The sequence below is a fragment of the Lathamus discolor genome, chromosome 8 (genome assembly GCF_037157495.1).
Source record: "Lathamus discolor isolate bLatDis1 chromosome 8, bLatDis1.hap1, whole genome shotgun sequence".
NCBI classification, from domain to species: Eukaryota; Metazoa; Chordata; class Aves; order Psittaciformes; family Psittacidae; genus Lathamus; species Lathamus discolor.
In genome coordinates this window covers 14,384,812-14,509,703 of record NC_088891.1, presented here as the reverse complement: position 1 = coordinate 14,509,703, position 124,892 = coordinate 14,384,812, and the positions used below count along the sequence as shown (strand labels likewise).

Sequence of the window (124,892 nt, the reverse complement as noted above, 5' to 3'; positions counted from 1 at the left end):
CCATGTCCCTTGGAACTTGCGTTTTCTGTGCATTATACCTCTGTGTTCCCTGAAGTATATTCACTTAGACTGGGGGGGCAGCTCCCAAGGTGCTAATCTCGTGGTAATAGATTTTGTGCAGATCCGGTTAAAACGCTTACATCTATGAAGAAACTGCCTTTTAAAGGGAGGCCGGAGCACAATGCTCGCTCTGGAGCAGGGCGCCTCGGGCGCCTTCAGCTGCTCCAGGCGGCGCCAGGACCGGCCGCCAGGTGGCGCCGCTGCCCGCGCCGGCCCGTTAACGGCTGCAGCCTGCTGCCAGAAACCGGGCTGGGCCGGAGCCGCCGCCAGGCCACGGCGGGGCGGAGCGCCCGGTAAACTCGGAACGAGCTGGGTTACACCAGCCGAGGATGGTGTAAAACCTCCTCAGAACCTCCCTAGGGCTTGGCTTTCCTGTTTTGTGTTTCATAAGGGCTGGTGGGGACGTTCATTTGTGTTACGGCCGTTAGATAGCGAGTGGTGTTTCTGTTCCTAAATAAACTACAGCGCTGTCAAAGAAGTGAGTGTTTAGCCTTACGAAGGTAAAGTATATGGAGTAACCTCAGCAAAGGCTTTCAGTTCAAATGTAGTTCAGAGGTCTCGTTAGACTGCTGTGGGTGAGGTTTTCTTAGATTTTCAATCAATGTCAGTAATTCGGTTTGTATTGCCTTAAGGGGTTTTGGGCTGAAATTGCCCTTCTATAAAATTTCCCATTCACTCCAGAGGTTACCATGGAGGAGGAAGCGCTGTGCAGTCTGATGTCACAGAAATGAGACTATGGGTAGGAACAAGCGGTGTTCATCAGTACCGTGCAGGTCTGAGGCAGTGGATTTTCCTCTAAACGCAGTTCTCACAACTGACAGATTCTCGGGTTGGGTGTTACTGGTGTCAAATCTGCCACTTCTCAAGGGGGTACAGGTGATGCTTCACTGTTCTCATTGCACCATGCGGCAGAGATGGGGGTTAGCAGGAAAGCAAAACAATAATTTCTTGTAAGTGCCACTGGGGCTCCACTCGCGCTGCTCCCAGGACACATGACTTAAATTATTTTTAATTACTATTAATCAAGTCACATCTGTAGCATATTAAACAATTTATTTTTTACTAGAAACAGGGCTGTCTGCTGGCATCAAACCTAGGCAAAATATAGCTATGTGAGCGTAAGCTACTCGTTTTCCTTCTCTATTCTACTTTTTCCTTTCTAACCTCATTGTTTCATACAGAAACACTTTGCAAGTTACCTAGTGCTTTGGCATTTGATTTGTTCTCTAAATCCATAGCACAGTCTGTTGTAGGGCTTGTGTTCTTCACACAGGATCATATCAAATCATATCCTGCTTTTTTTTCAGGCAGTTTATTTTAGTATCTGCCCTTTTTAATGAACAATTTCTTTAAGGAATCAGCGTGCAGTTCTTAAGATGTGAACAGAGAGGAGCTCGCTTATTTACCTACAGGTAGGCCACCACCACCAATAAGAATCCCCATCTCTGGTGCCATAGAAACACCTCATGGAAATGTCTGTATGTTAAAAAGGCAACCAGCACATAGCATCTTCTATTGTTATAAATGGGAATTAAGCATTTAACAGCTGCTGTATTGCTCTGCAGCATTATGAAATGAGTAGAAGATGCAAGCACAAGCGTTGGTACTCCTATACTAAATCATTTTTCTTTGAAGTGGAGACTTAATTGCTTTTTTCTATGTGGAACATATATCGTTAGCACGCTAATCAGAATGCAAGCAGCTCGCAAAAGGGATAATGAGGGAGAACTTCCATGTAATGCTTGGTTTATATCCACGTGACTCTGTAGAAAAATGTTTTGTTTTGCTGAGCTGTCCTTAATTTGAGGTTTTTTGCTTAATGAGACTTCAAACAAATTCTGCATTGTAGGTTTCAGGTTTTCATCCCAGAGAGAGGCTTGGGATTTCGGGGAGGGCAGGGAGGCAAAGCAGCTTGGAAAACCTGAACAGACATTAAGTAAGCATGCCTCTTGAGGAAAAACAGATAAGGCAACCTTCCTGAATGTGACAGAAGTAAAACTTCCTGTTTAAATACACCATAGTCTAAAAGCATATGTCACAATTTGTTTTTCTTAAGCCTTTTTGAGTTTAATAGAAAATGTTTTCATAATTGTCTGATAGCTTTTCTGATATTTTCTACAAGCTAAAATATTTCTCATGCAGGTTTTGTTTTGAGGGCTGGGAAGTATGACCTTTTGGAGGCTGGGAACACACGTGTCCTACTATGCACTGCTGCTTGAGAGTATGCAAAATGCTAAAGGTTTAAATCAAATTGCCCTGGGGACTGCTTACTGACCTTTTGAATGCAAAGCTGTCAAAACCTTCAGCTAGACATCAGCTAGAGAAGAACACTTAAGGCAGATCAATGCAAACAGAAAACAATGTGGTTCTGACTTTTGGTAATTCCTAGTTAGTAACAAATGTTACTGTGCTGCAAGAGCTGTTGGAAACAAACGAATACTGCTGAGGAGTTGCTGTGAGTAACATGTAGTAGTTGTTTTTCAAGGAAAACCTTTTATAATCTACTTCAGAAATTATAAGTTTTCATTAATTGCTAAATCCTGATAGAGTTATCTGAGCAAGATGCTTCATTGACTTCAAAGGGATTTTTGTCTACTTAAGGAATGCAGGGTCAGGCCCTTAACTAGTGATAACTTTCTTCAGTGGGTTGTCAGATATGACAAACTACGCCACTTTAATAGCATGGCAAGGCCAGGGTAACTTCTATCCCTTTATCCTGCAAATCTGCTTTCTTCCTTTGCCCAGAGCTTCTGGGTGGCTGTTATAAAAAATTTAGAAATTACTCTCTGTAAGCTGTGGCTTCTGTGGTTATATTCTCTTTACTTTGAATATACATTATATTCTAGTTATGATACGTTGTATAATAAATTCAGTTGAAGAAAGTGTTGGATGTAGTTATAAGTTTGTCCCCCCTCCTGTGAACTGCTGCCCAGCTATTCGTTGTCCATCATTAACAGACTTACTTGTAATTAGTTGCACTATTACTGGCTGTAATGCACAGTTTTAAAGAAATGCCTTCCTTTCTATATAAGCTTACAGAAATGGACCAAAAATCAGGGGATTGGGAGGATTTGTTTGGTCTCACTCCAATAATTAGAAGTGTGCAAAAAGTATTAAGCAGTCATGTATATCCTGTGCTGAAGACTCACAGGAATAATTACTTTGCAGGTTAGTAAAAAAAAATTTTCTCTGCTTTATCAGTGTTACAACTGCTCTCTCTTAGTGTAATTAAAAGTTAGTTCTCAATGCTTAAGAGGTGCTCCTGCACCCAAGGCAAAAATAATATAGTTGAGCTTTATTAACATGTAGCTAAAAATTATGCCATTTTGCCACTAACTTATCATAAAACTGCACCCCTGCTACACACTTTTTCTCATAGTGCTTAAGATGAACATTCTGGCATGCATGTGGTATGTGTTGCCTAAGTGTCTTATTTGCCCAGTGCAAGTTCTGTCATCTGCCAGAACTTGGCCACTGTGACCTTCTAGAGGTATCTGAGCATAAATGACAGCAAAATGTTATTTAGTATTTAGCAAACATAATCTCGGGGTAATGATTAGGTACTGGACAGCAGCACAGCTAAAACCAAGTTATACTACTAGCAGCCCTAACTGGTGGTTGCTCTCCTAATGCACTATGCAGGCTCATCTGTGTATGCCACATACTAAACCACACCAGGGACTTGACTCCAGTGAAAAAACACTTTTATTTCTCCTGCAAAGTTATTTGCATCCGCATCAGTTCTCTGATCTGATTCCTCGCTTGGTCACACAAGCTCTTATGCCAACCAACCCAAAGTCAGCACCACAAGTTGCAAAGCATTGAGTTGCATCAAACAAACGGAGGATGCCTGTGGATGTGTTTCCAGCAGAGCCTCTGATCTCCTCCTGCCCTGCTGCGCCTGATCAGGGGCCAGAGAGAAACTTGAGCCAGGTTAGTAACAGTGCGGGGGAAAGAGGAATTGGGATGGGTTGCTCTGTCCTCTAGGCCACGCAGGGCACTGTGATCCAGCTATGTCTCCTGCCTTCAGCTCCTGTCCAGCACTGGGCAGATAGCTCTTGCAGAGCCTCTTAAAATATGAGAAATCCCTGTGGGCTCCCAAGCGATTCCCACAGCCCAGCTGAGATAAGACCCCAGCCACTGCAGCTGATGGAGGCAGTAATTTTGGCATCAAAAGAAATTACTCTTGTGCTGCCCAGCTTTTGGCTCCCCTTAATTCACCCCCCCTTGGCTTGCTTCTAGCACCGGGGTGTTGCCTTTAGCGGTTCAGCCTGAATTCTTGGTGAAACTGTTCTGGTGCAAGTCACAGCTCTGCGTGGCCCTTCAAACATCTCGGTACCCATCCCCAAAGCAGTGTTATTCGTGGGGGCCTTTGCAGAACACGGCTGTCTGCATGTGAGGGGGAGGAGGTGCTGGGAACATGCCTTGAAGGCTTCAAATCTGTTTATCTTCACACTCCTGAGAGGCGATCGCTCTCCCATGACAGGGTGGCGCACTGGAGGGAACTGCACTGGCAGTGAGGAGATAAACCTATGGGGCACAGTCTGCTTTGGCCAAGTGGCCTCTCCCTGACCAGCAATTCCTTATGTCTCTGTGAGATGAAATGAGACAAGAGCAGCAGGAAGCCTCCTTCAATCTTTCTTTTTAATAGTTCCTTGGGATAAATTGTAGATAAGAGGAGACCACATTGTTAACAAGCTGGGAATGCAAAGGCAAATTAAAAGGCTGCAATCTTTCACAGCAGAAGTTAATAGGTATATTCAGCAGTATGTCCAACTGCTGATTTGCCTTGTTTTTCGTGTATTTTATTTCCAGTAATTGTTTCCTGATTGCAAACATATAGAGGAAAAGAGGCAGAAATAATTTGCCTATTTCCTCTTGTAACAGCAGAATGAAGGTAAATCACACAGGGATGAAAGGAGACCATATTTCATGCCTGTTGCTAAACAAATAGCTGCAGAACAGTGGGTTGTCATGATAAGCAAGAAAGGCACTAACAAAAAGCTGCCTCTGGAAGGTTCGAGAGATTACTTTGTAGATTCAAACATAGAAAGTGGTAACCTAGGAGATATCTTCTTTCTCTTCAGTTATTCTTGGTCTGATACTTATTGTATCGACCCGGTGTATTAGCACTTTGATTTATGGAAGATAACGTCAGGGTACCTTACTGCAGCATTTACAGGATTTTGTTTTGTCTCTTACTGGGGAAAGGGTTGAGTGAGGGGACTATACCAAGCAAATTAAAAAATATATATGTTGCAAATGCAGTTTATGGGACAGCTCTTCTCCACCTGCTGTCCATTCCTGCTCCTTGCTGCAATTTCCACATATGCATAAACCCTTAATGAAGTTACTCCATGTGTTTCAGCATGCAGATTTCAGCTGCGGCTGCCTGTCTGTTGTCTCTTTGGTCCCAAGCCAGCTGAGCACCATGGGCTTATCTCTCAGACTGCTGAGCATCCCTGAGGTCAGAGAAAGAAAACAGTGTGCAGCACCTTGTGTGAGAGCCCAAGGTGGCATGGCAGAGGCATGCAGGCTGCCCTGACCTGGGAAACACTCATGGTGGTTTAGCTGATCTGAGTCAGGGCAGCTGCTGTCCCATGCTGTTGCCATACCTTCAGTTGCATGTTGCAACCCGTGTTCTTTCACCATTCGTCGTGCACTAAGAGCCAGGTTAAGAAGGTAAACCATGAGAAATCAAGCTCTACTGAAAAAAAAAAAAAAGGAAGAATTTTCTGGCAGGTTATGTGTCCAGAGGAACTCAGTGCAGGCAGAGGAGCGTCAGCTGTGGCATGAGGGCTGGAGAGCATGGAGCTGCAGTAAACCCAAACTCCACACCATAAGAACTCTGTGCTGTGTGTGAGGGGAAGACTACACACTCAGGCATCAGGTATGCCCTCAGGTGTGTACTTTCCGCAGCCATAACTGGGTGGTTTGTTAAATGTACCAAGAAGACCCGATTGCTTGCATCAAGTATTTTTAACGCCTTCCAGCAGCAGCAAATAGGCATGGGAGAGCGAGGAAACATGCTTTGCCAGAACCCTGTGAGGTTACTCATCCAAACTGCTTGCAGTTACCTCCAGCAGCAGGGGTGGATGTTGGGGTGTCTTCTTTCTCCTGGTGAAATTCATGGCAGGGTCCCTCTTCATTCTAGTGTGATGAGACTGCAGGGGTAAATGTCTGGAGGCTGCCTTTGGGGCACTGTGAAACAACCTGGCTGAGGCATATCCACTGATTTGGGTCAGTGGAGCACTGTTGTAGAAGGTGGCTGGGATAAAAAAAAAAAGACAACAAAAGTGTGGCAAATAATTGTAGTCCTCCCACTTTGGTGTTTGCTGCTTTATAACCAAATGAGATCTGTGTTAAAATCCCTTTGTCAAGGAGGTGTGCTTTTCCTGTACAGGAAGGCTCCCTGGAGAGAAAGTTCATTAGCATCCGAAGGGCTCAGCCCAAGGTGTGTATGCCCATCTGCTCATGGAAGGAGTGAACCTCCTTTGAGAATGCAACAAAGATGATAACTGTACACAGGTTCAAAATGAAGCAAGAACCCACTAAGTGACCAAATGTGCTGAAAGTAAACATTTGTATGATGGCTCTTAATAGAGTTAGCTTAACATGTTGTAAATCTGTGAATACAGTTGTAACTGGGTCAGGAGTGTGGCATGAGAAACAAGAAAGTGTCTAAACATGTGAACAGTAACACCAGATCAAAAACACTCAGAGCAAGAACTGTAAAGGAAAGAAAAAAGGAGCTTCCCTGAGAAGAAGGGTTGATGACACCCTGCCGGGAGTGCAGTTGTGGCAGGCCTTTAGCTGGGTTTTGAGGACTCCCCGGGCTGAAGGCAGAGCTGAGCCAGTGCAAATTGCTGTAATTCCCCTGCAGTTAATAGGACTCTGGCAATTACAACTGCTCTCAGCCTGCCCTAAAAAGTGACTGCAGCTCCAATGCTGCCACAGCCATGCTAAGCTGCCTGGTGACTGTACTCTCTTCTATGCCTTGGGTGCCTGTAACTACAGCTTTCTTCGTGCCAGCAGTGACCTGCCAGCAGACCTGGTGGATGAGCTGGGACCTGGCACTGGTAGGGTTGAGCCTGGGGGGCTGGAAGCAGTGGGGGTCCAGGATGATGATTATATGTTGGTTTGAAAATAGATTTCGGCTCCAGGACTCTACTATTGCCTCTTAAAGGGTGCAGCTAGTTGAGGATACTGTTGTGACTGCACACGTGCCAAGAGGCACGCTTAAATTGTTGTAAGCAGCTCTCTCCCCACCTCTCCTGTTTCCCACCCACAGGTGCTTACGCTTATCCTTTTGTGTCCCATGACATTACAGTGTTAGAGCAGGAGCTGCACAAAGCCAGACTTGGAGAACGGATCATCTGGGCAAAGACACTTTCCCATCTCTGAGCTTTTCAGGGTAGGTGGGACACAGCATATGCAGGCACCCAGCTTAGGCAGGTTGTGGCCACGCCAAACACCATCAGTGCTGCTGTGACAGCTTTCCCCAGACCACAGGCATGAGTGCTAACATGATGCTACACTTTTTCTCAGGTAGAGCTGAAATGCTTAGTGCAAAACTGACCAGAGATCAAACGGAACTATTTCTGATTTAAGCTGAAAGAAATTTAAATGGTCCAACACTAGAAAAACCTTATTCTAACCTGGAAAGAAAATTCATTCCCCATCCTGGGCTTGTGGCTGCAGAGATCTCACAAACAGAGTTCACCTTGGAAACTCCAATCAGTTTCTTTCCTTTTCCGGAGGCTGCTATATTCCATCCCAAAGTCCTGCCTGTTAGTTCCCCTTCTAGAAATGTTGGTAACACTTCAGAAAAAGTGTATAAACACCATGGTCATGAAACTTCATTCATGTTTGGAGAATCCCTCTCTCTCTCCCTACTGGTTCATAATGGGACCAAAATTCTGGATTGTATGGCCCCAGCCCAGTTTAGCAGCCCTGGATGAGTTGACGGCTGCCCTAACACACATGCAGAAGAGCAGTGGAACAAAGCCTAGAGCTAGATCTGTTCATGTCAGTCTGATTTTCAAATCTTTCTTTTCAGGGCTCGCCAGGTCTGAGGCTGAGGCTGAAATGCAGCATAAGGTAAATCAGGTTATTTACAGACAGCAACCTGGACAGCATGCTGATATTCCAGCTGTTGGTAGCACTTCAGAAAGAGCTCTTACCACTGACTTGTGTTTTAAGGCACTGAGGAGCTGACTGCTGAAGTTATTATTTCTTTTAAAGGTGTGTGCAGCTTGTTTGCAGATCCTCAAACCTAAAAGAAAGCATAGAAAAGGATTTATATGGATCTGAAAAGAACCACAAAATCAGCGGAAGTTTGCACAGCCAAAAATACAGATCAAGTCAAGCAAAAAAGTCTGTGTTGGTGACAGAAGAGAAATTGCTGCCCTGCAGCAAAGTAGGCATAGTTTTGTTTATGTTGGCTGGCAGTACTTTGTACTCATCCTGGACTGCCATTCTGGCTTTCTCAAGATAATGCTGCTGTGAGAGGGCCAGCCAAGTGATAATTGTGTTTATTGGCTCCATATTTACTAACATAGTGTGTTTGACAAAGTTATGGCTGGCAGTGCCTTTAAACTGCGGTTCAATGGGTTTATCAGTTTGCAGTGAAGTATGAATTTAGATATGTTATCTCAAGTCTGCACTATATCTAATCCAGTTAATTACTGGAAAATGTGTTAAAATGACTTCTGACAAATTAAAGAGGGAGAGCTTATGCTCATCTAGTTAGAGGATGACTGACTTAATTCTGATAAGAAATTTATTATTTGTTTTGTTCAGCAGATATGTGAAAATGGAAATACCAGTGTTTGCAGCTGCCTCAACACAGGCACATGAAGCGCTCCAGTGGGAAGCACTTTTCTTTGTCAAGCCATTTAAGACAAATATTGCATTTGATCTCATGAGTCAAACCCTCCTGCTGGCACAGCGTAGTCCAGGGAGACGGTAAAGCGGTTTCCCTGCCACAGGAGTGAGCACAGACAACACAGCTAACGGAAACCAGCCCACAAGTAAGCCTACAAATTGTTTTTTCTCCATTGGCTTCTTTTGTCTCCTGGTCCACTAGGATCAACTCCTGCTTCAAAGAGGGCTGGTGAGCTGGGCAAAGAGGTGTCCACTGCTGGGCAGTACAGCACAGCCACCCACTCGTGCTTGCAGGAAGCAGTGCGCTGCTGCACAGAGCAGCAGCACAGGGAAGTAACTTGTATCTAATGAGGGAGTTTCAGCCTCTCCACCAACTGCCCAAAGCACATGCCATAGGAATGCTACTGGGTAATGCATTCCCTGTCTGTGTGTTTGTCTTCTAGTTGTGCTGAGGTCACCTAGCAAATCTCAAATTCAGGTCACTCTGATCAACCACAATTTAACAGAAGAGAGTCCACGACCAACACGAGCTGCAATTGAAAGCTGTGAGTTTGCCGCAAGAAAGAATTCATGTTTAATCATTAATGCTCAAAAAGAATATAAACAAAATTGCTTGTGATACCTTTTTTCATGGTTGACACTTTTATGACTGGATAAATTAAAACACCTAGGAAATTCTAAAAATACTGAGTCAAGTGGATCCTGTTACTGTACTTGCTCCTCTTTGGACACCAAAGCGGTACATGTGCAGTTGTGCTTTGCAAAATGACTGTGAAACTGCCTGGATGCCTTTTGGGTAACTGATCTGTATGCAGAACAAATCTTCCCTAATTACCTTTCCTGAAAACTAGTGCTAAGATCAGAGCAAGCTGAATGCTTCTGCTTATGTATTTTTGACAACTAAGAAAGGTGATATAGGTCAAACTATGGCTTGTGTCATGTTTAGATATCTCTGATTTTCTCCTGCAGGCTTTCAGGAGTCACTGACTGAGGCTGCATCCAGTGCCAGTGATGATGCGGCAGAAGGGACCAAGTTTGGCTGCCAGGTCCTGGCTCTGTGAGCTTTGCACTGCTGGCAGGAACAAAAAGCAGTGAAAACTTGCCTGTCACTGAAGTCAGCAGCTCTCACAGTGAAAGCAAACAAGGGGCAAATTTGCTGAGTAAGAAGATGCCTTCCTACGTGGTAACTTTAGAAACTAGAACTCTGAATAGACAAAAAAGGAGCTTAGAAATCGCTGGCTGCGAGCATGGAGTAGATTCACTGGTGAAGCTGAGAACTTCAGTAATAGTGGCAGCATTTGATTTTATATTTCACTTCCAAATCATCCATAGGGTGTTGATAGCCTAATTCTCAAGCCATCTCTTTGCAGTTTAGGTTGCATTTCAGCAAGCTACATTTTGGACTTGAGGCAAACGTAAACTTATGGCTGTTTTCTGGTGGAGACAAGCAAAGGGTGGCTCATCCTCAGCAGCAGCGCACTGCCTCACACAGCCACCTAGAAGTGGTTTTATTGGTGCTGTATGAAGGGGTCAGTGAGAACCACAGACAAAATGGCACTTCTGATCAATTCTCATTCTCGCAGGGCCGTGGGGTGTTCTGCCAAACCCAGCCATCACGGCACCTGCGCTGGGCACTGCGGGCTCCGCTGCCCGGGCCTCGGAAGGCCCGCCGGCTGCGTGCCAACGGTTTTGGCACAGACCTTCGGTAAAGCCGGGTCTGGCTGAGCGCTGTTAACGCTGGCCCTAGCGCTGCGGTGTGTAGTGCCCTGCGCCCTGGGGGGAGGCATAGACAGCAGCTCCCGCCCGGTCGGAGGGGCCTGAGTCGCCCGCCCGCCGAGCCTGGCCGGCGCGGGGCTGTCCCGGTGGGGAGCTGCCGTTGGGCCCCAGCGCTGCCCGAGGCGCCGCGTCTGCCGGCTCTCACCCGTGCGGGGGTCGGGTCCGGCCGCGCCCGGCCCAGATGGCGCCGGAGCCCCTCGCCCCTCGTGCTCGGGGCCGGCGGGTCCTGCCGCCCCCCCTTCCCCGGGGTATTGTCCGCCGCGGCCCGCCCCGTCCAGCGGCGTCCCTCCCTCCTCCGCCCCCCGCCCGGCCCTGCCCCTCTCCCCTCTTCTCCCCAAAGGCCAATGGAGACGAGATGCGGAGAGTAGGGCCGGGACGGGCGCGCCGGGGCCGCTCCGTCCATCCTCTGTCTCCTCCCCTCGGCCGCTGACCGGTCTCTCTCGCGGCGGCCGGCGGGGCATGCCAGCCGCCTCCCGCTGAATGGCGCCGTTCCGCCGCCGGGCGCTGCTGCGGGCGCTGCTGCTGCTCCCTGTCCTCCCGCTGCCAGGTGAGTCCGCCCGGCCCGTGCCCCGGGGGCCCATTGTTTGCCCGCGCCCCGCCGCACGTGGCTTCACTTACGGGGCACCGGCGGGACCGGCTCCAGCCCCGCGCTTTGTTCGCGGCGCGGGGGGCTCTGTGCCGCCCCGCCGGCAGGGGGCGCGCGCGGCCCGCGGGGGCCCGCTCCCGGCGCGTAGCCCCTCGCTGCCGCGTTAGGCGGTGGGCGACCGTTACCTGGCCGCGCGCTCGGGCCGTCGCGGGCGGGGGGCGGCTGAGGGGGCTCTGAGGGGCTGCAGGCGGCAGCCGCAAGTCCCCGAGCGGGAGCGGCCTGGCACGCTGCGCGCCCCGCGCTCCGCCCGGCGCTCGGCGGCTTTACGCTGCCTGAGCTCGGCGCCGGGCGTTCCGCAAAGTTGTGTGCGCCTGGAGCCCGTAGCAGCGAGGGCTGCACCTTGAGCGGGGGCTCGGCAGGGCGACCCGCAGCTCGCAAGCGCGCTCGGTAGCGTGCGCCCCTGCGCTTACAGGCAAAATCTGGTTTTCTCTCTCTTAGGAGCGTGGTGCTTTAGTGAACTCTTTTTTGTGAAGGAGCCTCAGGACGTTACAGTCACAAGGAAGGATCCGGTGGTTTTAGACTGCCAGGCCCGTGGTGAAGCTCCTATCACTATTACATGGTTGAAAAACGGAGGCAAAGTATCTGAAAATGAACGGATCTACACTTTATCCAACGGCTCGTTATTTATCAGTGAGGTGGAAGGAAAGAAAGGAGAGCTGTCTGATGAAGGATTTTACCAGTGCTTAGCTCTGAACAAATATGGGGCCATTCTCAGTCAAAAAAGCCACCTCACACTAGCAAGTAAGTTCAGCTCTTATTTATTAACCTGCTTCTGAATTTGTGACAGCAATTTCCTGAACAGTGCACAACAACCTATCCTTTTGATTGAGTATCTAAACAGACAAATTGCAAAGCAAAGAGCGAGTCAGTTGTGCAGTACCTTTGCTTCTTTTTACATATCTAAAGATCATAAACGACACTTGCCGTGGCCCTGGCGTGGCAGGAGCAGCACAGCCACCTCTGAGGCCTCCTGGGCAGTGGCGCTTCCTGTGGGTGGCTCATGCAGGTCACCGGTCTTCAGAGCAGGGGGTGGTGCAGAGCTGTGCTGGCTACAGTGGGCTGCAGGACTCCTGGCTCTTGTTTCCCATGTGCTGTTCAGGCAGCCTTACAAGCGTTATCTACAAATCTGATTAAAACATAATAAAATTACTCCTTGTTCAATATCTTGGTGTTGTGCCATCTTGGGGCAGGGCAGGACGACTGATGGAGCTGGCTGTCTTGGGGAAGGGAAAGGTTTTCTGAGCAACCGTGAGGGTTATATTAGCAAGCTCTTGCTTTTCTGACACTTGCATTCAACCAAGCAGATGCCGGTGCTGTCCCTTCAGGGACTCCTCTGGAACTTACCCAAAGGGCCTGCTACTTGGCCCTAAGGGCTAGGAAGTGAGAGTCACGTTTCGAGGGTGACTCCCTGCTACTAGATGAATGGCAAAGGAAATAGTTGTGTGTGAGTGCCTTAATGGTTTTAACTATCTGACACTGACTGCGTGTTGCCCTCTTGTTTTCCTAGCATCTTTAAACCATTGAGCAACCTATGTGTGTTGGGAACTGAATGCCATGCCAGTGCAAAGCACTGCCAGTAGGCTGCTTCTACAACACTATGGGTTTTTTTCTTTTTTCTTTTCAAAGAAAGTGTAACACAGAGAGTACAAGGTTGATGTAGTCTTCTCGTGTTCCTCTATAATAGGACTTAACTGATGAACTTAATCTAATAGGAAAAGGCTTCCTTTGACCTCTTCAACCCTGGTCTTAGTAGCAAGTTGCACAAAACTGACATTGATGTCTCTCTGGAAACTTGGCATTTGTTGTAAATTGCAAGTTTTACCAAAATCAACCTGAAACTCGTTAATACAATTGGTACATCAGCTTACACAAAAAAAATGCTAGAATGTTAACATTTGTTAGTTTTTCCTGTGTGCTTCTGAAGTTACATAGAAACTATCCATAAAATACCCCAGGAAGGTGTGAAGTGAGCCAGAGCATGGGGCAGTTGAAAATGACCCTGGAATCAGGTGGCTGCTAGTAAGTGATGACTTTTTCATGTGCTGTAAGAAGCTGTTCTGTGAACTCTAGATTTCAAAAACCTGTCTACTTATAACTATGATGGCATCTCACATACAGGATAAACAGACCAAGCACCTCTTGCATACTTTTGTTGAAATAATGAAAAATGAAGTAGTATTATTGTTGGCATTTAAATTCACCTCACTAGGTTTCTGAGTGTCAGCACCATTAATAAACAGACTGAAGAAAACCTTTCTTAAAAGGATAGGAGTTTGTTGTTTTGTTAATAAATGCAAAGGAAGTCAGTGGCTGATGGGTTATGTGTGTAGGACTGGGTAAAATTCAGGGCCACTTTAAATCTGGGATATTGCAGGGTGAGCTCTGTTCTCAGTATCAGAGACCACCTGGAGTAGGATAGCACTGTAGTAGTACAATGTAGTACTAGATTGTAATATTCTATAAGTGTTTCTCAGATGCATGTTATTTCACCAGAAATATGGTTTAATTTTATTTTGCTTTTCTGATAAAGGTTTTCACCCAGGAAGAGTTGTGAACCAAAAGATTTCGTGCTGCGGAGTGAGACTCTTGTTTTGCAGCCCTTCCTTCCTTCCCCCCCCCCTTCTTTTTTTCATTTTTCTCCCCCCTCTCCTGTAAGACTGTGACAAAAGGTTTCTTTTTCGTCTTTGAATACTTGAAAGGTTTCCTATGGCTGTTGGAGAAAACTGGAAGGGATAGTGGATCCATAATGATCACAGTAGGTGTTGTTGACTTAGCGATTAAGTGGTTAACTAGGGGCCAAACATGAAGTTATCTTATGTATCAGTCTCTTCTTTTTAGTCATGTTACAATCTGACCGGCTTCAGAATGTAATCTTTACTGTAAAGCTGTGAAATGAGGCAGTAATTTGTATCGTCGTATTTTGAAGCCCATAAAATGTGCAAAATTCGTTTTATGCCAAATTTTTACAGTGTTTGTGCCTGGTTATCATGTGCTGATTGAACTTGGCAGACCATTTAATTTAAATATATTAAAATCTTGTGGGGGATTTTGTAGGCTTATAATTTTGTTTAGAAGCAGTTGTTCGTTGCTGTGAAGGCCAATTACCTCGTGGTCAGGGTAGAGAAGGAACTATACATATTAAACAGGTGGAGAATAGGCATTAAATGGGCATTCTTTCTTTGGAGGAGAAAAAGCAAATGCTCTCTTCAGTTACTGGTAGCAGCAGGGTGCGAGGATGTTCTTTTACTTTGCCTGGTCAGAGCTTTTGCCAGTAAGCTTATCTCTTGCTTCAGAATTGTAATGTTTAGTGTTGCATTTGGAAATCAAAAACTTTAATCTGTCCAAGAGTTTAAGATTTGAGCACACAAGGAAATCGGGTCTTGGTTTCTAAAGTTAGGAACTGGAAGCTGAAGGTTGCACTCTTGGCAAGAATTCCATTATTCATGTGCAAATTAAGAATTCACAGGGTTAAAAGGTTAGAAACTGGCCAGGATGAGGTTTACCCTTGTGATAAAGAGCAGATGACCCTCATTCATTGGCCAAAGCTTTCATGTAGCTCCTCTGCAAAGTTAGTGATTGCCATGAATTGTTCTTGAGGAATGCAGAAATTCAAATGTGAGCAGGCCTTTCCTTAAGTGTCACTATGGAGCCTTATCTCCTGAGCACATCAGAGTAGGTCTGCAGGGACAGGGTTCCTCCCCAGAGGCCCCAAGGCTTTGCTTTCCTGTTGTTCATCCATGCACAAAAGAATTTGACTAATTTAGGGCTTCTTTTCGGTGAGATCCCCCTACTCTTTTAAAGGAAGCTGTGGGGCTGAGGTACTGCTTAGGTAAAAATAAATATTAGTTTCACTACATGCTTGTAGTTGCTTAGTAAGCAGGCTAATTGACCTGAGGGGGAGAGGAGGAGGTTCCTATGTGATGCTTAGTGAGGCAACATGTTAGGGTAAAACGCTAATAGTGAAAAGTACGACTTATCAAAATTCAATTTACTGCTGCCACTGCTACTGAGAGAGGTCTCTTTTAATGGAATATAAAAGGAATGTAGACTGTGGAGAAAGTCTTAACCACTTTCGGTACAACTTTGAATCAGCCAAAAATAAACAAGCTGAGATTTTTGTATCCCCGTATTTTCAAATTGCAACTAACCATGGTTAACTAAGATTCTGTCTGAAAATAAAGTGAGTCTTCCAATAAGATAGCATTAAGAAAAAAAATGGAGAAGGTGGTTCATGTTCTGAAGGCAGTAGCATGGGGTTTGGGCAGTGATTGAACAGGATGCTCGTTGTTTGATTCTTTTTTACAAGAAGTGGAAATTGAAGTCTTAAGATGGTTGGATGGGATCTGTACAGCTGCATAGGAGCATTCCCTTTCTCTTCTTGTGACTTGGCTGAATTGATTTTAATGCTTATGAATTACAGGACATGTAAGCCCAATTCTTGGTGTACAGGTTTCTACATTTCACAAGAGTGAAAGGTTATGCAAGCAGAAGGTTTCTGGGAGCATGCTCCTGGAGGGAAACCGCATGTGCACGCTGCACTGCAGTTTGTGAAGCACTGGGCCTTTTATACAGAGCAGGCTATACTGTGTGGAGAGTTTGTAATTTTGCTTACCTGCTGTGGCAGTGATATGACTTCTGGTCCCACAGCAGTGCCAATAATTGGCAATGCTTATGTTTTGCTATCCTAATAACACCTTTTACTCTGCTTTTAAATATTTGCACTTAAGAGTGCATCCAGCTGAGCCTTATTCTGTACTGTGACAATAATGTTTTCTTAGCAGTTCCAGCTGTTTGTTCCTGCTTTTGTATTGTGCTGTTTCTTGTGTGGGCACAGCTGCATGTGTGGCTAACAGAACAGGGAACCGATCTGGGTTAAAATAATACAATTAAAACAAAAGATGGTGTTGAACCCAGATGAGTTCCCTGATGCAGTTTGTCATGGAGCCACTCGGAGTGATAGCACTGGTGTAACTGAGAGGAATGATGTGGAGGTAAGAATGCTTAGTGAGGACAGAGGAAGGCTACTGCCTCAGACTGCAGCCTTTCTGGAATGTGTGTAGGCAAAAATTTTGCCCTTCTGCTACCATTTTTTTAAAATTGTGCCTTAAATAAAGAGATTAATAGCTGTAGTCTAGCAGACTGTCTTAAGGTCCTTTCCAGCCCTAACCGTTCTATGATTCTATGATAATATAGTTTTCATTTTGTATAGAATCTGTCATTTCAGGTGTCTTCCAAATGCATATAGATCTCAAAGGTATGTTTCATTATTTTAAATAGTAATGGAGAGAGGAACAAATTCAGAGATAGAAGGGTGTGCATAGCTGGCAGAAGTGTTTTTTGACTGCGGTGGAAGTGAAGTGGCAAATGGCAGCTGTAGATAATAGTCTTGTATTAAAAGAGATAGCAAATTCTTAATGCTGTAGAACTGGTGTGGTTGCAGGCAGTTTGAGGAAGCTCTTGTTTAGGTTGTTACAAGTCCTGCCTTACTGCTCTGGCTTTGATTAGTTGATTTGAATGGCCTGCGAGTAGAATCTTTCTAAACTGAGAGTGCACGTGGCTGATCCTTAGTGCATTTAAATTACAGTATTTAAGGCAGGAGGAGGATGTTTAATGTCTCATTTGGCAATGTCAGTTGATAACGGTGAAGAAGAGTGATAAGAGTTTTGCTCTTTAACAGATATACACTGAAGAAATAAGAAAACTGGGAAATATTTTCCTTCTTAATTCTTTTTCTTGCATGATTTTCCTCTGAAACTTCCCCAGCCGTCTTTGGCCTGAACTCCGACAACACCTTTGCAGAAGAAATTGCCAACATCCTTTTAAGATATAACCACTAGTTACTTTTAAATTTTTTTTGGCACTAGGGCATTTCCTATTCTTTCAGCAGTGACTGGTGTGTGGTTGTAAGAGCTCTTCCACAGACTAATGGATGGGCTTTTATATTGTTGCCAGGACAAAAAAATGTATAAAACTTTACTTAGTGCATGTGAACAGTGTTTGTTTCCACTACCACCCTGCTAGACAAGTGAGCTTTTTATGGGTTTCCTCAACACTTCAGTTTCAAATTTACATTAAGCATAATGTCAGACTGAGGCATTTCATGCCCTTGCTTGTTTTCCCAGCTAGTAAGGCCAAAGCTGTTATGGTTCTTATTAGTTTTTATCACTGTTACTTCATAATGTATGAAGTTTTTACCAGCTTTTTATAAGGAATGTTCAGTCTCATTGTAATATTTAGCGAATGACACCGTCACCTTTGTGAGAAATGTTGAAGGAAAACATGGTACCATGCTAGAAGTTGTTTAGAGCTGTGACTAGAGGCACTCAGTTCTTACCTGGTGTGAGTTGTATGTGAGGTATGTGCACTAAACTATTGATATTTCTTTTCTACTTGCAAAGCAATGTATGGCAGCAAAGGATGCTGTTCTGTTCTTGCAGTGTGGTGCTCCCTCCACTACTCCCCTTCTTACCCCTCCCTACCTCTCTGTATTTCTTGGTGTAGAAATTGTTGAAAGGGAATTCAGTAAGGCCCCCTTTTGTCAGCCAGCTCTGATTATCCTAAAGAAAAGGATCTTACTCCAAGCAGTTGTTTGCCTAGAGACTTGTTGTCACGTCTTCACAATTTAACAGCTGTGGCTATTGATGGTGTGCAGAACAATTTAAGACAATGACAAAAGAGAATCTTGGAGGAAGAATTTAAAAGTTACTAAGCATTTTCCTACAGAAATATGGTAATTTCCATTGTTGGAAAAATTTGTGCTTAGTTTTCATGTGTTTTCCTCAGAATTTTGTATTTTTCCACTTCTTATCTCCAAAATCGTGGACATAATCTTTTGTTTAGTTTTGCATTGTTTTTTTTTGTTTCATCAATAGGCCCAGCTGTTAAATTGGGATTGATTACTTCCAGTCTTTATAACTGGTAATCACCACCTAAGTGAAAAAGTAATCAACAATGTCAAGTCTCCACATTTTGTTGAGTAAGTGTAGGTTGTATGGTCAACATTAGGTACTAGGATCCACCTCTAGGTAGCTTTTAAGCAGTAGCATTTTAAGCAGCATTCTACAGTTTAGAAGTTGATTGTCTCAGCAATTGAGTTAGAGGTGAAAAAAGTAATCGCACTAGATGATCTGTGTTGGGAGTTAGAAATCCACCTGTGAGCTTCCCACAGCTTACGTCTATAGTGGAAATATTTTGTTCTTATGGGTAAAATTGTTACTTTTTTAATAGACAGAGTTAAACAGCAGATGGAGGAAGAAGGTGGTTTAGAAGCCACCAGCAAGGTGGAGAGTTTGTGATTTGCTGTATGAAATTATTGTAACCTCCTGTGTTGCTTCTTCTGTGTGTAAGAGTTTCTGAGGGAGATGGCCTTATTGATATGTTACAGGAAAATGTAAATGAACAGTACCAGACAGGTTTTTCTTTACTGAGTTTACTTCATTTCATAAATCTCAACAGTAATTCTGGATAGATAATTTTTTTTCGCAATGAAATAGAATTTGATCTCGTAGGTTAGCGGAAGGTTTTTTGTTTTTAACATCATGATTGCTCACAAAGACAGAGTAAACTAAGCAGAATCTGGATAACATGGTTATCATCTTGAGGGCATATCCCAAACTGCAGACTTGAGAACGGACAAGAACTTTGGTTTCGCAGCTAGAAATTAGGTAGAAACCTCATTAAGTAGAGTTTCCAGCAGTCCTGGGTGTGGGGGCTTGCGAGGCTCCTGGAGCACACGGTGCACTCTGTTCCAGCTCCTTCTAGAAACCTGGCCTTACTGTGTAGGATTGTTAATACAGGAACCGAGCACGAGAGCACCCGTATTCGGCAGCTCTGTGGTTGTAGGCAGTTTGTTCAATGAAAATATCTCAGGTGCTCTTGAGAAATGAAAGTAGAAAAGAAATACTTTTATGTGTTTACCTGGCAGGATATTTCTTCCTGTTACTAAATATGGGCATTGGTTTAAACTAATGAATGTACAAGAAACAGCCAGGTCAGGTAATTGTACCTTGTATAACATAAAACAAGAAATTATTTTTCTTAAAAGAAAACCCCCCAAAACAGAAACAAACAAACAAAAAAACCAAAAACAAAACCAAAAACCCCCCAAACCCCAACCAACCAAAAAAAAAAACCCAAAAAAACCACCACCCAAAAGACATCACAAAGAACACACACACACACACACACCTAGAAAACAAAAACCAAAAAACCTAACCAAACCCAGAAAAAAACGTTTGGGAAAAAAATCCCAAACCACCACCAAAATCCAAAGAGCAGGATTGGTTTTTTCTCCGAAAATGTGCAAAAATGAGTAATAATCTACAAGTGTGATGCTAAACTATTCTCTCAGCAGCCATTTTTAAAGGACATTGCTATGTGAGAAAATACAGCTGAGCCATCTGCTCAGTTAAGTCAGTATTAAAAAACACCTAAGAAAATCACCATCTCAGCAATCCCTTCCACAGACAGTAATGATCAGTACTGTTCCTCTCAAGACCTTACAGTTATACTTTGACTTCTGTGTTACCAGTTGGCAGTGGCAGAATACTACTGAGCAAATTACATCTCCAGCCTTTGGCAAGAACCGTGTTTTAAAATGGCAGCTGCCATAAGAGACCTGGTAAAATTCTCCTGGGCAGCAAGAGGTCAGATTGTTGTTGTTTCTGAATTATGACCGAAATCTGTTGTGAAGAGCAGGAATCTAATTGCAGAGAGTGTCTTTGATATCCTTTCTGATCTAAAGAATCTTAGGAAGAAAACTCCCTATGTACTGGTTGATGTAAAGGGACTGCTGGTAGGATGGGTTTTGTCTCAAAACATTGCAATTCACTATGTCTGTATTCAGATGTGGAATATCTTTGTGAAGCCCATGTTTAAGTAGATGTTGGAATGGGCAACAGATTCTATTCTGTGCAAGTTTACAGTTCTGTCCAAAATTGACAGGCTGTTCTGAATTGTAGCATTAGGTTGCATGAATACAGTTCGACCTTCGGAAATGAGAAGAGTTTGTCTCTAGCTACGGGCTACACCGAGTGGTATACTGATGGCAAAGCAGGAAAGCATACGTCATTCTAGTCCTCTAGCCTCAGAACATGCTAAAGTTATGATTTTGAGTTGAATAATAGCAACAATTTTCCATGTCTTAGAAATGTGTAGTGGAATTTTGCTCCTTAACTCTGAGGTACAGAAGTTCTCTTTTGAAATTACTTGCATATGGGAGTCTGTTCTGAAAGAAATAACCATCTGATTGACCAGGGTAAGGGGTACGTAAAAGTTATTACAAGCATTAAACATGTCTTCTGGCGTTCTTTTAATACATAGATAGGGGGCAGTTAAACTGAGTCTTTACAGCTTGTGAGGTATGTTTTGTGTACAGTGATACATGAATGTTGGAAACTGGAGAGGATTCTGTGAACAGAAGCGACTATGTATCTTCAGATTTGATTTTTAGCGTCTTCAGGAAATGATCCTGTTCACATTGATGACATTGTTCTCATTTCAGTAGATGAGAATTTCTCCTGCAAAATCTTCATGTCTTAATGGCATCACAGGCAGATTGATAGAATTATATAAGTAGAAAAAATGTTGGATTTTTGATTGATCGATGTAATTTTACCACATGCACCAGCTTGTCTTTGGACATCCTGATCGGTACACGAGTCTTAAAATCATGCATTACACCAAAGATCTTTATGAATCTCCCAGTCAAGCGGATTTTGAGTTTTGATATTTATAAATTTGTTTTTGGCTGTTCTTTGAGCCAGTTCCAGTTAAAGACTAAACACAATAAAATAGGATTAGAAAAACAACTTACTCTTTTGTATCTCCTCAGCCTTTGCAGCATGAGGCCAACCTTCTCCCACTAAAATCATACAAGTCATCTGTCAGCCTGTTTACAAAATAGGATTGTCAGTTCTTTTGAGCTGTATTGGGAGACACTTCCTGTACACCTTAAAATGGAGAGCAAAAAGTACCAAATAGAAAAGCTTCTCATTTATTTGCTGATCTGTTCTAATGCTAAATATTTTCTCATCATTTGTGTCTTCTTCCATCCTCCTACTCTTTTCTCTGTCAGTTGCAAGCTGGTTTTGCTCCAGGTAGTCAGTTTTGGGTTGGGTTGGGGTTTTTTTTTCTTCCCTTTACAAATTGTCGCATATATGCTGTATCATTGTTTTGGATCTGCACAACTGCTTCTGGTGGCTCCCCCTTTCTTACTCCTTTCTGATGACTGGAAGGAGGTGCTGTTTTCCAGCACAGCCTTATTTTCACAGCTGTGGCAGAGGAGGGAAGTGTCATGAGATACTTTGAGTCAATTTTGACCACAAATTTAGATGAGGTAAAAATTATTCAACGGGAATGTTATATCTTCTCTCAAGAGGTCTGGCTGTCACTTCAGCCAAATAATTATGATTCAGAAAAAGTCATTACAGTGTACAATCGAAACGGATTAGTGTTACACAGTATTGGGTTTTGTTTTACAACTTGTTTCAACTGGAAGTTATCAAATATGTCATTATCTTTTCAAAGAAGCTTTAAGGTTTCTGAGCATGCAGAAGGGTTTAAAATATTTTCTTTCTTACTCCTGTTTGTACAATCTTCAACGTATTAATAATTGTTCAGGTAGCTTCTCAGCAAGTTAACTGGTGTATATTGTTAAATTACCATTTCAGTGTCCACATCAAGGTCTCTAGTAAACTTCTAATAACTGTAACATATGCCTCAGGCACAGCTGTGCATTATGTATGTTCTTTGTAACAAGAATTCGTTGACTTTATGAAGCCATTGACAGACATTTATCATTTTGTTCATTAAACTTGTCTGTGACATCCGGCAAATTGATGTTAACTGGAAATGTTCTCTGGGAGTTCTGGCACGACTCTGTCATTTTGCCCGAGGAGAGAGAAACTTGGTACAGAAATGTGTCCCAGATTACAAGAGTGAAAATTCCTTCCCCCACCTCCTCCCCGTAAGTGGAAGTGAGCATATGACCAGCTCTTTCTTCATCTTGCTTTTAATGCTTATTTATGCAAACAACCATGTGGCCACAGTTTGCAAGAAGATTTATCATCGATCTTCAGTAGAGGTTGAAAGTGGATACTGCCTTTATTAGTTCAGCCTGCCTGTTTCAGGAAGGCAGCTCAATTTTATCGCATGTCCAAACTATTGTAAAAATGATCATAATACAAACCCACAGTGCTCTAGGCATGCTGGCTCATGGAACAGGTACATGTGCGTTTGTATTCAGATGCAGTAGTCTATGCTCTTAAAAGTAATATTTTATTTTATTTAAGAAGTAGAGACATAATTGGGCATGGGGATTTGTTTTGGTTTTGTTTCTCATTAGGATTCAGTAAATTAACCATGGAATTCTTGGTAGCATAGATGGGAGTTTTGTGACATTCCCAGCACATGGCATTTAGTTTTAATTTTTAATGGTCATTAGCTTTACCTGATTTTGCTGATTCTAGTAAAATACATGGTAGGTGACCAAACGCTTTGTTGAAAGCCTTTATAATATATGTTGTAGAGTAGTGCTTTGTTGGTTCTTTAAAAATTACTATGTTTGGAATGATGAACAATATCTCATTTGCTCTGCTCTTGAGCACCCAGTGTGTAAGAAAATACGCACTTTTAACACCTGCCTGTGTTTTGATTCCTGTGGATAGCTATCTCTAATAATGGTAGAGGTTGTTAATAGGCTACCTACCCACCTGCTAGTGTTCCTGTGGTGCTACCTGAATCCAACTGTACCAGGGATTATTCAAACAGGAATGAATATACTAACAAATTGTGGCATAATATTTGTTAAGGGGTCATAGATAATGTTCAGATTGTAAAACCTTCCAAAAATAATATCAAAAAATCTATTACATAAAATTTTTGTCTTTTCAGAAAAAGAGTAGAGCAGTTGGCTCTTTAAAATATATTGTGTCTCACTACATATTAGTTCACTGGATTAAATGAATTTATTGATTTCTGCTTCTTTACTGACACACATTTATGAGCAGTTTCTTTGGCACCATGGCCATATGTCAAAGGTCATAACTTTCCTTCACTGTGAAAGAATAAAAGCTTTCAGATGGTGAATCCCTGAAATCCACACAGTGCTTTATTCTTCCCTTCCCCTCAATGTAATTACTGGTTTTGCATGACTTTATCTAAGATAAATAAACAATAACAAGAAAAAATATGCACACACAGGGGAAAAAACCTGTACTGTCTATCATAAAATACTGCAGGAGGCTATTTCTCTGCACAAAAGGCAACATATCTGATCTGCTAATAGGTATCATTGTGAGACACATGGTAGTGTATTAGGTTATTTTATGGTCAAAGATTTTATTAAAAATGGTAAATTTTTTTGAATATAATAAACATTTCTTAGGAAGAATTTTATGACACTTCAGTTTAGAAACATATTTCTTTCATTGCTGTGTCAAAGTCGTATTACCCTTTTTACACCAGAGGTGGTGCTGGAAGTAGATCTTACTGGGAGAATGAAGGACTTTCAAAATCTGTGCTTTGTGTTTAGATGAGCGTTTATAACGTTGACATTTTCTTTAATGCCCTTCATTAGCCTGTGGGATTTTTGGTGTGCACTAGATATGAAGGACTACTGATGACATAAACACAAAGCTATTAAAAAGGAAACTGCAATGGACTATAAAGTTCACTAGTTTGCAAAAAGAGAGCAATAAATCATGGTTTAAAAATAAAGTGGCTGATGCTGGTACTGAAATTTTGGAGCTGTAGAACAGGATGCAGTTAATGCCATATACCTGGAGCAGTCTGTGGTGCTCATCTGATTGATAACCTGACAGTATTAAAAAAAACCCAAACCAAAACCAGACGTCTTCTTTTTGTTGTTGTTGATGCTAATCTAGATAGTTACCGAACTAATGGGGTTAGCTGTCATGATTTGAACTGGCTTTCTGTGTTATCACAAGTGCTAGAGCTAGCTGCAGGTAAGTAGGCAAGAGTAGCGGAGATTTGGGACTATCTGGGGAGAGTTTGCCTTCACTTTTTAGCAGCTACTAACTGGTAGATTAGCTTTGACCATCTCAAGAAACAGCAGTTTGAAGGTGACTTCACTGAGGTGTTATTTCGATTTAAAATCATCAAAATGTTTGTTCTAGGTAAGGGGAAATAGGTTTGAATTGCTAGAGGGGCCTTGCTATAGTACTCCTAGCAGGACTGTTTCTGAAGGAATAGCAGAGCATGGGGTTGTATCAGTGGGAGAAAAAAACCCCATAATCTTCTGAGAAGATTTAAAGTCTTCTCATCACCCACCCCAAGAAAAAGAATCTCCTGACAAATTTTATTTGTGCATAGCACAGATGAAGCCCTTTGATGCTTTTAATCATGACTCTTGCAAAGAAACCCAACCAACCAAACAAAAAAAAACCAGTGGTAGACTTTCTTCTGCTCTTGATCTCATTCCAGGAGAGCTGGTGGCACTCTGCTTGTTAAACTTACCAAATATTTATATTGCAGCACTGTAGTTGCTGAGTTTCTGACATGTTAACCTTTTGGATAGAATTTTGTTGTGTCGGTATCCATCTCTTCTATTTTATTTATTTATTTTTAATACAGTGTACTACTTCTGGACCATTTATCCTGTTCCCTAGAATAAATCTAATACGAAACTGCTTTTTCTGGATTTTTCTTTTGCCGTAGGATAGCATGGGAGTGTCTGCTCTAGCAAATAGGGACATGGGATTTGTTGGGCAAGTGGTCTGTGTCTGGAAATAGATCTTGCTGCTGCTATGAATATTCTTGCAAATTTGATTGCCTTGTAAGTTTTAAGGAAAAATCTTAAAGTTTTGTTTGAGGTTATTTTTTTGGCACATGTTCAGCATAGGCTTACTCAGCTTGACTAGCTAGAGACACAGAAGATGCTGTTTGTGCTGAGCATGTTGCTTATGAACTCTGAGCTAGGCTTTCCCACTAAGCAGTCCTAGGCAGCTGTGGACTTGCCTTTTTCCCTGTTCTGAATTAATGAGGAGCTGAAGTGTGATCTAACACTGCCTGGAGAAACCAGCTGGCATTGAAAGCTGAAGTAAGTGAAAACAATGGTCTAATTACCTGGAGAGGAAGTTTAGGAGGGGAACTGGGTGAGGTGGAGGTGTGAGTGGTCTCATATGTCTAGAGGTCAGGAAGGCTAAGAGAAATGCATTGCTGGGAAGTGGCTGGTGCTACAGAAAAGCTTGTGGAGTGGCCTGGGGCTGGCTCAGTTTGGAGATTGTCATGGGTACAAGTTGGAAGTGGGGGAGGACTAAGGGGCTGGCAAAGACTGACTCAAGAGGGTGTGCCTGTCAGAGCAGCTGATCTTTTAAGACATGCAATGTGGACCCAGGAGTCCTGGAGTTTCCTTGGGAACTTCATAAAGACAAAGAATAACCTCCCAGTAAGGGGAGCTGCGGAGGGTTTAAATTGCATCACTGCTTGAGCTGGTAGCTTCTACAGCATGTGACACAAGTCAACTGGTCTCTGCTTTCCGTGGGAAGTCTGTGATCGTGGGTTTCTTACAGGCTTGGTGTTTGATGCTAGGTTCTGGGGTTTAATCAGTTGGGACTGCAACAAGCTGGGGGAGCTGTGGTTGCAATACAAGGCGTGCTGTGAAGGATCAATGTCTTCTTTTGGACGCCTCAATTTAGTGAATATTTTGGGCCACCATCCAACTGTTTGTCCTGACCCAGCAGTAAAATTACAATAGTAATAAAATGTAATAGAATGTAACGCATCTATTTTTCAAGAGTGGATGCATTAACATTTGTGAAGAACTGTAGTGCAGAGCCCTGCAGAAAAGGCCATAGGGAAGTTAGTAACTGTCTTCAGGGCAGTGCTTAACAGAGTGTAATAAATAAGAAATAAGGCCACATACTGAATGGAGAAGAGAAAACTAAATATTGAAAAGATGCTCACTATTTGAGCACCATTCATTTGGTGCTGTGAATAGTGAGGGAAGAGCAATTATGTAGTTGGATTGTTTTCTAAAGCATGTATATAAACAGAACAAATCAGTTACATAAGCAGCTTCATTTCTGAAGTTTCTTCTGAGCATTTGGGTTTGGAAATTCTCATTTTGTGTATGTATATACATGTGTAAGAGGTGGATATACTGAATGCTGTGTTAGTGGGAAAGTTTAGTTTTAGCTTTGTTTATCTAATGATGTGTGTAATGCAGCAAAAAATGAAATATACTTGAAACTAGTAGAGTTTTATATAGGCAGAGTGTCAAGAAAATGGGACTCATGATGGAGGGAACTGTGATAACTTCTGAGACAAGTTAAATAAGTTTATTGGAACTTTTTGGTTCAAGCAAAACATGGGCTGGTGTCTAAGCATGTATTTAGCAATAGCTTGAACTTAGTAATAATCCTCAGATACTTTTTTATATGTAAAGATTTACTGACCAGTGATACTGTAGAGCAACATTTATAAACCTGTTGTTAGTATTGTTTATCTGAGCGCATTCTAATTTAGGAAACCATTTTAGCCCAGTACCAACAAACTCCACATTTAATTTATACTTTTGACTACAGTTTAAGCTTGCGAGTACCCAGCTGTATGCTCTCTGGTGTTTGTCAGCACAGCCTTTACTTTCTCTGTGACCTGACTGAGAGGAAATTTGCTTCATTGCTGGTGTATGGGAGAAAAGCTTTTTTTTGTGGTGCATGGCATTAGGTAGGTGGCAGGGAGGACTGCAGGCTCCAGCGCTGTGGACAAGTTAGCATCTGTGGGTTTCACCTTCTCCGTCATCTGGTCTCAAGGATTTACTCTCAAGGATTTACTCCATCAGGTAGTATAGACTACCACCTAACTGCTAGGCTACAGGTCTTACCTTGAGCCACAGGGCAGCTTTCTGGAAGTGCAGCCCAGCAGTTGTGACTGGAGAAAAGCCCTAATGCTCTTTTTGTTCTTTTTCCTGCCATGTTTACGTAAAGCATCTCAAAGGCAGTGAAGTGTTCAACACTCATATCTTCAGTGCATGGTACACTGCTGGATCCTATTGAGGATCTTGCCCTGTGGGTGCTGAGACCTTCTTTCTCTGAGGATGTTTGGGGTTTTTTTTTTACAGTCATGTTCAGAAGCTGTAATTATGAGGACTTATTTGTACTAATTTTAATTGTTCCTTTCCTCTCTATTTAGTTGCTGTTGTGTTTGCCATTGTCTTGCATTTACCTAAATAATGGTTGCCTGGCCTTTCACCAACTTGTGAAGAGGAAAGATGGTGACCACCTGAAACAATAATATCTGGCAGAATAGCCTGAGAACTTTAAATAACCAGAGGGGACCGTTTCCAAGGCTGCTAAGTGACCTTTGGATCCCAGAAGCAGGCTATTCATAGAGGCAAAGCCTTTGTCCTGCTTTGACCAGTGGTCAGTGAACTCCGGCAGGCCCCTCGGCTCACCATCTTGGCCCTAGACTAGCAGCTGGTGATTGATTCATTTAACTGTCCAGATTCACATTCTTCTGTCAAGGACTTGTCAAGGAAGAAAAAGGTTCTGTGGAGGGCTATTCATTTTACTAAAAGGAAGGGGATGCATTATATGATTGAGTGGATTACTTTTGGGTCAGAAGAGTTACTGCATTGCTCTGCTTTAATTTGGCCTTCAATCAAAGAGAGATTTAGTTTATCAGCACAGTGTGGTGCTCATGAAGAGGGACAGATCAGTTCAATTCCATCAGTGCAATAAGGCTGGTTTGTTTTGTGGGTTTTTTGTTGTTTCCCCTCCCCTCCTTTACATGATTCATCCACCCTGCTTTTTTTTCTTTCCCCCCAAAAAAATCCATAGGTTTTAGAGACAAGTTGATATGAATAAAAGGTTAAGAATGTTCATTTCTGTTAATTTCACTCTTAGTTTTAATGTGTATGATGTATGAATATTAATGCTCCTACTACCTCTCATATATGCAGTTAAGCAATCCAGAAAAGCCTAGAGTAAGTGAAACATTAGTGTGTTGTCTCTGCTTTAGATGTAGAGAAAATTAAGAAGAGAATAAATTCTGCAGGATCAAATTAATAACTTACTTTCCTATAGACAGCACTGGCAGCTCTAGAGCTGAGGGTCGAACCTCGTATTTTCTATCCAGTGCCCATTTCCACCTGAAAAAACAAAATTTTGCATTTTTCAGATGTGCAGTGGTGTCATCTGTTCATTTGTCTGCTGATTTAGAATCCGCTTTTTTAACAAGACGGAGGTGTTTCCATGCTTTATGAAACCTTTATCATATTTTCAATTTTATAATTAATGTGTCCAAAACCCAGCTTTGAGTTTAACTAGGGAAGTGTGTTTCCTCTTCAGTGTGTGTTGCCAGGCTCTTCCATTCATCTTTCCTTCAGCTGGGCTGTGTTCCCTTAGGATTAGAATATTTTGCTGATCCACATCATGAAATACTCAGTTCAGTGTTGCTTAGCTCCTTCCACTGGAAATAACAGGCATTAAAGAGCATATCCCGCCAGTTAACCTTCTGCCTCCTTTTGAATGAACATGATGAGCTGCAGCAGATGAAATATGACCCTCAAGTTTCTTTACGCCGCTCTCATAAGCTATGTATTGTTTTGATTTGGCTTATTGAACGCATTATGAGGGATTTCTGACTGGCTTCAGGCCAAGTTGTTGCGCTGCTGCCAATGGAAGTGCAAGTGCATAATTTAGAAGGAAATACAGTGAGGCTTGGTCTGTTGTATTCTGTTCTCTCTCTCTTTTTGACGGAAAAGGGAGAATTTTGTATTTGTTGGGACGAGTTGCTGAAGTATCTTAAGAGCATGACAGAGGAAGGAAGTGTGAGGTAATCTAACCTTGCTTAACTTTTCTGTTATATGCCTCTACGTACATGTCAGGTATCCGGGATAAATACACCACCTGTTGAATAGGTCTTCTTGGAGGCCCGGTAGTATTCTTTTCATGTCTGCAGTTGCATTTCCCGAGGATGAGTCCCCTTTCTCAGAGCCTGCTTGTTTCAGGGTGGAACATGATGTCTGACATGGGGGTACTGGCTTTTCTGTGCTCCAAGTAACACTTCCCTCGGCATTTTCCTGGTGGTTTTGATTCATGGCCTTAAGTTGGAGATAAGTAATGAGCTTTAGAAAATCGTGGAAAAGGAAAATGGGTTGTCATCATGTATTGCACAATAGCAGTCTGATAACCAGAGGTATTACCTACTTAGCAGAACGTCGTTATTTGCTTGCAGTATGACTGGGCAAACTCGAAATCCAGTGACTGCCTCCTCCCCGAGCAGTCAACAGCCATAACAAGGTGACTTTCTCTATTGACAAATTTGTTTTTGTTTCTGCTCTCTGCCTTTGATATGAGGGCTTTTATGGTGTGCTCAGAACAAGTTTGCGGGATATTTTCCAGGCAAGGGAGTGAACGAAACATACTTGGGGAATAACATAAGGATTTCTGTGACATGGAAGCCATGCCTCTGATTTGTTTTATGTGAAAATTGAAGGAGTTTTAACCTCTTCCCACTCCCTTACCTCAAAAAATTTTCAGATAAATATCTCATTAGAAGATTTAAGTAGTTTCAATAAATAAGCAGTACTGACAGTGCCTTTTGTTACTTGTCTTTTTGTGTGAAGTTTGTTTCTGTTTTTGTCCCTGCTGGTCTCAAACTTTAAGACATTCAGAATTTTGCTTTTAGTTACTACTCTCTGTAGAAAGAGTGCTATAGGGGAGAGATCTCTGGGCTGTGTAAGGGAGGAGGGGGGCATTTGGTGACAGGGAAATGAGCTGCAGGCATTTGGCCCTTGAGAGTGGAGGCATCTCTTCTTTCCTTTCCCCATGGGAATGCTGAAATGTTGATGTTTGGGGAGGGGGCTGAAAGGCTTGAATTCCCAGAGCCTCTCCTCAGTGTTTTGCAGTGAAATTGTCTTTCATCCTAGGATGCTGGTTCTGGAACACTGAGAGCAAAAGATGGAGAGTGCACATCTCTCTCAGGGATAGCGTTTCTGACAGTCTTGAAGACTTACAGCACCACCGTATCAGCTTACGCTCATTCATCTGAGGCTGGTGTCAGTTTGCCACTGTATGAAATGAAACCTCTTCCCCTGCCTCCCCCCAGATGTGAGGGAAAGCGCAGGGTGGGCGGCGCGGCAGAGGAATGTGTGGGGCCCTGCTCCTGTCCTGGGATGCGCTCTGCGGTGCCTCCTCTGATTGATGAGCTGGGCAGGCTGAGGTGAAGAGCGGGCACTGCGTTCTGCTTAGGGTCTTGTATTTTAGCCAGGAATAGCATTTATTTATTTTTAAAGGTACATGACTGATAAATAGAGGTCTTACCCTTCTGCTGGCATCTGCAGCAAAATTCATTGGTCAGAAAGGGGCAGCTTTAGTGCTTTCAGTGCTGGAGGCTCTTATTGCACAGTGCTGAAATTCTTTTCTGTTTTGCCCTGAGTGATTATTATATTTTTTGCTCTTCTTCTTGGGCTTGTTTCTTAGAACCATAGCAGTCAGTCTTTATAGTTTTATTTGTATTTTTCTTTGTGATTTTATTCTTAAATGCCAGATTAGGGTAGTTGTGAATGGATACATATTTTGTTGCACAATCCTGCTTGTGTTCTGATCCCTTTTTTCATGTTGTGAAGTGCAAAAGCTGTGCTGGATGTTCTGCATGCAACAGTTGGGCTATTAAGCTGAACTAATTCTTCACAGAATAGCAACAACTCCAAAGAAAGGCATCTGTAGGATTAAGCAAAGATACTAGAAGGCAATCACTTGGCAAACTGTTGAAGGAAAGCAGTCTTTGCAAGGGAGAAAGTGGTGTTCTTTCTCCTGAGTGCATGCAGCCACACAAGTAGAACAGCTTTGAAGCCGGTTAATGTGGCTTACTGTCTGCCTTTTCTGTACTATTTCCTACATTTCTTGTCTGTAGAAAAGCAGAGGGGAATTCCTTGATAAGTGCATTAGCATTTATTGTGCACTTCTGTGGCCACACACTGTTGCCTGAATGATACATAGACTGAGAAGGGAAAACCCCAGCTGGGATGCCTTCAAAAGTGAAAAGATCAAATCTCTCATGCTTGTTTACAGGATTCAGTGGGGTATGTCAGTTACACCATCAATAAACTGTTGAGTATATTCTTCTAAGCCTCAATCTTTTGGTTCCTTCCTTTAAAACACTGCTAGTGTGAGATGCCTGGTTTCATCAGGAAGAGTAGTAATGGTATATTTTTTGCCACTTACTAAATGATTGAGGTGTAGGAAGACAATATGAATAGTTAAGTGAATAGCTTATGCATAGCTGCAAGAGGTGGAACACATCATCGCAGTATCATTAGCTGCTTTGACCAAGGTGGACTACAAAGACTTTGGTGTATTATCCTGTACTTTGTTCCTTGACTGATTGGGAATGGTGATGCATGCCCCATATTGCAATTCTTGTGGATTGTCATCTCAGTGTGGCTCTAACAGCGCCTCATGGGCTGAAGAATGAACAGTAAAATAAGGCTTATGGGTTGATTGTCAGTTAGGATCCTCCTGTTGTTTTCTCTAGCACACTGGTGCTGCCTAGGATCCCATTTATTGTCACAATTATGTTAATGTCATGAGTAACAAGCTGTGTGTCTGTTCCAGTGGTCTGAGGAAGAGAGGAGGAAAGAGTGCAGTCTAATAGTCACCTTGCCAAATTATACATTTCTGTTCCTGCATGCATGTTTCTGCGTTTAAGAGATCTTGGAAGGATGATGACCCACTTCTGAGGAGCCAATTTTCTTTAAACACTTTGATTTATTTATAATTTTTTTTTTTAACATACAGCAGATATGCTGATTATGAACTCTTTTCTGTTGCTAAGGTAGTGCTTTCCAAAAGTGATAGTGAACATACTCTCCCTATTTAGCAAAATGAAAGAGCATCTTTCATAAAGCACAATATATCCTGAGATGGTATGATTGCTTTATCTTTGAAAAAATGGATCAGTATTAGAGGCTCCTGGTCTCTCCTGGTATTGTGTTGCTTATTGTAATAATTTTTAATTCACAGCTTTACGCAAGAAGGAAAGCTTAGACAAACAGCTACGTGTTTAAACACTGAGAATCTGGTGAGCCATTTGATCTGCCTGTCTGTCCTGTGCCCAGTAAAGAAACATTTACAGGTCTGAAAGTTTCTGGGACAATAGTTAAATGGCAGTGGTAGGACTTGTTTTTGCCTTCAGTGATGTCCATGTGTGTAGGAAGGGGCTGCATTTCCAAAACGGACTCACCCAAGGGAGGCTGCTCCAGAACCCCGTGCCTCATTTGTTCTTTTGTTTTCTGCTGTTACTTCTATGGAGCCGTCAAAGATGATACTCTGTCTCTGAGACCCTGTCTTCAGACTTTGCACTTCTAAAGAGCTCTTGCAAGAGGGGAAAAAAGTTTTGTTTTAAATGAAAACAAAAACAAACTTGTGGAAGTCAGGATGTACAAGGAAAAGGCTATTGGTTCTTGGGGAGAGGGATTTTTTCCTTATCTTGTCAAATTTCTTCTCCTTTCCTGTCAACTGTCTTCAATGTGCATCCATTTGAGACCAACTCTTCTTAATTTTCTGCACTGGGATAGATCAGAAACTTGTTCATAATAGTTTCAATTCTGTATGCAGACAAGACAGTAGACTTTCTGAGGATGTTGTAAGAAAGAAGGAATAAGAGGATACTGTAGGATCTTCCTAAAGACCTGGTCTAGTAGACTTCCAAGTTTTCAGGAATAGAAAATGCTACATATGAAACTGCAGGCCAGTCTTAACTGGTGGTGAAAACCGTGTCTGTGTGTGGCCAGAAACACTTTTACAGGATCTTGTCCCAGCCCAAACAGTGGAGAGCTTAGTGATCTTTAGTGGACATATTCAGACTTGGTTATTCCTGTACAGCGATTTTTAAAGTGATCATTTGTCAGCCACTGAATAAGGGCTTTAAAGAAAGGAGCAGGGGGACCTGAAAGTGTTAGAGGAAACAAATGAGATTGCAGCTGACATCTCCAAGGGAACTTTTGTTCAAGGGTGCTCAGGCTGTTGACCTCTTTGCTTCTCCATTTCATTGCCTTTAGATTACAGCATTCTTCAGTACCAGAAAAGTAGTGGCTAGGTTGTGATTGGGCAAATGCTACCTTTTTTGGGGGGTGTGTGTGCAGTCATGGACATTGCTGTGTAAAGATTTTAATGCACAAAGAAACAGTTTTGTACTGAATTTTGAAAGTCTGGGCTTTATCTATAAAGCTAATGGTTTATTTCCTTTTCTCCCTTCTTACCAGAGATTGGAAAGTAATTCTGGTGATACGCATCTTAGTTTGGAAATCATTGTCTAAATCATCTACACTTGGGCATCTGTCAGCAGGTTGGCAAGAATATGAGAGGAGAGGAAAAATTAAAACACACCATTTCCATATTCCATTCCTTTCTCTATTGTAGTTCCCTCTCTTCGTTTAGTTTTACTGGCAGAACTAAGTATATGGTAGGCTAGAAGTAAATGTTTTTGCAATAAGGTGACCGTAAGTTTTAGCAGACCAGACTGTTTCTCAGATGTAATTGACAGTTTGTTGGAGGCAAAACTGTAGTAAGCTCTGTAAAGGACCTCACCCTTTAGTTTAGGGCCCTGAAGAGGATTTGTCCAGAGCAGAAGTAAAGAATTGAGAACAGCAGAAAGGGCAGATGGCCCAAATCCTTACTCATTACCTCATCAGGGGTCTCCTTGGTATTTATCGGTGAAAGCTTTCTCTAAGTACCCCTATGTGCTGAGCAGTTTCTGGTCCCACCAAAACTCAAAATACGGTTTTGAGAGGGTCTCACACACTAATGCCTCAGAAGGATTTGCTTCTTGCCTGCAACCTGGCAATACTATTCTGTGAACTGAAATGTGAGGAGCGCATGGTGTGAAGGATCAACTTTGTCTGTAGGGAATGTCAAATTTTAAGTTCAAATAAGCCTCACTCTGTGTGCTTATGTGTCTTTTACACTGTAGAAATGGGGTTCCTAATCTTGTTTGTTTTTTGCAATATTCAGACCATTCTTGTTTTGCTTGTTGGTTTAGGTTTTGCTTGTTGTTTTCAGTTGAGGTATTGGCATATTTTGCACTTGTAAAAAAATTGTGTAAAGATTAGTAAACCAAACCTGAACAACTCACTTGCCTTTCAGTCTTCCTCCTTCCCTCCTTCTTATCCCAACTAAGCAAATATATGCCAGAGTTATGGAGTAATATACACAACATCTAGAGAACTGAGGAGGCACTGTATTTTCTCAATAAAGGGTCCCTCTTAGGTGTAAGGCCCTGTCTCAAAGCCTGTTGAAATCCCAGATAGAACTCCCACTGGTCAACAGGTTGAAAAAAATGAAGAAATATGTGTCAGCAGTCTTAAATGCCTGGCTCTCAACCTTTCTGGGTTTGTGAACATGAAGTGCACAGATGCCAATAAACTATGCCATTAGCTCCCAGGGTGTGACCTCGTTTTGATAAAATCTATCCTTTGGCTTAGGAAAAAGAAAAAGGTAGGTAGGAAGAGGAACTCCAGTTGTAGTGCAGCTCTGTGATTTCCCACTCTGCTGGGTTTTCCAAAACATCAGAATAATAATGATCACCACAGAATGATTGTGTTCTGTACGAGCTGTAATTCCAACTCGCCTTCTTTGAAAAGTTAAAATGCCTGCCAGGAGATTTTAAATTGCAAATGGTTAAGAAAAAAATCTTTGGGATAGACAGATTAATAGGTGTCCCGTATAAATTATTGATAGTGTCAAATCAATGTAGCAGTTTCAGTCTCATTTAACCTCCCAATTATTTAATTGTAGTGCTCCAATAACCAGAGACTGGTATCCTTTTTCAATACAATTCCGAACTGTCATCTTCAAAACTGCTGCTGTGGTGTTCATCATATCACAGTCTAAGAATTTCTAGATATTGGTAAGGTCACAGAAGAACATTTCTTCATCTTTTGATTTTCATTTTAGGAGAAAAAACTGGTTTATTAGGTTTATCCTAGAAATATGACTAACCCCAAAAATATCAGAGAAAATACACAGTGTAATCTGTTTCACAAATAGTATGGTGATAGGCTAAATGTTATCCTGCTTGCTGATATTTCTAGTATACACAGCAGGCTGTGGGGTTTCGTTCTGTGTGTTCCTGAACAGTGTAGAGACAGTGTATTAAAAAAGGGAGCATTGTTTGCAGTTCTGTGATTACTTTTCGTTTCAGTGTAGACTAAAGGAAGCAGAACTCATTACCATACCCAGGTTTCCGGTTTTGTCCCAAACAAGAATTCTTCATGGGAAAAAAAAAAAAGAATTTAAACTTAAACCTTTTGCTTAGTTGCTAAAGGGAAGATTTTTCTTCCTCAGATTTAACTTCAGTAAGTCAAGGAATAAACATTTCTTTTAAGGGAGTTTCACTGCTGCTTGGTGTGATGGTAGAGGCACTTTTCAAAGCTATTATTGAGGAAAACCTGATTTTTCTGAGGTATTTGCAGTATAGATTTAGGGCTAAATGTGCGGTTAGATTTTTCTGGATAGTTTTTATCCTGCCAGCACCATCGTTCTTCTTTAGATACATGGGCTTTCTGTCTCATGAAAAAGCTCTCTATTAACCTGCATGCTCAGATGTTCCTGAGGAAAGATATTAACAAAGAATCTGAAAATTACTAAAATGTTTCCGTATATAGAAATACTACCTTAAATGCCAACCAAACCTTGCTTTGTAGCAATGTTTGTAGTAAAAACTGTGCACCTGGCTATAAGGGCTTTTACGCTGACAATATTGTGGTTTGAGGAGTCCTTTTATTTAAGTAAATGCTACTGGTTATTTGGTTTCATCTCCCTCTTGTTTGTTTTTGTTTCTCCTTTTCTATTCTTTTCAATTTTATTATCTTTAAACAGGAAATCTATTCATTGGGTGCAGTTAGGGTGACACTTTGCAAGTTTGCTCTTACAATCTTGATCCTACTCCATTGCCCACTGACATACCACACTGTAGGTTCTGCGCTTTCGCAGAGCGGACAGTGCCAGTCCCTGCTAGAATTTAGAATTCTCTGATATCAGTACTTTATAGGAGCATATCCAGTATTTTATATTCATATACAGTGGTAGCTGAAGATGTGCAGAATCAGGGCTATCCTCCTCTTCCCAACGTAGTTGAAAGGTATTCATACCCGTTGATCATCTTGTCACTTCTTTCTCTGAAATAAGTTCATTGACTCACTTGCCTCAAAAAGAATGGAGATGTGTGAGGATGCGGACAAAGCTACTCAAATGCATGAGCTCTTGAATAGCAGTGTAGAAACCGTTGTCCAGCAATAGTGATTCCAGGTGAGGTTGAGCAGTGGCACACCTCAGCTGTCTGTTACGCCTCAGGGGATTGTTTGCTGCCTGACTCATGTTGTACTGAGGGCTGCTTCTGGCACGGACTCCTTTCTTAGATACCCTTTTCTTTATGTAGCTTCATTATCTTATCTCCACAGATTTTAGGGCCTATCCATGTAAAATATACTACACTGATAAAGCTTTGAAGAGCAAAGAAGAATGAAAGAGGTGGGAAGTGAGCAAGGTGAAGCAGAGGCTGGAAAACTGGAGAAAAATCTGCTCTGAATTGTCTTTCGGCCTGGCAGGATAAAAAAAAACAACCAAATAAAACCAACAAACCAAAACCAAACCACTCTTAATAGATTCTGGATGTTTCTGAAGGAGAAAAGAATTTTCTTTCTGAAAGAATCTTTACTGTAGCATTTGATGTGAGGAAAGTGGCAGGAGCAGAATCATTGTCCTCAGGCAGGTAGGTTAACAGCCCAGGTACCGCTTTTGCTAGCAGTTGTATTGCCTCCCTTACTTGCCTGCTCCTTACTAATACATTTCCCTTCAGTAACCTCACCTGAATTCCGCATGGTAAAGCTAAAGTCTCTTCCTGCTTTTTCTTACTGATGAATCGCTCCCCATCCTCTCTAATATCTTCTTCGGATACTTGTAGGACTGTCATTTCTCTCTTTGGCTTCCTTCCCCAGGGCTAATCAGATCCCATCTCTTTGAATCTTTCCTTAGAGGTCAGGTTGTGTTTTCACCTGAAATCTCTCACTTTTGAAATGCCTCACATTTTAAAAATAATAAATCTAGGTCAAACAACACTCGATTAAAATTTTAAGGGTGAATGGTTGTGGTAGCGCATAAAGAACACCCTTTCACAGTAATCCCTTTTCACTTACACTTATGGAAAACTTTACCCATATTGCTCCATTTGTGTGACATTCACCTCTGAACTCTATGTACTCAGCAGAACTTGAGCTCTGAAATACTTTAATTTTTACTAGCATCTCCCAGGAAACTCAGCACAGATCCACCCGTTAGATCACTTGACTCCAGCTCTGTGTACTCCAACTGCTTCATCAGAAATGGGGATAATAGCTATGTGTCTCTAGTCTTGCCAGGTGTCTGGGTCTGTCAGTACTCAGCCAAGGATTATTCCCAATTCATATTCATGCCAGAATGTGCCATTTGAGTAGTAAACCACTTGGAAATACGTGTGCATATTGCCAAATGGCATGGCAGAACTCCCTTCACAATCTGTTTTAAGCCTCACTCCTTCAAGGACTGTGAAATTGCACTGAACTCCAGAAAAATATGTGCAAGTTGGCTTGGGTACAAAACTCCAATACACATGTATATTTGTTGCATTTTTAAACAGTGTTTCAGAGAGAGGGACAGAGAGACTGCGTCATGAAAACCGGATCAAGAAGAGAAAATTCAGTATCGGATTTATCATTTGCTGAACTGAAATCCATTTCTTTGGAACAAGCCATAGCTTTTCTTTAACATACAGGTTTATTTTTCTCAAGTGAAGCCTCTTCACCTGAGAATTAAAAATAAATGGAAAAGATTCTTGTTTTCGTTTGAAGGGTTAGGGCTATTGTATAATTCCTAATAGCATTAACACATAAGTTCTACAAATGGCATTATGCACTTTTGTCCTTTCCACCTGAGCAGTTCATTTATCTGAGTGGCCATTATCTCTTGAGAAACACTTAAGTGGTTGGTAGCATGTGCTGGAGAGTTTCTCAGTATCTGTTGCATTCTGGTTAGATGAAACCCAGTTCTGTGCTACTGCTTCAGTTCGGGGAGTAACTTCAGTTCAGGGGGTTTATCTTCAATTTGTTGTACAGTTGCAGTCCAGACTCAGGCTCCTGTCAGCTGTGATGAAACCAGCAAACTTTGACAATAATAAATATGTAGGTTATTGGAATTTCCTCTTAAGAAAGCTTATTCAGAAAATCACTTACTGACACAAAGTGTATGAGTAGAAAATGAAGCATGTGCGTGAACAAGTGACCTACTTGGATTTGTGGCTTGAATAAGCTTCAGGACTTATTTCAGGAGTGAATGAAATGGGGGTGTGTTGTGTTTCATTTTTGTTTCTCTTTATTTAGTTAGCTTTTAATTAAAGTGAGTGAAGCAGTGCTGCTGTATTTAAGCAAACAAGAGATGTGAGGGATGAGCTTCTTAAGTTTGACTTTTTTGTACCTTAACAGTAAAATCTATATAGACCTGTTTAGGTACAGAAAAATCTTTGCATGCATGCAGGATACTGTTCAATCCATGCATGGTGCAGGAGACACAGCAGTGTTTCTCTAATACTTAGTCAGCATGTGACAGTAAGTAATCATTTGGATTTTTAGCCTGTGGATATTTGACTTAATGGTAAATGAAGGAACTTACACCAGAGCTGAACTCTGATTTCTCTGCATAGATAACTTTGCTGGACAGAACTATGTGTTTTATGCCATACTTATATTCAGAAGTACCTGTCTAAACACATCTTCCTATTACATAAATTGCAGGAATTTATGAAAGTAAATAAAGTTCCTAGCTATTGTTTTCTTCTTCTGTAAGCAGTGTTTGGTCTCTTGCAAGTTAGAAAGATGGGAGCATCAGCTTCTCAGAGTAACGTTAATTGTTTTCTTTTGGCTGTAAATCTGAGAACAAAATGATTAAATAGACTGCAGAAGAGGGGGAAAACTCAAATAAAAAGGCACTTACGTTTATTGTGTTTTGCAGGGTTGGTTTTGGGAGCAACGTATGTCTCTTGAGACTTTGTTTCTTATGCATTTTATAGAGCTCTGGCCTCTTAAGAGCACTGCTTTAATTACTTGTTCTTGGGGTTCTGAGTTGGTATCAGCGCTTGCCATGAAAACAAGCCTGTTACAAAGAGGTCAGATTTCATGAGACAGCAATAGACTTGTAAAAACACATTTTACTGGAACAAATAAAGTCAGAATTAAGAAGAAACCAGAGATTTGCGTGAAGAAACAAGATACAGAAGGAACAAGTACTGAAGTAAACTGATAAACAATGTATAAATTTAGGCAAGACGTAAGCGGGGACTTTTTGTTTCTAAAACCACATTTAGTGACATTAGTGTGTTTTCCTGAAGATTTTGTGCAGTTCTCCATAGTTCTGACTTTTGCTGTCTTTAAAGATTAATTTTTTGAGGAAGTAGGTTGTTCCTGCTCAGGTGGAAAAATGTTCTTTAAATATCAGCTTCAGTTAACAACTTGCAAGGGATTTCCTAGATAGTAAAGTTGAACCTGTTCTTGCTTGCTATCATGATGGCATTGTGTTCTGCGAAATACTGTTTTTCCTCAGTTTCTTTTGTAGCTCTTTGGAGTCTCACTTCTATCTTGAATCTTTATTTATTTTTAGAAGATCTGTTAAGAATAGCACTAGGAAATACTATTCTAACTTCAGGTGAACACATGTGGTCTGTGTAGGGAAGGATTAGAACAGAGGAGGAGGGAAAGGAGAAAGCAAGAAAAGCCTAGATGCTTCCCCCTGGCCCTGTGGTGGAAAACTAGAACAGTGTGCCTGCATCAAATTCAGCAGAAAGCAAACCCAGAAAGTTTAAAGTTATGGGAACAGCCCTGTGTATGTGAACTGAGTGTTTCTGTTCCCTGAAATAGAACTTCAGAAGGTAGGCAAAGTAGTATTAAATCTCTTTTTTAATTCTGATGATGTCTCAGCAATCAAAGTCTGTTTAAGGAGGGAACTGTTCCCATGTCTCCCGCCAATAGGCTTTAAACATAAGACTTCTGTTGTAGCATCTTTATGCGAGTTGTGGGTTGGGTTTTGTTTTGTTTTTGTCTTTTTTTGTTCTTGAACCTGGTAGTACTCATAAGTGAAAGAAAGAACAAAGGCTGGAACATAGGGAACTGGGTTAAATTCTGCTAGTGAGAGAGGCTAATTCTGTCTGTGGTGAAGATGGGTAGGGAACAGACTGCAGAGCATGCTGGAACTGCAGGGACCTCCTGCCAAAAGCACAGGACTGGTGGTAAAAATGAATACCAGGAGCATCTCTGCCTTTGCATCCTGGGAGTCTGAATCGCATTTGAGGTGTTCAGGAGCCATGGTGTTTGTATCATGCAGCTGCTGCTGCTGCTCTCAGGTGATTTTGCTGTAGGAGGCGGTTTAGTTGTCTTGGTTTTCAGAGTCTTTGGGAGGTCTGTACACAGAGCTGCAACACTCACTCTGCTGGTATGATCAAGAGTGCTCATTTCTGCAGTGCTGCAAAAAAAAAAAAGGATTTATTCTGACATGGGAAGTAAAATAGGTATAGTAGATAACAGGAATTTTGAAAGATTAGGAGTTAATTTGTGCATGGAGGGGAAGGCAGTCAGGTGATGTCATGCTTCCTTTGCACTCCAATATTAATCTGTTGATGCTATGCAGTAGTAGTAAAATGCCAGAGGGGAGCAGCATTAGTTAATATGCCTGGTCTACATCAGTACTGTATGTGTCCTTTCTGCATAAGAGCATTATTGAGAACATATTAGAGTAAATAGGATGAAAAACTATTTCAATTAATAAACAAGTAAAATAGAGGAATTGTTTCAACATGAAACTTGAATGTTAAGAGATGGTTAACTTACTAATATTGGTTTATCTGTATAATTTATATAATATTCTGTACAATTTATACAAGAGTAGGTGTTTATTTGAAATCTGATTATTTTTAAAAAGAAAAGCAATCAAGTCTGTACCATTGCGCTTATGCAGAGATTGCACCCTCTGCAATTAGAAGGGGAAGAAATAAGTGTGGAATTCTCTGTGTTGTGAGTTATCCAAAAGGAATTGCCTCTGAAGAGTTGGTCTTTCTGCTATGTTAGAAGTAGCAGTAGATAAGCAATTAACTTGAGGGTTTTGTATTCCTTTCCCTTTGGCTTTTATTTTCTGGGCAAAGAAATCCAACTACTGATCAATTTCTTAGGTGGCTGTTAGCTGTAAGGTATTTATTGATCTGCCACTTCATTTGGCTCAGTTTTGTGAGCTACTTAACTTGTAAATGCTCAAAATTGTATTGATGCTCTGTGCATCAGGCATCTGCTTGGTGACCACTTGGACTATTGGGATGAAAGTGTTCTTACATGATTAAACTTATTCTGAGATATTTTTTGGTTTTGATATATTTTTCTTATCTAACACTTGAACTTGTATAGCTCTGCAGATGCTTTTACTAAAGTGAATATTATTAAAGGACTAAAATATGACTGTCAGGAACCAAATGGTGTCTTGGAAATTTTCTATTTTAATTAATTTTCCTTTTAAGTGTAGTAGGGCCAGTCCCAAACTAGTTGACACAAACTTCATTAGTTTAATAAGTGATACGATTTCTATCTGCACGTCAGTCGTTTTGTGTGCTTAATTCCATTTGAGAGAGTCATTGATTTTCATGGAAACTTTTTTTACTGAATTAAGTTAAAGCAAAGTTACTTTAAGTAAACCTTCAGCCAGTGAAACCATGCTACCAAGCAAAACTGACAGGGTAATTAGAGCTGTCTTTCTTTGCATGTAGAAAAGAGGACTATTTGAAGTACTTCTGGGTATTTTTGCAAGTTGATCAGTGATCTCGAATTTGGTTTAGCCAGGAATTTTTCCTCACTTTAGTCTTTTAAATTCAATGTTCTCTTATTTTTAGCCATTTCTGCATTTGAAGTCCAGCCACTTTCAACTGAGGTCCAAGAAGGTGGAGTAGCTCGATTTGCCTGTAAAATAACAGCAAACCCTCCTGCCACTGTGACATGGGAAGTGAATCGAACCACTTTACCTTTAGTCGTGGACAGGTATGGAGAGTTACACATTTTAGAATGTCATTTATTTTCTGTGATAATTTTGAGCCTGCTACAAGAAGAAAATCTGAATACTTGCAACTCTATTTTCCATGTGTGTAGTATATCAACCATTAAAATAGCTAGTAATAGTAGTTAATGAATTTTTAAAGAGGTGTTATGGGTGCAGATCAGAGTCACTTGCTACTGTCTACACAATAATCACTGAGCTATGAATTGTTAGTGGTGAATTTTGTATGCAAGTCATCCTCAGGACTGTGGGATACAGAATGTGTGTGGACTTTGGCTGTGGGGGTGATTTGAACTAGCGGGATTGCTTTCGCAGAAGAAATTATGCTGAATCTGTTTTTCTTTAGAGGGCCAATAAAGAATGGTATGTTCAGCCAATTGAGTTAAAACACTTCATGCTAGGGAAATTCTGCACAGGGAGACTTCTCTTGAATTGATTAACTTGAAGCATACAGCCTTCTCCTTGCTAGAATCTTTTCCTGTCCAAACTGTATTCATTGAACTTACTCCCATCCTTCTTGACATGTAGCTTTTGATGAACATGTCTAAGGTACCTAGCACGCAAAGGAAGGTGAAAAAAGAAACACAGAAATTGAAAGCATAGGTGGGTTTTTGGGAATCGTATACCAGTTGTGCTAGTATATCAGAAATTGCTGCCAAAACTCAGCCAACCTGAATAGTATAAATGTAGTAGCTGGCTAAAGAAGTTGCTTCTGAGGGTGAGAGAGACGTACTTGTTGAAAGTAAATTCCTCTGCTCTCATGGTGGTGCCGGGGGGAATGCTGCCTGTACTTCAGAAATGTGGGGAGATGAGTCATATATAGAGAATGTTTTTGAGCCTCCAGCCTGCTGTTCCCAGGTCAGTGTAGCAGTGGCTGTTTGTAAATCAAGTAGTTAATTCCACGATGGTAATTGCTGGCTGAATGTTCATCGACATCTTTTTTGATTTCTGTGACAGGATAACCGCTTTACCTACAGGAGTTCTTCAGATCTATGGTGTTGAACAGAAGGATGCTGGGAATTACCGATGCGTTGCCACAACAATAGCCAATAGACGGAAAAGCACTGAGGCAGTGCTGAGTGTCATTCCAGGTACTCACCATGGGAGATTTTTTTCAGTGGCATTAGATTTTTTTTTTTACGTTGTAGCAAAAACACTTCCATGCACTAAAGAGCTGTTACTGACCTCTGAACCACTTGCCCAAATAATAATTTTGCTTGTGTGTGTCTTCTGGCTAAAATATCATTCAGTATAAGTTTATGCAGTTACTGAAATGAGGTTTTAGTGTGAATTTAATTTTAAGCATCCTTTAAAAAAAAATCATGTTTTATTTCATGTTTAATTGAGTTTTTGTTTATTGCTCTCACTTTCTTTGAGTTTATTTTTAAGTATTTTTTCCCTCCTCCAAAGCCTCAGACTTGAAGCCTTTTCACAAGCCATCTATAATAGCTGGTCCTCAAAACATTACAGCATCTCTTCATCAAACTGTCATACTGGAGTGTGTAGCCACAGGGAATCCAAAGCCAATCATCTCATGGAGCCGGTTAGGTAAGTCTTAAAATTACAGCATATGACCTTCAGCCTGTGAAGAGGAAGTAAAACTGGAAAGAAAGGATTTCAGCAATTAGGTGACAGTTCTGAGGCTTCATGTAGTAGGTAACAATTAGCACGTTAGGGTAGGATAAGTGAAACACTCTCAGTTGTATACTTCATACTGCTGTTAAGAAGCCCTGAGGTTTTCTGAGGCATTGGACTATGTGCTTCTGCTGTCAATCCGGCACTGCCCCCACCGCAATGTGTGGATAACACTGGGTAGGGTAGTTACCACCAAGGATCTGTGACTTGGAGTAGAATCAGTGGTGAGTTAGGGCAGGCTGGAGCAATTGCATCCTATGAAGCAATCCTGTGAATGCTTTTCCTCTTCTTCTTCATAGAAGCACTGTGTGTGATTTGGACCTTGTGTTAATGGGCAGTTTGGACTATGAATAGGTATTGTCAAACCCCAAGTAGTCTGCCTGGAAGGGGAGATGAGAGGGAATGCAGTAAGAATAATAACATTCATTAGTGCATCACATTTATCCATGAAAACTGCTTCTGTTTTTATTCTGACATGTACCTAAATGTGTAAGTCAGGACTGTACCTGTAGAAGGAAATAATGAAAAGTTTTCCTGCATTTCTATTTCTGAAAGTGGGAGAAATAAAGATATCTTTTGTGGTTGGTTCAGTGACTCTTACAGGCAAAAAAGTAGGAAAAAAGTTATGTAAGAGTCATAGAGCATTTACTGTGAAAATAGAAGAAAATACATGGTAAGCAAATATACAAATTTTATCCCCAGCATAGTTTAGAAGGAGATAGACGATCCCTGTTTGTAAAGACGACGAGGATGTTGGTAGTGACAAACGGAATCATAATGTAAGGCAACTGGGGAGGGTAACTGGGAAAATGCTATTATTTTTTAGCTGTGATGGTGAATTTCAGCTATAAACCATTTATCAAGTGGTGAGACCTAAGCATCTGAATGTTCAGATAACCAAAGAGCAAAGCAGATGTGAAATGGAAACCTCTGAAAGCTCATCTGTGTTTTCACTTTCTCTTTTGACTTTGAAACTCCGATCTATGCCATCACTCTGGACCCTGAGATGTTTCATATATTAGATAGAATCATAGAACAGTTAGGATTGGAAAGGACCTCAAGATCATCTAGTTTCAACCCCCCTGCCATGGGCAGGGACACCTCACACTAAACCATCCCACCCAAGGCTTCATCCAGCCTGGCCTTGAACACTGCCAGGGATGGAGCACTCACAACCTCCCTGGGCAACCCATTCCATTGCCTCACCACCCTAAAAGGAAAGAATTTCCTCCTTACATACAATATATCTGCCCAGACAAGCCTATTTAGATAAGTTACTTAGATACATTGAACAGCCTTGTAATCACACTTTTCCCACTTTCTCAAATAGACCATAAGTCCATTGACGTCTTCAATACCCGTGTCCTTGGAAACGGGAACCTCATGATTTCTGATGTCAAGGTGCAGCATGCAGGTGTCTATGTTTGTCGAGCCACTATTCCAGGCACACGGAACTTCACGGTAGCAATGGCAACTCTCACTGTGCTGGGTGAGCCTGCTTTGACTGTTACAGTGTGTATTAACATCTTGTGTGTGTCTTGAGCTGTGCTATGTACTGGGTTGAATTCTTATCTCAAACATCAAGGGCTGTAGGGAGACTGCAGAGATGAAACAGATCACTGAACTCTGGCTCCTTCTTCTGTCTGTTGACTTAGATGAGAAGTGTCGGATACTCAATGTCTGAGTTATAAACTAGCAGTTCAGTTGCATTGGGAAATACCCAGGTGCAGTGTTGGAAGAGAGAAATGAATCCTATAACAAAGTAGAAATATGTAATATATGTATGCTGTTTGGGCAGTATATTGTAGGCTGGAGTTTGATTTGCTTTTATTCATAAATGCATGAACAAAAATGTGTGGAAATGTTGCTATCTGTGCAGATAATACAGATATTTAAGCAAATGTGCTTTGCTTTTGACATGGGTATATGTGTATCTGGGTGGTCTGAGGAGAAGGGTTTGTGTGTGGAAAATTCATTATTATTCTGACTGTCCTTGCATTTGTGGGGGCTTGATTTTTATGTTCTTTTTTCCCTTGTTACTTGTCTGTAGCTCCACCTTCATTTGTGGAATGGCCAGAAAGTTTAACAAGACCTAGAGCTGGTACTGCTCGTTTTGCTTGTCAGGCAGAAGGAAATCCTGCCCCCAAAATTTCATGGCTGAAAAATGGAAGGAGAATACACTCCAATGGTAGAATAAAAATGTACAACAGGTAAGATTACAATTGCTGTATGAGAACTGTACTAATGATGTGCTACCAAACAGTGAAATTCCAGTAACTAAATGTAGCCAAGCAAGACTCGGGTAAATACAAAATTGGACATTAAATGTAGTTATGATATAGTTGTGGATATTTCCTTGGCAGAAGGAATGCAGATTAGTAAATACCTGAAATCCTCTGCAAAGCTTTTGTGATCACTGCCTTAAATGACAGGATGGGGGAACGGGTGAACCTGAAGAGTTTCACCACAGAGTTGTTCTGGATTTACAGTAGTATAGCAGAGACAAGAATCTTGCTAGTTGTTTGAAGCTCCATTTTACTACTTCTGTAGAATGAGCAGCTCATATTAAGGAGTTGACTAAAAAATGACAGCCCTAAGGTTCTGCTTTTTGCAGGTGGGGACTAGATTTATGGGTTTGTTTTCACTGTGCCTGGGTTTGTATAAGCATGTCAGGTTTTGAGGAACACTTCAAGTTGCTAAATTTAATTGCTGCACATACATTTCTGATAGAAAAGTTTGTGGCGTGTAGGACAATTATACTAAACTTATGAAGCAGAGGTAAACATAACTGTTGTTGCATTACGTAGAGCTAAGTTTATCCAAGATGTGAGATTTTTTTCCCCTTTTCTTCTTTTTGGATTCAGTAAATTGGTGATAAACCAGATCATTCCTGAAGATGATGCCATTTATCAGTGCATGGCTGAGAACAGCCAGGGATCTATTCTCTCCAGGGCCAGGCTTACAGTAGTTATGTCAGAAGACAGACCCAGTGCACCTTACAATGTCCATGCTGAAACGATGTCAAGCTCAGCAATCCTGCTAGCATGGGAGAGGCCACTGTACAATTCCGACAAAGTGATTGCATACTCGGTGCATTACATGAAAGCAGAAGGTAAGCAGTTTGATTTAAATGCTGTTTCACTACATGTGTAGTCAGAGCGTGAATGTCCTTGCAGAGACTCCAATTTGAATGGTTCATAACAAGGGCTGCACCAGAGCATGCTAGCATATAAATGCATATTGTAATCAACATGCATGTCTGGGAAAAAATGCTTTTGCCACATCATCTCATTTGTGGGACTGAGTGTTCATTCCACTCACCCTTGTCTGATCGCTCAGGTGAGTAGATTTTGAAGTTAGGAGGGATTTCAAAACTGGGGCCTCTATACTGCTACCTCTGTTTCACTCAGTCCTCAGCAGGAGCTTCTCTCTACTCTCTCCTCTGTGTATGCTTGGCAGAGAAAGAGAACATACATCAGAATCCTAGAGGTTTACAGAGTGGACTGCTCACCAGAGACAGCTCTTTTGTCTAGATTCCTGATTTCTTCTGACTTTACTGTTTTTTGTCTATTTTGGACTAGAATAGTTGATACTTTATTGACTTAACTATCTTCTCTTAAAACGTATATTGGCTGAATGTGGTATCCTATAATGAAAAATATATACTTTAAAATATACTGAAATAGCCAGGAAATGTTTATCCTAGTCTCTGAAATTATATATGAATTCCTATATAAAAGGGAATGGATAGTTGGAATAAAAATGAGTAACTTGACATTTTTAAATCCATTAATTATTAATTATTAATTATTAATTAATTATTTAATTGCTTTAAGCTAAGGTAACCTTTAAGGTGGTAGAAAACAGGCATTTTTCATAAGCAGAAGTGATTGCCAAATGACTCAATTTTTTTAGGTGCATGGGTTAAACTGAGCTGTGATGCTGCTCTGTTTTCTAGGGGTGATTTCTTTTTCACTTCTATTCAGTAAGTGGTTTACTCAAGAACAGGACTGCAGATGCTCAGTTCTGTGTGGAATACCAGTCTGCCATCTGCTAAGCAGAGGACAGGAAGGACAGCTTAATTACTCTAATACTGTTGCAGGAATAGTTGCCTTTGCTTTGGCAAGTGGGATTTTTCAGGACACAAGAGAATTTTGTCTGAAGGAAAGAGTTTTAAAAGATAATGAGGACAAGAGGTGTGGGAAATTACCCCCCATGCTTTCAGGCACTGAGGTATTGTGCTCACAACCCTGTCTTAAAGCTAATATGAGTAAAGTCACACTAGATAAGTTATCTGGGTAATTGTATGCCTGCTGCCTGTGTAGAGAACAGAGAGCTGGTAACTTGAAAGAAAACTGGGAAACTGTCCTTAGGGAAGTGTGTGTCTGTGCAGGAAATACTTTGCACAGTAGTGAAAGGAGGTATCTTCTGAAGTGTGTTTTCTGCAAAATCATTTTGCAATCCCCGCTATTTTTATTTGCGTATCCAAAGGTTATATCTTGTGAAATGAGATTTTAGCTGGCTTAAAAACCAGAACAAACTCTGAACAAAAGCAACCAACCAAACAAAACCCGCTGGTTTACTGCAACTTGCTTTCTCCGATACCCATTGTCTCTTGATAGTTACTTTATTTGATATAATGCTGTTGTGCATCCTTTTGAATTAGAAAGAAATCCACATAGGGAGAGTGGGGAGGACTGTGGTAAGAGGGGTAATTACAGTGGTGGGAATCAAAATGTAGGTGATCTGCATGCATTTTTGTTTTGGTAACATGATTACATAGTTGCAGAAAATCCACATCAGGACATAAAAACACTGTAGTAGTCTCATTTAGGGGACAAAATGTTGAGTTTCAAAGGCTAATGGCCTGTACTTCTGTAAAAAGAGTTGCTTTCTAAGTGATAGTCTGTAAACCCTTCTGAGGATATTGCCTATATATCAGAGGCATTATTAAAACCCTAGAAGATGCCTTTGTGAGAAAATACCACATCAGCCATTTCTTTAATGTAAATTTAGAAGCAACTCTATTTAAAGAAATGCAGATTAAATATAAAGGAAAATCTTTGGATGACATTCTCACCATACCAGGCCATAGAGGTGCTAACATTCACTGTTGACACGTTCAACACCTTATTTACTCTGTATGAATTCTGTATAATTACGTACTAGTGTAAATAGTTTGTATGAATGAAGGAATTGATTTTGTTATTCCTTTCAGCATGTCTTTGCCCACTCTGCCCTCACACTGTCTTTCAGACCCTAATGAAAATTAAAAATTCTTAGATGTATCTGATTTAACTGGAGTGCATCTTACTTACTTAAAGCTTTTCATGTGTAACTTTTTACTTTATACATTGATGTTCATATGTTGCTCTCTTCTTTTAGTTGGGAACCACATTTGCCAATGTGAGTAAAGAACATTTAATTGCAAAAGAAAAACATAAGTAGTACTGCTGTTTGTGATTCCATAAGCCTTAAATAGAAAGGAAAACTGGATAATACACTGATCATATACAGTTTTATAGGTTTGGGGTTTCTTTTCTGTAGACTTCACAATGTGGTAGGTACTTTGAATACAAAAGATCATTTAATCATTTAATTTCACAACTGGGGTATTCTGGTGTTTCACTGTAAAAACAGGTTCAGGTCCTCTTTCCTATTACTAAAAAAAAAAAAGTTAGTGTTTTAATGAAGTTAGTTGTAGGAACCAACAGGTGTGGGTTTTGTGGTTTTGTTTTTTGTTTCTTTAAGCAGAATATTTTACATTCAAATCGGGGTCAGGGTAGCAAGAAGAAAAAGGGTCTGATGAGCGTGCATGTTGGAGTGTGTTAATTCCTTGTTAGTGATTTAGAAAAGGCACAAAGGGAACGCTGATTGTGGTGGAAGGCAGGCCTTGTTCTCTATTATGGCTGTTTCATTAGGGCCTCTGCATGAGGCCTAGCAATCCATTCAATGAGAGAACAAGTCCTTTTAATTTGAGCTCAAGGATCTTGTTTAGCAGGTCAGAAATCGTGCCTTGCAATTCCTAATTAACAAGCCATTAACTAGTCTGTTGTGAGATGCTCATAATCTTGTCTAATTAAAATGCTATCAAGTTAATTCATACATGTGGGAAAACTTAATGGTGGAATTTGCCTTTCGTTTTGTTTATAAATTCAGTTGTGAAGAGGAGGAGCTGGCTCTTACAGAGGTTTGATTAAGTTGACATGCACTTGGTGTGAATTGTTCGTTAACACAGCAGCTTTCACCACACTTACTCTGCTTTATAGCCTTCCTCTATAGGAATAAAGCCCAACAAAGACAAGGACTGCTGCATGCATTGCTATGCATATTTTAATGTGAATTGTTGACATTTTTTTTCTTTTTTCTTTTCTTTATCTTTTTTTTTTTTAATTTTTAACAATTCGCTATGAGCCAAACATTTGTGAAGCTCATTCTGGTCTGTTCTTATTGGCCTTTCTCCAAATTAAAGAAAAAAAGGCATCAATCAAATGTAATAGGATTCGCAGGGCTAAAATGAGGTCCTTTTGCTGAATAAATTCTTTCTGTTTGTTTCTTTTTTTGGAGGGGGTGTTTGGTTTTTTTGATGGAGTAGAGCCCTCACATTCCTCACAGTCTGCTATAGAAAGGCTCTGTAAATAGGTTTTGAAAAAAACCTCCCTGACTCTAAACAAATAGTTTTAGAAGGTCGGTATGAATGATAAGGCTATTAGGGCTTGTCTGTTGTGTTACTGTACATTGGGCACAGTTTGTTGTGACTAATTCTAAATAGGGTTTAGAATTGCATTCATCATCCGTTATTCAGGAAAATGCTGAAACACCATAATCTACGCAGCAGCAAGACACAGTTACTTCTGTGCATAAAAGAGCTTTTACTTAGTAGGGTTGAAAATACAGAGGTAGGCTGCAGAAGAACATGAAATAACTTTGTAGGATCTAAAAGTTAAGATACTGTGATGGTTAGGGATTGACAGGAATTTTTGTTTGTCTAACTCCTGGTTTCTTTATGCCAGGTTTAAATAATGAAGAGTACCAAGTGGTCATTGGAAATGATACAACCCATTACATTATTGATGACTTGGAACCAGCCAGCAATTACACCTTCTATATTGTAGCTTATATGCCTCTGGGAGCCAGTCAGATGTCAGATCATGTGACCCAGCACACCCTTGAAGATGGTAAGACAAATACCGCTGATTTAGCTGAACATTGTTATTTGCACTGTGTAGAAATGTGCAATCCAGTGCTAGCAGCTCTTGCGGATCCCAAATTTCCATTCGTGTCAGTGAAACTTCAGGATATGCCCAATGTAAGACTGAGCCAGTTGATGGAAGGAATGAGAGTAAAGAAAAGTAAAGTAACGTTCCAACAGGGCAACATTGTATATTACACAAAAATGTCTGCTTTGAAAGACATTTCATTAAATTATGTAGATAACTCCTAGATTTTTTAAGAACTCCCTCAGTGCTGAGAATTTGATGATACCCTGAGATTTAGTCTCTATGACGCTGTCTTGGGAATCTGAAATATGAATCAAACTGCACATCCACTGCATCTTTTGCAAATTTTGGAGGAAAACTTTTTTTTTTTTTGTCTACCTGCTTGTTAGTAGCATCACAATTTCAGAAAAGACCCTACTTTTGTGCAGTGATTTAACAAATCTGAACATCATGATGACAACAAACTGTTTAGTATAGTTCATTAGATACATGAATTCTGACAGGGTTAAGCTTTGGCAGTGTGGAACATTGCCAGTTCCAGTTGTCTGCCTGTCTCTTGTCCAGGAGTTACTGCCCTGATTACACAGTATGGTAGAAGAAAACACACACTGTGTATTCAACAGTACGGGTTGTTGTCTAGACTCTCAGTTTAAGCTGCTGCATCTAACCTTGACAGTCAGGTTGTCAGAACACTAAGGTCCTGATTACCTTTGATTGCTGCTGACAGTAATAAGAAAACATCGAAGGCCTTATGGAAAGGAGCTTGCTAAGGCTATACTGCATACAGAAGGTGAGAAGTATGAGCAGTGTCAAGTTATTCTTAAAATAAACAAGAATCTACAAAACTTCTTGGATTATTTACTCTTACGTTATTGGTATCTCATCATAGACTAAGCTTTCAGATGAGAGTTTTCCATCTCTCTTTTTCCCTGAGCACAAAAACTTTGTCTTTTCCTTTTTAGTTCCCTTGAGAGCTCCTGAAATAAGTTTGACAAGCAGGAGTCCTACAGATATTCTCATCTCCTGGCTGCCAATTCCTGCAAAATATAGGAGAGGTCAGGTGGTCCTGTACCGTTTGTCTTTCCGTCTCAGCACAGAGACCAAAGTTCAAGTCTTGGAGCTTCCAGGGACTTCAGATGAGTATCTCCTTGAAGGCCTGAGGCCTGACAGTGTGTACTTGGTTCGTATCACTGCTGCAACAAGGATTGGCTGGGGAGAGGCATCTTTATGGACTTCCCACCGGACTCCCAAAGCTACAAGTGTGAAAGGTAATTCTTAATGTTACCAGCTTCAATTTTTTTATCACCAGGTAGTGCCAGTACTGACTATCTTCAGTGTGGTTTCATTTTTCTTTGGAAATAACTACCTTTTAGTTTATTTATTTATTACTTATTAATTATTATTACATTAAAAACATTTCAGTTCTAATTTATCCTGAATTACATTGTTAGATTAGCTTTATAGGGAGTCAGACATAACAAATAAATAATTATGAGTACACATATGAGCTAGAATCAAAGTCTAGCGTGAACTTTGGGCACCCAAATGTTAATGTGGAAATTAGTTGTTTCTAGAATATAAGAATGTTATATATATTTCTCTAAAACCAGCACCAAAGTCTCCGGAGCTGCGTTTGGAGCCGATGAACTGTACAACTATTACAGTACAGTGGCAGCAGGACTCTGAGGACACTGCAGCTATTCAGGGGTACAAGCTGTATTACAAAGAAGAAGGCCAACAGGAGAATGGACCAATTCTGTTGGATGCCAGTGATCTTGAGTATACTGTCAGTGGTTTAGGTGAGTATGTAGAATGTTTCTTACCTATTCTGGAAGACAGTGAAGTCAAAGACATCTTTGAGAGCTTAAATCATTAAATCTGAGGCAACAACTTTTAGGTTTGGCCATCTATTCTCCCAGCAATAAACTTTGCAAGCTTGATTCACACAGCTGAAGGAATAATCCTCTCCCAAAATGTGTCACACAACACTTAGATAACCAGATCTTGTAAACGTTGTGTAAGTGGGAAGGACACCCAATTACTTATCCCAAGATACAGAACTTACAGTTAGTAACTGCTGCTAATAAAGGACATCTTTTACTTTTCAGATTAATATGCATTTTTTTCAGCTTTTGTGTATTTATGCCTTACCTAGTAACAGTGAAATATTAATGCCAACTACCAAAGTTTTTTGCTCTGGTATTGCTAGCCTATTTGCTATTTGTAGCCTTTGTCATAGCTATACTGCACAACAAGCAGTGCTTGCTCACCATAGTAACAAATAACCCTTGTGCATGTTATTATCTTGTTAATACTTTTAAGGAGCACTGGTAAATATTTGTAGGACTGAGCACAAAGATTAGGGAACAAAACTTGCTGAGTCCTGTTGGAGTCTTGGAGTGTTTTTGGGGATCACCTGACTCTCTTTCCTCCTATTGCTCTTGCTATGGGAGGAAACATACTCAACACATAGTACAGATGTGTTGGTATCATCCGTAAGTAACAGGTGCTTCTGTAAACACATGTAACTGAGAATTTCTTTCATAAAAAGATGTCATCTATAATGTAATTAACAAAAGTAATGTAGGACTTGACACTTCGTGTTTGAAGTGTGTTGTGATAGTTTACTTAGGGGCAGTGTGGAGAATTAAGCTTGACTAAACTATCAGAATTGACCTGCAGTCTTACCTAGGTTACACGGCCTCTTGACTATGCTTAGATATTTGCATCTGCTGCATGTAGTCGAGATACTGTTTTAGGGGAAATTTGAGGAGAGCATTCTGGTGTGTTAGCTGGGCAACTCACCATCTGTGACCATTTCTAGCCAGAGCATCTGCCAGTAGCTGACTGTTTAACAGAGCTGTGAGACAAAAGAGCAGCAGGCTGAAAGGATGTGGTGTCTCAATGTCCTGGAACATAAATACATTTTTTTTTTGCTTCTTGTTATGCAGTTACAAAGCAGTAATTTCAGACATGCAAATTTATGAATTGTGTGATCTACATAATATGGATTTTCTCAGGACACTAACTCTCCTCAGATTAAAATCTTATTTTACAGAATTATGTTAATCTAAGTGATTTTGACCAGGTGATTTTGTTTATGCATTTCACATTTAAAAGATTAAGAAGTGATCCTACCTGATAGAATTTAACACAAGCCTTGGTGTGACTTGGTTTTGTGACTATGGTAAACTGAATCTTCATGAGCTGAACGGAGGCTTTGAAGACTAATGTTCTGTCATCCATTTGCCTCTCCTGAGGACACTAAACTACTGATTTATTGGCAGCCTCTTTAAAATAAATGTCTTCATTATGAGCTACAGGAATTAGTAAAATACTGCAAGTGTGACACACAAAGGAGAAAGGGGTGTTTTAAGATTTTGGTTTCATGTGTGTTGTATAACATGGTCAAACAAAAAAGTTATTCCTAATTTGGAAGAATATGCTAATAGTATTAGGTGCTTCCCAGTGTTGAAGATGGAGTAGTTTCCAAACAGTCCCTCTTCATGTCTTAGTTTGTCATGACCTAAGGCTGCTCTACCATTTCCTGTTCTCTTGCACGGTTAATAAACTGCAGATAGAGTTGTAGTGACATTTGGAGCATGTCAATATGTCTCCCCATGGAACTTTCTGTAGATGTTGGTACAACTGCCGGTTGTCCAAAATCTGTGCACTTAAAGAAGACGGTTCACTTACTCTGTAGCAATTGAAGTGCATCACAAAATCAGAATTCGTAATATTCTCTAATCAAACAGAACATTAGCACTGATGATATAAGCACTGTTGGTTGCATTGATTGTTGATAGCATTGATATAACTACTGTTAAAAGTTTGAGATGTCTACAGGGCTCTTGATGGAGGCACAGGTGTGAGAAGTAAAGCAGGATCAGCAATGCTAGTGTAGAACAGGTTACAGTGATTAAACATGAAATACAGCAATGTGAATATTATATTGAATGTTTTGATATCTTGTTGATTCCTGTGTTGCTTTTTGAAAACTGACCTCTCTTACTCCAGTGTGCGTCTACCCAGTTACTTCTGTGTATTTTTAAACCGGATATTTAGCATGAGAGTCACCATATAAATAGAATTAAATGATCTGATCAGTCACAGCTACCATTTTCAAAATAAATATCCACAGTTTCACATAGACATTTGTTTGTGATAAAGGTCTTGGCATTTATTTTTCAAGAGCAGGCAGTTTCCTAGTCCAGTGTAAAATTCCACTATTACTTGAATTTGCCACCGGAGCAGACCCTTGGGTGCATACCATGCATTTTTGCCTCTATTTTTAATTCCTTCTTTGCTTCCTCCTGCTTTAGAAAATTTTCCCTAACAGGAAGTCTTTCGTTGTGGCACTTGATGAGTCTGCTGGTACAGGTTCTGTTTCTGTAATGGTTCAAAATACATGTGTTTAGAATTTGAATTTTGTTGGTAAGAGTTTGTTTGGAAACCTTCTTGCTGTGTAGCAGGAGAGGGATTGGAAAGTTCACAAGTTAAAACAAAATAGGTGTCCAGAGAAGCTCATCTCCCATTTAAATGTCTTCAAATTATTTTTTTCAAAGACTATTTTAAGCATGTGCTTTTGCATCTTTACCTCAACACTGTTAGTACTCACTATTGTGCTAGGTGGACTATTGGCCTGTCACAGCTCACTGTGATTGCAGCTATATGACCGGTAGAAAGGTAGAGCCTGTACAAGGACAGTGACTCAGAGGAACCCATTTTAACTTTATCTGGTTTATTGGAGTTAGGAACTCTTTATAACTGGGTTGAATGCTGATAAGCATCTCATCCTGGAACCTACCTCTAGTTAGCAAACTGAAGAAAACATGGTCAGTTATTATGCTGTAATGCAAGAGTGCTATTCCTCAAAGCTGCCTGGAAGTCTCCCTCTCTGAGCTTTTTATTGTTTTTCAGTTCTTACCATGCTAGAAGTGAATTAGAGTGCCACTGGCGATGGGGGAGTGCAACATGTTCTTGTGCCATTAATGCCTTCTACACTTAGAGGGAGGAAGGAAAGCAAGAATTCACTCTGCTAATTCATTCTTCGATAATTGCTGTCCGAGACCTGTCCCACCAGGAGTGGTGATAGCTACAGTGAAGGTTTCAGCAAGTTGCACTTCGGTGACAAGGCTAACTTAGAGACTCACACGAACCCCTGAGGCAAGCAGGTTGTGGCAGAGGTGTGCACCTTAGGTGCTCTTTTGTTTCTGTTGCATACAAGATGATGTCACAGTAAATAACAGTTTTCAGGCAGACACCTTAGGGCATGGATAAACTGGTCTGTTAGCTTTGGTGAAAATGCCTTGAGCATGGGAGCCCACACAGCTTGGCCTTTCCTGGGTGAAGGCCCTCCCTGGGACAGCCTACGGAGAGGGGTGTCCTGCACTGGGAGCTGCGGGAGCACTGCTGGCTCCCCAGAGCCTGGGGCACTTATTTGCAGGCTGTAAGGCACTGGGCAGAAGCTGCAAAGCTTTAAAAACATACATAAAATAGTTCGTGATTCCTGAGGCTTGGCGAGACTGCAGCTCACTCTTTGGGATAGCTGCTTCTATGCTAACTGGCATCATCTGAGCTGTGTCACATGAAGGGCACCACAACCCCTTGCTGCTTCTTCTGGCACTCCAGTTTCACATTACCTGGTAGCATTTTCCCCTGCCTCAGTAATTATTTTTCTTTTGGAAAAATTATTGGATTGCCAGATTAATTTGTGGGATTTACTCCAGAAGTTTGGTCTTAATCAGAAAAACTTCCCTGCCTGAAAGCTCTTTAATGTCTTCTCTCTTTACAGAGGGGAAATAAGGGAAGGTGCATTTGCCTGCTCTCCTTTGACTTGGGCAGAATTTCCAAGTCAAGAATTTGGCAAAGTGTAAATGACACAAAGACACGTTTTGTTGACCCTGCATGTCACTCTCCTCTGAAAAGGGGGCTTGTGCTGAAGAATTAGCCAACTACCTACTACGCTTAGCATTCCCCCAGAGACCTGGCCTTCAGTTGTTTAATTTCCCCTAGATCTATTTATGTCATGTTACAACCGTGATTATAGCTAAGCTTTAGTCCAGGTCAGCAAAGATGACAGGGTCAATCTACAGTCTATAGAAATTGAGTAAAGGTGTGTGAGAAGAGTCAGTGCAAAGAATTTCTCCTATTAAAGTGCCTGATGCATGACACCTAAGAGTCTCTTGTAATGGGTCTGTAGGAGTGATTATGAAGTTTTGTAAAGCGGTAGATGTGATGGTCAGATATGACACAGTGGTTTTGTTTGCACCATACTGCAGGCGGATGTGCTAGCAAATTGTAAATTAAAAAACATAATGGCATCTTGACAGCTTAGAGATCTTGTTATGATCTGCAAATACTGTGATATAGAGAAGGAATACTGTAAGAGCATTACGTATGTTAATGGAGTGTTTTCTGATAGGTAGGGTTATAATTTCAGTTTTATCCCAGGTTTTGTTGATGCCAAAATAATCTCACATACTTGTATCTAAAAATTCTAGGGTATCCAAAATTGTGGATATGGGAATTGCTACTTCTCTTTGGTTATAAGTTACTATGGAAGCTTAGCTTGGGATTCCCATACAAATTCAAGGAGCCAGTCATTCCTACAGTTTCATGAAATGATGTGAAAGAAGTACAGGTCTTCTCTCTCAACACTATTCTTTTTATTTTTGCTTCATAGTTAACTGTTCCTAAATTGCATTTAATGAAATATCATCTAGTACTAGATATACAATTTCTGCTTGGATATTTTGTGTCAGACATTCACAGTTAAATGTTGATTTGAACAAACTATGCAGGTCTGTCTAAAAAAAGGATCAGAAATGACTTTATTTTTTAATAAAGATCAACTGAAAGCTCAATTTTCTTGCTTGGAACGCCAGATGGTAGCACTGTGTGCTGTATATACTGTAGCCATTATATTTACATTGTTACATAGTGAAAAGTGTCTAATAGCTCAGTGGGTGACCAGGACAAATATTATCATTTATATCCACTGTTTACAGCCGGGTCACTCTAGTGTTTACTCATGCTGATTACATCCTTAAACTAAACCTCTTATCTGTCAGTTCTCCTGATTGTGTGTAACAGGCTTGCTACTACTACTTATTAGCTAAAACATAAGGGATTTGCTGAGAGAGTGGAGGGGGAATTAACAAATACATATTGCCATATTGCACAGTAATAAACCCAAAAGCCTAGAAGTAGACTGCGCACGTTTGAAAGCAACCTCTTCCTCAGCTAACTGTGACCTCTTTCACAAACATGGCGGTTTATGTATATTTGTACTAAACAGACCTGAGCTCTTGCCTAGTCCTGGCATGATAGTGTGCTTCTAGTACATGTCAATAAACAAGAGACACACATTCCTTACTTTCTAGCCATGAAAGGCAGACCTGTCACCACCCTAAATGAGCCTGTCTTCCAACTGCAGATGTGGCATATCTGCATATCATTTTTTTTCCCTTGTTTTTTTTTCTTTCAGGATTTAAAAGGAGAGATGGAGAAACCCCCATAGATTAAAAGAGAGAAGGGAAGGGGGTTTATTACCCTGTATTTTTTTTACCTGCAAAAAAAAGCTTTGGCAAGCTTTTACCTCTTTTATATAAGGAACCATATTGCATTTTAAAGGCTGTAAGTGTAAATAGAGCTCAAACTGGGTTTTGTTCTGTTCTGTTGTTGTAATTTACAAAATGTCACATTGTGTTTTGTTTCAAATACATGTCAGTGCTAGCAACTTCTCTAGATGTATTTGTAGCAGAAAGATTCTTTTAGATTCAGATTTATTGTTCTTACTTGTGCAGGAACTAGGTTGGATGGCAGAGGCAAAGAAAGAATCAAACCTCTGCCTTATGCAGTGTTTCTGGTTATGTTCTTGTTGGTCCATGTGCAGCTCAACATGTACAAGGACAAGCCAGTGGGGAATATCAGGAGGTTGCACAGCGCGAATAGACTGACATGAGGTGACCAGACGAACTAGTTGGCAGAGTCACCCACTTGGTTCATTTCTCCCTTATGGAAGAAAAATACTACGTTGCTCTGTTCAGCTGAAAAATTGATTCACTCAGGTTGTAAATTGAATTCTTACTGAGCAAAACTGAAGCTTGTGTTTAACTATGCAGCCCTTTGTTGGAGCACGTTGGCATGGCATCCATTACAACAACTGTGTCTTTGGCTCAGCTTTATTTAAGCACTCTTACACACGACTGAGTGGGAATCCTAGATAAATATCAGCTTGTTCTGACCAGATTTGCTGAGGAGAGGCCAGTTAACTATCAGCTGCTAATGCCACATACTTATTATGCAGTTCAAGTGCCACATCTCTAAAAATGTAGTGCCTTTCTGTGTAGTTCGGCCATTATTTCTCTTGCACTGTGCAGTATTGCAGTTTTGTGTCATAATTAAACTTTTGCTCTTAAAAAAACCCAAAAGGATTACTTTGCATGTGTTTTTTCTGACAGCATTTAAGTTTGCCTCTGTTAAGGAAATTGGACTTACAAATATTTGTTTTAAATCACATCAGTGTTACTTCTGCCCATGTCTTAGTTTTTGAAAGTAAATGTTATTTTTGTACAGTTCATTTGTAATGAAAAGCTTTAGTTAATGTTAAATGTTTTTGTCAATTTTAAATTTCACCATCAAGCCTCTCAGTAGGTTACTGATTTAGCCAGTAATCAAATTCTGTAGGCACTAGAATACTGAAATCTTAACATCTGCATTAGCAGCATAACTGGTTTCGGTGTTGATTAAAATGTTACATATGACAGACAGAGGAATCTCTAGGCTTTCTTTGAATTAACTGCAGAGTCATGAAATGGCTCTAAAATTCATAGAAAATTATTCATTTGCTTACATGCTAAGCACTTAATCTTGGGCCAGAAAGGTGTATTCTTGCTCTCTTAGACAGTTGAGATCTTTCAGAAACAGGTAGATTGTGTGTTGGAAGAATTGCCTAATATATTTTTATGTAACCTTCTGGAACAAGCTCTCTGAACTGTTTCAGTTTGAGCCCATTTATCTCGGAAATTAGTCCTGAGATCCTCATTTAAACGTGACTTGACTTTTGCAGTAATTCATTTTAACTTCCCAAGCTGGTGGGCCTTTAAAGGGGATAGACACGGCGAGAGAGAAGATACCCAAGTGCAGGATAAAGACTGAATATACTGTACTTCAAAAGGCAAAATAGAGTGCTAAGACCAGTTAAGCCCGACTCCCTAAAGAGATAGTGGGAGCTGTCAGGATAAGGGAGGTTTCATTATTTCATGGGACAATGCTTTGTAGCAATTTTAAAGGTAAAATGCAAGGATACAGGCTTTACCAAGGCAATGAGAAAGATTGTGTTCCGTGGGCCCACTCCAGTAGCACAGAGGGTTGTTGCCTGGTTTTGAGAGACTTTCTGTCTCTATCAGCGGTCCCCATAACTGAGTTGGATGCGGTTGTTTCTCTCAGGACACCAGACTAATTGTGTCATAACTTGAAGAACTGGAATCAAGTGTGCTGCAAAGCCTTGGAAATAGCAGGGAGAGATTTTTTGCACTCTGGCAGTCAAGCAGAATGTGTCGTCTTGAAAGTATTTAAAGGTAAAATTTTCAGTGGTGGGAAAGTGATAAGAATCTTGCAGGAAATGCTCTCTGCTGCTGTGCGTTCTTGGGGTAGGAATTCCACCATTTAAAGCTAAAGCTGTGTGGGAATTCAGTTGGGAAATTGTGTCATGTTGATTGAGTAACAGTTAGGATGTATGCAAATAGTGTTTCATTGTTCGTTTGTGGAGCTGAAGGTTAAAATTCGCTTCATGAAAAGGACGTATTGATCATTCCTTACATTGAGAAAGTTGTAAATTATTTTAAATAAAGCCCCTCTAAGTTGCTTTTGAAATGCTCCTAAGTATTACAATGAATATGTAATGGCATGCATTTTAGTAGCTGTAATATAAAAGTGACCAATAAGTAAAGACTAATTTATTGGAGGTGGAAATTAAGTGTGCACCCCTGTTTAGAAAGGAAAAAAGAGCGAGCAGTTAGCAGTGGCAGGAATGACCAGATCATTACTCAGTTTTCTTAAATAAAACAAAATAAACTGAACCAAAAAAAACCCCAAACACCCTCTCCCAAAAGAAAACCCACAAAAAAAAACCCCAAATGCAAAACCCCACTCCAAACCAAACCCCTCAACAGCTATCTACATTCCTGCTATTGCTATGCAGCCTTTGAAAGATTTAAACAGAACTTTAAATGTGGTGGTTGGGGTTGTTTTGTTTTGTTTCCTTTTTATTTCCTGAAATGAGAGGATTTGTCTCTGGGAAAGAGCATTATTTAATTTGCTATTTATTAGGCTTCATTAGTAAAATACTTAAGTCCTGGATTGCAAAGAAACTGCTCCTTGGAGAAAGCTTAGAGAGAACTCCTGTTATAGGAAATTAAATCAACATTGTCCATTAATCATACTGCACGTCAACCCCCCAGACCTCTCTTGATTGTTCTTGGTGAATGTGAGGAACCATTAGATGTGTGAGGTCCTTAAAGGTCTGAGTAAGTCAAAGGGGAAGAGTTTAAAAAAATGCCACCATTAGCACATGAAAGAGACTTCAGAGTGGACAGAAGAAAACATTTGCTGTACAGGCCTAGTTACATTTCTTCATTTTTCCCTGTGTTGTTTTTCTTTCTTCTTTTTTCCCCTTCCTATTATTTTATTTTCTTCCTTTGTTAAACAACAATCCAGATGTTGTGGTCAAAACTTAATTTCTCCTGAGCTTTTTTTCATTAACTTCTTTTGGGTCATGTTACCGCTTGTGACAGTTGTACGGGAAAGGTAATAGTAGGGGCTCTCTGCAAATTCTGTGTTAGTGATAAGTAAAGGCACTTTCAAAGCTAAGCTAATATGTTTTCTGGTAGCTTGCCTGCCTTGAGTAACACCTTGGTTATATATTTGCCATGAAGGCATTATTGCTAACAGAAGGATTTTTCTATTTTGGGAAAAGATGCAATTGTGGAAAAGCCAATGTTTGTTTTCTTCAGGCTGCATGGAGTCACACTTTTGAGGCAAACGAAAGGAGGGTCTATGGGAAGTGTGTGTGTGGGAAACAATCTTGGGTTGGAAAAAGCAGCTCTTGCAGTGCAACTTCTTTTACAAACCTTTGATTTTTTTATTTTTCATCTGGGAAAAAAGGTTTAGGAGAAATAGGTTTTGCACAAAAAGTGTATTTCAGCACTTATGCTCACTTTCAGTGTTTTTGCTAGTAACGTGGCTGAATATTGTACCCCAGCTCAAGCTGATTATCATTATGAAACAAAAGTACTTGTTACTGCAAATGTTTGCAGAAGCTGGGACAGGGAAGTACGTTCTTGATCCTGTTTGGTAGATCAGTTAAAGATTTGAGTTTTCTGTCTCTTGTGTGCATGCAGTTGTGCATGCTGTGGCTCTTTGTGCAACTGACACATTTGTATATTCAGACAAAGGAGGGGACATGAAATATTGTATGCAAATACATCTTGAGGATGGGGTCTGTGTATCAAATGATCCCAGGTCTTTTACTGGAGGCAACTGAACTGGATATGTTTAGAAACTGTAGGCTAGGACGATGTACATAGGGGAAGAGAAGCAGATGGGTAGGTGTTCACTTCTGCGCCTTGTGTCCATTTACCCATCAATTCCCCACTTTCCCTTTTGCATATTTAAGATGCAGGAAAGGACATGGTCACAGCCTGTTGCCTAGCTCTGTATCTGTGTGTCTATATTTGCCTGTGTATCGAGAAACTATTGGGAGAAAAATGGGATGTCTTCTGGCTTCCTGATCCTCTTTGTCTTAGTCTAGTCCAGCAGTTTTCCACCAGGAGTATACCTCTTTCTGTATTAGTCCTTTGTATTAATCTTTATTTTCATGATAACTGCTAATGTTGGCCTAACCTAGCCCTTTTTCACTACTCATGTCTTTTGACTGCCTTATTCCTGTTCCTCACTTGCCTTTATCTAATTTTTCTTAGTTTTCCATCAGTTCTTAATGCCTCAGTGACAACCAGAAAACACCTAGCTGTAGCACTTCTTACCAGTTATTTGTGCTGGAAAACTGCTCAGGGGTGGCTTGGATCCATTACGTCTTTGTATATTATCCAAGCAGAGAAGACAGGTATGCATGGGCTGTGATTGCAAGAGTCCTGTCATACATGCAGTGATGATCATCCCTGTCCTTCAGAAATGACAGCCAGATCATGCTTCCAATCAACCCAGTAAAATACCTGAAGAAAAGCACTAAAGCACAGTCAAGTTGTAGGACAGAAAAGTGAATTTCTTGGCATGACTCGGAGCACAGGCATGAATCCAGGGTACTCCAGTTGGCCCAGCAGTGCCTACACCTCCCTCTTTTGCTTCAGCCTCCCTGGTGGAAAATCCACTTCTGAAGGGTCATCTTCCCCCTTGTTGAAGCCAGGGGGGATGCTCCCAGTGGGAGCGCAGGGCCTGTGTTGTCCCTTGTGCCCTGTGCAAGGCAGCTGTAGCACACTGCCTGGAGAGAGGTGTGACAGAACCCCACTTTAGGCAGTTATTTCTATTTCCACTTTTCTGTGTTATTTCTGCAAATAACACATGCTGTGTTCTTCCAGCTCTTTGTAGCCATTCCAATGAGGTTCACAGGTGGATGAGTGTTCACTGTCCCACCTTACAAACTGGGAGCCTGAAACACAAGGAGAACAAGGGCCATTTTCAGTGGTGTTCCTTGGGTACTGATGATTTAAACTGAGAGATACGATATCCCTGAAATCAGTGACTGAACTGAGCTGTAGATTTCCAGACTTCCAGCTTTGCATTCAGACTATTAGATAACAGCTCCCCCTTGAGGGAAACTACTTTCATTAATAAATTCATAACAGGGCTATTCTATCATTGGAGGTTTTGTGTGGATAGATTTGAGGGTCGTGATTTCACCAGGCTGCATAAGATGAAAGACTAGTGGTGGTTGTGTTGTGTCCTGACCAGCTGGTGGTTCTGTCAGTCACTGGCTCTGACTGGCATGTCACTTAGTTCTCGGAGTTCATCAAAGTACAACTTGGAACACAGTGAAATAGCAAAATCTGGCACTTTTGGAAGAAACGACACCACATTCCTTGTGTACCTCTCTGTGCTAATTTGTGCTGCTTCTCTCTGTGCTTGCATTAACACTTGTGCACTTGCATGGGGACAGGCTGGGAAGTTAGCCTGAAAGAAAAATAACTTGGCAAACGAAGGTAGTGGCAGGAGTGAGTGGCTGAAGGGTGAGGGGAAGCAGGCTGGTTTCTTTCAGCAGCAGTGTTGGCTAATGCTGGTTTAGAGTACTCATCAAACTGCAGGCTGAACTTAGCATTTGTAAAACTGAATTAATGATGGGAAACCCTTTTAATTGTACAAAGGAAGATATCTAGCTAAGAGTTAAGTAGCTGTGTGTTTATTTTACTGAAGTAATCAGTCAGACTGCTTTCCATTTTCTAAGTGTTGTATAAACTTCATATGCAGAGGAATTACCTCAAGATAATTTTGTTCTCCCTTTTTCAATCCAGATAGTAGTACATTTTGAGTTTAAATCTTGACTGCATTAGGAAAGATAACAAAAATAACCTTGATTTTGAGTAGCCTCCTAGTCCTTACTCTGTACCTTTTGGTTTGTTAATACAGTGTTTCATTTAATGCATGTTCTTCACCAAACTAGTTAAAAAATACAGCAGGTATGGCGAAAGATTTAAATTACAGCTGGTCTGTGGTCAAAGATCCTGGCAACAGCAGCATTGCTTCCCATGAGAAGTGATTTTTTATAGGAAAAAAATTTAAGAAGATTTTGAAGGAAAATTCTAAGCCTGAGCAAATTTCCATGTATGTAATTATGGAAAATACTTTACACACATAAAAAGCATTCTTGGAAAAAGATATGTGAAAAGATTTGTGAAATTCTATTCCAGATTCTGCAAAGTTGTATTGTCCTTTTCCATGGTGTTGTTGCTATTCTGAGCATCCTTTAAACTACAGTACTATTTACCTGTAGCAAGTGGTATTTACTTTCAAAACACGTTGTAATCCTTTTCCAAGTGGGGGAAAAATACTGTTGTCTTTACAAAACACTACAAAGTATAAAATAAATAGTAGGTACTGTGTTGTCAACCGCAAGAGCAAAAGATTTTCAGACATTTCAGGAAGCCTGGTATCTTTTAGGCTGCTCTTTTTCAGATGCTTCTTTGTATGGGCCTTTAAGAGCATTTTTGTGTAAGGTTATTAGTACTCAGAACACAGTTCAGAGAATTACTCTGTTTAAAGGATTTTTTTTGCTCCTGAGATTAGGTCCAAATTCAGATTGTACATGTTGACCCCTCTTACACCACCTGTGAGATCTGTCTACGGTGCTTTCAAGGATACTGTTCCAGAAGTTTGGTCTTAATTAGTCTTCAAATAAACCATTAACATCTATTTAGCTAAAAGCAACAGCGTTAACTTGCACAGCTGCTGCCACTAATATAGACTGAGTATTCCTTCTGGTGGATTATCTCAGAAGAGCAGTCCTGGGCTGGAAAGAGATGAACACAAGATGCCATTGAAATAGGGTTTTAGGTGGAATCAGTGTGGAGGTGAAAAGTTAATGTAACTTAACTTTTACAGAGCAGCAAATTCTCCTGGCCTTCTTGCTGGGTATTTGTACCAAATCTAATCTCACCGAGAGCATGCAAGAGGGAATATAAGAGAGAGTAGTATATTGGGCTTCATTACCTGGTGACAAGCTGTCACTTACTATGTTCTTTTAATCAACTTTTCTGTGCAAATTCCTACCACAAAACTCATTACGAATAGCTCATGCTAATGTGTCACTGAATATAACAGCAGTGCATATTAGAGCTAAGGATATTGTAGCGTCCCGGATGCTTTTATTATCATTAGAAATGGAAATTTTCTTCAGGACATGTTTTAGAAGTCCGGGATGTGCTGTATGAAAATGTAAAGGCTAAAAATAACGCTGCTGTGCCAAACCATTAGGGAGGTACTTCAGCATAATCTAAATGTAATTAAAATGAATACACTTGCTAAGTGTCGAAGATACGCAACCAGAGAGGCTGTAGAGAATAAGGCATCTTAAGAAGGTAGTGAGGAAAAAGTCACAGACATATTCATGTATGGAGAGAGAGATACTGCAATGTATTTCATGGCTGAGGAAACAGAGACCTGTGTCCTCATGGCACCACACTTCAGGTGAAATTGCCTGCTGAGTTGAGGCATTTGAGTTGAGCTCTTTCCAAGTGCTATTAGCTGTCTTCCCTGCTTCCTGGTTTACTAACCTGTGTAACTGGAGAATGTTTAGCATTATATGCTGAGTTTTCAGTGAATACTTGCATTAGAAGTAGTGTACAGAGGGAGCTTGATGCCAACCTTGTATTTCAAGCTTTTTTAATGCATCTGGATTTAACTCCAGATGTATGAAGTTAAATCCAGATGCACTAACAAAGTATGAAGTGTTTGAAGTATTCAAGTTGTCATATTAGAAGCTGTAAATATGTATCAGACTGTCAGTCTCTGACAAATGTGTTGGTTTAGCAAATTCACTATAAAACTTGTCAATCTTCTAGGTTAACTTGCCCTTCCACCCTGTATTCAACAAAAAAGTGCCAAATTTTGAGCTTCATTAAGTAGTTCCTTTACTTACATCTGCAAAGTATTTGTATAATAATAGTTCAGTGCTCACACAACTTCATACTGCAAATGCATGGACACAGTGTAGATTAGGTGTCTATATGCCTAGTAGGTGCCCCACCACAACCTGATGTCTGCCAAATAAAAGGGAGCACACATGGCCCTTGACACCTGCAATAACAGAATGTCCCACTGAAGTTTGGGCCCTAATTATAGATGCAGCTGGATATAGGCCATGGAGCCAATATTTGCCTTAAGAATAATACAGTGGTGGTTTCTACTAGAATATATTGTATTTGTTCTCCTGTAGTGACTGACTTGTGTCACATTTAGCAATGTGCATGTGTTAGTGCAGTTCTTTTTTGCCCTTTCAAGGAGGACAGAGACAGATTGATTGTTAGTTGCCCTACTTGAAACTTTTGCATCTTGCCGTCATGCCTGCAACAGTACAGTGCCTAAAGCTTGAGATCTGAGAAGAGTCACCAGTCCACAGATGTTTTTGCAATGAAACCGTGCACCTCCTAGAAAGTCACTGTGGTACAAGTAATGATAGATAGTGTTTTCATTTTGCTGCACAAAAGGGTCAAAATGGCACAGGGTATCCATGACAGACCAGCAGAAAATGTTGGTTCTGAAAGAAAATTTATTTCATAGCTTCAGGGAAAAGTTTGGTCCCTGTGAACAGATTGCCTTTGTCATTGTGTAAAAATGTGTTGTTTGTAAGGTGATGCTGGATGTCAGGCAGTCAATGCGTACGTGTGATAGAGCTTGGTACCTAAACAGATGTTAAACCAAACTTGGTGGAGTGCTTGTTGCATTTTCTGGAAGCATTCTCCTTAGCATGAAGGTCAGGCAAATTGTTTAAACTTCCTTCCCATCTGCAACCCAGAAATGTTGGTCTTCCCTGGGGAGATCATCTTTTCAGTCTCTTCCATCTTATGGAAAAGAACCTTTTATAGCACATTCCTGTTTTGAGGCATGCTTGTAGGTGTGTTTTGTGGGGCTTTCTTTTGGGGATTTTTTTCCTTGCCCCCCAGCGCTCTACTGTAATGTTTTATTGACTGTTTTTCATCCGGCATGGGTCAGTTGGTGTGTGTAAGGGAACCTGTTGTATGGGATGGCACATCCTATTTGGACCACTGCATGCATTCTCAGTGGACATCTCTGTGTTAGTAACTGGGTAATTAAGGCTCTGCTGGCTCCTTTGGACACTCTTCCCCTCACCCCGCCCTCCCTTTCTTCTTCCAGAGATGGCCTCTCTACATAATTCCATTAAAGTGATTGTGCTCTGAGGGGTAGACTGAGGGGCAGTGCTCTCATCTTTCAAAGCAGGACCAATGAGCTATGTGCTTTCCACTGGGCAGCAACAAAAGAAAAGGTCTCTCAGAAGAAAAGACGAGCACAAAAGATCAAAATTAGGTGTTTGTCCTGGCCTCTGGTATTGCTTTCAAGTTAGCTTTTGAGGGCTCACTTTGAAAACGGTGAGCCGGGCTACTTAACATAAGGGTGTCTGCTAGTTTGAGAGTGTGTTGTTAGAATAATATTGGAAGAGAGCTTCTTGCCTGTGCAATTTAACAGTTCTCTGAAACACCAGAGAAGCATGGGGACTGATTGAAAACCCTACAGGCATAGCGGTAACGTTCTGCTCCCATCAGGAAATTGAGCAGTGTAAAATACTTGAGGTTTGCTTCACTTCTTTTAAAAAGATAAGGGATATTTAGAGAGTTCTCTAGTTTCTGTAGCCTCCAAAAGGCCGAAACGCTGTATGCTGGGAATTCATCTGGCCCCGCTAGCCCTCCCCCCCACACTTCTTTTTGTATAAAGCTGCAATTGCTGATGGTGGGCAGCAGAAGAGGTGATGTTTTTACTGCAAGGGGGTGTGAGGTGTTGTTTGTCCTGGGGCCCTCTAAGGGGATAGGGCAAAGCTACAAAAGGGATACAGACCCTTTTCAGATTTAGACAAATAAGCCATCCAAAGGCGCGGAAAGCCAGACCCTTTAGCTGGATCAGTTCACACATGTCCTACGTTCTAGTTTCTACCAAAATAAACTTTTACAGTGTTGTACAAAGAACAAATTGGTTAGTTTCCACTTCAGTTATTTGGTTTGCAAAGGAAATCATGAGTCTCACAGACAGTCTTTGTTCCATCTATCTGTTTAAAGTTACCTTTAAATGGAAAAAGAAACCATGAGATGTAAAATGTTGGTGATTTGTAACCTCTCAAACTATTTTAGCCTGATACGAACAAGTTGTAATTCAAAATGTGTGCTCGGTTGAAATTCCTACTCCTTTAAAAACAGAAATAGTTCAATATTGTCTGAAGCTAGGAATAATGCTTAGAAATTACAGGCCCAAAGCCTTGTCAGGATTTTAAAAAAACAGAACAGGATTCCTAAACTGTGTTTATTTGCTTAATCGTATGTCCTTGAGCAAGGTAAAAGGGCACTTTTCAGCAAAGAGAAATAAAATCCAGTACTGACAATCTGAGAGGGGATACCTGCTTTTGAAAGGAACAGACCTGAATCTGCATAATCTTTCTGCTTCCCAGCTTTATGTTACTGTTTGTCTTGATGCGCTTCTGTCTCTTCTGTCTAGCACATTTGAAATGTATTTGCTTATTTTCCTAATAAGTTTCTGCTGTATTTACATTACTTTGCTTCAAAAGTACATTTTTAAGGATAGTATTTCTCGGTGCTCTTCCTTTCCCACCCTTCCCCCTTAATAATTCCCCTGGACCTCTGTTGCTTGAAGCAGACTTTGGCTAGCCCCAGATTCGATGTCAAAGGCCATGACCCGATGTCAGAGCAGCCCATGCTGCTGGCCTCTTCTTTGAATAATTATCTGGAGTTTATTGTGTTGGAGGGGCGGGCTTGGGGGCAGCACAGTCACCCTGGCAAACCAGACCAATGGGCTCTCCAGCCGGACCACGACCCAACAATGGACCTGTAGGTTACACACAAAATCCGGCAGCACAAAAGATTCAATTAAAAACGGACATTTGGCCACAGAAGTTTTGGCCTCAGAACAACCATTTTTTCTGCCTTCTGAGTGTAATGTGGGTTTGACACCTTTGATCGAAAGGAAAAAAGTATTATGTAAAAAAATGTGTATAACTGAAGGATTGTTCTTACCCTCTTCCCCAGCAGTTAGAATTTCCATTCTGGATATAGCTTAAGATGTTAATTCGAGGTTTCTAGTTGCTGAACTTCACTCAGAACATCAAACCACTGAACTTACTTGTTTTCTCCTCTAGAAATTCTGTGCAATCCTAATTCTTCTAGAAACAAGAACAAAGCTCCCAATACTTTTATGTCTATTGATATTTTCCTCTTAAAGCGCTGAGAATGGGTTTGTTCAAAACAGGTATGATAAAGGTTCAGTATCCAGACTTAATGAGTCAACAGTAAATGATAGTAAAATGTCCATTTTCTTTGGGCTTCTTTATCTTTCCCTCTCCCCAAAGAGGACTTAAAAAGCCTGAAATCCAGATTGTGGAGTGCTGCCTCTTCTTATCAGGACTGAATGAAAGGCTGCTGGAGGTGGACTCGCTGATCTGGAGGGGTGGGAAGAAAAAAAAAGTGCTTTCATGGTCTGACCTCGGATTCTTTCTTAATTTTATCTAGCCCTGACCTGTTGGCTCTGCTGTGGCTCCTTTCAAGGCCTTCAGAGCTTCACAAACATGCAGCAGCTGAAGGAAACAATGACAGGGCTTTCAGGGGTTGCAATATTACACTCTCGTGTAACCTTGGCTAGGTAGCCTGTCAACAGATGCTTTCTACGAAGCATTTACCAGAAAGCCAAAATTTTGGCTGTGTTGGCACCAGTGAACATGGCTCTACAACATTCTTGATTCAGGACTCTTCGGTTTGTATTTGGTATAAGCTTCAGCTGAATGAAGAGTTACCTAGAGCGTGTCTTGTGTGTACAGTGTGGTGAGGGAACCTGCTGGTACAGGCTTTATACTTACATTTAATGCTATAAATTTACTTGGAATAGAAGAATCATATGAAAACAAATTATCAAAATTGGAATGGGATAAACACAGTTTGATCTTTTGCAGAAAACTGATCTGAAGATAGTGTTAAAATGTAACCAGGACATGTGCATTTCTGTGGGGTTTTTTTTGAGAAGGGAGGATGGAATTACGTATGGGTTAGGATTTTTCATTGGCTGTGTTGTTAGCATCGTGCTGCTTTAAGCTTAAAGGGTTTTAATTGTGTAGTAGAATGTAGTGAGAATGGAAATCTGTTCCATTCTGAATATGACAGTGACTTGATTGTCCTTAGTAACTTTTCCTAAAAGTTCAGTCTGTGGAATTTTGGCAATTTTAGAATGAGGAGTTGCATTAAAAAGTACTTCACCAGCTGCAAAGTGATTAGAAGCACATTTTTTGTTTTAGTTGTTTTAACTGCTAATACAGGCATTTAATCTTTGTGCCTCTAGTTTTTCCAGCTGGGTTCATTGGAGGTGCATGAGGACACCATCTGGCAGTAATGAGATATAACTCTACCAGATGGAACTAACCCACGTTCGTTGGAGGGATGTTCCTTCCTCTCCCCATGTCACCTTTATCACCAGGGAAATGTCTTCAAAACAGAGGACTTTCCCCCCCACCTCCCCTTCCTCCAGATAACGGTAGCTGCTACAGCAGTCATCCCAGAAAAACCTGCTTTTCAGTGGACATATTTCAAAGGCCAGTAAGGGTCAACAGAAGCACCATTTATTCTATTGTGGAATGATGCCAGATAGTTTTAGATGGTTTTGTGTACTTGTCTCAATGTTTTAGAAGAACTGAATTACTGAGTTTGAGACAGTAACTCAATGCAATTCCATGGAATACACCAAAATACACTAAAACTAGTTCTGGCATGAGAAGATAACAACTCTGTAGTTGCTTTTGCTTACTGTTGTGTATGCATTTACTAGATCATTTGTATTTCCCTAAGCTTTGAAAACTGGGCTCTGTATGTTTAATCCACATTTAACTAGTAAATATGCATAACATAAACATATTAAAATCCTAAGTTTTGGAAAAGAAAATGAGAAATCTGAATATTAGTATTTCTGACTGACAGCTGCTTTGTAGCAGCAACTTCTCCCCTACTGACAAATGGAAGATTTACATGGAAGCAAGGCTGATGGCAGTAGTAAAAAACAGTGAATAACTTTGAGCTGGTGCAATAAAACATGAATGCTTCAGTGAACTGTAGAGCAATATAACAGCTAATAAATCAAGTCTCAATTCTTCATATTTTTGCAGTTTCTCTCAGTTTCTTGTGTCCCGACAGATAAGCAGCTGTGGCTCTTCCTCCATGCTGGGAAATGAAATGACTTGTCACGAAACAGGGTTGGAATATCTGAGTACACTGTTGTATCTTTCTTGAAGAAGCTGGGCTTTAGCATTAACATTAGTAATGGCCAAAAGCTTCCTACCTGCTGTCTAAGAGGCTGAACATCATCTCTAAGATTGTATCTCAGGGATGCAGTACAACAGTACCATACACAAGTAAATCATTGCCATCTGAATTCTTGCCAAGTTTCAGCTCATGTAATGCTTAATGTTTTTTCCAAGTTACAATCCATGTGTTAAATGATAGTTTAATTCTTTTGCTCATACATGCAGTATTTAGCTTTGCCCTAGTTCCACTATAAGGTGCAGAACCCATTCATAGCCTTGCAAAACAAAAAGAAGGCTCCCCCATGTGTCCTGCTTCTGAAAGACCCACCAGGGTTGAATCTGTAGGGCTCACTGCAGATTTCTGTGGGAGAGTGAATGACAGGATCCGGGATTCCAGAGGAGTATCACCAGGGAGCAGTGACCTACAAAAACTGTCATAGGAAAATGAGGCTGATCCTACATCAATTGTAAACTGGGGATTTTTGGGACAGTATCTGTTTTGATAATTTGCAATTAATTGATATAAAGGTATTTAGTTTTTTCCTGCTTTTATTTTATAGAAGTGTTAGTGACAGAGGTGAAATTTGTGCCTCTGGTTGAACTATTATTTATGTGTGTTTAATCCTAACATGTTTTGGTTACATAAAAAGGGAATGTGAGGGAGCCCTATTGTCCTGTGTGAAGATATCCCAGTTTATCACACCCGGCCTACAATGTCTTTTGAGACAGCCTGTGTGTACTCCAGAGGCATTCTTGTAATAAAATTGATGAATTAGCTGTAGCATGTTTATATCAACATCAGTGCCAGCCTCTTGATTTGTACAGTGTAGTTTTTGCATCCTTTCCACCAGCTGATGTAAGTAGTAACAATAAAAATGCCTTTTAAAAAGCTGTAGGTGCTGTGACACCGAATTCTATAAGAGCCTAATGCCTGCAGCACTCAAAAACCCCAAACAAAACAAACCACATTCAACAGAAATTAAGTTTAAAAAATTCAGCCAGTTGGTAAACAGGAGACAGAATTCTTCCTGTTCACCTTAGGCCTGGAAACAAGCCTTCAATCACTACACAGCTGCTGGCAATTGCAAGAGGATTAGTTGAAATGACTCAGTGTAACCAGCTGCTCAGGGAAGTTTGGAAATGCAGGGGTAAAATGTTCCTGTGAGGTGGTTTTTTTTACTTAAACCAAATTTATGTGTTGAACAGGCTGAGTAAAGGACTGCACCTACTTTGTTTCTGAATAGCAGTGATCTTCCTTGGGAAGAAGTGTTACTCCTGGGTATGTTATGACCATGACTGATAGCCTCAATACTCGCTTCCTTGTTTTCTGAGCCTCTTGAGCCTCCTGTTGCTGTATAATGTGCATGGATGGCGTGCACTAAATTTGAGACTGTCAGCCCCCCAGGTGGCTCAATCTTTTATCAGTGATCTATGTGTAAACTATTCAGGATACCTATGCTGGTTAAAGATAAGAAAGCTTCTGAAGTTTGTTTTCTCAGAGTATGTCTGACTTTGACTGTTTGATCCAGCTGATGAACTGCTAGATGGAAGTGTTTATGCCAAGTTTGTATTGTGATTGCGTTGAGGAGTAAATCATATCAAAAGCCTTGAAATGAAACTAACAGTAGTTGAAAATATTCTAAACAGAGGCTACTTCAGAAAATATTTTCCACTGTTTCATAAAAACAAATAGTGTACAAGTATCTGTTGGAACTGGAGGTAGATCTTTTGGCTATCGATTGCCTTTGTTTTGCATGTGGTGGAGCTATGATCAACATGGAACAGCATCTCAGCAGGTACTTTGCTTTGATCATCGCTAATGTTACACATGTAATCTGAGAAGCAAGTTTTACATCAAATTCTTTTGCTGCTCAGTACACTGTCTTTAAAATTCTTTTATATGGTCCTTTTTGGTTTATTATGACATTTAGGCTTTTCTGGGCCAGTACATAATGCAGCCCTCCTCAGTTGCTGCTGCAATTACAGATACCAGCGGATAGTTTTGCAGCCATTGAAACAGTAATATGTGACAGCTTAAAAATTCTGTCATTTCTTTTGCATTGAACTAGTCGTGCTACCAACTGAGCCTCAATGTCCTGAAGTGATCCTTGAGTTTTACATGGCAGAGACTAGTTGAGAGACTGAAGTTTTAAACAGGTTCTTCTATATAACAATAATTCTCTTTGAAGCTTCTTGCACTACACAAGAGCAAGATGAATGGTATTCAACACTGTGCTTTTTCTACATGTAGAGCATAAAAGACACTTAACAAGTACTAAAAAACGTGCTTTTCTCCAAGCCGTTTGAATTTTCTTGGTGGGAGTTGCATTTTTACCTTCCTTCCACATCCCATCCTTCTGCCTCTCCTCCCAGTCAAGTGTTAACAAGGAATTCAGTTTAAAAAAAAAAGGCAGCAATGAGGATAAACAGACCTCACAGGCTCCTCATTCAGCTCAGCAGGGCACTAGACCTCAGCTATTCTTCATTTCACAGTGAAGATGATCAGTTCTGGGTGACCACTTTCAAAGGGCAGAGAGTTTTTGAAGGTGCTCGGCAGGATGATGAATTGTTGTGTCTGTCATCCTGGGTCCTGCGGAAATGCAGCGGGGGTCTCTTCTGCAGGAACTTGTAAAGGAAAAGGTCGACGGTGACACTTGGCTGGCTGGCTGCCACCTGGGTAGGTGGAATCTCTTCAAGAGTCTGCTAAATAGTACCTGAATTCCCATTTTTTCTAAGAAGGGATGGGAGAATCGATTACTGAAACAACCTCTAAAGAGGAATCCTAATGAGATCTTAGAGATGTCTTGATGGCTTCTCTTTAAAATCTTAGCTTTGGTTTTGAGTACTTCAGCAACGCTCCACATGGCTGTACTCCTAGCACAGGTTAGGAAGCCTGGGAAGGTGTGTATTTCTGCTTTGCTGAGATGCGTGCTGTAATTTGTCCTAACAAGTCCCCATAAGTTGATTTTAGTGTATTCAAACCACTTGGTACTTCTGAAGTGTAGCTATCTTCCTGGTTGAGCTTTGTGTTTTTAAATGCATCTTCCCTTCGCATGTCTTTTGTTTTTACCAATTTTTTAGAGATTGCAGTGGTTTCCATATAATTTGCTTACTCGTTTTCTGAATTTTCAGTATTAAAATTCCATATTCTCTTTTATCACATACTTAACGTTATTTTGTGTGTTTGTGTCCATCTCCTCCTGTTCTCTGTAGTTTGCTGGGAACAACTGATGTCATCTGTTGTTAAAGTGATAGTGTAAAGTGAAAAAAAGAACTTCAAAGCAGATGAGAATTTTACTCTAGTTAAAAAATAAATCACAAGGTTTTGGATGTTTTGTTATTTATATCATCTATTTGTGATGTTAAAGTCTATTTGAAAAATGGGAATGGGCTCCTCTTGCCTATTCTGCCACTAGTGTTAAACACATCAAAGAAATACTTTACTCTGAATTTAAGAGCCCCTTTTCTTTTACAGCTGTATTTAGATTTTGGTAAAATAGTCTCTTAAAAACAAACATACGTAGAAATGTAAACTCTACCTGGCAGTAGTTAATTTAAAGCCGATGGTGGTAACTACAGCACAAAAAAATTGTCTACTTCAAAAGAATATGAAAAGATTTTATATAATGCATTATTGTGAAATTACTGCGCTGTGCTTATGGAAACCTCAAATCAAGAGCTGTTGAGGTTGTATTGCTGGTGCAGAGACTGCAGAGGGAGCCAAGGATCCGATGTGAACAAAAGTCCTATTTGTGGTGAAGAAATGTCAGGGATTTGTGTTCCTGTTTATTTCATGAGAGAGGCTACGTCAGATCCCAGCTAAAATGAGAAAGAAAGAGCAGAGCTTGCTTTGAGAAGGGATAATATTGCGGTGTTTTATGGCAAGGACAAAAATAAACAAGATCGGCACAGCTACATAACGTCCAAACCTTCCGAAAATCTTAAAAGAAGGAATTAGGCTCATGTCAATAGAAGAATGTCCTAATGCCTACATCAGTGCTGGGGTGAAGTTTAGGTAGACCCAGGAGAGCTCATACGTACTAATAGCAAATGCTACCGCCTTGCAAATCATCATTGTCTAGAAGGGGTTTGTTGCAACTATCAGCACAAGGGAGTAGGCTGCAGAGAAGCAGTGCAGCCATCCTGGGGCTTTGCACACCTAGCCACCAATGGGTACCCTGTGCCAGCCCTGCTGACAGAAAGCTCAAGGCCCCTTTTGAACTCATTTCTCTGTAGTAATTTTTCACCTGGATCAAGGCCAGTGTATCATTAACAGAGCGGAGGGAAGCAGCAAACTGCAATTCGGCCATCCACAGATGTGGCCAGAGAAGGGGAAATAGAGAGACCCTTCAAGCTGGGACAGTGACCTCCTAAGAATGCCAGAACAAGCTTTCAAGAAAACACGTAGAAGTGGAAGTTGTTAGTCACAGGCACTGTTAACAATCAGTGGTTGTTCACAGTACATCTCCTCTTGGCACCTGGAACAAAAACATTTCCCATTTCTTTGCTGGGTCCTGTCTTCCTGCCTTTGCTTTGATTGCCCTGCTTCATTACAGCCTGCTTATCCAGAAATAAATGTTAGTTTCTGTGGCCTCGTGCTGGCTGTTTTGACAAGTCTTTATTATAGACTGAAAACACGTTCAGTATGCTGAATCCTGCTATTAAATCTACCTCTACAGCTATGAAGGTGTGATTTTGTTACAGATAGAAATGTGGTATTTATCCTACTACCACTGATTTTTGTCACAAACTTCTGTTTCAGGCTATCAGAGGCAAGGCTGGGAAATGGTGGCTGATTCTGGGAAAAAGTTCAGGGAAATTCTTAGGGCTGGAGAAAAGACAGACTTCCAGGCATCCGGCCTGCTCATCAGGCTGCTGACTGTACTGGACAAGTTTTGAAACAAACTTGCAGGAGAATCGAGTTACCTGGCTATCTGCTGAAGTCCGAAAATCCTTACTTTTTACTCGAGTCTCATTATTCCTTTTCTTTTTGTATAGATCCTAGAAGAAAATATCATGTAAGGCTGCTGGCATATAACAGTATGGAAGAAGGTTATCAGGCAGACCAAACAGTCAGCACTCCAGGATGTGTCTGTAAGTGTTACAGGTGCATGAAGAATTTATTAGGAGCTGAGATCTTTCATGGTCCCCTCAGCTCTGTGGTTTTAACCTATAAATAATCAATTAATTCAGTGTAAAACAGAGAACCAGAAAGATTGTATCTGTGACAAGTACTACCCTAGTCATCCTGCAACTGAGGCAGTCTCCAGTGTTCATGAACTGCAGCTGAGGAAACAAGATAGCTACCAAAAGTTTTCCTCCACTACTAGATTGCCTGCATCATCTAACCAGTGACGTATCATGTGTCTTATGAGAGATTTGTCTCTCTCCTTTTTCTCTATTTATAGTTTTGACTTTGGTCTTGACTAAACAAGTGGGACTAGAGAAGTAATAAGTGACGTGTACTGGGTTGGAAGCTTGAACTAGATTCCTGGATGTGAATACCAGATAATGCTGGGTAGGGGCAGATTTGAATCTTAAACCTGCGGCTTAAAGACAGGCTCAGGTCTGTCTTTTAATCATACCACTATCTGTATACAGTTCAATAAATAATTAATGCTCCTTTTTGTTCTGAACAGCTGTCCGTGATCGCATGGTGCCACCACCGCCACCTCCTCACCACCTCTATGCCAAAGCTAACACTTCGTCTTCTATCTACCTTCACTGGGGAAAGCCTGCCTTTACATCTGCACAAGTCATTAACTACACGATCCGCTGCAACCCAGTGGGGCTGCAGAATGCTTCTCTGGTTCTCTACCTTCAAACGTAAGTGCAGTGCTGCTAATGAGTCTTGGTTTCCCTTTTCCAGATCCTTTTCACTCAGATTCTACTCTACTTCCTGCTCTCTCTTAGTTGCTTTTTACTGTAACAACTTTTATCTCCCTTACAGGACAGTGTGTTTTGCCCAGTGGCTGCTAGTTTTGTTTCTTGGGTTTTTTTAAGATGTGTTCATAGAACAGCTTTGTTCTCTGCCTGTGATGCTTGTGTTGGATCCCTGGACAAGCTCTTGAATGGCTGTTTAGCCAAGTTGAATTTAGTTTTAAGGTCTTTTTCAACCAAACAAAGAGAGTAACTATAGGTAACTTGTCCGGGCAAAGTGACTCCATCCAGTGTTTGATTTTAAGACTGGAAACTAGAATTTTTTAGATTTGAGGGCTCAAGCATGTTACTGTGGGAATGCCACATTCCTGAGTGTGTGGCACCCTGCCAGGAGAAAGCTGAGCAGGAACTAGGGCTCTTTCAGAGAAGCAACACATGAGGCATAGAATGGCAGAACAGGGAAGAAATTCTGCCTAGGCCTGGTGTTCAGCTCTGCTCAGGTGGTGTGGGCACAGAAGACACTGCTCCATTGTGACTGCCTGTGATAGGGGCAATGGTGCTGTTGAGGGAATCCATGTAGCTCCTTCAATACGTGGCTTTACTCAAGCCTTCTAAATAAGAAAAATGCTGTCCTGAAAGATAGTTTCCATCCTAATGTCAATGGGTTTCTCTTCAAAGAGCACATCCCCTGCTGTATAACTCCTGACTTACTGATTTGACACAGTATAATCACCATGTAAAATTCTTAGTGTGCAGTATGGAGCATGGCAATGAATGCTGCTTTTTGTGATAGGATGATGCTATTGCAAATATTGGTGACTGCCTTTGCAGTATGAAAGATGAAAATACTAAGTGGGATTTAATAAAGCAATATCTGTAGAGTAACACCATTTTAAACTGAGATTTAATCTCGACTGGTATTACCACCCTGGTCTATCCCACCCCCAGAGTCAGAATAAAGCAGAATGTCTACAAACTGACTTTCTGATCAAATAGTAAACTATGATGTTACAGTTAACATAATCAATTTTACAATTAATAAATTACCAAATACAACTACAAGATGAATAGGGAACATTCATATTCTACAGAGATCCCCAGAACAGGAGGTGATAGAGGCTGTAAGTGGAAAGGGAAGTTGCACACATAGCCGCTGTCTATTCTGTGAACTGAGAAGCAGATCCAGGAATAGCTGATGGAGCCAACATTGTGCTTTTTCAGCTTGTGGTGCTGGTTGTAGTATAAGTGTTACTCCAGCTTGAAGCATACTGTCCTATGGAAATGCTTAAAGAGCTGAGTTTCGGATACTACTGCTGTTCTGGGCAGTAATATTCTTACACTTGCTTGTGCATCAGCTGTCCAAACAACCTTTATAAAAACTTGAGCTTAAGTTAACTGACAGCACACAGAACATCTGCAGGAGAGTTCCAGGTTAGTGCATTTTCAGGTAGACAGTGCAGATGGACCATGTGTCTGGACTTGCACTGTTTTTTCTTGTGTGGAACTGACAATGGGAATCTACTCACAGTGACTAAGAGATATCAGTTGAGTCTGGGATCTTGAAGTCAACTGCTGCAGTTAAATGTATTTTATTCCTTCATCTGGACAGGTCAGAGACTCAGATGTTAGTTCAAGGTCTTGAGCCAAAAACCATGTATGAATTTGCAGTTCGGCTCCATGTGGACCAGCTCTCCAGCCCCTGGAGTCCAGTAGTCTACCATACTACCCTTCCAGAAGGTAAGGCACTAGCAGAGGACCACATAGCTCTAAAAAGAAAGCTCAGTAAACCGAATGGCGTGAAAAATTGCTTATTAATTTCAAGCTGTCTGTAGGAGAGAGTAATACTTTCCTCTTGAGATACAGATATTGCTCTTCTTGGTGAAAGATAGAAAAGTGCTGTCAGGAAAATCCTTGTTTTGGAACTGGGAAATTGTTTTTCAAGAATTACCTAAAATCAGCAATGATTTTGATATAAAATTAGCAACCACTGGAAATAACTTGGATCAAAACTTTAAAATATGTATTGAAGAGGCATGGCTGTTTCCTAGGCACTATGGAAACACATTTTAAACCCCGTAACCCTATTACACATCTACTGCCCTGGTTGCTGGTTTGCTGTTCTGTCAGCTTGGTGAGTGGCAATCAAAAACTGGAGGTCCATGTTCTCAGCATTGCGGTGTTTGGGACATACCTGTTCACAGGGTAATGACGTGGGGGTTTTGTCAGTAACTGTTTCCTTCCGGAGCTGAAGGAAAAATACTAAATTTGCTTTTACGGAATCTGAGCTATTGGTCAGATCAGAGTGAACAGGAGAGTTTCTCTTGAGGAGCAGTATGTGTTTGTATGTTTATCTGGGATGTAGCAGTAGCCATTAGGTCTCTGCATCAGTTTCTTTCTGAGCAGTTTAATTGCATGTAAATTAGGTTAGCCTAATAGCATTGTGTTACTGTTCTCACAGCACCATCTGGCCCTCCAGTAGGAGTGAAGGTGACTTTGATAGAGGATAATACTGCTTTGGTTTCCTGGAAGCCACCTGATGGTCCTGAAACAGTTGTTACACGATACACTATCCTGTATGCATCCAGGAAGTCTTGGATTGCTGGGGAATGGCAAGTGTTGCACAGAGAAGGTAAACTAAAATCATAAACCTGTGAACTGGATAAACAATAAGGCTGCTTATAAGATGCTTTGTTACTTTCAGCTCCCTTGGACTACACTAAGAAATTCATTTGAATGTTCATGTGAAAGTTCTAAGAAAATTGTAATTAGCTTAGAATTATTCCTATGGTTGCGATGAAAATGTATTAAAGAACAAATAATACTGAGAAGGTGAGGGGAGAGCAGCTCTCTGTGTTGCTCTGGAGCTCAGTGTGTGCATGTGAACCGAAATGTCTCATAAATCCAATTACATCCATCTTAGTTCTGTTGTAACCAGGACTGTGATGGTTTCATTTTGTAAATGCACTCTTTCAGGTCTCCGAAATCTCTGAAGTCTCTGAGATGCCTTGCTTTCCAGAAATAAATTTATAAATGTGGCTGTGTGGGATTAGATGTTTCTTTCAATCACTGCCAATCCAGTTAGCTCAGTTCACTTAATGAACTTTCCCCTATTCCCAGCAAATTGCTCTGCAAATTCAATTTAACTCTCTGGCTCTATTCTGCTGCTGAGCCCTGGCTAGCTAATCTAACAGGAACTCAGGTATGGGGATGTGAACTTCAGTCACATCTTTGTGATTAGATATTGTATACATTTTTATAGGGATTTTCCAGGATAATACTATGATTTGAAGAGCTGCATTGAGAATAGATTTCTACTATAGCTAGAAAAAAAGAAAAAGGCATTTACTGTTCGGCTGGTATTCCAAATAGATAGAGGCAGTTCAGAATATATAAAATTCTAATCATATATTAAACCAGAGAGGGAAGCTCAAGTGTTACAGAATAAAGTCATGTGCTTGAGTAGCTTATTTAAGAGGATTGCCCAGGAAAAGTTGCTATTTTGTTGTTTTGTGTTGTTTGATGGCTAAAAGCTTCGTTGTCAGCAGAGTGAGGCTTGAAATTTTCCATGGCGAAAATTCATAAAGAAATGAGTGCACTTACAGAGGACAGTTGGTTTTGCCATCAGTGAGAGGAACTGTTTTAGTTCAAAGATGGTGGTTGTTCTTTGTGCTGCTCCTGAAGAGAGGACGAAGGACCAACAGCCATTCTGAAAGGTGGCAGTGCTGCTTTGTCTTTGCTGGAGCAGAATGGTATTTGTTGGGCTGGCCTCAAGTAGAATGGTCAGCTGTGAAGAGTAACAGTAAAATGACTATTACTGGTGAGCAAAAGTTGTGAACGATAGCTAGTCTCTGAAGTACCAATGAGGCCTAACTACAGGGGGGAAGATTGAGCCCATGGTTTTTCATTATTAAAATTGTTCAATGAAACAGTGATACAAAGTTGTCCCATTATATTGTGGAAGGAAACAGTGATGTAAAGTTGTCATATTAAGGGACCAATTTAATACTAAAGCTTACTCACTAAAAACCCCAGCAGATGTAAATTCACAGAGAGCTTATCTATAAAGAGTGTATCTTGTCATTCTGGTGATGTCTGTTGTGTGCAGCAAAGTGACTGAATTGCTTTCAGGTATGTACTTCAGCTCAGCCATGGCTGTAAAACTGAGCAGCATCTCAAATAGTGTTTTATCACAGGTATTTCAGACGAGGGGATGCCAATAACAGTAAACATTTTCATGTGTTCCCATACTGAAAGTGTTGTCTGGAGTGAGCAAATGGAGAGCTATAAATCTCAGTGTATTACTATGTCCATCAATGCTAGAGTCACTAATTTTGTATTTTGACAGATATATTAGGGTTTGAGGCATGGCATTGGAGTTAAGGCATTGTGACACATTAGGGCAATCTGTAGTGCTCTTAATTAAAGTACAGATGAAAAAGTCTGAAAGAAAGTTAGTATGTCAGGGTAAAAATGGGCAAATACTGTGATACACCCATGGAAGTCCTTTCACAAGTCATTTGAGATAGACACAGGGTTTGGGTTTTTTTAATGCATTTATTGTGGTAAGATCAGCTGCCCTATGCACTAATAAATAGCATTGTTTTGTCTTGACTCTAAACTTGCTCTGCAGAAGATTTGTGAAATCTTAACCCCATTCTTTTCCCATATCTCCAAACAGAGCCCCCAAATAAAAAAATAAAAAAGCCCCTCCAAACCAAGCAAAAACCCCACAATATCAACCCTACCACCTATAAAAGGCATAGCACAGGCTTTAGTTTATGCATGCAAATTTCTACCAATCCACCAACTTAAAAACCAAACCTCTCTAATTTGACTGAGCTTATCTTAGGCGCAGCAGTGTTAGAAAACATAACTGCAGTTTGTTGCTGATTTGTGATCTGAGTTACCTTCCAGCCACCTTCCCCCTTTTCACCAGTTCCCTTCAAGTGGATCAGAAGTTACAGCCTTTGCACACTTGGTGTGCAGTAAATCAGTACAAAGTGCTTACTTGCTTTAGCGTTGCAGCAGATTTGAAAGGAGCTGGTGGGAAAAAGCCTGTAATATTGAAATGTGACCTTTCGCCCTTGCTGGTGCTAAATATTACAGCTCCTTTGGTTACAGATACCTCACATTTTACTTCAAATGCTTTCAGCTAATGGGTGGTGTTTATAGAAGAGCTGAAATACCTTTTGAAGTAGCTTCCCTTTTACCAAATGTATAATCTTTTCTGTCAGCAAAACAACCTTGTATTTTATACACTCCTAATGCTACTGTAAATTCTGACTTCTGAAACTGATTTGAAAGGTTGAAATTTAGATTCAAGTCTGAGAAAGCGAATGGAATATGTGAAAGAGAACAAGGAATAGATTTTTACTTGTAACTGCCACTGGTTAGGGAAAGAAAAGCAGTATATTTCTCTGGTAGAAAGAAACAGGCATTTTAGAAATGAGTTAGAATTTTAAGCAGCAGTCTGCAGTGCCTAGACAGGCAGAGCTCTTATTGACTTTAATAGGAGTTTTGCCTGTCTAAGGACAATGCAAGTGAATCCTATTGATGTTCTTAATCTGTTTTCCTGCCTTCAGGGACTTTAGGAAATGAATCCTTAACATGTGAGAAAGACATTTTCTGTAGTATTTTTAGTAGCACAGCTTAGATGCACAGTAATCAAGGAAGCCTACGCAGGTCTAAATAGGGTTTAATTTTCTTTTTAAAGTATGGTTATAATGTACTCTTCCAAATCTGTCCTGTTCATTTAACCAACTAGACCTGAAATTTGATAAACTGAACGTGAATTATTTTGTTACGACAATTTTAATTCGCATTCATGGTACAGGATCTAAGAGAGGCACATCGATTAGTATGTGGGGGAGGTCTAACATTCTGCTTTCTTTGCCTGAAAGTCTGGTTACTAGCTGGAGCATCCTCACAGATAGGATCACAACATAAATGCTATCGCACTGAAATGCAGAGCACGCTGGATCTAGGATTAGTATGCTGTGTATCATAGCCAATACTTGACTCTGGGGTTTGAACTTTACCGGCTGCAGTGTGCTGTGGTCAAGTAGTAGGGAGAGAGGGGACAGAAGGGACCAGCAGGCAACCCTGGTGTTCATTCTGTACCTTGTGCATGCAGGTTAGAGTATGACAGCAGTCACAGTCCTCAGACAAGATTTAGAGGTGGTATTGGAAAGAAGGTGTAGGTCCCAATGACTAAATCTCAGTCTGTTCCCACAGATGTTGTCTAACTGGAACTCTTTCTCAAATCTTTTCATAGGAGCAATGACCATGGCTTTGCTGGAAAACCTTGTAGCAGGAAACGTCTACTTGGTCAAAATAGCAGCCTCCAATGAAGTGGGAGAAGGACCCTTCTCAAATGCAGTAGAACTTGCTGTCCTCCCAAAGGAGACATCAGAGTCTAATCAGAGACCTAAACGCCTGGACTCAGGAGATTCCATAAGTCAGTAGCAATGTTTTGACCACTGCTGTCACAAGTAGTAGGAAAAAAGATCCCTGTGTGTTTTGGCTTGTAACCACTGTCAGGGTATACCATTCTGTCCTAACACCATAGCATTTTATTGTAAATGAAACCATTTTGGAATTTTTATCTCAGTTCAACTCAGAAGTGGTATAATTATTTTGCTCACAAGTTGTAGGTTTACCTTTCAAATGACAACACATAACTGTTTTGAATCTCGCATCAATATCAACTTTGCAGCCAGTCTTCTAAGGCCCTTCCTTTAAATCCTTTATTTAAATATCAGTAGCACTGGTAAATTAGAACAAAAAAGCCCAGCAGAGATAAGATGGCATCCCAGATGTGTCTGTTGAAATTTGCTGGTTCCTGGTATTTCAGCAACCCAAATCAGCCCTGTCAGTCAGTGATATACCAGCACATATTTTCACCAAAGAAGTCAGCCCCACCTGCAGCTCTCTGGGGAGAACTTTTTTTACCTTGTGGAAATTAAGGTAACATCAGTGCTTTCTCCAAATAAGAATGGAGTAACACATTGATAGAACAGGATTTACTTTAGTGACTTAGTACAGATTTTAAAGTGATCTGGGGAGGCCAGAGCTAGGAGTTATGCAGGTACATGAACCTTTTAACCTGTTCTTGTTACACATTGAATTCTGATTAAAACGCAGGGATTTTTCTTGCTCAGGTTTTCTCCCTTCCTGGAATTCAGTTATTTTTTAGGCCTGTCTAAGCAAATAGAGTCATGTCCGCAGGATTAGGTTAATAGACATATGATGTCAAAACATAAACTAAACTGAGCCCTCCTGGGCAACAATGGCTCCCTCCTAGGAGCCTTTTCTCTTTGTTATCTAGTAGCACCCTGCAAGGAAGGGGTTGAAGAGGGCTCCTCTGCTCTATGTTGTAGGTCACCAAAGAGGCTGTGGTGTGTGGACCTGCTTCCCCTCCTAGAGCAGAACTGTGTATACTCCTCTGTTTGGTCTACAAGTTTTGTTTTCAAAAGTGTCAAACTGTATGACAGAGAAGGTCTGGAACCTTCTTAAAAGGAAGCATTTGTCTCTGTGGTTGTGACTGTAACCCCCTTAATATCCTGACAGGGAGGACGGGGCAACTCTTCTTATTTACTGAGCTTTTCTATGTTCTTTTTTTTTATAGCTTATTCTGACTACTACCATCTGGACCAGAAATCAATGACTGGCATTGTTGTGGGGGTTTGCATAGCCTTGACCTGCATCCTTATCTGCATCCTGATCTTAATTTATCGCAGTAAAGCCAGGTAGGTTTTTGTTCTTGAAGACTGAGCTCTTTCTCAAGGCACTGGTTCTTGGGATGTGCCTTCATCTCCAAGAGTACTAAGTTCTCTGAAGTACTCTGTCTCTTCACCTATTCCTACCAGCAGTGGAAACAAAGCACTTTGTTGGCTCTTCCTACTCTACCTGAGCCCCTTCTCCAATGAAGAGGAGGAAGAACCCACAGAGTGAGTCAGTGGTGCTTTGACAACTAAGTATGAGGCATGTTTCCAAATAAAAAAAACTCTTTTTGTGTCAGACAAGCATGCTGCTTTACATCATCTGCTCTTCCTGCTTAACCCTCCAGCCTGCCCAGACCTGGTTTGTGAGGCTTTAATCCTCTAGTGTTGCTGGACAAAAGAAACTGACATAAAGCAGTGCCATGATGCAGTTTCTTTGCAGTGGGGCAAGCCACCATTTGTGTTGTCATCAGCTGCTATGGGGCATAAACTGGCCCAGTCACTTCCCACAGCTTTGGGCTCAGAACAAAGACAAGTTACTTGAAATAGCAAACTTTAAAACTGTCTAAAAGTATATTTTAGTAACAAGGGTTTTTTAGCACATATGCAGGAAAAAATACAGGTTGGGAGACAGTCTCTGTGTAGCATGGTAGAAAGGCCTTAATATTATTAGTGGTTACTTCCTTCAAGTAATATTACTAATCATGACAATTGCTGTCTGCACATAAGCTCATAGCCTACTGTGTATGATTAACTGGAAGCAGATGTTATTTTTATCACAAGCAATAACATTTAAATTCCATGAGAGTTGGAAGTATCGTGTAACAAAATGTAAATGCCAAGAATATTACCAGTATTACTTGATTAATAATAGCTTTGAAGCTTATCCTTGATTTTTTGTATTTTCTTCCTGTGGGTCAATTTTATTCTTGCTTAACATTGTGTAGGAAAACATCTGCTCCTAAACCTGTGCAGCAAAGCACTGACCAGCTGTCACATACCAGCATCTCATTAGCCAGTGCTAATGAGGTGGAGAAGAGTATTGAAGGAATTGCAGAGAATGAAGAATCCTTATTGCCAATGATAGTGGGAAACAGCTTTATTGATGCTAAGGTAATGTGAGCTTTACTTGTTCCCAGACCAGAGATCTTTCTTCTGAATTCATTGCTATAACATTGGAGTCTTTATCAAAAGTGAAATATGTACGCTACAAATCCACAGGAAGTTTTTTAATGGGGCAGCACAACTTTGGCAATCCAGGGTCAAATTTTCAAGACTTATTTGAAAGTTCAGCTAAGGATCTGATACAGTACCCTTGTTTCACTCTGTGTTCTGCAGATCAGTCTGACTCTGTCTTAGAAATGTCATTTGTGAAAGTAAATATGTTTGTCTCCCTCTGTTGTAGGGGGGATCTGATCTGATTATTAACAGCTATGGGCCTGTCACAAAGGCTAACTGCAAGAAAAGGTGGCTGTTCTTCCAGGATACCAAGAAGGTGAAGACCGAGGAGGTAATTGCTCTAATGGGCAGAGATGTGCAATCTTTAATACCCTGTGTTTACAAAGGAAGTCATGTAGATTTCCATTTATGGAAAAGCATAATTAGTGGTCTAAGTTTTAATTGAGTGTTTTAAGGCTGACGGTGTTCTGCCTTGTAGTAAAGCCTTATGGAAGTTTCATTTTCTGTCCCAAGTTGTCAGATAATTGTTAATTGATTTCTTTCTTGCCTGTGCCCTTTCATCCTTGAGCAAAAGGATTTCTGTGTAGTGGTCTGTGCATAGCATCTACAGTACTAAATCTGCAGTGATTTTGTGTAAATACAAATTAATAATATTATATAAAGAATGCTACCCTGACAGCTAAAACTTTGTTCGCTGAAAAGAACCAAAAGAGGGAAATTGAATTATTTACCCAAAATACTGAAGAAATTGAGAATCTGTGTAGAACTGTCTGGCTTCTTAAATGGTTACTGTGGACACGTTTGCTATTTGGATGAGAAAAATAACTTTTTAAAGCTAAAATGTTAAATCCGGAACATTATCATGCAAATTCACACCTATGGAGCATCTAATGTTTCTTGGATTGTAACTTGTATTGTGCTCTTGTGTATTTAAGGAAGTCTTGATACCCGTATTGTAAATTGGTATTCCAAAATATTTCCAGAAGCAGCTGCATATTTCTGATGCCTCCATAAAAAAGTATTTGTTACCACTCAAGGAGTAATGCTTAAAGAATATGCATGAAGGGATGGGAGAGAGCTCTACCAAGTATGTTGCTAAAATACCATCAGGTCTCTCCAGTGGAATCATTCTTGATTAGCCATGCTTAGCTAGAAGGGATTATTTCATCTATTATTGGAAAAGTGTGAGCAAGACTTGAGATCGATTCTTTTTAACCTCCTGTAGGAAGCCCAAATTGTTCCAAGCCAATGCTGTTAGAGGTACTCTGGAGGAATAGGAGATAAGGAATGCAGTAAAAATTCAAATTCTAGCCCAGCTTTTCAGAGCCTGAACAAACGTTTTCTCTCTGCTTTTTACGTAGCCTCAGAGAAGATTTGCCCAGGCTGTGTGTCTGTACCAGCCAGGCACCACGGTGCTGATCAGTGAGGATGACTCCCCCAGCTCTCCTGGCCAGCAGTCTAATTTCCAGGTGCCATTCAGTATTGCTGCTGATACAGAGCATTCCGCCAACAGTGAAGGAAGCCACGAGACCGGTGACTCTGGAAGGTTTTCTCATGAGTCCAACGATGAGATACATCACGCTTCTGTGATAAGTGCCACCCCTCCCACTACCAGTCCTTTTGCAAGCAGTGACTTGGGTATGAATGTGATGAGCTCTGATGAAAGTAACTGCACAGAGTCTCCTCTGCTGTTTGCGACTGACCAGACTCCTACCTCACCTCTTCAGATACACTCTGCGGTGCAAAACTGACATCCTTAGGGCCAGGCCAGACATTCGTGCAGTGTATGTCTGTTCGAAGGACAATGAACAGGGAGCCAAAGTTTTATCGTGGAAAGCCTGGCTAACCTAGCAGGCAATCCCAGATTTCTGTTGAATGTTTTTTTGTTTCTGGGTCTTTTTGCTTGTTTTGATTTGCTTTTAAAACTCACTCATTTTGAATGTTCAGTGGTCAACAAATGTGAAAGGACAGTGAAAATTTCTGACTAACGTTAAAAATATGTCACTGGAGCAAAGGGAAGGCTGTTGGCCCTTTTGCTGACTATCTACCTCAGTTTGCCGAGAGGTGAACTCTGAATGATGACTGCTTTACCTCATGTGTGTCCTAGTTGGTCTCAGCTATGAAACTGATACTTCCTAGTAGTGTTGTTTTATTTTGGGTTTGGTTTTGTCTGTTGGGTTGTTTTCCCTTCCCCAGTCGTATGTAGAATGTATGCGTGTGTGCACATGTGTGCACTCAGTGATCAGGGAGTTGTATAGGTAGGCGAACAAGATTGTTTAGCTGAAGCTCTGTCTTTAAAAAGAAGGAAACCTCAGAGTATAAAATGTAATGATTTAATGTGGTTGACACAGAGGATGTTAAAAACTGGGAAAACTGGAGTTGGTGCTTCCACGTATACAGCCACAGGAAATCTTTTGTACCTCTTGATTTTTCATGACCCCAGTAAGCCTAGGACAGTGCCTTTTCCTCAGAAACTTGTGCCAGCGACTGCTGCCAGGATATCTACTATATCCTTAGGGCTCTGGGACATTTTGTGTTCCCCACAGTGACAACTGCTTCCCTTTTAATGACAGTTAATGCTAAGAAGCATGGCAAAATGAAGAAGTATTCAGCATTTCAAAACAGTTTGGCTCTGCATGGGATAGATGATAATGCTGAGTATTCCAGTATCACAGTACTTCTTTGCAATGGTGCCTTGCATTATATATTAGAAATTACTGATTTGCCTTATGCCTTTTTAGAATTTGCAAGTTTGCTTTCGAGTACAGAAAGATGCCTTAAACACTTCGTAGATGTTTTAAGTAAACTGTGTCATGAATTTTATAGTTAATTTTTACCCATCTTCAAGTGCTGATAAGCACTGCTAGCATTGTGGTGTGTCTCAGAGCTGTTGTTAGGATGCAACCCTGCTCCTTGCCTTCACTTAGTGTGCTGTTAGCTCAGGGAGTGACTTTACCCACATGCTGATCTAAAACTCTGATCGGGCTACCATGAGAAATAAAAAGGCCAGAGCTTTAGTTGAAGAGTCTGTTGAAAGAGGCAAGTACTGCCTTGAACCCATGCAATTCCTGTTTTATACTACCTCCTTTAAAAGTTATTCTAGTGTTTTTTGGGGTTTTTTGTTGTTGTTTTTTCCTGTACTCAGGGAAGAGTTTGTTACTTTTGAGCTGCCTCACAGAAATGTGGAGCAAACTGACAGGGTATCGTGTTTTGTTTTGTTTTTTAATAGGAAAGAGGGAGGAGGTTGGAACCATCCAGTGTTGCCATACCTTGCCTGTATCTATATCCAGTATCCAGTCCCCTTCTCCACTCCTCCCCTTTCCCTGTTTCACCAAAAAAAAAAAAAAAAAGAAAGAAAAAAAAAAGAAAAAAAAAAGACCCCCCCAGGCATATGTTTTTACTGAAAAAAATGTTGAAATTGTAACGTTGTGAGAAGCAACCATAGGAACTCCTATAGGGCTCCATTTAAGTATTTGTTCTTAACTCCCATTGACTTTACTGGGGCCAAGACATCACCCTCCAGGTAGGCCAGGCTGACTTCTGTTTTGTTCCTCATGTATCGAAAGGTGGTCACAAGTTCTCAACAAGCCCAAATGTTCTGTCTGGCTTGTGCTGAGGAATGGGCTTCTGGTTATTGTAGTTCTGTACCTTGTAACTGCGAGCTCGGAATCGGACAGGACACATTCACCTTTTTGTAACACTGTTGATTCAAATGCTTTAAAAATTATCTTGAACCAAAGACTTTTCTGTAGGGAGAAGGAAGCCACATATTGTCCAAAAGTTACCGAACTAGGTAAAAGCTATAGGTTTGAAGAGCCGAATACATTTTATTGTATAAGTAGTTACTAACAAAAAACAATAGGGCTTCTTGATTGTAGTTGATTGCATAGATGACTTGTATGCTTATACAATTTTAACTACCTTGTTGTTACAAGAGCCTTTAAAGAAATCTATAATAATACCAGCAGATATCTCCAAAGACTTCCAAGTGTAATTTTTTTCTCCAGCACGTAGTTGATCAACATTACAGTATTAAACAAATTATTTTTGAACAGTTTTTTATCTACTTGCTGAAGAAAAAGAAAACCTTTTCACCAAAGATTTATTTTTGGTCTCGTCAGACAGAATGTTTAGTGTACAGCAGAGTACTGTTTCTAGTTAGGTAAAGTGTGAATTAATCAGAACTAGATTAAGAATGTGTAACTGTAGCATTGAAGTTTCACGCTTCATCTTTCAGAGTAGCCTCTTTTGTTAGTTTCATTCAGAAAGAGCCGATATGCAGAAATGGTAACTGCTTCTCCAAAGACTTGTTTGCTGGAAGTACTGATAATCAGATGTAATTTTATGACCATCATTACAGTATTTAGGTAAATACTCTAAATCCTAAACTTTTTCTTTCAGACACCCACTCTAGTTTAACCCATGGATAATTTGAGAGAAATAGACTCCATATAAAATCTGTCAACCTAATATAGATGCTCTAACTTCAATAGCTAAAGAGTTTAAAATATCCAGTGTATTAAAGCTCAGTGCATCCAGAACTTAAGGTTTCATTAAAGTACTTTTGATCAGCAAATAAAGAAAACCAAAGATATTTAAGGTTACCTCAGCATACAGGCAAGCTTAGTTAGACATTAATTATTCTGTCTTTTTCTTTACTTTTATGTTAACCAAATAAGTTTCTCCAGAACCCAGTCTGCATTCATGTGCTTCCATTGTCACAGTCGTGATTACTACAGAACAAAAACCAGATCTTCTCAAAATTCATGATCTATCACAAGATTTTGCAAGAGAAAATTTGTCTGAAGATTGAGAACTCCACCAATGTAAGCAGTCTCCAAAAAACTCTCTAGAAGTGGATACTCTCTGGAACTCAATAGCAGAATCAATCTTTCATGATTGTAACAGTGCAAAATCAGGCTCAAAGCTGAAATACTTTGTATCGTTGAAGCCAACGCATGTAATCATAGATAGATAGGATGTTACAGCTACGAATTTTCTTAGAAGTTTATACAGGTGGCTACGGAAATCAGTTTTTCGCATGTGAACTTTGTTCATTGCATTTGCCGTGAAAGAGCTGACAGAACGCAGCAGGCAGGATGGCTGCAGGTTTTCCTATCATTTTTGTCTCGGTTATGTCTGTAGAAACTGGGTCCTGGAGAAAAAGCCAATATCATTTTTCAATTATGAACATTACTTAATGTGTTCTGGAAGATGAACAGGAATGTGGAATTTAGTGTTACACTGTGTGAACTGATTTTGTTTAAGTGTTTTGTTAAGTGTTGTAAGAACTAAGGAGCCATGGCTGGTGTGATGAGTGTATATGCAACCCTTGTGCTTTAAAAAGAAAGCAAAAATGTTACAGTTGATGTCACCTGAAAAGCATCAAAACTTACAGAGGAAATCTTGAAGCTGGCCTGTTGTGCTGAAGTGTTTCCAAGGGAGGACTCTGCCCTTTAATTGCAACAGCAATGCCTATGCCTGCTCTGCAGGACCTTGATCCAAACCTTGATCCAAAGTGTGGCCTCAGTCTGCCCACAGTTACACCTGTGTACTTTCTTCATATTTAACAAACAAAAAGTATTCTCATCTGTCAGGAGTTGCCCAGGAGAACTGGGAATCTGTGTGCTGTGTAGAACAGGGCCTGTCATTTGGTTTGGTTTTTTCGATAGCTCTATTTCTGTATGAGAAACTTGAAAAATCAACATATCATTTTTAATAATTTCCTGTACTAGCTGTGCATTTTCTATGTAACTTACGAGATTTTAGCAGAAAAGAGAGTACTGAGAGACTCCCTCACCTGCTTTTAACTATTCTTCATAGTTCATTCTGTCTTTGGTTTTATTCCCTTGCTTGAGACTGTGAGCTAAATCTTGTTTCTTTATTCAGCTCAGGGTCCTGATCCTGTTTAAGTCAATGAGGGAGTTAATTTTTATTCCAGTTTGCAGAGCCTGGACAAAGTCAGCTCTTTTGGGGTGCTGGGTTTTTAAATCTTCACAGTATTAGTCTTTCTAAAGGAAAAAATTCTTACATGGTTAAAACTCCCACTGGCAAATGTGGTTTTGTAAGATAACAAGATACCATGCATCAGAGGTACCTCATCAGAGGTACTAAGGCATCCAGCCTTAGCCTGTAGTAAATACTGAGCATTTCAGGTCAGTTTACTTCTTTTTCATTGCAAACTAAGTCAACTTGTATGACTTCCCAGTTGCTGCCACCAGCACATACACAAGCATAGTTACCATGGATTGCTAGGTCTCGGTAACGTTACTCAGAGCACACTTGCCAGCCCTGAGACCAGAAGCTCTGGCTCATTTTATTCATTACAGAATGAAGTTCATGCAGGGGAAAGTCCCTCTCCGAACACTGGGAATGTTTGTAGGGCCCTCCATGTTTAGCCAGAAATCTCATTGCCACCAGCTGGGAGCTGCACAGGTGTAACTCTGGTGCTGTTTCACAGAAATGAATTGGTTTCTCTGGTAGAATTCAAAGCAGAATTACACCTGGTAATTGCTAAAGAGGTCGTTTTTAGTTTGAACTATTGTTACACTTAATAGTTGCTGCAACTGCAGCTGTGCTAATAGCAAGCAGTTTCTAAAGTGGAAGAATTTGCAGGAAAAATGGAGCGCCTTTCTATAATAACGTAAGTTTAAAACATTATTTATGTGTGTGTATTTTGGAAGATGTGTTTCAAAAGCTACTCTTCTTCAATACAACTCCAAACCCAACTTGCTTTCTGTTAATAGAGGCCCAGGTGAAAAGAACACAAATTCAGTTTTGCTCAAATGCGAGTTTCTTTCTTTGTAATTCCTCTAGATTTACACTGAGAGTGTCCTCATCGACTGCAAAGGGATGTAAACACGTGCTGTGTTGGCCCCTCTGGCTCCACTGCGAGCTGTGCTCCTTCTGGAAGTTTTCAGCTTTTCATGGTTGCATATACCCACACGGCACCCGCCTGGTGTGTTCTCAGTCAGGACTGACTGTATATGAGAAACAGACATATACAAATGTTGCTTTTTGATTGTTTGACTTTTGGGTTTTTTTAAAGTTCGAATGAACTGCCAGTGTAGGAGCCAGGTATGTATCTCACATTGTGGTGTTCTGGATCCTTTCACTCCGTGTGCCATTTTCTCCTAAGGGCAGCAGTGGCTGACTTGGCTAATGGAGGATGGAGCTGAATTGTATTAATTCTATATTTGTCTCAGGGGATCAGCTCTGCGAATTCCATTGCATGAGGGAAGCTAATGTTTGCCCTGATTTGAATGTAACTTTTTAATGTCTTTTAAAAACTATTTTGTTTAATAATGTGGATTTCTTTTTCTAGCATTTTAGTAAATGTTACCTAGTGTGTTGGTTCATTTTTCCCCTCCGGGGTTGTTTATATACTACCCCAAGGTCATGCCAAAAAGTAATAGAAGTTTAAATGCCAAATGTTTATGAAACTGCTGTCTAAATACTGATTGATTGCACAGTTGAAATAAAAGTTTTCCTTAGTAAAAGTGCTACTTGTTAAATATGTTATTTTCAGAGTGTCTGACAAGTGGCTAAAACCAAGGGAGATGTCAGTGCAGCACCTCATTGGAGGCTGAGCAGCTAGGGAGGTGCTGGCACTTCAAATCATAAAAAGAACATGCGTTATCATTGAAGTTCATAGAACTTCCCAAAACATGTGCTCACGTATCATTTATAGACCTGGAATTATTTCCCACCTAAAAACTCCGTCTGCGTCCCATCACTGTCAAACACCCATGTAAGCTCTCTGTGCTGGTTTGTGTTGCTGGCTGTGGAGGATGTGGTTCTCAGTGCAGTTGTTCTCAAGTCTGGCAAGCTGCAGTCCCGATTTCTTCCCAGCAGTTTTACATCTGCTGGCTGTTGAACCGAGTATTCCAGTGTGTGACAGGACTATGAACGTGCCATTGCTGTTGGTCAAAAGGCAAACTGCTATTTTTACACAGGACTACGTTCTAGACAAGAGTCAGTCAAGTTAAATCAGCGAGGAAATGATGTCCTACGGGGATTAAAAGGTTTCTGTTGCTAGCAGGTTGATTACTGATTGCCACTTGAAAGCAACTGAAAAATTGGCCAGGTGGTTTAGAGAGCTAGGTACAGAGCTGGATTTAGAGTGGTGCCCGTGCAAATCTTGCACTACTGAAAATGAAAGCACAGTAATTACTGCTGTTATCTACAGGGTCTCTAGGGAGAATAAAGAAAAAACAACTCTTGCAATACTTCGGTAGGTTTGACTTTGCTTTTTCATCTGTATTGTTCCCTCAAAGATTAGAACTCTTCGCTGGCACTGACTATGCTTAATGGGAAAGAAAAGGTATTTCACAGGTATTTCAAAGCTTTGAATCACAGTATTGGGAATTGAAGGTCTGAAATAAATGTTCACTGACTTTCTTCTATGTCCGGGAAATGACTGTTCCTGAATACATTTATTTTCACTTTCTATTTTAACCCTCTCTGAGAGGCGCATGTCCTGTCATTTGCAGGTGCCCCTCAGAGAGAAGGCGCGCTGTGAGCACCATGAGGAGACAGAGCCTTTCTGCCCTGGCAGCATCTCACACTGATGGGTCAGGCTGCCCAGGTTCTACACCAGAACCATCATGTCTGTTTTTCCTTTTGAATTCTTGGAAAGCAAAGGAAATCCAAAAAGCCTCATCATGCTTCTTTGTGAATCACAGCTGCTCTTACCTGCGGAGTCTATATATAGAACAGTTCTGCGTGGTTGGGTAGCTTATATGACGTTTATTGCTGGGGGTATTAGAGCACCAGCTGTGGTAACTATTTCTAAAACAAACTCTAATCCAAAATTCTTTCCTCCTTATGTTCAAATTTAGGAACACTGAAATATGGTTACTCAGAGGTAACTGAGAAAATAAAACCAATGCTGAAAAAAAATACAGTATTTTAACAGAGATACTGTAAAAAATGAATAAATCTTACATATTGTAAATGAATTCATTTTTAAAAGATAATGAAGAATTTTGAATAGCCAGGACGCACTCAGTCTTGGACTGTCCAGTGGTAAGAAAGCTCTACCAATGGAGTCCACCAGAGAGGCTGCTCTCTCTCTCTTGGCAAGAGCAGGAACCAGCTCCAGTTCCTGATTATGTTATTGCTGGTTAGTGTGGGTACATTTTACAGTCCAGTGTCCTCAATAGCAATAAATAAATACTGAAGTCTCATCTTCGAAGGAGTTATTATTGTAAAAGAAAGGTTTAAAGCTGCCCTGGTTGCTGAGCTGATGCTGTGCTACCTGCCTGCATTCTGACACCAATATGCACCAACTGAAATGACGCCATTGCTGTGTCTTTGTTTAGTTTATCAGTGACATCCATCTACAGACCTCGCTTATCTGTTTTTTGGAGAAAAGGGCCAATACCTTGGAACTGCACTACAGCAGGTGAGCAGCAGTTCTCTGTGGGTTAATTCCTCTCCCTGTCATCCCTTCACTCAGCAAGTAAAATTGGCATCTGTTAAGAAGGGAGTCTGTGCGGCTCTTTTGCTGCTAATAATGCGCAGAGCACCACACATTAAAGGAACTGACCCCAGGGTCTAAACTGAGTACGTGCATCTTGAAAACCAGCCCAGTTCTCCACCAAATCTGGAGCTCTGATGACAGCAGATTTGCGATCTCCTTTGCACCTAAAGCCAGACTTTGCATTTTGTTACAAATGAAAATAGACATCTGCTCTTCTTTCCTTTATTCCTTAAGTTATTTCATTTAATATTTACAAGTAAATCCAACTGGAATTTATGTTTGGGGGTGCATATGCACTTGTTATCAGTAGGATTAACCTATGCTATCTTATTTGTCATTGTCGTCATGTTGTCATTGTGCAGCCCAGTCTGTGTCCCCTTCTTCATTCATCTGCAATCATGGTCTCAGGGTTGGTGCTGGACTGCGGAGCATATCCTCTGTCATTAAGAGAGAAGCTGTAGGCGCTAATGCTGTTGTCCATGTTGCAGTGACCTGCTCTTTCTGTAATTACTGTATTAAGGCTTGGCTTCACCTCTGCTCCCCACACAGTGAAGAGGACGGATTTGAACCCTCCTCTCTGCAGATAACTGCATGCTAGAGCCCCAGGTAAAAGCTCAGATTTAACAAAGAGATACCATATTGTTCCTACGTTAAAGTGGAGAGTAAGCTTTATTTAAAACTCATCATTTAAATCCCATTTACAGAGAAATGCCCCATTAAGACATACAGAAAATGCGAGAAATTCAGGATGTTGCTGTGCCTCAGTGAAAGATACACCGTGCCTGGATGTCCCTGGTCCGTAGGATCTCCCTTGGCTGGGAACAGAGGTCAGGGGCTGGCAGATGCTTGGGTGCCAGCTGCTCTCTGAGAGACTTCCGCCCGCACTGTCAGGTGTGTGAAAACCATCAGCCAAGGTGGTTTTCCGGCACTGCTGCAAATTGGTCCAAATTCTTCAGGGTTACTGTGGATTGATGCTCAGCATCACTGGAAGTTGATGAGCACTCCAGGTGGGTACAGGGAAAGCTGGATACTATAATAATCCACAGGCTTAGCGATGAAAATGAATTTCTGTGGGTGACTGAAGATGTGTTTCCTATTATACTGCTCCACAGGAAGTTTTAAATCAGTGCCCAAAACACTGGATTCTGCTTTAGCTGGAAATAGACTGGGGACTCCCCAGAGGTCATGTTAATAGAATGGTTTTGAATTCCCTTTTATCTGCATGGCAATACACTAGGAAAAAAAAATGCCCAACTATTTTAATGAGTAAAGCAGCAGATTTGTGGCTAGGCTGCCAGGCGGTCGCACCACATGAAAGCAGGAAAAGTGTTGCTCACACTACAGCTCGCTACAGCCTTTCACAATTTGCATTTTAGTGTGCTGGTCTAGGACATGAACCCCTCTGGTCTGCTGAAAGCTATCACCAGGGGATGAGTGAAAGAGCTTAATACATGCTGCCTCCTCACTTTTTGCAGTTTACATTCATATTATCTTTAACCAAGTCCACTGCACTACCTTGCTCATAGCGTTCCCTACATTAGGTCATGCAATTGCATTTGGCAGTAAGAGAGTTTACAGCACAGACTGTAAAATAAAAAAAAAAAAAAATCATTAAAAATGATATCATTCATGTTAGCAATCGTCATGCTTTGGAATAGACCCTGAATATGTAAAAGTCAGTAACAGCTTGCTCATTCTCTCCCAAATAAAACAATCTGGCTTTGCTTTGCACAAAACCCACAGTCAAGGCAGAATGAATCCCTTGAGATCAAGATTGCTGACTTCAAAGGATAAGTTAACTCCAAGCTTGAGTTCTGAGTATTTCAATTAAAATTCTTTTGCAAATCAAAAGCAAGACAACCTCTGGTTCATAATAGGAGAGAATTCTCATACTGGCTTTTACAACACTTCACAGAAAAATGACTATATTAAAGTGGAAGGCACCCTCTGATTTTGTACAGACTGCATTTCTAGCTTTGTGATCTACATATGGTAAGATAAAATCAGTGAAGATCAGCATGTTACAAGCCATTGCAGCACAGCCCTGAATCACAGTCAATACCCAAGAGTCCACTTCTGCCACTGTAGAGGCTCTGAGCTTTGCATGAGCCTGGATTACCTCTAAGATTAGCTTTTGAGCAGGGGCTAGAAATGGGACAAGCACCCAGCAGAGAGCGCTGGCTTGCACCATACCCTGTGATGTGGAAGTCTCAGCCTGAGTGACGAGGTTGCCATTTGTAGTTGGGTTGACTGGAAACAGCTTTTAATAGAAGCACCCCACAAGCTGGTTTTGCATTCAACTAAGTTAAGTTTTAAGAGTTTGTGATGACGTTTCTGTTCTGCAGCTCAGCTGGGCCAAAACTTACAGCCCAGCCCTGCAGTTGCAGGTAACGACAGGATTCCTGCAGGAACAGATGTAGAGCACCCCAAAACATCTGCCTGTAGATTTCTGATTCTGAATCATAGCCACCAGGCACAATGCATGTCAAGCAATTTAATGCAGTTTGGGGTTTGCAGTGTGATAGTGCGTGTGTTTAAATAGTTCCACATTTTCTTGAAATCCTGGATTTCATGTGAATTTTAGCCTGGGGATTAGGGAAGCTGCTCTCACATGCAGTGGGTGAGTGCAGCATCGATGTAACTAGGTCAGAGGGTACTTAGGCGTATTTACTTACCTGTTCTTGTGTTCTCTACTTTTGTTGCACAATAAACAAAAGAGGTCACTAAATTTGATTCAAACGATGGCAGAATTCCGAGATTTCACAGTGGCATTTTTTTAATGGTATTTTCTAACAACGGTGTGTTTGTGATTGCTTTTCTGTCATTTCAGTTTTTCTTCTGCTTTAGTTGCATTTTCCTTTCATAGTGCACAAACCTCCAAATTCAGACTCTAGTTGTTTCCAGGAAGATTCCTTCTAGTGCAAGCAGACGGATACACATGGGTCAGGAAGCTCTGTGCCTGTCCAGGGCTCTTGCTGAGGCACAGGGCTGACACAGCTTTGCAAGAGGCTCTGCCACCTCTCAATTCAGCATTACCACTGCTTTAGTTTTATGGCAAAGATTTCACTCTGGCAATTCTGCAATGTGGATCTCGGACAGATCTTTGCCTAAATTGAATTACTTACAAACACACTGATGCATGCGACAGACCGGGACAAAGCTTCCCCAGGTTTGTACAGCAGCTTTCTAACTTTGGCTCTCAGCAGAGTCATCAACAGAGTCTGGGTCTCACAGCAGATTCATAGCCAATTACTGCAAAGATCAGCATGGCCTTCGCAGGAAACGAGAAAGGGCTCTTGGAGAACTGAGTAACTGCAGGAATTAAATGCTTGCTTCTCTTTTCACCAAACCATGATAAACAGGAAAATGTTAAGGATTCAATATGATAACCCAGACAGCGCAAGAAAATGCATTTCTTTCATTTCCCCACTGAGTGTCCCCATTTCACTATTCATTGCTCAACAGGCAACCACTTCTTTGAGAGACGGTAGTCCATTCTGCAGAGGAGCTTAGAAAGGTTTGTAAAAACATGTATTTGTCCCTTTTTAAAATTTATTATATTAATAATATTAACACTGCAAACTGAAAGTTCCCTTTTACTTGCCATGAGGGCAAAGGGGAAAGAAATCTTATGTTTCCTAGTGACTTGAAGATCAATTACAGATTTTTAATGCATATATATAAACACACACCGATTTCTTGTCAAAACTTTTGTACTTCGGTGTGTAAATAAATACACCAATAATACTCAAGTTCCTAGATATCAGTGGCTGTCTTCATACATTAAATACTCAGGTACTATACTTCCTAGTTTTACGTATTTGCCATACAATTCTATAGTTTTAAAATGGTTGCCAGATTTTAGCTTTGTGAGTAATTTGTGTTGTTGGAAAGAGTACGAGAGTGCATCAAAGTTTTGGGGTTTTCTTCCTGAAGTACGTGAGCCTGGCTGGATTTTATCTGTGAGTTGGACAGGTAAGTGTGCACTCAAAAGAAGAAATCAGTCTTGGCAAGTTTCAGACCTAAGAACTTGCTGTGAACTTTAGTTTTTCTTCCAGTATAGATATGACACTGGCGTGCCCTTGTATACATTTCCGAGACATTTTTTGATCAGCCCACTAATAACTTGTCTTACAAAGCTTAGCAAAATGTGTTTCATCAGCCAGTGATTTCCTATGTGATTATACAAAGGCATGATCATTCTCAGGCTTTTTACTTGCTTTCAAGATGATCATGCATCATACAGGAAAAAACTAATGCAGTGGACTACAGAAAAAAATCTGACATTCTTTTAGGAACTAACACATAAAGCAATCTGTTCTGTGTTTTTCCCCTATGCTTTTGTATTCACTTCAGATTAAAGTTGAAACAGAAACAGACAATTCATTAGTTTTCATTTTGTACCTTATATTATGTGGATGAATGGTTAATGCAGAAGTTTAGACAGTCTTAATGTTTGTTGATTAAACACAGAGACAAAACGGAGGTGGGCTCCTGAGACCTGGTTTACATCACCATAACAGATGTAGCATTTCACCAGTAGGCGAGCAATTTGCACTAAAATAGCTTCAATGACTTGTGCTCAAACTATTTCAGTTACAGTTACAATCCCCAAGACTGGCAGAGAGATGCTCTGCATCTCTACATCTAGACCCAGAAGGGACCTGGTTAACACATTTTTCCAGAGCAATACGAAGTGCACAAACAGCTAGACTAAAAAGGCACAAAAAGCACATCTCTGTGCTTTATGCAATTTATAAACATGCATGCATTTAGTTTTACTACCCTCAAAAAGGGAGATGCGGAGGAGGAGAACAAATGAGTCTGGAGGAAGAGGTGTAACTAGCGTAACAAAACCAGATTTTTAGTGTTGTCTCAGGCCTTGATAAATAGTCCTATTTTTCACAGTCGTATTGTGAAACACGTACAGGTCTGTAGAACTGGCACTTTGTTTAACATGAAAAGGGGCCCTTTAGAACAATGAGCTACTGACTTTATATTTTTCCCTCACAGCAGGTGGGGGAATCAAATCTACTGATGCTGGAAGGCTGTTAGGAGCTATAAGGCTATCACCATCCAAATTTCCCCAATGTGTCTCTTTTCTTCAGCTCAAAGCTTTCAGTCCAGGTTGGAGAGGGGCTACTGGTTGCTTGGTTTCTCCGTCCATGTGCCAGAAAGCCTACCTGCATAGGTGCTGCTGTGCATGTGTCACCCTTGGCACTGCCGTGCAGGCCAGACATAGTGTGCTCCTATGGGAGCCGGCTGAATGTCCAGTGCACAGGGGTCCATTTCTGTTTTGCTGTATAAGAAATCTTCTGTGATGAGCTGATAAACTGCAGTAACTTGACAGGTGAAAGCTGTGTGTGCTTTATGTTACAACATATACGGCTTACATGAGAGGAAAACTTTTCTATTTCCTCCAGTACTGGAGGCAGCAGTCAGACAGCTCAGACAGCTTCCAGGTTTTTTCCTTCTGGTGCCATGTTTTCTTTTTTCTTTCCTAATTTTATTGCTCTGGTATGAAATATTGGCCCCCATAAAATCAAACACGACGGAGCTTTCACTTCTTCTCTTTTAAATTCCTTAAACATCAGAAATTTTCTCTGAGGTGTTTAATTTTTTTCCATTAGCACATTTGCATCCTATGTTCCTATATTGCCAAAGCAGGCTGCTGTGCTACTCTGTGCTCCAGAGATATGCAGCAGTTAGATGTGAAAAGATGTGGTAAAAACCCTTTAAATGTTAATGCTCTGTCATGGATCCGCATCTCGCTGATATTTCTCTCCTGACAGTGGAATGCAGTGTGGAATGTTCAGACCTATGATGATTAGGAAAAGAACTTCCTTTACCTACTGCTCGGTTGTACAGAAAAGCTCTTTCAGTCACCTTCTTTCCAACCTGAATTCAGGAGGAAAGGAACCTATGAAGTTCCTCAAACCACCTCTTCTATACTTAGTAACGTTTATAGGTGCTATGTCACACGTGACTGAAGTTACTGTTATCTCACCAAAGCACCTTTCAATCAATCGGGGTGAGTTATAAAGTAGTACTAGTTCACAACTGAGTGCAGGGAGAGCAAGAGCTTTCTCTGTGGTTGGTTACTGGTGAATCATTTCAGAGTGACAGAATCACTGCGCTTTGAAGGCAGATCCCACATCCCAGAGCAAGATTAACACTGAACTTGAGCCAGGCTTATCTGGGTTTTGCCCTGCTGGGTCTTGAAAATCTCCCCTGGTGGAGATCCTACAATTTCTTCAGTTTCTTGTCCTAGTGCTTACTTAGCCTCAAACCAACTTTTTTGCCCCCTCTTAGCCAGTTGGAAGCTCCTTTCAAATAATAACCATGGAGTCTCATTTTCCTGTTACACACTTCAGTAAAGAGCCTGTCTCTCTTCCTGGTAACCTCCACTTTGGTGCTGGAGGGTTATTGCTAGGTAATCTTAATTGATGCCAACTTCTGAGAGGCAGAAATGTCGGAATGGACAACCAGCGAGCAGCGAGGCTATCAGGAGGTGAATGGTCTGTGATAATGAGAACCTTCATATACTTTTGGGGAATATTTGAGATGCTGGCGCAAGCACCTGAACAAGTGAATTAATTCCCTTCAGACGCTGTCAGCCATCTCCAATGTAGGTTTAGAAGTGTAAAGTCAGTCCAGCAGGATTCTTGCAGGCCACTCACTAAAGCCCAGAGTGCACGTTAGAGCTGAATCTGGACGAACAGCAAAACAGAGCTATTTTTTTGCAACTGGAGCACTGGGTTAAATCTGAATTCCCTGCTCCCATCTCCAGCGCAGACAATCTCCCCCTAGGAGCCTTTATTGACTCGGTGACATCAATCTGCACATCCATAATTACAGTCTACACGCTATTACAAGGCAGCCTTGCACAAAAGCTCATGCAGTCCTGGGAGAATCATCTAGGCCTACAGCGAGCTCCACCGCAGAAAATGCAAATCTCTTCACAGATAAGACACATATTCCTCCAAATAGAGGCGAGCTCACACCCACCTTGCTAATAACAAGTTAGACTGCAGCAAGACTACACAAAATTAACCAGCAGATCCCACAAGAGTACTGTCAATCCGCCACACTCGGAGGTACGTGCGATCTGGGACTGCTGCGAAGTAAAAGACTGTGGACAAATAAAAACGATGTCTAGGGAAGGGCAGAAATCAGCATAAAAACCCCTACTTTAGTTAGGCTCGCAAAACGTAAATGCCAAACCCCAGCAATATTGATACCGTCACCTTTACCCAAACAACACCCAGAAAAAGTGTTCCAAACACTGGGGAAGTACCAACTGTCCATACAGCAGGAAGGTGTGTAAAGAAGCGCCGCTGCCAGGTATTGTGAACCCGGGTATGTCAGCAAACGCCGTACTTTACATTTTACATGGACATTTTTATCCCAGTTAAAGGAGAGTAAACCCTTGTCGGAACGATTATGCCGTTTAACGCAGCTGACTGACAGTTTTGATGAGGGAGGAGGCTCCGCGTGCAACCCTCTGGAACGCGGCCGCTCCAGGCGACGGGGTCTGTGTTCGCACAGAGCTGCAGCGGCTGCCGCGCTCCCGGGCGGCCCCAGGGCTCAGCGGGGCCCCCCGCGCTGCGCGGGCCCACGGCCGTGTCCTGGGCAGTGCGCTCAGGCCGCAGCCGGGACTGGCGGCGCGGAGGGGCCGCTGAGGGCGCTCCCGCCGGCACGGACCTACCTGGGCGCGCCCCGCGGGGCGGCAGCGCTGCGCGGCGGGCGCGTGCTGCGGGCGAGCCGCGCAGCTCGGGCCGGGGGGCGGCCACCGGGCGGCGCGGGCCGCCCCGAGCGCAGCGCGTCCCGGCGGAGCCCGGCCCGGCCCCGCGCCTTTGTTCCGAGCGGCGGCGCGGGCCGGGGCTGCGGGCTGCCCCCTCCTCCGCCCCTCGCGAAGGGCCGCGCTCATGGCGGGCGCGCGGGGAGCCCCGCCGCCGGTGCCCGGGGAGCCGGATGGCGGCGGCGGCGGCCGGGGCTCGGCGCGGTGAGCGGCGCTGGTGGCCGGCAGGGGCGCTGTGCGGGGCCGCGGGGCCTGGCAGCCCCGGCGGCGGGCGCCGAGCGAGGCGGGCGCCCGCAGCCCGCGGGGACCCTGCCCGGCGCGGCTCGGCGCTCCGCGGGCCCCCGCGCAGCTCCCGGGCAGCGGCTCCCAGGTCGGCGGCGCCCGCCTGGCCCGGCCCTGGCCGCGGGCCGCCGCGGAGCCCTCCCGTGCCCAAACTTTGCAAAGTCTGCTCGCTCCGCTGCTGGGGCGGCGGCGGCGGCTACGGCAGCAGCGGGTGGGGGCGGCGGCGGCGGGGGAGGCGGGGGAGGAGGGGGCGGGCCGCGGGCCGGCGGCGGCGGCGGCAGCAGCATCAAAGAGCCTCGATTCCTGCTGCCCTGGGCGCCATGCGCTGCGGTCTGTAATGTCAGCGGAACAGGAGAAGGACCCCATCGCGCTGAAGAGATCCCGAGGTACGGGCGAGGGGGGGGCCCGGGCCGGGCATGGGGGGCGGCCGCTGCTGGGGCCTAACTCTGGTGAGGGGAGCCGCGGGATGCGCGCCCCGGCTGGACCGGACCGGACCGGACCGCCCCGCCGCTGCCCAAGGCGGTCCCGGGCCGGGCCGCCCGCGCCCCCGGCGCGGTGCCTCCCTGCGGCTGGCGGCGGGGCCGGGCGGCGCGGCAGCCGCGCCAAGTTTGCACGGTGGGGCCCGGCCGGGAGCCGCGGGCTCCCGCAGCCTCCGGGCCTTGAAATGCCAAAGTCGGGCTCGCCCTGCGCGCAGCCGGGATCGCGCTCGGGCGCGTGCGGTGCGTGGTCATGTCCCGTGTTTTCTTGGGTATGCTGCCCATTAGTATGCGGCGTGCATACTGCTGGTGCAAGGGAATACGTCGGCAGTGCCACATGTCCGAGTTAGTGTTGATGCAGAGCCCATAAATTACACTTGAGTGTTCGCTCTGCTGGCCCTGGTCTTGCTCTTGTGCTTGCTTCTCGCCGAGGTTTTTGTTTTTCGGGAGATGAAAAATCTGTCGAAATACTGTTCTTTATCAAAGCGCTGTTGTATGGCTCCAGTGAGGTTTGAAGTACGCATTTGAAATGTGTAAGGAGAAGGGTAGAAATACGGTATCTCTTCCGACTTGGTTGTGCTGCTGACTTTAATGGCAGTAGCACATCAGTCTGTGTCGCGGTAGTTGTGTCCTCACAGTCCTCAGAAGCAGAAATGCATTTCCGAATGAATTCATGAAAGACAGTAGGGTGGCTGAGTTGGGTGAAAATCGCAGCAAAACGATAAGATCTGTGATTTATTGCTTCTCTTTGCCTCGCCTCCTGTTTTGACTGTGGAATTCTATTGTTCTTGATGTTTTAAGCTTTTTTTTTATGGTTGGGTAAGTGGGTAAAGGTGTGGATTCAGCTAGGCACGTTGTCATTGATTTACATCCTGCTTCTCTGAAACTGTTCTAGTAACAGCTGGATTGCAACCTTGAGAATGAGAGAATGAAAATACGCAGCAGTGTTACAAAGGCGACTGAGATTTCTTAGAGTCCTTCACTCTCAAGCCCTGATTCTGCAAATATTTAAGCACACGCAGTTTCACATGCCTGAGTTACCCACCGAGTTCCTCCTGATTGCCGCTTAATATCAAAACTGCTTACAGTATCAGGACCACAGAATAGGCGCACCAAATCTGGTCACAATTAGACTCTTCTTAGTTTTCAGTCTCTAATGAGAAGTTTATTCAGCCATTCGTGTTTCTTGGGAAAACATTCTTACAGAGATAAAGCACTGTTTGAAAAGACTTTGGCGTCCATCCTGTAAAAACCTAGGCAGAGATTTGTCAGTGAGAACGAGAAAACTCCATAGTGTATTTGCAGCATGTTAAGTATGGCATAAATTGCATGCAAAGTCACAATCTCTTAATATGTAAACAAAACTACAGTTGCAGTTCTCATAAATAACGCTGAAAACCTCTTCTATATGGATGAAGTAAAAAAGAATCCAGGGCTTCTCCTTTTCTGAATGTAAGTGAACAAAATACATTTTCCCTGTTATTGAATAAGGGAAAAGTTCTCTGATGTGTGTTTCTGTCTCTAAATCCATTGCAGATATGATGCCCTAGTCAAAAGAATTGTGGTGTTTTGTTTTTTTTTTTCCTGGAAAAATAGTGTCAAACAATGAATATTTTTTTTAGTGCAATGTTCCTGAATGCTCAGTACACCTTTTAATGAAGGTCTGTGTGGTAGGTACCAAAAGTGACTTTCTGGAAAGTTTATTTTGGCTGCAGGAAAATGACCCTTATTCACTCATTTTTGGAGGTATGCTAGGACTAACATTCTGTTTCCTTTCATGTATAAATTAAAGCATTATAAAATCCACAGGGAAAATATAAATTTGTAGGGCTAAATTAAATCATTGGCCTCACACAGCGAGAACTGAGAATGTAAAAAAGCTTTGTCCTTTCCAGATGTAGGACTCTGTTCTGCAAACATAGGCTTGTGACTGGCTTCACCCGTGGAAGTAATTCATTGAGAAATTGTGGAACTTGTCACTGGAATTCTAATACTCGTACGCTTGTGCTTTTGAAGAATGATAGCCCAGAGAGGGAATTTATACATCATTTTATAAAGTTTTGACTTGTGCTGCTGTAGGGCAGCACTTGCATATGATCCTCAGTACTGTGCTTGACCACAAATTTACTAATACCTGCACTGCTAGTTGTTAAATTTATTAAAAGAAATCTGGCTATTTGTAATGCTTTGCTACCAGTGGTTAATGTTGTTTATGTGTTATGAGTGCAGGACCACAAGGAACAGGAGTGCATTTTATGCAGTTGTGAGGAATGGTGTTCAGAGTGAAGTCTCCCAGTGAATTTATAATAAACCTATAAGAACGCTGGAGAAGAAGCTAATGGAAAGGGCAGGGTCAGTTTTGAGTAAATATCAAGAAGATTATTTTATAAAGTATAAGGGAGATTTATCATCATTCTTTATGTAAAACTTTATGCTGTGATTAGTTAGTATCCCCAGTTAATGCAGTGGCAGTGCTTCACAGCATACTAGGTATACACAGGATCTTGTATTCTAAATCAAGGCAAAAAGGACTCTCTTTTAAAAACAAGTAATCCCTGGTTACTCTGATTGCAGGTTATACAACAGCATAATTTTATTTTGAGAAGTTTATTGTGACTTCATGCCCTAGTCTTTGAAATTCAAACTTAAGTTTTGATGAGTGTGGATCTCAGATGCTCACAGATTTGAACAGCGACAGCAAAGCCAAAAGGAACTTATTAAAGCAGAGGCAGAGCTGGATTCTTACTGGGGATAGGACGGGTAAATTCCATGAAACTTCAAAAAAGGAGGTGGGGAGGAAGGAAGTGCTAGGAGTGAAATTTGTCAGGCCCCCTTTGATCAGGGGTATTTGAAATGACTGTTGGTATTTCAGTCGGTATACAGTAGGTCTACTTCTTCCCTGAGAGCAGAGATTTTGCATCACTTTACTGAACAGTAAAAGTTGGTTTAGGTGTCTACAGGGAATACCTCTTTAACACAGAGCAGTGCGATCTCATACATTATGCTTCTTTGTATAATATTATTGATAATTCACAGTTATCTTTAGGTAATATTACCTTTGGTAATAGAGACAAACCTGTATGCTTGCATCTTGGTTAAAGTTTGCCTTGTATTATGAATATGAGTTTTAAACAAGTAACAGCACATTTTTTAGGTTGGATTGCCCGCTTCTTACTGTTCTATAGTTACTATATATATTAACCATATATATATGTGTGTGTATATATACTTTGTTTTTAAAAGAGCAAATAAACTAATATCTTAATGGGCCTGGGGAAAATGAAATTAACCTATAGTTTCTTCATGTAATGGTGTTAGTATCTTAACATTTGTTGCTCTCGTGTCACCCCAGAGTGATTTTCATGCTTCAGCTCAGGGTTGTTTTGCATTCACATGAAGGCAGGCCGACAGGGATAGTAAGGAATGTGTTAGGACTTATTATTTGTTTCTTGTCTAGAAAGTTAACCAGAGTTTTAAAACTGAAAGCCACAATTTATACAACTTTGAGAGCTGGTTCCGCTGTTAACAAAGGTAAGGAAGAATCCCAGGTGAAGTACAGATATCTCTTTGGACTGCTCAGTCAAGCCTAATTCAGTGATCAATAAAATGAACATTCTTTATTTCTTTTTGTGCCAGAGCAGCCATGCTCAATTATTCTGTGAGGTTTCTGCAGAGAAGGACAGGTTCACTTAGAGCCCCTCTCAGTGTTGGCAGGTATCGTTTTGTCTGATCAAATCTTGCATTTAGTGGAATTTAGGTCTAATCAACCGCAGATCTGTTGAAACAACAGGACAGGTTTTCAGTGGGCTTCAGTCATGGATCTACTACTTTTTGCCTTTTCTTTCACAACGTATTGTAATATATTGTTGTATATTGGTACAGTGAGTTTGATAAATGCTATGTCTATGTAAGGTGAATAGGAGGTGAATCTTGCGCATGGTTTTAAACAGTTCTTTTGATGGTTTTATGCGTTACGCAAGCAAGAAATATTCTTACTGGTGAAGTGGAGACATTAGAAACCAAGGGACAGATAAACATAAAATAAATGGAAATGTTTATTACAACTCTTGAGCATGAATTGGACATTAAAGTGGTAGTAGAGTAAGATAGCAGTATGCAAGGTGTGCTTTTACCTCCAGATATTTGCTTCTTGCAATGTTAGCCACCAGAACTAGTGCAAGTTCAGTACTCGTAACAGATACCTGTTGCTATTACAAACAGAGGCAAACTTGAAACACAGTCTGTAAGAAAACTAATGCAGTATTGCACCAATTGAAATTTTGTAGGTGGTGACAGTGGATTGGATGGGTTAGGAGGACCAGGAGTACAACTTGGAAGCCCTGATAAGAAAAAGCGCAAAGCAAATACACAGGTAAATTCCCTTTGGTTCTTTTGATTTTGTAATAAATAGTGCACCCACATGTTGTTTGTGTTATCTCACATTGTCCAGAATATCAGTCTGTTCTCACAAATAGCAGTTACATACAGAATGTTTCAGTTGTATTGTGAAGTTAGAATCTTCAGAATACTAGTTATTCTCACTGAAGTTATTTTAATCTCTGTAGGTTGCCGAAGGCCAATAAAGACAGGAGCACAGTGAGACTGCAATAGCTTATATTTTACCATATGGATTTGATTCTGAGACAGGCTTTCTTTTAATGACTTTGTAGCCATTGGTTGAAATCTGTACAGTATGGGTAGTTGCCATGAGACTACTTTTCTTCTTTCTTGTGTTCTTATATTTGTAGGTTTGTGGGCTAATGGATCAGTATGGTTTCTTAATGCTTTGACCAAACTCTTGGCATATTCCCCAAGTGATTTTCAAGCAAAAGCTGTGAGGCAGGTTCAGCTTCTTTCCAGTGAATCCCTGCAATCTGGCAATTCTATACAGTCTCCGTTTCCAGAAGAGGAAGCCTGAGTACAAAACATCTAAAGCAATTAGATATCTGTAGTGTAGAATTTTTCTTTGTGTGTTCATTCAGCTCTGAGTGATGAGAGTAGCTATTAATTCGGTACTGCCCAGTGAGAGTGATTGTATTTAGCGTTCTGTTAGGACTATCCAGATTCCATTGAGATGTGCATCTGGTTTCTTAGTTTTTATTGTTTTTAAAGTAGTCATAGTGGAAGTTGCTCTGAGAAACATTCAGTCAATTTAAGGGTTTCAGACCTCTTTCTTGGAGCTTCCTTTGCATTGTGGAATGGTGATAACTGTACCTGGAATGCTCATGAGTTTCCTCTCTTCTTACCAGGTTCAAAATCTGCAGCACAGCAGATTTTTTTTTTTTTAATTAATTTTTTTTGGGGTGGGGGGATAGAGGGGGAAAGTTTAATCTTAGTTTATTGGTATTTGGAGGAAATTCTTTCTGTGAGCACGGTGTGAGAGTGGACCAGGTAGCTGTTCCCCTCAGGCTAGTCTAGTATGGAATTCAATTGTGTAGCCACTCTGATAACATTTAAACAGCCTCTGGGCTCCATTAAACATTTAATTATGCCCTGTAATGAGAAATCCTCCTATCTTATACCTATTGACTGTGCTTTGCAGGCTGCCCCCAGTCACTGAATGCTCATAAGAGGTACCTCCATTTGGTATACAAAAAATTCCTATATGCAAACTCCTATATTCTATATACCTTTTGTAGGGTTATAGTAACATTAGGTTTGTATATCCTCATAGAAATGGGGTTTCTTAAGAGACATATATTCAGTAAAATGAACCCAAAATGTAGCTAAAGTAAATGCTTCAAATCTGCTCTTGCAACCTTTGGAAATACTTTGTGCATGTGTTTAAGTGACACATGGCTTTCTGTATTGTTGCTTTTCTTATGTAAAACATTAAGAAATAGAAGTTACATATCAAGTAGTATTTTCAGAAGCATGGTTGTGTAACTGCACAATTTTTAAACCACTGAGATTACTATAAATCACCATATTATCCAGGGCCCAAACTCCTCTCTTGCCTCTGTGCTGAAATTTCATACAGCCTGGCAGGGTATGGTGGGTAAGCTTTATGCAACAGCTGAACACTTCTTTCAGCACTAGCACTAATCCAGGACCTTTTGTGGTTGGCCTGTCTTGCAGGGAAATACTAAAACTAATTTAAATGTTCTATTTAAAATATTTTTAGGGATCATCATTTCCTCCTCCATCCGAATATGCTCCACCGCCGAATCCCAGCTCTGACCACCTTATAGCTGCAAATCCTTTTGATGACAACTATAATACTGTGTCTTATAAACCACTTCCTTCAGGAAATCCATATTTTAGTAATCCTGGTTATCCTGGCTTTGGAGGCTATAACACTTTCAGAATGCCACCTCACATGCTGCCCAGAGTGTCCTCACCATATGGTGGTTCTTACTCCCTCAGAAACCAGCCACATCCCCTTCCTCAAAACCCAGTGGGAATGGGTTTTAGTCGGCCCCACTCTTTCAGCTTTGGTCCACATGATAACCCAGGTTTTGGGAATCAACCACCTTACAGTAGTGGTCAGATAAATCAAAATGTTAGTATGCCTGGTCAGCATTTCAGACCAAATCCTGGTGAGAACTTTAGCCATTCTGGTCAGATACCTCACCCTGACGTGCCGTCTAACTTTGGTCCTGGAAACAATCCAAATTTCCCAAATTCTCAGCTAGAGTCAAACCATTCTTTTGTTCCTCCACCAAACACTTACAACCAGACAAAATCATCAGCACAAAAGCAAGACTTTAGTCAAGGTGCAAGCAAAGCATCCAACCAGAACACTACTGCTCATCAGCATCATCACAGGCCAGAGGACATTGTCAGTCAAGGTAACAGCGACCTAAAAAATGTTACTCGAAACAATGTGGTAAACCAGGATAATAGCCATTCTAATAGTGCTGATAACACTAATGCTGGTCATTCAAATGGGACTCAGAGTAAGTCCCGCCAGCCTCGAGGTGCTGCTGAAGCATGCAACTCTGAAAAGAGCAGCAAAACACCCCTTCATCCTAGTCGTCATGGTCACTCATCCTCTGAACCTGTCTATCCATGTGGAATTTGTACACATGAAGTCAATGATGACCAGGATGCCATCCTGTGTGAAGCTTCTTGTCAAAAATGGTTTCATCGGATCTGTACAGGTATGACTGAGTCAGCTTATGGCCTTCTTACAGCAGAAGCGTCAGCAGTATGGGGTTGTGATACTTGCATGGCTGACAAAGATGTCCAGTTAATGCGTACAAGAGAGACTGCAGGGCCACCTGCACTGAATACGGATGGCTAACAGCGTGAATTGGTGGTAGTGGTTGAAATACTTGCTGTGAAGATTTGGTTACATATTGGGTACTTCGTTTTCTGCAGACAATCAGTTGTGTTTAATTGCTGTCATCTTACCTGTTTTCATTTATAAACTTCCATCTCAGCTTTTGTACTCTTAGTTTTGTGCGTGCAAATGTTTTACAGGATGGATTTTTTGTTTTGTTTCTGATTAAACTGTAAAATATAACTGGCGACTGATCATAAGTAGGATGTGCATTGACAGTTTTATTGAAGGCAAAAGTGCTTGCATGAATAGCCCCTAATTTGCTAGTGTTAATGTGTTAACTAACACTGGCATTTAGTGCTCGGTTTTAATGGTACTATATTTGCAAGTACTCATTACGTTTTATTTTTGGGGGATGAATGTCCATTACAGATGTTCTCGCTATCCTTCTTTGAATATAGTGGAGATGACATGGAGGAATGTGCAGTATTAACAGTTTTTGGTTTGGGGTAAATACAGAGATTTTCACATCTGCTTTTTCCTATTTTTGAAGTAACATAGTATTCAAAAACTGATGACTTCATGCTTAGTAACATAAGGAAACCTGCTAACTCTCTAATGCAAAGGCATTTATATTTCCTTGAAAAGTCAATTTTTTCTCTGACTTCTCAGCAAATGCTTGCTGAAGACTCTTGCTAGGTCTTGCAGTATTTGGAAATAGTTACAAAATATGATGAGTACATTGGAAAAAGAACACATCAAGTTTATGAAGTCCAGTGCTTTAAATCTAGAGAATACCAAACTAGGGTTGCATATGTAACCTTAATTAATTTCTCTTAAGCACATATATCAGGATACAGTCTCTGCATCTGTCACAGTTGTGCAATCATGCATTTCTCTCATCCTTTCTTGTTGATGGTTCTACTCGCTGCCTCAGTGCTGCCTGAGAATTGTGAATGAACTAGCACAGGGAAAGCCCAACTCATCTTTAAGGACTTTCAGCTAGTGCCTGCTCAGTCGTCCTGAGCTTACACAGTCCACTTGATGTAAAGAAGCATGCAAGGCAATGGAGTGTGCTCAGCACAGGCTCTGCATTAAAAGGTAATGTGGTCAGCAAAGTAAAACTGAATTCCTGCCACTGCCTCAGCCAGTCTTGCAGTGAGGTGGTGAGGAAAAATAAAGGTTTTGCATTAGGTGAGTTTACCTTGTGTCAGGAGCAGGTAATCAGAGGTTTAGTTTCTTTGCTAAACTTTATAGTCTACTGACAAGTATGAATGGCACTAGAGCTTCATGTGTGATACTAACAATCATATTTTAATATGGGTAATTTAATCTTATTCTTGATCTCAAAACCCCTTTTTTATTATTTCATGTGGGGAAACATCCAGCCTTGAAGATTTCAGCCTTAGCAGTGTCATACAGCTGCATATGCAACTGAAAATCAATGTTTCTGTAGAGATAAGTGTTATTTTAACTTAATAAAAGTAATAACAGACTCTGCTTGTAATACCCCTGTGCTGGCAACTTTTAGTTTTTAAACAGTCAGCAGTTAAATCATATGTCATGCACTACAGGAATTAGTCATGTTCCTTAATGTGATAAATTGTTCAGGTTTGTGGTGATGAGTGATGTAGGAGCCTCTGTAGAATACAGTCATCTGCACAAAGAGGTAGGTTTTATGGTAAGCTATGCTAATGAGTGAAAAGTGAGGCCTGTTTGCTAGTTGACCATTGCATTTGATTTCTAAATGGGCTCTACTGTCATAGTTTCCTAGAAGATACTGTGCAGATCCACATAACTGTCATTGTTTTACTTGAAAAGTGAAAAGTTTTATATACTCTTTTACCAGAGAAGTGCAAATTTCCCTCCTTTTTTGTCTTGCCTCTTATTAGGAAAAAGGCAATAATGTCTCAAGTGTAAATGACAGAATTCATACCTTGAGGATTTCCTGTATAGAGATGTAAGGAAAGCGTAAAGCAGACCCAGGGTTCCTGCTTTCATCACCATTTGCTTTACTTAGTACAGGGACTAAATTCTGTTGTTAGAGGTGGGATATTTAAAAACAAACAACAAAAAACCAACAAGCATCTGCAAGCAACAATCTAACCTCTGTTAGGTTTATTCTTCAGTAGCTTTCGTAATGACTGACTGACTGTTAGAATTTACTTTTTGTACCTACAGTAGATATTAAACCAAACCTTGTTTAGATAGATTTGTTCCTCTGGGACTCAATTTAATCTGCAAAAAATTGCACTCTGAAGAGAGTGGGGCTGGTTTAGACCTACAGCAATGTAAATGAAATGAAAACATTGCACTCAGTGAAAATTCAGCACAAGCTCCAATGATGCTGTTGTTACCCAAGTCGCAATACTTTCTCCTCTCCCATACCCCATTCCTGTTGTGGGAAGGTGTTTAGAGCATTTGTTCTCAGAAGCCCAATTAATGTTGTGACATTTTGGAGCAGACATTGTATTTAAAATAACCATGTATTTCTTAATCTCTTCCTGAACCCTACATGAAGTTAGGCAAGTGTTTTCTGTGGTAGGTAGCAAGGCATTGGAATTTAAATGTAATGTTCTGACAAACTTAAAATCAACTGGAATATCATCTTAAAAGGCCTTAAATTGTGTATTTGTGAAACTTGCTCTAACAGTTTATTTCAGTTTTTCTGAACTGGTACTATGTTGGGTTTGTAACCCAGTAAATTTTCTGTGTTTATTAACCTGTAAATACAAGGCATTAGCAAATGCCAGTTATAAAAAATAAAAACAAATGAAAAACAAGCCCAAACTTGTTACTACACTGATGACAGATATATGACTGATCAGGATCTCTGAAAGTCATCCAGTCAATATGCTTGCCCTACTGATGTGTGCTTGGCATACCTGGACTCTGTCTAGAGAGAGGATTATACTTTGTTTCTCTCTGCATGTATTTACTAGTAGTAGTTCAAGTATGCACAGGAAAAACAACAATCATGTTTTGTTAGTAAGGTACTAGGAAAATGTCAGCTGGTTAGAATTAGAAATTAGTTATAGAAGGGTGGGTGGGAGGGAGGGTGGATTAGAATAGGTGAGGTTTTTTGTAATACGCTACATGAAACGATTTGTATTGAACTACCATGTGCTTCTTTCGTTACTGGTGATTTAGGCCGTACTGGTGCTGCACACCAAAAATACTGCAAAGATTTTGTAAATCTTACAAACCTTAAAATTTTTATGGGAAATGCCTGTGTCCTTTTGAACAGCTCCTTGTCATGGTCGGAAACGAGCCCATATTGCCCAAAATGTTCTGCCCTCCCTCAGGCTGAACTGAATAGATACAAACTGCCCTCAAAACTTAGGTGTTGGTTTTTTTTTTTTTTTTTCGCCAGAGACAATTTTAAATGAGAAAATATGTAATTTGCTCTTTAAAATACTTGTTCTATTGTTGCCAGGGTAAGTGACAGTACTGTGTATAGGCTAGAGGGTAGATGTCAAAAATCCTGTTTCTGGCTGTTTTACCAATCCCTCCTACAACTTGAGCCAAGCAGGTTGGTTGGTTGTGCCTCAACTTCTGCCTTCAGAAGATTGGACTACTGCTTACTTGCCAAGGTTGTTTAGAGGCCTAGTTTTGTTTGAGATCCTCAGATGAAAGAGACTAAAGTAATGAAGTTACTATTTAAAACAAAAACATAATTGTGGGGGCTGCTTATAGAAATACAAACATTGCGACCTTAAAGTTTTTTATCTAAGAATCAGTTTTGTAATCACATTTTTCAGGCTTAACTTCTAGCACGTGAGAACTAACGGTCAGTGGAACTGCATGCGTGCATCAAGAACGTTTCAAAGTGTTTGCAGTTTGGGGCCTATGATATTTGCAAGTGAGATGCTTTGTATGGTTTGAGATTTTTACAAAATCAGTGGTGTTCAAATGTAGCACCTTTTAAACATTTGTCTTTATTCCAACTTAATACAATAACACATCTGCATTAAATAGATCCCTTTCATTCTATAAATAAACATTGCCTGGCAGTAAAAGTATTGGTGTAACATTTTCAAATAAGGAAGTCATGCTTTTTATCATGTTGTATGTGACTTAAATGACTGTTTCATATTAAAACTAATCTTTCCTTATGTACTGCTTAAATATACCTGTTTTAGGATATCAGTTCAGTACTTTTTATACAATCTTGAATGTGTTCCACATTGGTGACATGTATTTTTGCAACGACTTTTTTGTTTCAATTTTAAATTAGAGCATGTCTGAAGTAATACATGCATTAGTGCTGTGGTGTGTGGCAAAGTTAATGTATGTAATTCAAATTGGAAAAAAGTTTCCAGACTTTGTCCAACATTAACCCTGTGGCCAGGGATTAAATTACTATGTAATACAAATTATTTCATATCATGATGTGTTTTAAGCTACTCTATGAAGTATGTGAAACATTATTGTTTATGGATCGGTAGCTGGTGTGGTATCTTGCATAGAATGAGGTATGATAGATGGTAGCAATTCATGATAATTAAACTGACTACCTTTCAGAACACGCAGCACTTACGTGCATTGTCATCTTGTTGCCACAACTGTTAGAATGAGTTTTGTATTATTATCCTCTGACAAATGGGTGAACATCTGGTCGTATGCTCATGGGTGTGAAAATTCTGTTCTAACGCTCTTTACTTGGTTTACAAAACATGCCATTTTTTATCTATTGGATGTGATTAGATGTATGCAGGAGGATGTAGAACTGGATGTATTTTAAAGTTATTCTGCAATTACTAAGTTTTGTCTGAAGCTTTCTATATTAGAATAGACTTCCTTAAAATTGGAAATTGAAGTGTACTTAGCAGAACTCTCGAGGCAATATAACTATCCTACACTACAACTTGAGTTATGCACATTCACTTCTTTGTATGGAACTCCCGATTTCTTGTGGGCTTAAGTTTTATATGGAAATAAAGGATCCCATTAGCGCCCTAGTGTTGTGTGTCATCAGTTCTGAGGTGATGAATTCTAAATGGTGTTCAGCCCCTTAGAGGTGCTGCCTGTGGCTTAAAGTATTCGATACTGCCCTTAGCTTTCAGGCTCAGAAATGGCTTGCCCCAGCATCACAGGAAATACCTATTTTTGTATTGTTTGCCATACATGATTAGTTTTCCTTCTCATGTTCAAACAAACTGTCTGAACCCTACCTTTTTACTAAAAGGTCTGTGCACTGTAATTCAGGAATTGCTGTATTTGAGACAGTTTGGGATTGGAGTCATGAGAGATGTTGTGTCTATTCCTAGGCACTTATCTTCTGAACTTCCATATAGTTTAAGGAGGGCAAGCTTTTCATAGATTCTTTTATTTTGTTGTTGTTCCTTTCTTGATAGTTTTTTATTTTGTTTTGTTTTCTGAAATGTGAAATAATACAGAGTTGTTGAGGGATTTTTACTTAAAAGACAGTTTCTCCTCCAGGCTTTTGTATATGGCCTTCAGAGCAGATGCTGTGTTCTTTAGGGCCTTTTGACTTGGAATTGTGTTTCCATATTCTCCTTTCAGTGTTAAAGATGAGTTGAAAAAGGCAAGTTACCAATTTACTGCCATCCAAACAATGCAAAGTATAAGCTGATTAAGACTGTTGACATTTAATTATTTTTTTTTTGGCTAATAATGATGTGATACCTTTTAGAAGAATATGTATCAGAATCTGATTCAAGCGTTCTTGGATAATGTATATGGTACATTTTGTCCAACACTGTATGTAACTTCGTTGCTTTCTGTTGTCTGTTTTCAGTTTCTTTTAAAATAAAAGTAATTTTTGTGGGGAAGTTGCCTGTTGATTTTTATGAAGGTGATGCAGGCCCTTAGTGCCACGGTTTAGTGGTGGATTTGGCAGTCCTAGGGTGAATGTTGGACTTGATGATCTTAAAGGTCTTTTCCAACCTAGTCAATTGTATTAACTCATAATATTTTGCCTGTGAGAATGCATTTGGATTAGGCATAATCCTGCAAGGCACAGTATGAGGTTGTATTGCTCAGAAAAGACAGCTCCTGCCTCTCTTGGAGAGGTTTGCTGTTCTGTAAAGTCATTAATCTGAAGTAACTTCAAAGGAGATTAGATTAGGTCTTGCACCATGAGCCCCATTTCTTTCTTACAGGATGGCAGGGAAGGCTTAGGCACCGTTTGGCTGAATATATTGTTTTAGAGCTTTCTGCACTTGGGATGAAATTATACAAAGAATTATTTATTTTAATTTTAAAAATTATTATTACAGTATTCCTGTTTGTTGGAAGGACAGAACTAACTCGTACCAAATCAGCAACTGATACAGGTGGTAAGCCACACATGCAATACGGTTCATTTGAAAAAATAGCGTCTGATAAAATAATCCTGCTCCTCTTAAAACAATACGGAGGGATGAGAGAAATGAGAATTTAGAAAGGATGGGAAGGGGTAAAGATTATTAAATTAAGAAAATTTAAACTATTTAAAGGATTTTTCCCCTCATACATTAAAGCTTCTGAAGTCATTAGAAGTGTAATAACCCCTGGAAGAGATCTATGTCTGTATTGGCAACTGGAAGGTCAGAGTATTAGTAATATTACTAAGATTTGACTGGAGTATACATTTCCATCCTTCGTAGAACAGGACATGGGAATTTAATAAAAAAGCTTTCTAGAGAAAAAAAGTCTTTTCACAACAGTTTCTTACACCTTTGACTTTTAACTTAGTGCAAACAGAAGAAAGATCCTGCATGGACCTTTCTTTTGGTTTACTTGGCAAAAATATCATAGTGAGAGATCACTTATTTGTCCAAGTAAGCTAGCAATGTGGAATGTGTATGACATAGGTGGTGCTTCTGTGGATAGCATCACCACAAGACTTTTAAGGTAGATCCACGACCTTGCTCAGTTGCTTTTGTGTTCTTTAGCAGCAAAATCTGCCACTTTGACTTAGAAACGTGTCAATGACATTTAGTGTCTTCCATGGGGGAAATGCATGGCTTTGCACTGGTGACCTAGCTTTTAAATAAACAGACTTTTTTGTTAATGTATTGGATCTATTTTGTGTAACTTGAGAACAGCAAATACAGGTAATCGCATCTATGTCTTGGCTTGTAAAGTGTGTATACATAGTATGGTCTTTTTGGCAGGAATAAATAATAAGCTGCTACATTTCAGTATATTCTCTGTGGCTAAACTAAAAATGACTCCAGGATGACCAAGGCAGAAGACCAGCACTCAAGATGTCCAAGACTTACTGCCCATGTATGAACTCTCCAAAACTGAAGAATGCATCCTGGATGACTACAGCTGCATTCTGGAGTGGTAGGAGATTTTGAGTCACTATTGCATTATAACCATTCTAGCTAATGCTGCTATTAGAACACCCTGATCTAAAACAAAACACTTATCTCCTCCAATCCCCAACTCTTCCTTTACTTCATGTAGGAAGCAGGCAAATAGGATTTCGATGACTGTGTGCAGCTGTGGCCTCTCTGGTTTCAATATAGTAGAACTGGAAAAGCTTTGAAGGTCAGCAAAGAAGATAAAGCTATGTAGAAGAAATGTAAGGCAAGGGCCTTCTAAGAAAACATGTCTTTGAGTGAAGAAAGGTCTGTAAGAAACCTGAATGTCACTGAAGGGATGTTGAGAACTTGCTTGTTTCATCCCTTGCTGCATTTGCCTGAAATTTGTCTTGCAATACAAACAACTAAGTGATATTAAACGAAGGTAGCATAATGCAGGTTTAAAACAAACAGGAGGAGGTTTGTTCTCACAGCAAGACTCTTCCATCAGCTTTTATTTTTTTTCTCTTACAGTTTCTTAGGCTGGTAGCAGTCTGTTTATGGAGACACCCTGGTTTAGGTCTGGATTCAGAGCTGTAAGTGCCAGAAGTCTCATCTGCAGCTGACAGCAAGGCTCTTTTTTCCACGGTGCATGTCCTAACGTAAGTCTGAAAAGATGTAACCTGCAAGGTTTAAAAAGTCGCATGTACCAGAAATACCTTCAGTTAAATTTCTTCCTTCTTATACTTTTGAATGGTCTTTGAATGAGGAATTTAATGCAGTTCTCAGATACCAGTCCATGCAAGCATTCACCCACATTATACTGATGTGGGTGAGTGAGGGTGGAGAACAACCCAGAAATTGTATCAATTACGATGGATTTCTTGCTCTGAAAAAGTTTTAAACCTCTGTGATAAATATTTTATTTATATTTATATATATATACACATGACTTCACCACCACCATTTGATCATTGCTTTGGAATATAGATAGTATAACATAAAAATTAAATCTTCAGTGATACACATAAAAAAGCTAATGTGTGCAATGTTGAACTCTGCTTTTCTTGGTCGTATTTTGAAAGAATTAAAAGGGGAAAATTTGACTTTTTGATTCTGGATGGGTTTTTTTCCCCCAAATAGTTGTAAGTAATTTATATTTCTGGGGAACTTAAACCATACCTGAATGTTTATCCGGATGTGTTTGGCTTGCCTTTCAACCCGTATTCCCCAGACACAGTTGCTTTCCATGTACTAGACTTTATTTTGGCAGATACAGTGTTACTGATTGTTTGAGAGGGGGTTGAGCAACGGCACGCAAATTATCTCCTGAGTGTTTGGCAAAGACAGCAAAATAGACAGTATTGGGAGAAAACAGCATGGAACTGTCGAGTCCTTTAGAGGACATCTGGGAGTTTCAGTGTATTGCTAAATCAATCCTCAGCTTCTAACAGTTTCAACCAGGAATCCTCAACCTAATAACAGTTTGTCTCTTTATGGAAGCGCATTTGCATCGTAAGAGCTGCATTCCTTCCTACTCCGCTGAGGTGCGACTGATGAAAGCCAGAACGGCGCCTTCCGTGCGCGGTGTCCGGGTAAGTCACGGGCCGGTGCGTGCAGTCGCGTTTCTGTCAGCCAATCTCGCCACGTTTCAGAAGTGCCAACCACCGTGCGCTGACAGCTTCCTGCTGCCCCGTCCAGTCCCGGGAACGGTGCTTGCTGGTTTGAACCGTGCTCGGGACCCGCAGGGAAGAGCCCTTGCTCCCTCGGGTGTACCCGCCCTTCTTGCCCATCACGGACGCCCTGCCTAGCGCCTGGCTCTTTGCAGCCGGGGTGGGAGCCGCGGCTGCCCTGGGCTGCCGCCGTTAGCAGCTGGGCGGGCAGCGGAGGGCGCTCCCCGGCGGGGCTGCTCATACACCCGGGCGCCCGCGGCACCGCAGGACCGGCGTGGTGCGGGTCTTGGTATGGCCGCCGTGTGCCTCGGCAGCAGCGGGGAACGGAACCGTGGGGCCCCGGGGACCCCGCCAGGACCGCGGTGCCTCAACGGGGACCCGGCCAGGAGCTGCGCCGGAGCACCGCAACGCCGCCGATGGCTCGGCCGGCGCCTTCCGGGGCAGCGCTGAGGGACCCGGAAGTGCTCTTGGCGAGCAGCGGTGGCTCTGTCTCCCCTAGCAACGGCGGCGGGGCGCCCGTAGCAACAGGGCCGCCATGCCGGTGTGGCTGCGGGAGTACAGCTGGCGGCAGACCCGCTCCGCCGTGTACCTCTCGCTGCCCTTGCGCGGCGTTCGGGTCACCCCCGCCAGCATCTTCTGCACTGAGCAGTACCTGAAGGTGGGGCGGCCTCGCTCCTCTCACGGGCCTTCTGTCGGGGAGTAATTGCTGCTTGAGATGCGTTGTGGCCCATGGGCCCGTGCCTTGGTGTTACTTCATAGCGCTGTTAAAAAGAACATGCTTAATATATCACGGCAGCGCTGTCAAATTTATAATCTCATTGTTAATCTATAATATCTTTTTTTTTTTTTCTGCAGACTGTTAAATATCCTGCTAGAATGGCTTTACCACTGATTGTGCCTCTCTGTACTAATGCTTTTGCTACTCAGTAGGCACCAGCTGCCTTTTCTCTCATAAATGGCCTGAGTTATACACATCTGCTTATATTATGAATAATTGTCAATTTAAAATCTTCTGTTGCAGAAGAACCAATTTTTTCAGTCTCTCTTACATGATCTAATAAAATATATAACTTCCATACTGGATACTAAGCAAAGCAGTTGTGCCAATAGCATGTGATTCTTGAGGTTTACTGTATGCTCATACTCAGTATTTTGAATATGTGAGATTTAATTAAAAATCGTAAATATCAGTACAAATTAATTATACTTTTATAGGTAAGCATCCCTCCCTTTTTATTTGAAGCCATTTTATACGCTCCTATTGATGAAACAAACAGCACAGCAAAGATTGGAAATGGAATCATTTTCTTCACTTTGTATAAAAAAGAAGAGGCCATGTGGGATTCCCTGACTATAGAAAATGGTAAGTTCTCCACTGTGATCAGTAGGTTGTGTGTAAGAAACCCAAACTGTGCCAAGACTTTACACACCACAATAAGCAATATGAACTTCTGCTGCTATATATCTGCTAAGTTAAACCTTTTTGTTCATTGTTAAATATAGAAGGTATACGGAAACATAAAAAAAAATATCCTCTGGATCTAGTGTGCACAAAACAAAACAGTGTTTCTTGTAAAACTTACATTTTACATGTACGTGAATCTTAGTTTTTCATTTTTAGAGATAGAGAGTGCTTTGTGGAATTTGAACCAGGTTGCGTTTTCCCAGACAAAGCAGCAAAAGGAATTCTTGGTTTATGAACATGGAGCAGAACATTAGAACTTCAGGCCTAAATTATTGAAATAGTTTTCATTTGGTTTTTAAGATAACAAGGAGAAACTGCAGTATCTAAGAGAGAATGCTGTTCTAAAAGCCCATGAAAAGGCAAAAGAGGAAACAGAAGCAAAAAAAGTTACAAAACAGGAACACAAAAAGTATGCTTTGGAGGCCACAATGAAGGTAAGCTAGAAGGGAATCTGCAAGATACATCCATGTAACCATTTACCAAGTGATCTGGCGGCTGCTTGGTTAATCATACGTTACAAAGATGAGAAGCACTCATGTTTATTACAGTGGTGATGAACCTCGTTATTTCTTTGTACTTAAAACATAGGTATTAGCAAATATGAAAATGATACAGAAAAAATACTTTAAAGTTGTCATTTTCCATTAGTAATACTAATGAAAACTTTTGGTGAGGAGCTCAGACTTTTGTCAATCGAAGGAGACTGCAGTCATGAGGCAAAACTGTAATCTTCTGTGGCCTTTGCATAAGCACAAGTGTTAAGTCATTTAGTACTGTCAAAAATACTAGTTATTTCTTTTAAATCTTATTTATTGTTACATTTTATATCAGACTTGCTCTTCATTGCCTTTTGTGTTGTGTATCTTTAGCGTTCTGTGTTTATGTGCATTTTAAGATACAGTCTTCAAAATTTCAGTGTACATAAAAAGCCTGATCATTTCAGTTGTGTTTAAAAGGGTCTTTTTAAAGTACAAAATGAAATTTTAATATTGCATAAGCAACTTGGACCAAAATGAACTGCAATTAGGGACTTAGTAGCAGTGTTGCACCTATTCTACCTATGTAATAATTTCTGATAGGAGAAAAAAGAAATAGTGTATTAAAATCAAGCCATATATTTTATGTTTTGTGTATTCCAGAGAGGTGCCTTGGAATATGGCTAGGGTTTTCCCTGTTTACAAGTAAAACTTGTTTCTCAATAGTTATATTAAATACCAATATTCAATATTAAATAGTTATATTAAATACCAATACTTAGTATTGGTAGTAACAGTTAAGAGATACAACTTCTAAAAACTAACCAGAGGTTTTTACTCTCCCAGTCACTTGAGTGTCTTCCATAACTCTGCTTGTACAATCACATCAATGATGACACTGTGCTTAAGATATGGATACTGGAAAAATAATGGTAACTTTTACTTGGTCATCTTATTATTAGCAGATGTTACATATCTAAGGTTTATCATTCAAACAGCTAGAAGAAGCAGAAAGAAAAAGAATTGAAGATCTGAAAGAAAAGGAGAGACAGAAGGTCACAAAGGAGTTGGAGTTATGGAAAAAACAGCAAGAAGATGCTGAGAAACAAAAGAGGGTACAAAAAGGAGGGAAACTACATCAAGAAGTAGAGCAGCTAAAGGAGAGGAAAAAGGAAAAGATGGACAAAACTAGGATTCCTAATGAAGGAACTTCTGAAACCAGACTCAAACCTACTAAAGGTTGTCATACTGAAGTGTATTTTATCGTTCTTTACAGTGTGGGTATAACTATATTCCTAGATGTTTCTAATTCGTCATTTATCTTTGTCTCCACCATACTGATATAATTCTCTTAGTTTGCAGTTATTATGGTGTCTTCATTTTCAGGTAATTTATTGAGCTAAAGCATGTGAGTTCTTAGCTCTTGTTTAAGCCTTTGGAAATACAAGGGCAGGTTTTCGTCTAAGCTTTAGAAAAGTAAACCAGAAAGCCTTTCTTACAGTGTAATACAGGCTTCTGGAGGGTGGAATTCGTGTTACCAAAAGTAACCTAACTGCTGGTTTTCAAAGAAACATGCAATCTCCTTTCACTCTTTCTATCCCACAACTTGGCCCCACAGAGACCCATTTCAGGGAA

General features: G+C 40.9%; 3 protein-coding genes and 1 long non-coding RNA gene across 6 annotated transcripts in view; all 4 read left to right on the top strand.

Moving 5' to 3' along the window:
* The first annotated feature begins 8,793 nt into the window (after positions 1-8,793).
* LOC136018810 (uncharacterized) lies at positions 8,794-10,162 on the top strand. The gene is made up of 3 exons (XR_010614584.1): positions 8,794-9,092; positions 9,390-9,491; positions 9,916-10,162. It is a non-coding gene; the product is annotated as an uncharacterized LOC136018810 (long non-coding RNA).
* A 946-nt stretch (positions 10,163-11,108) lies between these two features.
* PRTG (protogenin) lies at positions 11,109-88,930 on the top strand. The gene is made up of 20 exons (XM_065688409.1): positions 11,109-11,269; positions 11,807-12,109; positions 42,287-42,431; positions 43,405-43,538; positions 43,858-43,995; positions 45,413-45,571; positions 46,133-46,292; positions 46,947-47,194; positions 51,096-51,260; positions 52,265-52,570; positions 52,913-53,101; positions 77,338-77,433; positions 77,979-78,165; positions 79,829-79,956; positions 80,678-80,848; positions 84,494-84,676; positions 85,847-85,967; positions 86,888-87,053; positions 87,346-87,450; positions 88,481-88,930. The coding sequence occupies exons 1-20, from the start codon at positions 11,203-11,205 to the stop codon at positions 88,868-88,870; spliced, it is 3,561 nt and encodes a 1,186-aa protein (XP_065544481.1). The 5' UTR covers positions 11,109-11,202; the 3' UTR covers positions 88,871-88,930.
* Positions 88,931-104,952: 16,022 nt separating this feature from the next.
* PYGO1 (pygopus family PHD finger 1) lies at positions 104,953-115,424 on the top strand. The gene is made up of 3 exons (XM_065688563.1): positions 104,953-105,072; positions 109,449-109,534; positions 111,287-115,424. Exons 1-3 carry the CDS (start codon positions 105,024-105,026, stop codon positions 112,406-112,408), a joined length of 1,257 nt encoding a protein of 418 aa, XP_065544635.1. The 5' UTR covers positions 104,953-105,023; the 3' UTR covers positions 112,409-115,424.
* Positions 115,425-120,929: 5,505 nt separating this feature from the next.
* Positions 120,930-124,892, top strand: part of DNAAF4 (dynein axonemal assembly factor 4) — a 9,169-nt gene continuing 5,206 nt past the window's right edge. For 2 of the 3 annotated variants that reach the window (XM_065688323.1, XM_065688325.1), the window contains exons 1-4: positions 121,828-121,974; positions 122,532-122,679; positions 123,082-123,215; positions 124,256-124,496. In XM_065688323.1, coding sequence (XP_065544395.1) covers positions 121,852-121,974; positions 122,532-122,679; positions 123,082-123,215; positions 124,256-124,496 — 646 coding nt within the window. In that variant the 5' untranslated portion in view covers positions 121,828-121,851. Of the gene's footprint in view, positions 121,239-121,827; positions 121,975-122,531; positions 122,680-123,081; positions 123,216-124,255; positions 124,497-124,892 lie in introns of those variants that run through there. The other variant, XM_065688324.1, reaches the window with a different exon arrangement.

What these genes read in the sequence shown, in the direction of transcription:
- PYGO1 (XM_065688563.1), top strand. Translation starts at nt 105,024, where the DNA reads ATGTCAGCGGAACAGGAGAAGGACCCCATCGCGCTGAAGAGATCCCGA. An exon ending in CGCGCTGAAGAGATCCCGAG is followed by an intron (nt 105,073 to 109,448) that starts GTACGGGCGAGG and finishes GAAATTTTGTAG; the next exon opens with GTGGTGACAGTGGATTGGAT. An exon ending in AGCGCAAAGCAAATACACAG is followed by an intron (nt 109,535 to 111,286) that starts GTAAATTCCCTT and finishes AAATATTTTTAG; the next exon opens with GGATCATCATTTCCTCCTCC.
- PRTG (XM_065688409.1), top strand. Translation starts at nt 11,203, where the DNA reads ATGGCGCCGTTCCGCCGCCGGGCGCTGCTGCGGGCGCTGCTGCTGCTC. An exon ending in AGAATAAAAATGTACAACAG is followed by an intron (nt 46,293 to 46,946) that starts GTAAGATTACAA and finishes TTTTGGATTCAG; the next exon opens with TAAATTGGTGATAAACCAGA. An exon ending in CAAAGCTACAAGTGTGAAAG is followed by an intron (nt 52,571 to 52,912) that starts GTAATTCTTAAT and finishes CTCTAAAACCAG; the next exon opens with CACCAAAGTCTCCGGAGCTG.